The following is a 138,857-nucleotide window of genomic DNA, read 5'->3' on the forward strand; positions in this document are numbered from 1 at the left end:
TGCCAAGTTTCAAAAAAAGTTTGATAGCAGAACAATTTCAAGGGAACTACCTTAAGATGCAGGTCAATCATTTCCATCCTTCCTTCCACGTTTGGAATGACCGCCCTCTTTTCGCAGAAAAAAATTATAGGGTTAAAGGTAGTATTTTTCAACAAAATTCGACTTTTAATCATTTATGTCTTCTAAAAACTAAATCAAGGAAGATCATTCCAAACGTAGCAGGGTACATATTTTAAATTTGCATCGAAAACGCTCATTAATTGATCAATACAATTAAAATTCGCCGCCATTTCGCCGATTTACCAAATTTTAAGACAATAATATGTTAAGGCAAGGCAGGAATCCGCGTTTTATAATCAGGGAAAAGTTCAGCTTGGTGAAACGAATATAACAAAAGATGTAGCTGCCCAACCATAATTCCACGTTACATTCCTGACCCTGGCCTTAACCTACTTGAGCGTTCCTTCTGCTCACATGAACCCCTGTATAGTTTCATTGGTATTCACGTCATTCTGTCTTGTCCTTATTAAGTTATTCCTCGTTACGCTTCAGGATCAACTCAATTGAAAAAGGCTGCAGTTTCAGTGTATGGGTGGCGGATTTCTCTTCACGAAGCAAAAATAGTACACGTAAAACAAGTAAACATTTACACCACAAGACACAAGGAAGGAAAAGACGCGTCAATTTGACTGGTGTAATTTTAATTGCTATGACCATAATGTCCTACACTGACATGAGCCACCTTAGCGATAACAAAGGCAGGAATGGTAACAGACATACCAAGCTTTCACGCAACAATGCGACTAAGCTGTATATGGAATACTCCTAACAGTAGTGCAGCCAGTAAGATACAAATCACAACAAAGTCAAACTGTGTGCTTTGGCTATTTGCTTTGAAACGGAGAGCATTCTATCTGCAATGGTAATCTCTTTACCCCTTTCACTCACAAGATCTGAAAACTAATCCTCCTATAACTGATGACCATACAACGCTTTGTTGGCTATTTCTGAGAATCTGGTGTAATATCAAGACACTATCCCCATTACCATTATCATCGCCAGACTGCTTGACAGTGTATTAAAATTGTAAATTGTGAGGAAAACTAATACGTTGGTTACTCCTGGGAGTCAAAGGGTTTAATTGCTATTAACGTGAAAGCCTGGGTTACCCGTGAATAGTGCACCATCTAACTGACCTAGTAGCCACGCTGTCGTAACAGGACAGATCTCGCTCTTCAGGACATCTAGTGCCGAGCAAGGAGTGACGGCAAATATTGTAACATCACAAGCCATCGTCTGTTTTTCAGTAGTAAACTGGTGTTTTTGTATTATCCGGATAACAGCATTCAAATAAATATGTCAAAATCTTCCAAAATTTGACAGCTCTCACTGTCACCTCTGATAGGCTAACATCCTCGGAGACCCAGGGGCAGCTAGTCGGGACGACGCAATATTTTTGGGCGAAAGTTTACATCAAGAGCGGGATTCGCCCGAAAATATCACGTCCTCTCGACCAGCTTCCCCCGGGTCCCCGAGGATGATTGGCTAAATGCCCTCGAAGGAAAACTGATGAAAATACAACAGGTGCTTTTTGAACTTGGTCACAAATAAGTGCTTGTTCTACCCTGTCAGAACAACGTGGCAACGTGTACTAAAACGTGACTAATGGTATCTACACACAAACAAATCTAAAATGCGATAAATTGCTAAAGCCAGCTCTTCGCCGTTTAGAAATTCAATTCAGTTTCTCGTCAACCACCTTAGCCCCAAGATTGAAATAGTAATTTTGATCTCTTATTAAAGTTACATACAATTTTTAAATTCAGCTCTGAGAATTTGGCAGTACATCAAGACAATATCTTCTAATGTATTCTCATTACCTGTTTACTTATCAATGTACTGGTATTGTTAAGAGTATTTAAAAGCCGATCCGTCTTGGAAATGAAAAGGTTAACAGAGCCAGTGAATATAAACAATAATATTAATATTTTCTTGCAATTATTAACATTAAATTTCCTATAATTTGAAATATAATAAGGCTTGTTTTGGCAGTTACCTACTCTTCCACGATTCCCCAAAAAATGGAAAAGCCTAACTTCACGAATATTATCAGATGGCTATTTCATAGATTTACTTCAAATAACATTTCTCGATTCTAAGCATGGCTCTCCCTTGCAAAACAGCGCTGAAATCTCACATGCTATATAATGATGCAAACCGTACAATCTGCTAAAGTTGATTGCTACAGCGGCTTTCATTTGAGGGTCGAAAAATGATTGGTTTTGCATCAACTGCGCCACACGACTGGCTCAAAAAAACTCGCGCTACTTTTTCATCCAATCAGAAGTCAAACCAAAACCAATTGTGACTCACTAACATAGGTTTTCCCTCCCTTACTGTTAGCTACATGTAATTACTTCGAGCTTTGATTGGTTCATTGGATTGTCTATGTCCTTTGTGATTGGCTAAAGTGACTACTTTGGTTTTGGTTTTACGACACTCAATTGAAAAACGCTCTATAATTAGAAGTATAATAAATAACACCATATTGATTCAAAATTCAGCTAAACCAAACAACAAGCATTCCGGATAAAACGAAACTACAGTGTAACCTGGACAGCAATTTAAAGAGAGGCTGATTAAATTAAACCACGCAAAAAACAATAATTCTTTGCCTACCAGGCTTAACTAGTGCTCTGTCACGGAATACAAGCCACTGATTGAATCTTATCCTTAAGCAATGATGGATGGTTTACATAAAGAGAAAAAATAACAAATATTTTCCTAGTTCAGTGAACAACGCTTCTCTCGATTGCCTGCCTCTTCTAACCGACCAAACGTCGCAACATTTAATTTCTAGTTTTACAATTTAAACTGTCCGAACTCCCAAGGCAAATTTTCCAGTTCTCAGACACCCATGCCTAAGTGGACTTGATACCACAATATAATTCCAAATATGTTCCTAACAAATCACCTTTCCAAACAGTAAAACTGTAAAACATGTAAAACATTACAGTTCTAAAACTAATGTCCTTTTGATTTAGAAGACCTGTGTAGGTGTACACATACCCAATGGCCATTCTTTAACTGCCACACTCTTGTCTCCTCTGATTGGTCCGTTATAGGCTCTCCACTGCTACCAATACGCTGCGTCAAGCGCACGTAAGAGATGCACGCGGCTTCCGCGCTCAGAATGTGCACGTGCGGCGACAGAATCGTGGTGTTCGTGGGCGCGTTCCGTTGACGAAGCACATTATCGAAGTAAAACTTGTGAAACTCCACGCCTTCCACGAGATTTCCGTTTGCTTCTGGCTCAAACGCCGTCACGTGCGGGTCGACCAGCTTGCTGTAAGTGTCGAAGTCTTGCGTAGTTATACTGGTAATCAGTTGCTGTGTTAAACGGATTATTTCTTGTTCTTTCTGTGCCCTCCACTGCGGTTGCGCGCTTGCGGGCTGGGTGGCCGCTTCTGTTTCTTCAGGGTGCGTCGCCATCACATCTTCATCCGAACCCTTTTTCTTTCTCGAGCCACTAAAATTGTGCGTCGCTAACAACGTCGTCAAAATGGCGCCCTTGAGTTTTCGTCGCGCGTTGAACTTTCTCAGACCATCAAGTGTGGTTTGGCGATGAACTTTTGATGCGATTCGCTCGCGATTCTAAGAACGAAAATGGAGAGAGTAATTTTAACAATCTGATCGTTTGAATAGTGAGTTCAACTGCAGTCTCAAGTTAACTACATCAAAATGCAATTAAGGAGTAGTTTTAAGGGCTATTGAAATAAAACTAAACCTGATTAGATGGTCAAGTTCCTGTCTGCAACGCGAATAAACGCGCCGATTAACCGGAATGATTTTGTCGCCGGCCCGACCGAAAATAAGTAAAGAAAGCAATAAGTTCTTTATAGAACTAGTTTGCTTTCCCCGGCAGGTGCTCAAACAATACAAGACACTTAGTCAATCTCTTGACCACGATGCACTTGTCGCAATTAACAAGAAACTTGAAAAAGAACCACAAACCAGAAAAACTATCGTTTTTCGTCGATGCAGAATCCATTTTATGGCGTGAGTGGCCTCGAAAAAAGGAAAAACAAAAACGAAAAAAAGATGTCTTAATCGAGAAAGACTTTTGGACGATGCACTTGGCTCCTCCTATTAGTAAAACCATAAAACCAGTGGATTTCAAAATATCAGGTTCCAAGCAATATGCAAATATATAGGTAGAATTAAATACAGCGCAATTAGAATGCGAAAATGTTTCAAACTCGACGGCCGCAATATCACCGTGACACTTTATCTTGTCTTGAACTACCCCTTACTCAATGATTGTTGTCCTTTTCGTTATTTTCAGAGAGTTCTGTCCCATAACCGATATAATATAACTAGTTTATACGGCTGAGCTTTTACTGCTTAATATAGTGGACACAACGAAAAAGGAGGTTTCTCTTGATGCGGAAAAAAAATACAAGAGATAAAAATAGCACCACCGCTATTGGCTTGCTTTCATTGAGAAACTCAAAAAGGTTTTAAGACTTACTATCAAGACATTCTCGTAAACAAGTTAACGAAACCAAAATTCGAATTCTGAAGGAAAAAATGACATAAAATAAAATAAAACGCGTTATCAACGCCAAACACCGTCCATCTTTGTAAGGCGTTCGTTTGCGCTGTACAAGTTATTTTGATCTTCAAAGGTCGAAAAATAGCACTTGCGGTAAATGCAGTATGATGTATCACCTGCACACTCATGATAACAATCAGGTCATAACATGTAAACAAACCACGCACAAAACTCATTTTCAACACACGGGCTGACAGGTTGATATGCAGTAACCCTTGACATTCATGATAGCAGTCGGTTTCAGTCTTGGTCCGGGAGACCTTTCGACAACCGTAGTCATTTCAACGAGGTAAGACACCACGCATTTTTATGAGTTTATCGGTGCATCAACTATCATTGCACTGTAAACCACGCGCTTTTGATCGGTGATTTACCAAACTCTCTTCGAGTTCTTCCGAAATTCGAATGATTTTAAGTAAACTCAGACATTAAATGCGCGGTGTTTAACTTAAAGATGTCACCTTTAACAACCTGATGTCTTACAAGACCAAGCTTTATTTTATTCAATTAAGACGAAAACAAACAGATGAAAAGAAAAGCACCAACTGAAAAAAAAAAAAGAAAAGAAAAAAACGCAGGAAGCACTCATTCAATCAACGACCACGAATAGAGTAATTCTTAGCCGGACGTTAGTTGAAAAAAAAACATTCCAAACGTAAACTTCTCCATCCAATCGAAAACGCATGCCAAATCAAACTCTGATTGGACGATGCAAATCAGAAACATTATCCAATCAGCGGCCTTATGAGCCAATCTCATTCAAAACGCGCATTCTTTGCAAGGAGTGAGGCAAATGCTCCTTACTCTATGGGCGGTTCACTATGGAGGTCCACTAAAAACAGTGCCAATAAGAAATTAAATTCAAACAGAGAAGGCGTAATCCTATGATTAACGAGTACGTTCGGTGTCGGCCATGTTTAGAGAAGAGCTGGATAAGTGCCCAGGGGAGAAGACGGTGGAAAGGAAAAACGCACAGGCCAGTCGACAAGTGAAGCTGAACTTAATACCACACAGGTACAGTAGACAAAATTCTAAAGAGTAAGTTTACAAAGCTTATACAATGCAGCATTTACAGTACTTCAACTCTGAATAGGGACTTTTAGTAGTTTTACTTTTAGCACTTTTATTTTTTGAGAGTGGTCCGAGTCTAAAGATTTGCAAAAGTTTCATGTCTTTCACCATAAGCTTAAACTCATGAGCTTATCAATGGGTTTCTGCGTTCACTGATCTAATCAGCTTATATTGTTATAAGCTGCTTCCTCCTTTAACGAGTGAGCTTGCTGTTTGTGTTTTTGTTCTGATCAAACTCCTACACAGTCCGTTGTTTTCAAAAGAATCGTCTTGCTGGAGTAGCTAACTGATTGGGTTGTAGCCGTCTAGACAGCACATATTGATCGCCAACCATCTTGATTCGAAAAATAAGTTTTTTTTCATAAGCTTAAAGTTATTTCAAAAAGAAAGATAAGAGTCCTAACAACCAACCGCCACTTTAATATTGTATCTCTATCTTTGAACTCTTTCCTCTTGGAAAGCCTCTTATTGCACACCTTTCCATTCACAAGTGCTAAAGAAGTAGGACTGGTATGCTTTGAATAGTGTGTTGAAAACATAGCGGGGTGGGGGGGGGGGGGTGCTGGGCAATTTCCAAAATTCCTACACAGCAAAAACTGCTGAATAAAAAATCGTGCAAGGGGAGCCATCGAAAAACATCAAGCAAGTGCTTTCTACTTTCCAGATCCTGCTTTTTGATGTTAAAACATTTTGGCAAAAGCTTTTGCTCACCCCAAAAAATCATGCACAACCTAAGTTGAGAAAACAAAATCCTAGCCCCAGAAAATTGCACACTCCCTCCCTCAAAAAATTAATAATCTGTCCATAAGTAACTCAACATCATTCAATCAGACGTAATCAGTTCCGTCATGACCATGATAACATGTCAAAAATAACTCTTTATAATGACAAAAGACCACCTTTGAAGACAGAAATTTGGTAAACTACTAAAAGACATGATTCAAATTCACGACAAAATGTTCCATGCTGACAGAACAACATTACAGAGTTAAGCAATAGAGCACTTTTTCTGTGTTTACATAGCATCATCTAAAGACAAGGAGGGTTGGGAGAATTCGAGACAGTTATGCAAACCCTCAACTACCGGTATGTCTCAGGTTTGTATAACTTTCCAGAATTCTCCCAGCCCCCAAGTGTTTAGATGAGGTTATGAACACATGGAAAAAGTGTTCTATTGCTTTTATACAGTAATTCTCAAAAATATGCTTGAATCTAAAATGTCACAATCGTGTTTACGTACTCTCATCTAAACACACCTATTGACCAATGAGAGCACGCATAGTATCTCAGTTATTTTATAATTCCATGTCTCTAACTTGCTAAACCAATCTTAACACCGTACTGAACTCCACAATGAAACATCATCTGATGACTCCCCCTTGGGGGGGGGGGGGGCTTGTAATTTTAAGACTGTTTCGGGGGGGTATTAGAGAGGGAGGACTCAAAAGAAAGGGGGCGGACTTCCTAATTTACGCCAAAACACCAACAGGTTATTAGCTTTACTTCTCCATCTTTTGTACAGTAAGTAAGTGACTACATGCTGAAACAATAGAGGCTCATGTTACTTGACCATAAAGCTATCTACCTCAGTCTCAGTGTTACAAATGTACTGTACACTCTTTCTCTAGTCACAAACTGACAGGGGTTTCATTAAGGGCCAGGCACTGAGAAAATTGACCTGTTTTGAGGAGGATTTTGCCTACCCAGTTAGACCATCTAGAGAAAAGTGTTTCTTATATTAGAAGTTCTCTTCAAATAGTTTTTCCTGCCTGTAAAAGCTAGTTGCCCTTTAGCTGAATACATTAATGAAACCCCTGCAAACAATCTTAAAATTTTAAATTATTCACGGTGTTTATCAAATGAACATTGTAGGGCAATATGAAGCTGAATTCTTGAGGGGTCACTTTCCAGAGATTAAAAGCAAAGGAAAAGACCACTTGGTAATTCCCAAAGATGGTCACAGTCATATTTGGGAGCGGTTCCTTACAAAGAGTTTTTAATATTACAGAATCTGAGTGACATTTTAAATGGGTTTCAAAATGGTGACCATAACTTATAAACTGGTCAGAGTTGAGATTGGTCTCAAGCAAAACTTGAACTGTATTCAGACAACACAATAATAACATACCAAAATCCACGAATGTTTGAGAGCATCTGAAACATTAATCCTTTTATTTTGGTCTACAGTGAGCATTTTCTTGATTAGGTCTTTTGCCTCCTCTGTCACACTGTCCCATTCTGGTGACGGAAACTACAAAGAAAAACATACAAATATAAACTGGGTTAAAATTACTGTACCAGTATAGAGAACACTGACAAAAAAATTGCAATCAATAAAATACATTTTTTAAAAACAGTTAATTGTGCAAGCTCTGTTATTTTGAGAAGCTGATTTTACATTAATTGCCGGTATTTATCATGTATTTAACCTTCTTTCAATGGGCCAGAAAGGTTAAAAAATCCTGAGATTAACTTTTAAAACATAATCACTGAATGAGCATTAATGTGCCAGCCAAAAGAGCATGAAGTGAGGAAAATATTTTGTCACAATGTACAGTATCCAAGGGTGAGACCGAGTAGTAATAACCATTTTATTGCACTGTGGCTAGTAGTTTTGAAGTGTCTTAATTAAAATCCAGATGTTCTCCTCTTGTTGGTGTCAGTTAGAGATATCTGGGGTATATACCTCAGAGAAAATAATATTTTGGGGCAGAGATTTTATAACAGTTTGAGTTATCAGGGTTTTACAGATACTTGAGCGTCAAGATATTGAGGGTAAAATTAGTGATATACTGACCCACATTTATGGGATTTGGTCTGAAGTTTGAGGTAATTGGAAGTTCAAGATTTCAGGGTTATTCCGGAGATACCATAATGATGATATAAATTATTCCATGATGAGGAACATACTAACAGTCATGTAGCAAAAACAGCATGCAAATTTTGCATAGTGAATCCATCCCACTTCACAATAGTCACAGAAAACTACTCAGAGAGTGGCAAAGGGGAATTTTTCTATTAAATCATGCATCACAGAGAATTTTTTCACCAATCACGTGTCACATAAAAGAGTACTGTAAGTACGTTGCCAATTTTACTTTCTCAACCCTAGAAGTGGTGTTAGAAGGAGAACTCTGCCGATTCAACCACAGAAATGCATTGGCAAATATTCCAAACATTTTCTCCTGAACTGATGACAATATTATTGTTGGCCAAAATAGAAGTGGTGACTAGTACGGGAGACCAGGGGATTCACTCTGTACTGTGTATCCAGGAGGCTCCTGGATAATCAGGGAGAGTGGACACCGTTTGTGAACAGGCTCCTGAGGAGTGCGAAAAAAAAAAACAAAATAGAGCAAGCGAAGCGAGCCTAGCAGGGTTGGATCTTTCCCTCTCCAGACCACTCTCGCCTATCTCCAGCCAGGGTAACTTGGCAGAGATCTTGTATACAAATTGAGAACACCCCTACGCCACCTGTGCCATGCTTTGATATACAGGCAATATTTGTGTCAAAGCTTTACCCCTGCAAATCCTCTACTGTGCGACAACGTTTTTTTCCTCTGTGAATGACATAACATAGCTTTTGAATTTGGTTAGGTCTTTATGACGACCTTTGTTAAGTGGTACATAAACTTTTTCCTTGTGTAGTCCCTCACTGCTTACACAACTGTCTTCTTGAGTGGCATAAGATGACACCAAACTCTAACGTCTCTTATCATTTCAGCCATTTGGGACAACATTGTTTCAAATGATAGCCAGATTCGGATGTGGCCCGATGCACTGCCAAAAATGATTGGTCAACAAAAATTTATGGACAAAAATATCACTGAAGCTCATAGTCCTTGTGCAAAGTTTAACTATTTTCAATTGACTTAATCCTGTTATGTCAGGATTGTTTGGACCTATAGAACCATGAAGATCCACAAAGATCAAAGACAGCAGAGGTCAAGAAAAGGACGAAAAAGACCAGAAATTGGTGTCATGTCTGCAATTTATTGGTCTTTTTTTAAGACTATATTTACTATTTACTTTGAATGAATGGTATCCTTCTACAGTCAGACCTACCATAAGCGATGTCAAGCCTCAGTAGTTGCTTACGAGAGGCTCCCTATAGTGATTTGACTTGGAAACTTTTGATCTGGTCGCTGAGGAGAGGTGGTCGCTTACGAGAGTTGGTCGCAACTGGAGGTTCAACTGTAGTTCAAAGAACATTCACTTATCACGGAAATCTAATTGGTAAATCACGCATCACGTACTTGTAAAATAGCAATCACACATCATGTTATGATGTCCTGTCAAGCATCACACAACTAATTTGGTCTCAATCACGTGTCACGCTGCTAATTTTGGGATGATCATGTGTCACGCAAAAACCCTTTGCCATCCACTGCTCAGTTGATGTAATTTAAAATTACAAAAAACACAGTCCCAAAATTGTGTCTTTAAAGTATAATTTTTTGTGAGAAAATATGGTCCACAAAACTTTGTAAGTAAAAGAAAATTGGTTCCACATTCCAAAAGCAAGTCAGCTGACAAGTGATTGAGGGAAAACTATTCACACCTAATCATTTAACTGGGGTTTCATTAAGGTTTTAGCAGGACGGCGACTAGTTTTCACAGGCGGGCAAAACAATTTGAACTGCACTTCTTTATAACAAAAGTTTTACTCTAGATGGTCAAACCAGGTGAGCAAAATCATCTTCACAGCCGGTCAATTTGCCCTGTGCTGGGCCCTTAACCCATTGACACCTAGAACTTTTCGCAAAAAAAACCACTTTTGGTCATTTTGGATGTTTTTAGCCTGGACATGAGCTAAATTGGCTCCAATCTTCTTAAAAAGCCATTGGCAACAAGACAGCACACCTTTCTTTCCACTAGCATCATCAAAATTTCTATTCTAAAAGGTATTGGCAACAAGACAGCAACCCTTTCTTTCCACTAGCATTTTGCTTCATGACATTTTTGCTCAGGCATGTGCATAAATCAAAATTTTGAGTTTTTGGACAAGAAAGTGACCTACATCTTTAGGGATTTTTTTTAAATTCAATTTTTGTTTTGCCTTTTCTTTTTCTCCTTATCTTATCTTTTTGTTGCTTGGGCTTGCTTTCACTTCAAGAATTCCCAAGAAAGCATCATCAAGATGGGGAATTCTTACCATGGAGTAGCCATGCACATGTCATGGAGGGAAATTTTGCTCTGAGTTTTTCACTCTTATTTTTAAACATTTGTGTGCGTATTTCAGGCTCAATTGACCCCATCACCTCAATCTGGGTATCACTGGAAAGATATTTTCTTCTTGAAAAGAAAAGTATAATTTTGGTCAGAGGTGATGACGTCAGAAGTGGAACAAGGGCCAATGCTTGTCATGGCTGGCACAGGCATCAAAGGGTTAATGAAGCCCCTGCCTTATACAGAAGTACTAAAAGAATCAACTTTTCAGTTCTACAAGTTAAGGCAATAATCTGAAAAGATAGAGAAATCCTTTTGAGGTTGCAAGAGGTTTGCTTTCGAGTTATCAAGGATTTGAGTTACCAAGGTAAAATTACAGTAAATGTTGGAAGCTAATCCAGTGGAAAACACCCTCCTTAAATCTAGCTAGTAACCTGAAAACAAATTTGTTGCCTCTTAATGATTTTTTATTTTTTATTTTTTCTACCTATTAAAATAGTCCTTTATAAAATGTGATGTGGAAATGCATCTTATAGCTACCTCATTAATATGGCCATCTCAATATCAATCTCATTCAAGTACCACTGGGGTAGAAAACTCTTTGCCTATCTGACAAACTTTTTTGACATTCATGATAAAGGCCAAAAATAATTTCAAACTGCTTTTTTTTTTGCAAGCAAGCATTGTCTAATTAAAACTCACAGCCACTGTCAGTATGTTGGCAATACCCACAGTTTTTAAATATTTTATAAAAAAACGAAAAGAAGCCATCTGTTAGGATAAATTGGACACACTATATAAGGGCAATGTGTAATGAATTCTTTCTAATATTGATCATGTCCCTTTGACAACTGAGATAATTATGAAATTGAACTTTATAGAAGCACAAGGGAAAATGCCATTTCATTTCCCAAGGATTAAGGTCTAAGAAAATATATACTTTTGAAGGGTTTTCTCTTGAAGTCTTCATGTAAAAGTATATGCCAACTTGAGGCAGTCAATTGAGGTATACTGATACTCTGTAACAGTATACCTTGTCTGGCCTGGACTTATATTTTTTTCAGTTATGTAATTCGATCAGTATCATTCTAATGTCTATACTATTATCATGACAGCCTGAACTTCTCAGGCAACTGGCAGACAAATTCACCAGAAAGAACATTACTATATTTCAAGAGAAAACATTTTGAATGAATGGTCTTGAAGGTGAGCAGTTTAATCTAAATCTGAGTTCCTTTTGCTCTAGTTCATTACTGCTTTAATATTCTTTTTGTCTACTTCCATTTGTATTTTCTTCTGTAATAATAAAAATTAATTGGTGTATCTACAGTTGAGTGTATAAAACCTCTCATTCAGCAATTTTTTTCTTTGGGCAGTTATTTTTTTATAGATCTCCTACTATTGAAGAGTTTCCTGGAGAAAATGCGGATTGGGAAATTTAGTGACTGTGTCAGTTCAAAGAAATTATTCAAAATTTTGCAACAAATTATCACTTTCTTTAAAATTAAAGGAAACTAACATTGCTTAAAATTACAATTTCTATCTGGATCAGTAATGAAGGGGCTTTTCTATACAATAATTTCTACTCAATAAGACTAATTGCTAAGACCTAATATTTGCTAGGAGATAATGAGTCACATTCAAATAGTACAAGCAGTTCTTAAGGTTTGGTTTCAAGAGAATATTGGTTTATTATTGAATGATTTTGAAATTTATTGAGCCAAAATGAATGGTGGCATAACAATGGTAACACACCAACATGTACCATCTTCAACCTGCATCTGATTTTAATTACAACACTGACATGTCATTCTTATTTTGGCTGAGCAGGAAAATGTTTTAAAAAGAGTTCATTTTGTGGCAAAATAATTTAAGCAACTCTGCACAAACTGTAAAAAGAAAAGAAAATAAAGGACAAGTAAAAAATATGTTGTGAACATGTACAAGAACACTCAAGAGCTCTCCATCCTGTCCTTGTTGCTCCTTTGTGTAAGTAACAATGAAACAGAGTTTCCAAGTGGAGGGTTTCTTTTTCTTTCTGACTAAAATAGAAAAAAATATCTTGATACATAACCAAAATGTTTAACTACGAATTTAGATGCCAGCAATTAAGTTGGAGGAAATGGGTTTCCAAGAAATCTACAGTTCTTGCTACCTTTTTCAACGCAAACTCAAAGTTCAATGGTGTCTAATTATGAATAATAAGGTTGGAGCTACAATTATGATGTATAGATGGTTTTCACTGTCACGCAATGAAAAAATAAATCGAAAACTATTCAGTGGATAAAGTCAAGAAATTTTGATATTATAGGAGACAGATAAAGGAGAAACTTCTCCAATTTTTGGGTCTCTGCGTTTTCCCAAACTTCAGATATTCGTTGAAATGTTTTGCGCAAATTTACAGAGCCCAGTATGGAGTCGCTATGTTGGTGGAGCTCTTTGCTCCACCAACATGGCGGCCGGAAAATAGTGCAAACATCTGGAACTTACTTTGGCTATCTAGGTGACTGATTATCTGAACTGAACCAACAAACATTTACACAAGCACTTTTCCTAGCACTTTAACTCCTAAAAAGGCTAAAAATCATTAGATAAGTGTATATTTCTCCACAAACGCGATCGGAGTGGTATGTCACGCACTGACATAACTCTGAACTTCAAACGGCACTGGTTTCTAAACCAAGCACACTATTGAGCTTAAAAGTTCTAAACAGATTTAAGTTTAGATCCCCTTATGCCTTATGAGGATAAAAATTTTCGTGGCTCTTTAGTTTTGGATTTTGGAATTTGATGACATCACGTGAAAACGATCTATTGCTCATAAATATCCTTCTGATGCCCTCACATCATTGGTCGAGCAGTGTACAGGTTTTTACATATGTCACATTACAGATTTGGAACTGAAACAAGTTTAAACTCACACTTGAAATCTTTGTTCAGCGTGGAACAAAGAAAAACAAAAGATTAAAGAGAGCATGAGACAAACAGATCAGTTATATTGTCATCAAATGTTCGCTTTTTGTGCTTATCCGAAATTCTCACATTATCGGCCTAAATATTTGAAATTTGAAATTTGATAGCGGTTGGCCATTTCTTTTTCAAGAGCTAACATTTTACTCAGGGAGGCATTCGAAATTAATTTCGGAAGCATTTCAGCGTTCTTAATTTCAATAGCAAAATTGAAAACTAAAGGGTTTCAGTTACCTAGCAAACATATGTTCCTTCGCTTGTAATTTTTATTCTTACTCTGATATCGATGGCAGGTGTTCAGACACAAAGAATAATAGCTCCTCAATTACGGCAAGAAACCACCAGATAGGAGAATCCCACAAAACAATTTGTCCCTTTGATATTCATGTTAACCGAGTGCTGTAGGTTAAGACTCCATGGTGAGTAAAGGATCATTAGCGAAAATGATAAACGAAGAAAAGTCCTGCTCTGGCAAACAGAAACAAATGTCAATCACGAATCGCTCAGAAAGTAAAGAAAAAACATGGACAATTATGAAAGAAATCGGAGACCGATTTAAGTCCTAAATAAACGAAAGCCCAGTTCTTCATATAGGCGCTAAACCAATGGTCAAATAAAGAACGGTCTGAATTAATTTTTTGGCTAGGCTTTGAGATACAGTGTTTACGATCATTCGTTCTCTGAAAATAAACAAAGAACTGGTAACTTGTTCGAACCACGGACATCAATTTTTGCAAGTGAAATGAAAAAAATAAACCAAAACATCTAGTGTTTATTTACTTACGTCGTACGCCCCAGCTTTGATCTGGCTGTATAGTTTCTGCTGATCTTCGTCCCAAAACGGAGGATAACCGACCAGAAGAATATAAAGAATAACTCCACAGGCCCACAAATCTACAGCTTTGTTGTACGGTTCCTTCTTCAAGACCTCTGGAGACAAATAACCCGGCGTCCCAGCGAAACCAAACCAGCCCAATTTATCGTTATCCACTTCGATCGCCAGTCCAAAGTCGGCTAGCTTGCATATAGCTGATTTTTCTTTGCTGGAAAGAAGCAGATTTTCAGGTTTGAGGTCTCTGTGCACAATATTGTTATCGTGACAATGTTGAACGCTCTGCAACACTTGCTGTATACAGTGCGAAGCGTCCGCCTCGCTGTAATACTCCCGAGCTACGATCTCCTCAAAAAGTTCTCCTCCAGTGACGAGATCAAATACTAAATAATAAAAACCTTCTTCTAAGATGCTAGAGTGAAGACGGACGATATTCGGGTGTTTTAGACCTCGGCAAATTCGAGCTTCTCGCTCAACCTTCTGGATGTCGCGCGAGGTCATCTTACGCGTGTCGAGAATTTTCACAGCAAATTCCACTTTTCCTTCCTTTAGAACACATTTTCGAACTATACTAAAGGCACCTCTTCCAAGTTCCTCTTTGATATCATACATATCGTGAAAAGGTCTCGCCGAAGCCGCCATTTTCACCGTGATCTAGTGATCTTTCGATTCCAAATAGATTGGAACTCAAGAGAAGGGCCTGGGTGCAGCGTGCACCTTCCCGGATATGAACTGTCTAAATTACTTCCGCTCTGTTCACAAAGCGAAAGTCGCTAATCACCGAGAAAAAAAATAATGAAATATTTCCCGTTATCCTCAACACTGCGGCCAATAACTGTTTGAGGTGAAAAAAAGAAGAGCTTTCGGTTCCCAAATGTTGCGTTTAAAACCTAACCATACGGAGGCTATTTTACCTTCAGCCACGAGCACTCACTCACTCAAATGAGTCCTCACCGTCCTCTATGTCATGATGGACTCCAAGAAAGAAAATTATCGTGCTCTTTGTAATTTTCGCAGTAATACTGCCCTAATATCAGAAATGTGGTGATTGTCACCCATAGTTATGATTTTGGTGGACTAAAACAGTTCTCTTTTATGTAAAACTTCATTTTTAGAAATTATCCTTGTCCAAAAATTAATTCCTTCCCTTCTGCTGGGTGGACTTACGTTGCAATTTTTAAAATTAACTCTGATCCAACATAAACGTTTGGTTGTGGCGTCTCGTCCAACAAACCATATTATCTTTATTTCACAAGTCTAGAGTAATTTACACGTCGTGTTGGGTCTTCACATAGGAAACACTGTAATACAGGAAGGAAATTTCCCTCAAAATAAACGCGAGTCTATATTTAGCTCTCGCCCTATACTTGCTCGCAATATCTTTTCCTTATATGGGTTTTGTCTTTTCTGACCCGTCTATATAATGGAAATATATAATCAACACACAGCACAATTCATAAATCCTTCGATGAAAGTGTCAAAATATGACTTCCTGACATTCAGTCTGCATTCAGTATTAATAATGTACCAGTTGACCAATTTGATGAATTTTGTAAATTAAATTGAAAAACACTCTTTTATATTGAAATGAATTTGCTGTTTGTCTATCCCCGCCATGCTAAAAGATGCCTCGGAAGATTAAAAACTATGTTTCCTATAAAATGTATTTGCACTATTCATTTTCCCCATCCCCGAGAAAACGGCTTCAACTTTTAAACACCTAAATATATGAGGTATTAATTAAACAAGAAACGCGCCAAAATGCAATTTTGGTTCATCTGAATATTTGCAGTACCTAATAGTGGACTTCTTCCAAAAATAAACGCCGTAGTAGACGACTAGTCTCGTAAAACGATTGAAAGTTTTCCAGTTTTAGGTTTTTCAGATAGTAACTGACAATTTCAGTATTTATGCAACTACCTTTAAGGGAGGAAAGAAAGGACTGGGGTTAAGTACACCTAATATAATGCGATCACCTGTACCTGACTCGTACCCAGATCCTACCTTCCCATGTCACAATAATTTGGGCGTGGTCCGTTAGGTTAAGGGGGTATGGTACCCTAAAATATGGCGATGTTCATGAAAAATTCAATTTCTTGGAAATACAAGACTTAAGACCCTTGAGGACTTGTCAAAAACATTTTGAAACGATCTTGCCGAATTTCCTTCCAGATGAGTGTGAAATTTAAGGAAAGTACACAGTGGTATAAGTTTTTTCACGTGGCAACGGCCATAGCAACGACTGTTTACTATAAGAACGTGACCAAAAATATAGATTATTTTTAACTTATATGAACGAAACTATTTAGAAAAAACTTTTAAGACATGCACAACTCGATTGGTATAATTATTTGTGAAAAGCTTTGCCTCGAATTGCCATCACAGGCTCATTCATTTCCCTTATGACAAGGAATATTTCCCACAACTGCGGTAACTTTTTACAAAATAAAACAACCATTGCACCCCCTCCCCCGAGATCCAATCTGCACCCCCCCCCCACTATTTGTGGCTCGTTAAATGCTTAATACTTCGTGTAAGAAACTTAAAGTGCATTTTTCTCAAAAGTTTACTTTTGTACCGACTGACTTCGCGCCAACATTTCTACTTTGCAAGGTTTTTAAGTAGAATTTCTCAAACTTGGGCTCATCAAAGACCAATAGTGTCGTGATGATATAAACCAAAAAATCGTAACATTTTAAGGTCTGTCACGTGACATGAGATGATTTGTCCACTGGGTGTGGTAAAAAATAAGGTTATTTCCAAATAAAGCTGTAAAAAGCACTGAAAATAAGAGTTAACTGTCAAAACTTAGGTTCATATCACAGAACAAAACAGAAACTTACATGATATGTTTATTTGACAGTCAATTCTTGTTTTGTAAAAGAGCAGGAAGTGTTGGCGTCAATACTATTAAACACTCTTCCAAAGGCTGTGGCTGGTTTCCATAGCAACCATTTTGAGTAAAACTCTAGAAATTTAATTTCTCTTCTTGAGTGCAATAGAACACAATTGCTCTTTCTTCACCATATTTAAAAGAACTTTTTGGTCCATATTGAGGGTACCATACCACCTTAAGTCTGTATATGAACTAAGTGGCTCATCAGGCTGGTGCTTATCTCCGATTTCGGTAGCATGAAGTGGCTTGGAGTATTTCTACTCCCCCGTGGATGGGATGCTAGTCCATTGTAGAGTTACCCCCAGCATTAAATTCGCCGGTAATCTCTAGCCGGTACCCATTTGTACACCTGGGTGGAATGAGGCACTGTGAGAGAAAAGTGTCTTCTTGTCCAAGAACACAACCGTCAACACAGTGTCCCCGGGTAGGACTCGAACCCGTACCGCTCGATTCGGAAGCGAACGCACATTTCTTTGCCAATTCAATATACTGGTTTTTCTCTTTCTCCGTTTTCTTTATAGCAATAATTAACAATTAGATTATAAGCTCGAGATTTCTATGAGGTGATAGTTGATGAGGCCGAAAACTGTCATTTAAAATTGAAGTTGTGTGCGCGCGCGCATCAGTTTTTTCAATAATTTCAACTTTTTTAAAAGTCAAGAAACCGTAAATGTCCTTCGTTTACACTTCTTAGGAATGTAATTATCCATTTGCATCAAAATTTTCCTCCAAAACTTCGGAAAAACGAAACAAACCTCGCAATTTCCTAGACGACCTCCAGCCACTGCACACTAATGGTTGATAGTGTTCGATGGCTCAGCCAATCAGATTACAGCATTTGCATTAGTGTACCAGTAGAATTCTGAATTCTGAATTAGATCAGTAAATTACGTTCAAAAACTCACGCCGTACGCCACCTATATTGGCTCTCGACCTCATCTGACCCGAATAATCTCGACTCTGATCCGATACGGTTGATTGAATCTTGCATAACATTCCACAGTTTACCAAACAAACGTGGCCGAAAGGTGTAGCTTTGAAGAGTTAACTTTTGCATCAACTGCAAGCGACACACCAGTCCACGACAATGGTCGATTCAACCGCCGCTATCGCCGTCTGCAGTGTCGGGTTTGGACTGTTTGTAATTGGCTGGATCGGAAGTATGTGTTACTTCAGGACGCCGTGCAAAGACATCGAAAAAGAAACCCAACATGTCGAAGAGGGGAGCCTCGATTAGACATATGAGAAGATCTTGAGATCAGTGTTGTTATTTAGTGAGGTGGGTTTTTAAATGGGAGTTTAATTAAGTGCGTTTTCCATAAAGTACCGTGGGAACTGAACTAAATTGCATCCTGGTTGAGTAGTTTATTTGCGATAGATGACAAGACTAACAAATGTTGACATTCTATTTGACTTTGGACGTAGTGACTGGTTTGAAGTTTTTCGTTCCATGTCATAATATCGTTATTTTATTTTCTGATTCTCGCATACGTGCTCCTCTCTAACCTTTATTCTAAAACTTCGAACTACTGAAACAGCTGAAGGGGAGTTAAATTGGCATGGTTAACACATTATGTGTTAAAGCTCTCGCTGTGCCTTATGCATCTTCTCCCACTACGATAGTCGCGAATTTCCTCCAGGAAAACAACTGTAGTTTCTGCCAGATTTTTCGTAGCTTTCGATGTCTCTAAACGTACAAGATGATATCAGCTAATTGTTTTCATCTCCTGGTTTTGACTTAAAAGCAAGCTACGAATTCATAATTAAAATTAACAAGTTAATCGAGGCGTGGAAAGATTGTGAATAGAAATGGACAGTGACGCGGAAAGCGAAAAAGACGCGGAGGGTCATCGAAAGTGAATTATTCCTTGTCTCCTCTGATCATGCGCGTCTAGTTTCACGTCTACTTAAAAACTGTCAAGTAGTCTCAAGTCACGCTCTGACTTCTTATGTCGTTACGTGGGACGTTAAGGATTGCAGTGCGATTCGCTCGACTTGATTTCGCCAAATTGACTAAATATTGGTTCATTGTTAGGTGACAGTCACGACATCGAACTGTTTAACGCCTATGGCGCGCAATGGATCAGTTCAAAAAGAGACAATGCGCCTCGTCCAACCACGTCGAGGTCAAAAATTTCTGGAAACTCGGTGTTATGTTAAAAAAAAAAAACATTTTAAAATTTTGTCATCGCAAATATTGTCTCCATAATTAAATATCGATATGCAACCTGAATTTTCAAATATTTATTTATATTTTATTTAATTTGTAATTTACCTCTGACGTAAATAGACTCAATCGAAATTCATTCTACTTCGAACTGAAGAACTAAAGTGATAAGAACTAAAGAGTAATAAAGAGTAATAACTAAAGAGTAATGAAGAGTGATATACCTTATTTCATGCTCTCTTGTGGTAAGCACATAGAGCTGAAGTTGAAAAAAAGAACTCTAATAACAATAGTTTATAGAACTCATTGAAATACACCAGGAGTCCGTTCTCCTGAGTCATGGGCTCTTTATTACGCCAAGGATAACTTGAAGAAATAAGGTGCATGAAGGGGGAGTACAAGTCAGTTCAAACTGCAGGCATTCTCTTCTTTCCATCAAACATGATCCTAATTACATGAAAACGTGAAAAATCTGAAGAAAAATGTCGCAGGACAAAACTGTGGCGAAAAACTGGCAGGTCCCAGCAGACGGTGTTAATTTACAGAAGCACGCAACTATGAATGCAAGTCAAACTTTTGAACACAAAGCCAAAGTACTGTAGATGGAAACACGGATAAATCGTGTGAGGAAATTCTTTCACCACCAATAATGACGTTTACCGGTGGAAGTCGAAGGCTTGGTCTGGTGATGGATTTTCGCGTTTAACCGCTGAGAATGTTTCCTGTAAACCCTAACCTCTTCCAGGCGTTCAGTTAGTTGAGGCGCAGCGCGAAAAATGGCGCACGAAAAATAGGGGAGAAGTGTGGTGCGGGAAGGCCTCTCTCTCTCTCTTTTTTGCTTGCCGTTTTTTCGCGCTTCGCCCTAACTAACTGAACGCCTGTAAGAGGCTAGTAGACTCGAGAGTGACAGCGTCTGACGACCTCCCTAACCTTCATTGTCCACTCCAGAACCTTTGGTGTCTTGACTACGCAAGACAGTCATGTGTGAAACGGAAGAGCTCCAGAGTCGAGAGTTGTTTATCATTTGGCATTTTTAAGCTCCTCGATCATTGAAAGTGTAATTATCTGTACTAAACTCTTGGAGTGCGATATAAAGATTACCTGATATAATATCTTGGACAATGCAGGAAAGACAAATTCTTTCATTTGTTCGCCTTCAAAAAATGTTTACATGTCAATACAATTATGTTAATTAGCGGTATTGTCAACTTCAAGCCTCAGTGGTTTGAACAACACTGAAATTCAACGAGATCGCAAACTCATACAAAATGCATAAACTAGCAGTCTTTTCACTCGTGTTCCGATGCATTCATTTGGCTGGTGTCTGGTAAGAGAAGAGAAAGCAACAGTAAGATGGCAGTAGACAAAACGACAGCTATAGTGGTATCGGCCATTCTTTTCGCTGCTCTAGTCTTAATCTGGATTTTATCGCTAGTATTCTGCATATGTCGTTCGCCGAGTAGCGACTCAATTGGTCGTCCTGATCGGCGCTTTACTCCCGAGGAAGAACGCATGATACGGCAAAATTCCGAACGCAGAGCCAAGCAGTACAGAGACGGCTCCATGGCTGTGTAATTTTAACGAAATTCGCTGGAAAAACCAACCGTTAGTCGTTAGTAAGTATCTGTTAATCTTGTTAATCGATTTCTTAAGTACTTCTCGAACTAAATATTCAAGTTGCGAACAAACATCTAATATCAACTGCGGCTGGAGTTTGGTGTTGAGTTATATGTGACTTAACATGGATTAGTAGGATTTTATAGTTTTGGATCAATCCCAGAATTCGACCACCAACAAGACTGTCGGTCTCCGCTCAGTTTGACCTTCGTTACGCTTTTGAAGTTTGCTGTCAGAGAGTTCGTGATTTCCTGCTGTTTTGTAATTGTTCAAATGTTCCTCGTTGAGAGTCCAAACTGTAGTAGTAAGCCTCTTTGATGAGCGAACTTTGCTCGATTCTTTGTGACAGTCCACAGCGATTGGCTAATGTGGTTTTTTGAAAGAACAGCAAATTTACACACACGACCCCAATGAGTACTAAAATGCCATCATTGAAAAAAGAAGGAATGACGAATTGTAAAACACCGGATACTCGCCGAGACAGGTCCCAAGGCCCTCGATGTTCTGGACTACAAGCAGTCCCTCTTTCGCTTAGTCCGTCGTGCGTGACGCGAAATAAAACTGCGAGAAAAAAATGGCCGCGCGAAATCCTGGGGGCGAGTAGCGCGCGCTCCTCGCCACCAGGATTTCGCGCGGTTATTTTTTTCTCGCAGTTGCTTTTAGTCAATGCATACAAACACTACAGGCCATCAAATTGGCTAGGTTGTATTCTTCTAATGGCTGGATGAAATTTTATTTTTACAGGAATTAACCTGACTGTCATGAAAAATAATATCAGCGTGAATAGATTGGGAATAAGTCCAAATTAAAATTTTTGTGGAATTGATTGACTAAACAAATGTATAAAATTCTTTCACATCATATTAATATAGCAACTCGTTATTCAATTATCCAGGTTCTTGCAGACAGATACTTCAAAACTCGGTTAGTCGTTTAGAGGTGCCGACGTTTTTCCTCAGTCTGTTTTATGTTATCCAACTTGATGATTCTAATCAGCTAGAGTTTCAGGCTTGATCTTTTGATGTTGGGGCTAGGCCGGGTTGAGGTTACAACGTCCAATGCCTACCCCTTCTCCGCGATCCACGAGCACTTATTGCGGGTCTTGTTTCAAGGCGTTCTGCTGTTTAGTTCTAAGTTTCGCCAGCATGGGCTTGCAAAGACAAACAGTCAAACAAACAAAACAAACAAACAGACAAATTGGCAAACGACCCAAACCGAGTCCTCCATAGCAGCTTTTGATGGTACTTCCTTCTGTTACTGCGCACACTATCTGCGCATCACGGATTTTCCTACTATGTTTCCTTCATTTAAAACACATAGATCTACTGTTACTCCCTCATTTACTCTTGGCAGCAAGTTTCCAGCAATGTAAACTTTATGGTCTATAACCTAAACTGAACAGACTACGTCGAGATGCTAGTCCATCGCAGGGTTAGCTCCAGCATTATGTTCGCCGGTACTCATTTATACACCTGGGTGGAGAGAGGCACTGTGAGAGTAAGTGTCTTGCCCAAGAAGGCAACACAATGTTCCCCGCCAGGGCTCGAACTTGGACCGCTCGGCCGGAGTCGGGCGCACTAACCATATGGCCACCGGATGGCCATCGCGCCTCCCACAATAACCACATTACATTTACAATAATCACAAATATACCCGGTCAAAAGCACATTAAGCACAATACAATTAGTTTAAGTTTGGTACTACGGGCAGGATAGTTTAGTAAGTACCAAATTTGGTACTTACGGTGTGACTAATTGTATTTAGAAAAGGCTTAACTTACTAAAGATTTGACTAGAGCTAGACTAACAAAAGAATATGAGATTTATTTATCATTATGATGATAATATAAATAAGGACTTTGCAGTTTTGGGACATGGTGTCCAGTTATTTATTAACATATCTGTTTGCTCGTTTTTCAGTTTGAGAGAAGTTTTAACCTGTACCTGAAGCTAAAGACTGAGGACTCAGGATTAGCACTAGACAATTGTATTTTATATCTGAATGAAGTATCCACGACGAGCAGTTCAAGAAACAGCAGCATTTACAAGTAGTCGACACTATAAATTTTTTTTACAATGACTCTTCACTGGACATGAACGACGCGTCCCACTCTAACCGATAGAGGCTGGGTACTTCTACATTTGTAAATATCTGGGTAACTTTACGAACCATTCGTGACATTTTGATATGTACTTGTTTTAGTTAGGCTTTAGTAAATAGTAAAAAAATTGACACTTCAGTGCAGCTTACACAATGCATACTGCGTAGCTCCTTCAATTACAAATCCGGGTAGCTTTGCACAAGAGTCATTGGTTTACACTAAATCCAGATCCGATACTGTCCTGTTACTTTGCGCTTCTGTGGGACTAAGCAGTATTTACTTTTGTCAGGATTTCCCGCCCTAAATAAGACCGCGTGGAAGAAGTAAAATCGCAACAAAATATACATGCGAGAGAATGTGATAACTAGCCATATCACGTCAGTCATGGTTTGGGCGTATAAAGCGTATATGCGATCTTTATTTCCCAATCCCAGTTATAAATTCAACTTGGTTCGGCTACATCAAGTTTTATCGAAGTCGAAGATTTCGTTTTTTAGCGTTGTCGCAACTACTTCTGACTGAACGCCATACGAAAAAAATATCGCCAACGCATGGAGTGTGCGAGATGGTGAATTGACGAATTGATTCCATGTTGCCGTGCATCTGTTCAGTAATTGATCACAGATGACGTCGAAATAAAAAAAAAAGTGGCACACGAGGTCTACGAGGCGATAGCCGAGTGTGTCACTGATGTTCCCACCACATTTGACCTTTTCTGTTCAGACGCACGGCAACATGGGATCTATTCGTCTTATATATGAAAGAAACAAACAAAGAAAATTGAATAACGTCGAAAGAACCAATCAAGAGTAATTTGAAAGAGAGTAATTTGAAAACTAAACAAAATGCGAGAATAATTTGACTTAAATACTCAATGTTTATACGAGAGAAATATTTGGTGATCCAAGGGCTAGCTCCGTATCAGGACTCTTCTTCGATCACAATGTTAGCCTGCGTAGGAAGCGTTTCCGTGGGGTTTAGAAGCAAAGAAAGACCGAGGAACGGAATTTTCGGTGATTAGTAGTCATATACGCTCCGTTGGGCCGTAACCAATCAGGAGCCAGGGATGATACCACGTGACCACTTTTTTCCCATACATTCTCTTAAATTTTCAAATCCAAGATGGCCGCTAGAGGGGTCAAACATGGCGCCCATGCCCAAATAAGGGCAACATGTCCAAATAAGGTAAAACATGAAATCGAGGTTCGTATGGGAATAAAAGGGTTTGCGTGAGTGTGGAGTGAGTATTGTTGTTTTGAGATCGGCGACAAGAAGATGTCTTCAGAGGAGAGCAAGCCGAAGGTGGAGGTGATTAGTATTCCTGCGGGGACGTTGCCAAAGGACATTCCGAGAGGGGAGTTTGCAGAGAGAGTGTTGGATGCCGTGCGGGATAGTATTCTTGGAAAGATTATGAAAAGCTCCGTTAGGGACAGTACGGATAACCTCCTGAAGAAAGAGATGACGAAGCTGGCGGATGAGGTGATCCAGTTCAGACAGGCCATGTCAAGGAAGATGTTGGAGGACGAGTCTCTGGATAAAAAGGATCCTGTGCGTTTGGAGAGGTTGCCGGAGAGTTTTGAGGCCGGATGGAAGGAGTGGAAGGGTGGTTGGGGTAACAGAGAAGAGTTGGCGTATCAAGCCTTTGTCGAAACGATGACGTCACCAGAGGAGTGAAAAAACATTTTTTATTTTATGCTTGTAACAAAAACTAATAAAGATCCTTTAAAGAGAGAATGTACATGGTTTGTTGCGTGATTTTTTTCATCGTCTCTAGGGCTTGCAGGTCATTGGTTCCTAGATGTACGAGGGATAGCATCATGGTTTGTGGGGTGAGAAATTCTCCGTGAAGGCCTGAGGAGGATTCGAACACGCGTCCGAAGGGCCAGACTTTGGAGAGGTCTCTTCGCATGTACCAGGGGTAGGGAAAGTGTTGGGCTAGGAAGAGGAGCATAACGTCTTCGTCGGGGTGGGGTTCGTCCAAACGGATTTTACAGGCCAGGGGTCTCTAAAAAAGAAAAAAGAATTTTAATGCCCCGACCAGGAATCGAACCTGGGTCTTTGAGGCCACAACTCAACGTCTTAACCATTAGACCATCGAAGCGCTTACCTCTTTAGGACTTGGTTTTGGGAGTGTCATCGGGAGGCAGTCCGAAATTCACGGTATTGCAATGAGGGCAGTGTCTTTCGGAGGGTTTCAACCACCAGGTGTGTAGGGCTTTACAGGATCCGTGAAAGAATTGGTTGCAACAGGGTGTCAGGAAGTAGTCTTGGATACTGTGATTGGGAGTGAATCCTTCCTTACACCATAGACATTCGTATTTAGGAAATCGAGACATGGAGTCTGAAAAATAGAGCAAAAACAACTTTTTATTTGACATTCCACTTGTTATTACAGAGTGGGACGTGTGCACAGTCCTGATGACTGGCGCCCATGTTACAAGAACGATTTCACGTGATTGACACGTGCCAGGGCTTCTTCATAATGGCTTCCCAGAAAGATGGCTTCGTATTTTTGGTTCTCATGATTGGGATAGATGCCGTAGATGGCTCCGCAACAGGTAGCCCAGACGCACCCTAGCCCCCAGGCTTCTCTCAGGGGTCCCGACAGTGTACGTACGAATTTGTCGTGGGTCCCACGTTTACCCAACTGTAGGAGCGGTAGGCGGCAGCATGGTCTGGTTTGTTTGCATACGTAACACTGGGGTTCGGTTTCCATGTCTAAAATTGAAGTAATTGTCGGTAAGTGCTGCGTACCCAGTCTACATGAATCACCAAATCATTGGTATCGTCCTCGTCAAGGACGCCCAACCTCTCTTCCAGCCCCAGGAGATCTAGTTGGTCCAGGGCCACACTGATAAAATCTGAAAGTTGTTCTAAGTCCCTGTACAAAGGGGTCTCTTCTTCGTCCTTCATCCACTCTCTTACCCGCTTTTCCCAGGTAGTCAACTCTGCTTTACACCGCTCTAATATTTCCATACTCACTTGGTACTTTGAGAAGCCACAGCAACGAGAGTATCCACAGTCTTCTGTAATGGGCGCTCATACAAGTTGAAATAACTCAGAGTGCCTTTGACGGTCCGACTCGCTTATTTTATACACACGTTATAATGGTGTCCAGTCTCCTACCGTGAGGGGTGTGGTAGGGGGATACCCCCCTATCCCCTGGGTCTGGGGTAACACGTGACTTGGTCTCGATCTGTGATTGGCTGGACGGATCTTCATAAGGCGAATCCGCGCTGCCCCCGATCCTCACTCTGAGTTTTGAACTTGTATTGAGCGCTATCATGGCCTTGAGGGAGATATACTTACAGAACAATTTCAGACCTAGAAAACCAGACACTACCTATGAAGAAGCAATCGATAGAATGGACGAGGCCTGGACCCGATTTTATGAGAGTATGGATTTTCCCATCCGGGATTTGTTGGCGGGTCGACGTTGGCTGACGAGGTTCAAAGACTCCAGCCAGCTCGAGGTGATGCTCCACCAAATCTTATTTTTTATGGACGAGCAGAGGGAGAACTGGACCCGGAGTTTGTTCCAGTACCGGAGCATTGAGAGATGTTTTAGCCGGACCTTGTTTAATGCGATCTATGCTATACGCAAGAACCTTGTGTGGGACATTAAGGTGAAGCCGCCTGTGGACAGGATCACGTATCACAGACTGATGCTAGGTTACGGGTTTGAGCCCTTTCAGTCCACGTGGACTAAGAGACAGAAGAGGACAGCGAGACGGTATGTCAATGTAATTAACTTTTATTACATCACATTTAACAAATGTAATCAAGTGACAATGAGAGCCATGATCGACGCTGAGGATAGATTACCCAACATGTAAAATATTGTGAAATAAAAATCGGAGTGTGTTTTTACAAAAAAACTGTGTCTGTGTTTTTTGGAAAAAATGGGCGGGGCGAGGTTTCGATCCTCGGACCTCTGGGTTATGAGCCCAACGCGCTTCCACTGCGCTACCCTGCCTTTCTTAGTCTGGGTACTGTCCGTTAACCAGTATGGCTTCGGCGACTCCTCGTGGGTATTCGTCGATCCATTGAAAGAACTTGCAGGTACGCTTGGGACACTTGAGATAGAGCCTGTCTGGGTTGGACTGGGAGTGGGAGGTGGCTAAGACCAGGGACTTGTTGCATAGACATCGGAAACGAGCCGGGTCGATGTTCCTGTAGCAGGGGTGGGTCTGTTCTTCGACGCGTCTCAGGTAAGTGCCCACCTCTTTGACGTCACAGGTCACATAACACTTGGTGTAGAATCTGGAAGAGGGGCATCGGTAATACTCCCAGGTACCACCGTCTGGGGTTCGCACGCTTCCGTATGTCAGGGGTACCATGCAACGTGGGCAGATGGAATCTTGGGGTTTCAGTTGGTTCAGGAACTGATCGGGGTCGAATTCCTCCAACACTTGGACTTCGGTGAATTCTCCTCGGTCATCCACTTCGGGGGGTACTTCTACGAGGTCGTCTTTCTTGAATCTGTCGAGTCCCACGGCTTCCAGGACTTGAATGGTTCGAGGAGGTGAGTCTCTGATCACGGTCATGCATCCGCCTTGAATGGCAGGTAGCTTTTCAGAGTCTATATGAGTAAGATAGAGTTAGCATCCCAACAAGGTGTTTTCTCGTAGCATGGTTTCTAGGATGTGGGTGGTTTTTCTAACGTTTTTGGAAGTCAGTCTTTGCCTTCGCCTGGCGTGGTTACTTTTCATTTGGCTTTTACATTCTTGGCGTTTGATCGAAAAGGCGCTCCATGGTTGCGAGAAGCCTTTGAGAGGGACGGTGGTCCAACTGACCGAGTCCGGGGTGATCTCTTTGAAGAGGACGCGTTCTTTGAAACGTAGTCTGGAACTAGGTTTTTTGAATAACCAGCTATCTAAGGTGGATTGTAGTTTACCTTCTCCTTCCACTCTCCTGGGCATGACCAGTTTCAGTTTCTTACGCGCCTCCTTCTTTTTCTTTTTTCTTTTTTTACTGTCGGGTTCGACGTGTGAATCCATGACGATTGCTGAGAAAAGTGACTCGTGATGGAATGCGTGGTTCGACTTTATGGACGTTTTTGACGACCAATCAGTGACGTGTGGTGTGATGGGATCATGTGACGGTCTTCGTTCCGATTGGTGGATCTGAAGTGAGCACGTGAGCACGTGATCCGGGAAAGTACGTGTACGGAGTGAAAGTGGATCCACAGCGCGGGTATAAAAGGAGCCCGTTGGACGCAGCGAATCATTCTCGACTTGCTCTTGACGCGGTGATGACTCATAGGATTTTGAATGACAAGGACATTGAAGAGATCATTGAAGATCTGAGACGATATTTGAATCGAGCTTCTGACAATTTGGACGCAATCGAAAAAGAAGGCGAAATATCGTGCTATACGAGGATACTTAACTTGGAATTACACGTGGTTGATCTCTTGTTCATTAGGCTTCGAAGACACCTGACTGACTGGGGAGACCCGGAGTACCATCCTGAATTGTCGTATCTAGGAAGAAAGAGGTTTGACGAGGCAAGATGACTTACTATAGCAACTCGAACCAGATTCGGGACCTCGTAGAGCAGATCGTGGATCAGAAGGTATACACTTTAAGAGATCTCGATGCCATTCCGGATGTCAGAGTGGACATGTACATTTTTGACAATCTCTTCGAACCGTTAGGTCAAATACCCGATAGTCTGTGGTCTTTTGAGCTCTTGATGAGACGTCGTCCTGACTGGGGTGGTACGATTTTGGAGATGATGAAGAAGAACGAACATGTGTTTTTGTTCTGCGGTGAGTGGTGTCGTGTGATGTACAGAAGTGGTAGCGGTCAATTCAAATTCATTCATTGTCGGGATCCCACCCTGGACGCCGAGCGTGCCTGTTTTATCGCCACAGATCACCTCACGTACATGATGAGCGATGTCATCCGTGATCTGTTTGAACCCTTGCGGTTCGCTCGCGACTTGTCACGACGGGTGAGGGAGTCCGACCATAGTCCCAAGGTGGAGGAGATACTGACGTTCAACAGGTACGCTCACAAGGAAACGTGCCTGAAGTTGGAAGAGTTGATCTACGATGTCATGCGTCAGCGTGATCTGTGGAAGGATCGGTTTTTCTTCCGTGCCCTTGAAGCGGATGAGGATGACCTGTGTGGTGAGTGTAGAGAGAGTATGCGTCAAGCATTCTATGTGAAGGGGGACGAGGAGGAAGCCCTGAGGTGGAGACCCGGTAAATGTGATTGGAGAAATTGTAAATATTATGCCATGGATACCTATGAGGAAGACTGTGATAATGAGTACGGTCAGGAATGTAAGAACACGGACTATGCTCATTACTTTTCAGATTCGGACTAAGTCTTTTTCGCCTTCTTTTTCGTGTTATCCAATCAGAGTCGATTTTTACGTAAGAACCAATCAGGCACAACGTTTTTGTACATATAAGAAAGTGTGAATAAAGAATTGGGTTCAAATCATTATGTCTCATGTCTTGAGTTGGTTGATCTCGAGAATGTGTACGACCATGAACGATCGATGGTGTTGGACGACCTTGTGTTCCAAGTGCACTAGTGTCTACGAGCGATACGGTAAGGGTGAACCCATCCCCTACAATTTCAGCGATTCGCCCTTGGAGGTGTTTGACTATACCGACGTCGAACCCAACGTGATGCGTTTTGTCGTTTATATCTTGTGGTTGAAACGGCAACCCGATTCATTTAAGAAGTATCTCGAGGTACGAGAGCAACGTTTCGAGTTGTGGAGACAGTGCGTGTACAGACTTTATCTACTATGAAGAAGAAAGGTCAAAAGAAGAAGCAAAAGCCGCTTTCGACCGGAACGTTATTGGGACGGTATCGGGATCCTTCCAGACCCGGTAGTCTAGGCGGTCTGACGCGGTTCGCCCAGGCCAATAAGATCTCGGTACGACGTGCTCGCGAGGTCCTGCAACGGGATTTGGGGTACACGTTGCACAAACCCAGACGTCGCCATTTTCCCACGGTCCCGGTGGTGGTGTTCGGCATCGACGAGCAGTGGACGGCCGACCTGATCGAGGTGATCAATATTTCGAGGTACAATCGAGGGTATCGTTACCTCTTGACGGTGGTGGACGTGTTTTCCAAGCACGCCTGGGTCCAGCCCTTGAAGAGCAAGACGGGTAAAGCGGTGACGGAAGCCATGGCTAAGATCCTGAAAGGAGGTAGAAAACCCCTCAATCTCCAGACGGACGACGGGAAGGAATTCTACAACAAGACATTTCAGGATTTGATGAAGCAGAAAGGCATTCATCATTTTTCGACGCGCGGGGATACGAAATCCAGTGTAGTGGAACGGTTCAATCGGACCCTGAAGGAACGTATGTACCGGTACTTCACCGTGAAGAATACGATGACGTATGTACCCGTGTTACAAGAGTTGGTCCGAGGGTACAATCGATCGTATCATCGCAGTATCAAGATGGCTCCCGATCAAGTGACTTTGGGCAATAGCGAGGACGTGTGGGAGACTCTTTACGGTAAAAAGAAAAAGGGGAAATTGAAGAAACCGCAACTCAAAGTCGGGGATCGTGTGAGACTGAACAAGAAGTTCCGTCAGTTCAAGAAAGGGTATTTACCCGGATGGACCGAAGAGGTGTTTGTGATACGGAGGGTGCGTCCTGGGAGGGTCACCACGTACAAGGTGGAAGAATGGGACGGTACGGCGGTCGAGGGTACGTTTTACGCGCAAGATTTGCAAAAGGTGAACGTGAAAGACGACGATCTGTTCCGCATCGACAAGATCGTCAAACGAAAAGGGGATAAAGTCTTGGTGCGTTGGAAAGGTTGGCCAGTCAAGTACGACAGTTGGGTGGATAAAAGGGGCTTGTACGTGACCCAAAAGCCCAAGACGAAAAAATGAAAGACTTTTACGTGCAGTTGATGAGCAATGCCAGCACGAGCGAGTTCGCGGACAACAAGGCCAACAGTTTCAAGAACCGTCTGCCGAACCCGTTGCATTTGAGAGAACATGACTGGAAAGTGGGTATCAGTGACCTCTCGTTTCCGTCCGCGACGCGTAAGATGGGTTTGAAGAGATCTATTCTGTTTGAATTCTGGTGGATCGATATGGTGAACGCGTCCATAAACCTATACACGCGGGTCCCTGGAGTGACGCGAGAAGGCGATTCGGAATTCACGCCGAGGAGTGGTACCGAGTTAATGAACATGATACGTGATCGATACCTGCATAGGTTGGGAGATCGAACGGATGTCGACGTGACCCTGTACAAGAAAGACAGTCCCAACGAATTGCTGTACACGGCCATGCATCGGGCCGAGCAGGGAGAATGCGTCCTGGACAATTCGAGAACGTGCCGCAGTCTCCTGATCAATGGTAAACGCGTCTACCCTCAGATGAACATCGGCCTCGAATTGGCCAAGAAGATGAAATGGGTCAAGCTGGGAAAATTACAGAACGGACAACCGGGTTACGTCTTGGGACCCCACCTGAGGAAAGAATTTCCCAATGGAGTCGTCCCCACGGCCACGGACTTGATCATAGGACAGAACGACGGGGACGAACTATTTTACAAGATCGATCCGGACACCTTACGTTTGAGTTGTTTCATCAATTGGGTCTTCACGGACCTGGATCGCAGTTACGCAGAAGCGTTTGGTAACAATCGTCGTTCCTTGCTCGTGTATTCGAATGTGGGACAGAGTATGGTGACGGGAAATCAAGTCACGGACATGTTGAAACAAGTGCGTTACGATCCGGACGTGGTCGACCTTCAACCGAGACACATCCTATATCTACCGGTGCGTACAGCCGTTTTGGACATTATCGAGACTGAAGTGTCCGAGGAAGACGGACAACTGGTGGACTTTGCGTCGGGTGTGACCACGATCACGTTGCATTTCAAGAGAGAGGATGAGTGATTTTTACATCAGCTTACCCAGTAACAGCAGTAAGAACGAGTTTCCGGAGAACAAGTCGAACAGTTTCAAGATCAGGTTACCCAATCCCATACACCTGGAGGGACATGGATGGAAAGTGGGGTTGTTTAGCATCTCCATGCCAGATGCGCGCGTGACGCTACCTACCTTCTTCGGTCCTGAGGGTCCCACCACCACCACCTTGACCCATACGAGCTGGAGGCGATACGATCCGAATGCTCGCATCATTTATGCGGAAGCTTACTTCGGCCAGGATGAACTCAAAAAGGTGTTCTACGACGTGAACGGTGTTGGACTCATGAAATCCATGATCGCCTATTTCGAGCGACAACGCATCTTCGCGTTCGGCGGTCCCAGATTTGGAGCCAAATATGTCGGAACCGACGGGAAGAGATCCTACATCAAGTTCAAGTGGGATGGTGAAGACCTAGTCATGGACAACAAAGACATCGTACGTCCTAGCAGTATGATCCCCGAATTGAACATCGTTGCCAAACTGGCTTTGAAAATGGGGTGGCTCGAAAAGAAAGACGGCGGTGGTTACGATCTGGGACCTAACTTGCAGGTAGAATTTGACGACGATGTCATTCCGGACCTCAGCGCCCAAGGGGACATAAAAGACAAAGACGGAAAATATGTCTTTTGGAATGTTCACTCGGATAGAGGAGATGACGATTTTTTAACACTCAGCATCTATTGCAATTGGCGTTTTATGAACCTGAACGAAGCCTTCGAGATGGTGATGGGAAACAGGTCGCGATCCGTGCTCGTCTACACTAACGCGGGAGGTAGAAGTGTGGTGGGAAATCAAGTCACGGATTTACTGAGACAGGTCAACTTGATTCGAAGAGGCGAAGGTACTCAGTACTTCGAGCCCGTTCACGTTCAATATATTCCCGTGCGCAATGAGGTACTGGACATTATAGAGGTGCAAGTGGCTGAGGCAACTGGAGAACTGACGACCTTTGGAGACGGCAATACGATCGTGACGTTACACTTTATGAAATCATGATCGGGGGATCTTTGGTACGGTTTCATCCCGACGGATACCAATCGGGATCTGGCATATTCGGTCAGGTTTGGAAAGGCATCAAGAAACGCGGTCCCGGCATTCTCAAGGACGTTCTGAAAGAATCGGCCATGAAGGGTCTGAAAGGTTTAAAATCGGGTGGCAAAGGAGGAAAGCCCAATTGGAAAGGTGCACTCGCCGGGTTAAAGCGGGGAGCCATACGCTCCGGGAAACGTAAAGCGACGGAAGAGTTCCAACGCGTGTTTGGTGGTAAGAGAAGAAGAAAAGACCTGTTTGGATCATGATTCCCATCTACTCGAGACGCGTGAGACGTCTCCCAGGAGGGATACGTACGTATAAAGGGGGTTCGCTCTTCCGGAGACGTTCAAAACTCCCAGACTACCGTTGGGTAAAGTCGGCACTGAGAAGCTTTCAACGACGAAAAAGACGCCGTAGACGACGATGACGGACCTCGTGGCTCACGCTAGATCGGCGGGGGTTCGTAACCCTCGCCTGGACCTGTTCACCACACCTCCCACGGATCTCAGCATGTCGTCGCGACGTGAGGTGAGAATCAATCCGTTCAATACGGGGATCAACCCGGTGACCTTCCAAATCGATCCTCAAGAAGACTTCATCGACTTGAACGAGAGTTTCTTCGAAGTGGAGTTGGCCGTCAAGACAACTGCTGGAGCTAATTTGGCACAAGCGACTCTGATCGGACTCGCCAACAATCTGGTCCACACCCTCTTCAAACAGATCAATGTGAGATTGAATGGGACTCTCATCAGCCCCCAGACCGATACTTACCACTACAAAGCCTACATCGAAGCGTTGTTGAACCACGACCGAGAGGACGGTGATACGATCCTGGCACCCGAGGGTTGGTACAATTGTCTCGGTGTACCCAGTCGCGGAGAAGCCGATGTGATGACAGCCAATAAGTTGGATCCTGCTCACGACGATTACAAAGCTTTGCCCCAAGATCTCAAGAACATGGTTCAAAGTCGAATTCAGTTTTTTGGTGGAAAGAGAGTGACCATGAGGTTCAAACCTTACCTGGAAGTGTTTTATCTCAGCAAGTTACTGGTACCCGGTGTACAGATCCAGATCGACATGTACTTCAATGCTCCGGCTCTGTGGTCAGTCCGATGGGACGGTGCCGCTAGTCTCAGACTGACTGAAGCCGACGTGAAAGTGAGATTGTTCCTGTCTCAAGTGAGAGTGACTCCCTCGGTGTACCGAGAACTCATGACCAGCATGAAAGGCGGAAGAGTGGCTACTTACCCCACGGTGAGAGGTGAAATTCGCACTTACTCGCATCCCAACGACAATCGTCATTTCGAGTGCAGCAATCCTTTCCACAGTAAATTGCCTAATCGGTTAGTGGTGGTGTTGATGAAACAAACAGCCTTCAATGGAACTATTACCATCAATCCGTTCACTTTTGAACAATTCAATCTCTCTTCCATCAAACAATTGGTGAGAGGTGAAGAGTACCCCTACGAGACCTTGGAGCTCAAACACGACGATACCAGTAAAGATCTGAGAGGTTACCAAAGATTCCTCAAAGCCTCGGGAGCTTTGTGCAGAGGAAAAGGAAACATGATCACAAAAGAGGACTGGGGACACGGCAAGAGATGCAACCTGTTTGTATTTGATAACACGGCCAATGGATGTTTGGACAGTCCAGTGTTGAACCCCCAGCAGGAAGGTGAACTGCGTCTGGTGATCGATTTTGCAGACAATCCGGGCTCAAACCTGACCATCTTGTTGTACGGCGAATTCGAGAACATGCTGGAGATCAACGAGAACCGAGTCGTCCTCTACGACGTGTACCAGTGAGAAGAAAGAAGAAAAAAATGGAGACAGTAGCCTTGAATAATTTACAGTTGGATTATTTGGCACGGACGAATCCGTCGCTCTGCTGTGTTTTTCACGGCACGGTCCCTTGCGATCGGCTTCCGAGGACAGTACCTCAAGAGGGACCGACCGCTTACATCGTGAACACGGACCCTCACGACAAACCGGGATTTCATTGGATCGCTTTGTGGGCCGACAAGAACAAGTGCGAGATCCTGGACAGTTACGGTCTATCGTTGGACACGTACGGAACCGCCGGACCGATCCAAGCCTGGTTGGACCGTCATTTCAAGTACCAGATTCACAACGGCAAGAGTCTACAGTCCCTGTTCAGTCAGAGTTGCGGTAGTTACGCCCTGATGTTCCTGATCGACCGAGCCGAAGGTCGTGACATGAACGAGTTCTTGAATCGTTTTAAGAAAAACGAGTTTGTGGAGAACGATCGTAAAGTAGGACAGATGTTAGAACGTCTGATCGTGGACGAGATGGATTGGCGCAAGATTTGTAAAACCCCGTGTCACCAGGACACGTGCGGTTCCTCCCGAGGAGTGCGTCATTTGTTATAAAGTAAGCTGTTCGAAATAAAAGAGGTTCATTTTCGAGAAAAGGATGTTGCGTGGTGAAGTCCGATGGTTCCCTCGATTCTTAGAACTGTGTCGAAAAGAGAGTACGAAATTGTCCTCGGACAATCCTCTTCGACAGGTCATGGAACGCATTTTGGATTGCGACAGTTACCGTCGAGTCCGATTCATACTGGACCGGGAAAAAGATCATTGGCTTCGATACGTTCTGTTCCACTTGCGCTCGAAAGCCAGACTTCAAACGAACGCCAGTAGAGATTACAGGTGTTACCCGTATTGGCACGTGCTTCGCTACGGCACTAAGTCCTTACACCATCACTTTGTGAGTGCATAAAAAGGGGCGGAGGAAAATAAAATGGTTCATTATGGATTTACTGACAAAACAAGACACATCATGGCTCTTCAGTTTCAAGGGCATAGACATTTGGACGACGTGATAGCCAGGTTGGAAAAACGCTATGGAAAAGCGGGTGGAAAGACGCCTCAACCCAGTGAGGCTCATTTCAAGAAAAACCAACCGCCAAAACGGAAGCTCAATCTGAAAATACTTCAACCCGCCAAAAGACAAGTGTCTTTTCAACCACCGTCTGTCATCGACACCGGTGCATTACCCACGACGGTGACCACGCGTAGGAAACCCAAGAGAGCCGCACCCGCCAAGCCGAAGCTTTCCGTGAAAGAAGATAGGAAAAGAAGAATGAAAAAGAGACATTGGTACGAAGACAAGTTTGGAGACTTGAGTAAATTCGTCAAGAAAAAACCTCGAAAAAAGAGATCAGCGCCTGCCAAGAAAAAAGGGCGTCCCAAGAGAGCCGCGGCCGAGAGGGCCATGGTCAAGATCAAGAGCCGTGCCAAGAAAAAACCCATCTGTTTCAATCGTAAGGTCACCCTATTGGGTCTGTTGAAACGCATCCCTGCCGTCAAGACCCCATTGGCCAAGTTGTTCGGATAAAAACGGAACGTCTCTAGACCCTGGACCATTTCAAGATCATGGAACGACGCAAAGCGTTTCAATTTCACACACCGTCGAGTTTGTTGACAGCGGGTCCGTCGGGGTGCGGCAAGACGGTGTTCACGACCAAACTGCTCTTGGAGAACGGCGACTTGTTCCAACAAACACCGAAGAGTATTCATTACTGCTACGGATCGTGGCAAGACGGTTTCCAAAAGCTCAAGAAAGGTGGAGTCAAGTTTTACGAAGGCATCCCCGACAGCGAACAGTTACCCCGATGGTTTCCTGGCGGGGGTGTGTTGGTCCTGGACGACCTGATGGACGAGGGCGGTAACGACAAGCGCGTGTTGGATCTCTTCACCAAACACTCACATCATCGGAACATCACGGTGATTTACTTGTGTCAGGATCTATTCCCGAACGGAAAATTCGCCAAGACCATTTCACGCAACGCGCATTACATCGCGGCTTTCAAGAACCCTCGGGATCAGTTGGGGATACGGAATTTACTTCTGCAATCGTTTCCCACGCAATGGCAGGAGGTGTTGGACACGTTTCGCAAGGTCACCGATCGACCTTACGTATACATGCTATTGGATCTTCATCCAGCCAGTCAGGACGATCAACGCGTTCTCAGTCACGTATTAAAAGACGAAGGATTCGTACGATGCCATCAGTTTGCAACCCCGTCATGTTGAGGAGCGAAGTCGAGTGGTTTCCGCTATTCATTCACCTGTGTAAAAACAGACTCAAATACTGCATGAATCCCCATGAGCTGGACTACGAACCGATGAGACAGGTCACGGAATGCGAGAGTTACCGTCATGTACGGTCCATCATAAACGCATATAATGGGGAAGGTTTCGATTGTTTGGTTCATAAGCAACGAGAACTCGCCGAGAAGAAGATAGAAAGAGAAAGGTACATGGATAAAAATGAGCTCTTATGGTAGTGACGATTTCAACTTCTCGGCTCTGGAAGATTATTCGCCTTAGACTCCCTTGACTCGAACGAGTACACCCGTTCCGTCTGCAGCGGGTGTGGGTACGAGTCTGAACACTCCTCCTTCACCGCGATCGTCACTGGCAACACCACCCCTGCCCAACGTCTCGCCCGTCGGAGTAGGCACCGCAGGCTCGGCTGTACCACAGACCAACGTCACGGTGGGTGTCGGCAGTGCTGGATCGGTGTCGCGCCGCAGAAGAAGTAGCGCTAGTGGTAGCGGTGGAAGAGGCAGAGGCAGAGGCAGAGGCAGAGGCGGAGGAGGCGGAGGCGGAGGCGGAGGCGGAGGTGGAGGCGGAGGCGGAGGTGGAGGTGGAGGCGGAGGTGGAGGCGGAGGTGGAGGTGGAGGCGGAGGTGGAAGTGGTGGTGACTCCACACCGCCTTCGTCGATTCGATCGGGTCGCGGAGGAAGAAGGCGAGGCACCCGTGTTCTCGACCAAGCCCAGATGCAACAACAATTGGAGGAGATTTTGCGCCAACAACAACAGACGGCGGCGGGTCGACGAATCGCAGGCATCACCACTACGAATACGATCACGACTACCTATAAGAACGGACAACGTCCTACGGTGACTCGCAATTCGACCAGTGTACGAAACTGAGAACGTCAACATGATGAGAAGCGAAGTCAAGTGGTTCCCCTACTTCCTGCATCTATGTCGATGCTCACGCTCTTACTGGGATGCGACCAGCATGGATCACGAAGACATGAAACGTATCGCGGACGAGTGCGATAGTTACAGACAAGTCCAGGATATCCTGAACCAATCAGTCGAAACCGCCTTCAAGGACGAGATCTGGGAATACAAGCAACAAGCTAAAAGGATCGAACGTCCCGACAGAAAGTCAGACTACGTTTGGCAGTGGTTGGAAAAGAGTCATGAGTACTTCGGTCTGTTTATTGGATGAACCTTTCACCTCCGTGGTGGATTTGGACATGTTGAGACGTTTGGATGGACTGTTCGCTTTCTACCACAAGTATTGGTGGTGTCGAAGGCAGATGTTCGGTTACTACAAATTGTGCAACGCCATTCTCAACGGACTGGCCTTACTGACTGCGGCAGCGAGCATCGTCGTGGGATCCGTGTGGAAAGATGGGTACGTGGCGGTAGGATTGACGGCTTTGGCCACTGTGCTGAAAGGATGGAACGAATTAAAGAAGTATTCGCTCAAGATGGACATGACCCAATTCGCTTACACGACGTACGAAAAGACGTTGACCGAACTGCGGAACTACGCTCTGGGCGGTGTGGAGGAATTGGATGGGTTTTTGATCAAGATGCAAACGTTGGACGACGTGGTGACGGATTTCACACCTCCCACGTACGACCGGTACCTTCGAGACTACGAAACACGATTCGTTCACGCGCCTCTATAAAAACGGACATGCGATCCCTTCGTGAATCATTTCAAGGTGGGAACCCGACATGGCGAGGAGAAGTCGAAGGAGACGACGGCGAGTGGGAGTACGTAGAAGAAGGAGGACCCAAACGGGAAAAGGGTTTCTCGACAGTTTAACTAGCGGTCTAAATAGAGAAAAATTGAAACAAGGATGGAAGCATTATTCAGACATTCGAAGAAGAGTGACTCCGCGATGGAAAAGTGGTTGGATATGAATAATTGGATTCCCTGAAACGTTCAGACGTGCCTCTATAAAAAGGACACGTGATCACTTGCCTACGTCATTCAATGGAAAAAGCGCGTGCGTGTCAGAACACGTCATGGTGAGACGAAGGCGAAGGAGACGACAAGTGGGATTACGTCGAGTGGGAGTAGGAAGAAGGAGGAGGAGGGTCCAAAGGGGAAAGGGTCTTGGTAAACTGGTCACCACCGTGGCCAGTACAGTGTTGGACCTTCTCCAAGACTTGTGAATAAAAGAGCGTGACGGACCCACCGGACGTTAGACGTGAACGATGAAGCGGTTGCGACGACAACGTCGTTTCTTGACGGGCGTCCTGAAAGAAGCCAATCGAAATAAACGTCAACGGATGTTGCATTACGCCGACAGAGATCAGATCAACGCCATCAGCGAGATGGTTCTCAATTTGCTGAAAAAGAGGATCCCCATCGACGCGACGACTTATGGGAAACTGAAAAGACATAAAAAGGTTCTGCGCGAAGTGGGTAGACGCAAAAACTCTCTCAAGCGTCGAAGAGAGCATCTCCTGAGTCAGAACGGAGCAGGGTTCTGGAGCGGATTACACGGTTGTTTCAAAGCATGTTGTGTACGGTGAAAGGACGCGGCGAAGACGGTTACCCTTTGGAGGGGATCGACGTCATACCCAATTTCCCGCCGAGAAAAGAAGACGAGTCCAATACCATTCCTAAACTCGTGCAGTTGTTGCAAGATGCCAATCGTCGCGAAGCCCGATGGAAAGACTCGTACGATTACTTGAACAAGAAGTACCACGACCTGTATCAAGAGTACATGGCTTTAAAGTTCAGTGACTTCTGCCAAACCTGTCAAACGAAACGAGATACCACACCGCCCGGTGGGTGCATCGAGTTGTGCAGGGAGTGCGGTAAAGGCAAGCGAACCGTTCAAAGTCTTGAACTCGAGTTGGAAAAGAAAGACGAATCCATACGGTACTGGCAAGACTGTTACGAGACGGCCTTGAGAGAATTGTCCGAGTTTCCCGACACGACCCTGAGTCAGCCTAAGGTATGAACGAAGTCATGATGGTACCCGTTCACGAATTCAATCGTTTGCAAGATTATTACAAGGGGAAGATCACCCAGAGCGCCTTGTTGAACAAAGCGGGACGTTTGGCCGCTGAAGAAGATCTCATCCTGAAAGACAAACGTATCCCCGCCAGCATGGCCGTCAAGATGACCAAACCCATGGCAAACGATGAAGTCAAACTGGTGAAACGTATACGGACGGGCGTACGCGGCACTCCCACGTACCAAGGAACGATAGAACCCGAAGGCATGGCCGACGCACCCGTCGAACGTCTGTTGAAACAGATCATGAAGGGCGTCAACCAACCCCCCGCAGCCCCCGTGGTCATCAAACAAGAACCCGCCACACCTTCCACGTCAGGTTTCAAAAAGGAGTTCAAATATACCAAACCATCTGCTGCCAAATCAGCCCCAGGCAAGAAGCCAACCGTACCACCCAAACCATCTGCTGCCAAATCAGCCCCAGGTAAACTCATGAGCGAAGCGCAAAAAGAGTTCTTAAGATCCCTCGGTGTCGCCGAGAAATACATAGACGACGACGGTGGTTACAGTCCCAAAGGCAAGGGCAAGGGCAAGACGTACAAGAAGGCCAAGCAGACAGAAGCCCAAAAGTTACAAGAAGGATGGGAAGATTTCGAACCTTGGAGAAAGGGACTGAAATATGACTCTGCCTAAGACAAGAAAAAACGTTGGAAATTTGTAAACTTTATTGTTGCAATTAAAGTTACACGCTTTGTTGTTTTTTCAAAAAGAGTCTCTTTTGTTTTCTTCAAGTCTCGCACGCCATGCCGTTGTGGTACAGAGTATCCGAGGCATTCGATGTCACAAACAGTCGTTCGATCCTTATTTGGTCCCCGAACGTCGACGAAGAGATGAATAACAACCGAAACCTAATTCTGGAGGTGAAATTGAACACTCTATAAGGGGTGTTGAAATAAAACATGCGATACACCTCCATGCGTATATGATCGAACGAAATGACATTGAAGGGAAAGAATACGGTGCCGTGAATGTACATCGGACTTCGTCCCTCCGAGGATCGCACAAAGTTCTCCATCTCGCGGTAGTACTGGAACCACACCGTGACAGGAAGGTGATAAGGCAAATGATTCCACGAACGCGTCAAGGAATTGTGCGTCTCGAAGGGTTTTCCATTGTCTCTGAAATGTCCAAGGTCCTCATGAATCAATCTGCGTTGCTCGTCCACTGCGAATGAAAAAAATAAAAACAGTGTCAGGTCCATAGTCCGTCCTCGTGGTAAAACGAGGGTCCGCCGGGAAAGGGTAAGAGACACAGCTCTCGAATCTCAATATCCCTTTGTCTCTCCACGCGCCTGAAGTAGAGTCTGAACCTTTGAATTCGGATCAAGTTATACGTATAGTACGGAGTGTTGTAAATGAACAGACGGTACAGATAACTTCTAATCTCTCGGGTCGGTTCCACGGGGAGACGCACACAACCGTGAATGTACAGGTCTCGATCCCGATACAGAGTCACGAAATTTCTGATAAAGGTATAATAACGTGTCCAAATGCCAGGGTCGATGGCATACGGTAAATCATTCCACAAGTACGAGCCCTCGTGATGACAGTGATAAGGTCTACCCTCTCTACGATATCGCTCCAACTCTCGATCCATTCTAACTAAACGAGCATTCGCACCTGCCGTTAACGGGTACTCATATTCGTCTTCTTCCTCCATTTCCTCGTCGGTTTCCAACACGACCTCGGGCTGACCACCGTCGATCACACGTCGGCAGTTGCCGCAGGTCAAAGACCGTCTCTCCATCTCCCAGTAGCATCGCCGATGCATGAACACGCCGCAGCAAGGAGTACGTCGGCACGATGCCAGAGAATCAATGTGAATATCTCTCTGACAAATAAAACACACTTGTTGAATCGGTGTTTCTTCGGGTATCTGACCCCGAAGGCGACGACTGCGTCTCGGTGGTTCGTCGTCATCGTGTGATCGGGCACGACGCCGACGACGTCCTCGTCTCGGTGATCCCTCGGGAGACTGACTTCGAGTTCGGCGGCGACTGACGTGCCCGGATTCGGTCTCCATCACCAAAAACCGAAAAAATGCCAAAGGCGCATCTCGCTTTATGCCCATCATGCACCAATCAAACGAAAAAGGCCGACATCACGTGATCTAGGCAGACCAGGGGGATAGGGGGGTATCCCCCCTCCCGGTCGGAGACTGGGTCCGGGTCGAGTGTCACCTGGGATCCAATTTAACCGTAGGTATAAAAAAGATCGGTTCGAACCGTTCAGGTCACTCTGAGTTTTTGACTTGTATCGAGCGCTGGAAAAAAATCATGGCACAAGAGCTGACCGACGAGGAGATAAACCAACAGATGGATCAACATGAAGCAGTGAGTATAACATGCACCCTATGTAAGAAAGTCATCCTTAGAACCGAAACCTGCGCTCGTACCAAGTGCTGTCGTTACTACGTGCATTACGATTGCTTCGTCAGGGAACTCGATGATCAGTTGATAAACAAGGGAGTGACCGAAGAGAAGTTGTACTGCATGATCTGTCACACCCCGTGTTACGTAACCGCGTTCGTAGCGTCCCTGGACAACTGACCCCATGGAACTGAGACTCGTCGTCGCCTCCTTTACCCTAGAGTTCTACCTCCGTTTGGACTTGAGATTTTGTTTCGTTGCGTTTTGCGGTTACAAAGTCTCACGGCATCTTTGTCACGCCTTGTTCATCACCTTCTTTTCATAGAGTTACTGGGATTGGTTACCGCCCGAGATCCAAGCGTACATCATCTCACTGGCCAAGTCCCAACTCGCTTACGATAGGGAACTTGGAAAAGCACTCAGAATGGCCGCATGGTTAGGCAGGCCGAAACCCGTACCGTTCAACCCGAGACCCATCATGATCGACACCTCACCTATCATTCTCCGTGATTACGTTCCATTTAATTACAGAGCCACTGGGATTGTCTTCCCCATGAGATACAGACCTATATCCTTTACCTCAGAGAGTCCCAATCTCTCGTCGAGAGACGCGAACGTGAAATTAGGAGAGACCTTTGTAACGAGATACGAGCCTTCGCTCAGGTCAAAGCAGAATGGGGACTAGGGGCAATCCAAGTGGTTCTAGAGACATGTCTGTTAGAATATTGTCCCAAAGGAAGAATTCCAGGAATGAACAACAAGCACATGGTCGTGAATGGAATCTACACGGACGAACGCAACTTTAAGCGAGTCATATTTTTAGGGTACGGGTTAGATCATGCTCATCTCAGAATACCGGACGTTAAGAGATTGATATCCTCACCCCCCACAGAATAACAATGACTGGGATCGATTACCTCATGAACTACAGGACTACATCATGCGTCTAGCCAGGAATCAAATGTTATTCGAGCGTAGACGAAACAATAAATTACAGCGTCTTCTCAAGGAAATAGTGGAATACGGCGAACTGAAAGAACAATGGGGCATAGGACACATTAAGATTGTTCAATGTCATTGTAATTCACCGTGTTGTATAAAAAAGGAGAGAATAGACAGATTCGCATTTAAAAGAATATATGGATGTTACATTGACATTGACGATAAACCTCAAAAAACGTATTTAGCCGAATATTACGAAGATGCTATGGAACGCGCCCCCCAAGAAAAGACTTTCATCTACCCCGTCGCTTATCGCTCCACCAAGTATGCTCAAAATAGGTGGTTAAGAAAGCGTTCCCACTCTCTTACAGAGTCACTGGGATAGGCTACCGGAAGAACTAAAGTGTTACGTGATTGACTTAGCAACCTGGCAGTACATATTCGACCGCAGGAACAATGAACTATTGAGCAAACTTCACGAAGAAATTGTATGTTACGATATACTGAAAATACGATGGGGTTACGGTCACATAGAATTAAGAACCAAACAATGCGATTTCGACGCTTGTAATGAGATGTACGGGCGATTCAAGCCTGATCACATGACCATCCACGGTCATTATGTAGACATTCATAACCGCAAAAAGAAAGTCTTTTTAGGATACAATTTCAAAGACGCACTCCGTGATGTAAATGACAAAAGAGTGTATGCGTTCTCAGATGATGTTGAATAAAAAAGCGATGTTCGTAACATTTTGTCTCATTTCATGTCTTCACAGAACAGACGGACCCACGACGAAGCCTTCCCCTTCGACGACGATGACGACTGGATGTTCGATCCGGCTCTCGATCGAGTGATGATCCAAACCGGAGGTGGTAGCAATACAAGATCCCTCCTAGAATTTGAATTAAGACCCGTAGGCGCTCGACGTAACTGGAGAAACGTCCTCAACAAACAACGGTACGAAGCCACACTCAGACAACACAGAGACGTGACTCCCAGGGACAATCTAGGTCAAGAATTGACTCAGGCCCTTCAACGATCTATCGAGCAACAAATCGCTCAGAATCCTACCCTGACACCCAACTCCACGGTCCATTTCACCATGCAGTCCAGTGCCTTCACGCACGCCTTTCAATCCACCACTTTCACCGTGCGCGAATTCGAAGAAGGGAGTGAAAGACTAGACACTTATCTCCAGTCTCTCGCGGCCAAACTCAATTCCAACGAAGAATTCACCCCCGACGACACGTTTACCATGGAAACCACCTTCATACGCACCCCAGGTCGTGGGCGCGGGCACGGAAAACGATACAAACCGAGTTGTGCGGCCGTACGTGGAATCGTCAAAAAGTCGCGCGTGACCATTCAAAACAAAGACAATCTATGCTGCGCTCGCGCCATCGTTACCATGAAAGCCCTGGTAGACGCTGACATGAATACGCGTGACCAAGATTACCACAATCTCAAACAGGGACGACCCGTCCAAGAACGATTGGCCAAAGAACTCCACCGTCTAGCCCACGTCCCCGAAGGACCTTGCGGCATTCCCGAACTGCAGCAGTTTCAGGCAGCGTTACCCGGCTACCAACTCAAGGTCCTTTCCATCGATCCGCCCCACATGCTCATCTACGCGGGACCCGAACCCTCGGACAAGATCATTCGTCTCATCAAAGAAGACAGTCACTACGACGGATGTAACTTGTTCAGTGGGTTCCTCAACAAATCCTACTTCTGCGACGAATGCAATCGAGGATTCGATCACGACGACTTTAAAAATCATCCCTACTACGGTAAATGGTGTCCCGCCTGCAAACGAAAGGACTGCCCCGATTTCCTCGAAACCAAACGACCCCTAGCACGAGGCAAGTTTCCCGAACCCACCTCCATCTGCCGATTATGCCACAGAAAATTCTTCGGAGCCCAATGCTACAACTACCACCTGCAACGGCGGAGCTTGAACATCCCATCCATCTGCGACACTTACAAAAAGTGTCCTGACTGTTGCCACGTCTACGAACCAAAACACAGGACTGGACGAGGAGGTGACCGTCATACCCCCGATCACCAGTGCGGATGGGGCGAATGCCACATCTGCGAAAAGAAAGTCTTTCTCCAAACGCACCGATGTTACATCCAACGCATCCCCGAAGACGAAGACGAACCCAAAAAGAAACGCGTGCCGCGCGACGAAGTCAAAGGGCGACCCTTCGAAGAACCAGAACCCAATGATCCAGACACGCGCGTCTGGGTAGCCAGAGATCCGCCCCTTCAAGTGTACTGCGACTACGAAGCCATCACCGACGCCGAAGGGAATCAGACGCCCATTCTACTCTGCCTAGAAGACGATGAAGAGGATCAATTCTGCTCCTTCTACGGTCCCAACTGCACCGCCGACATGTTCGACCACCTCGAATCACTCGCCGTCGACGTGGACGGAGACGATCGGGACGTCATCGTCCTCTTTCACAATCTCAAAGGCTACGACGGGATGTTCATCTTACAACACTGTTACGCCACGCATCGAGAAGTCACAGACCAAATCACCGTTGGCACCAAGATACTGTCCCTAAGATCCGACAGACTGACTTTCAAAGATTCCCTCTGCTTTCTCCCGTTCCCGCTGGCCAACTTTCCCGCCACCTTCGGAATCCACGAACTGTGCAAGGGATTCTTCCCGCACAAATTCAACACCCTAGAAAATCAAGAGTACGAAGGACCCATGCCACCGAGAGACATGTACGATCCCGACGGCATGTCCGCCAAAAAGAAAGCCGAATTCGAACAGTGGTACCAAGAGAAAGTCAATGATAACTACCATTTCGTACTAAGGCAAGAAATGGAAGCCTACTGCGAGTCGGACGTCAAACTCCTCAAAGCGGGCTGTCAAAAGTTCCGGCAAGAATTCAAACAAAAAGCGGACTTTGACCCCATGGAGAAATGCGTCACCATCGCCTCGGCCTGCAACCGATTCTGGCGCAAGAAACTCGTCCCGCTCAACACCATCGCCTCCAGACCCCCTCGAGGATGGCACGGCGCCCGATCCAATCAGTCCGTCAAAGCCCTGAAATGGCTAGCCTGGCAAGAACACTCGTTACAACACACCGACCAAGGCGATCGTATACGCACCGTGCGAAACGGAGGTGAAATCCGTCTAGCCAATCATCTCGTGGACGGATACGATCCAGACACTCGAACCGTCTACGAATTCCACGGATGTCTATGGCACGGATGTCCACGCTGTTTCCCCATCAAACGCGACAGATATCCCATCTACCACACCGATCGCACCCTACACGAAGTCTACGAGTCCACACTCCGCAAACACGACCTTCTCAGTCGCCAAGGCTACCAACTCTGCGTCAAGTGGGAATGCGACTGGGACCTAGAAGTCAAAACCGACCCAGATCTCCGCAACTTTCTAGACACGTTCGAAATCGTCGAACCGCTCCAACCCAGAGAAGCCTTCTTCGGAGGGCGTACGAACGCTGTCAAATTGCATCACGTGACCGACGTGGCCCAAGGAGAACAAACCAAGTACGTCGACGTAACCTCGCTCTACCCCTGGGCCAACAAGGAAGGCGAATACCCCGTAGGACACCCGCAAGTCATTGTCAACCCCGAAGATCAAGACATCCACCAGTACTTCGGTATGGCCAAAGTGGACATACTACCACCTCACGAACTTTACCATCCCGTTCTACCTTTTCGGCACGGGGGTAAACTCACCTTCCCACTCTGCCGATCGTGCGTGGAACACGAAATGACCAAACCCCTCCTAGAGAAATCGCATTGTTGCCCTCACACGGCCGGGCAACGTACGCTACGAGGGACCTGGTGCACACCCGAAATCCAGAAAGCCGTTGCCATGGGATACACGCTCAACAAAATACATGAAGTCCACCATTTCCCGCCAGAACAACGCCGTAAAGGACTCTTCGCCGATTACGTGAACACCTGGCTAAAAATCAAACAGGAATCCGCTGGCTACCCAAACTGGTGTCACACCCCCGAAGACGAGGCACGGTACATGCTACAATACCAACAGAAAGAAGGTATCGCTCTCGATCCGACCATGATCCAGAAAAACCCCGGACGCAAAGCCACCGCCAAACTCATGCTCAACTCCTTCTGGGGCAAGTTCGGCGAAAACCTACACAAACCCACTACCCAAGTCGTCTACAATGCCACGCAACTCTTTGACCTCGTTTCCAATCCCTTCAACGACATACGACAAGTCAGAATCGCCAACGACGAAGCCCTAGAGGTCGTCCACACCGAACTCAAAGACAATCAACCCGATAACGGACAAATCAACATCTTCGTCGCCGCTTTCACCACCTGCTGGGCTCGGCTCAAATTATACAGCTACCTGGAACAATTAAAACAACAAGTTCTCTACTTTGACACCGATTCCGTCATCTACTCTCACAAACCAGGTCAAGCCGATGTCCCCCTAGGCGATTACCTGGGCGAGATGACCAACGAACTTGACGAGGGCGATTTCATCACAGATTTCACTGCCGCTGGACCCAAGAATTACGGTTACAGAACCCACCAAGGGAAAGTCTGCTGCAAAGTCCGAGGCTTCTCACTCAATGTACGAGGATCACGCCAACTCAATTATGACGTCATGCGACAAAATCTACTCGACGAACTCACACAACCTCTCGAGGAACGACGCAATATCCACGTCGTCAACCCCAACTTCTTCTGGAGAAACCCAGCCACCAAACATCTCAGAGTCATCACACGAACCAAACGCTACGGACTCGTCTTCGACAAACGCGTCGTAGACACGAACACTTTCATGTCGTTTCCATACGGATACACACCATTGTAATTTTTTACTTCCTGTCATCAATAAAAATCAATTTTGAAACTCACTTCCTGTCTATCTCCTTATTTGGACATGTTGCCCTTATTTGGGCATGGGCGCCATGTTTGACCCCTCTAGCGGCCATCTTGGATTTGAAAATTTAAGAGAATGTATGGGAAAAAAGTGGTCACGTGGTATCATCCCTGGCTCCTGATTGGTTACGGCCCAACGGAGCGTATATGACTACTGTGATTTGCCCGCTCGAAAAATGGGGCGAGAGCCAAAAAACGAAAGAGAGGGGTGGGGGAGGTGCTCTCGCCCCATTTTTCGCGCGGGCAAAACATCGAAAATCCCGTTCCTCGGTCTTTCTTTGCTTCCAAACACCACGGAAACGCTTGCTACGCATGCTATCACAATGTTTGAAGAGTAAACATAACCACACTGTTTCTAGAAAAATCTTAATAACAGTCACCAATTATGTCTTTGGCCAGTTGACGACATTACACAAGCCACGTTTGTTTCAAGTTCAGTACGTGCTTCTACGCACCTTCTAGCAAAACGTGGTTGTCGCGGAAGTTAGCGTAACTAGAAAGACTTAATGTACTTTGACTTCCGAGAGGCTTATTAAGTCTGAAGTTTAAACTCTCTCATAATGGGAAATAACTCGGTCTATCCGACTTTCTTAGTATACATCAGCTTAAAGTTTTTATTCGACTCTCATATTCTTCTTTTTTATTACCATAAAATCGTAATATCAGATTATAAAGTTGTTGTTATATAGCGTGCCCTCTGATTGGACGGTTAGAAGTTTTGCATGAAGCCAGGTTAATCCAGTTATGGCATCACATATCCTCAAAAATAGAACGTTGTAGAGCTTTCTGTTTACATAGCTCAGCATGAACACTTGAGAGTGTTTGGGAAAAGTCTACCTTTTTTGTGTATGGAACCTCGTCCTCGGCTTGGTCTTAAATTACGGTCTGAGATCATTGAAATCAGGTCTTGCCTTATTACAAGCCATGTACTCAGAGGGGCGAAATGACAGGCTCAGCAGCGAGGGAACTGGGAGTATAGAAGGTTTTTTTTGGTGGGAAAACTGCTAAGACTAGGAATGAAAGATCACTGAACTAATATTAAAGTAATTAGAAGTAAAATAAATGGATAATTGAGAGCAAAACTATTGCAAAAGACTTTAGTACTGAGTTGGGTTGACAGCCTGTGGAAGTATAAAGGGTTATATAACTTTTGCCATGTTCAGAAGCTATGTTGACGCGAACAACACGACACCATCATTATTCTTTCTCTGTCAAGTGTTCCAGTGTGCGTGTTTACATCGTGTTTCTAAGCAACGTTTCTGAGGTGCTCAAAAGATGGGTTTTTGCGGCAAGGTATAGATTTCCTTGTTTTTATTTTACCAACTCCGGTATTACACACCAAGCTACACCACTTGATAAGTGTTTTGCCGGCAGAGCTTACTTCCGCTTCAGCTACTTCACCATTTCCTTTCCAAGGAGTGTGGACGTGTCTGACTGAAGAGGATGACCGATTTCAATGTTCCTTCACATTTAGGGTGCGGTTATCGTGCTAATATGCATTTGTTTCGTATGTAAACAAAGTGAGTACAAAATGAAACTGTTTTCCGCATAGAAACTGAATGCTACATTTTAAATTTTGATATTGAGAAGAAAAAATGTCAAGTTTTTGTTCCACCACATTCCCTCTTTACCAAGTATGCGTTCTTCGTCTGAAGAACACATATTTCAGTTCCATCATTGATATTGCCGTTGTTTATCGTTCAACACTGTTCAAGTCAGCTAGGTGAACGCAACCCTATTCTGATCATTTGTACGCATGCTGAGGTGCTTTGCGAGTACTTCTGTTTTCTACCGGAAACCACAGCTGTTTTAGTTTGGTTGGATTGGTTTCCCAACATTCGGCTAATGTCAAAGTGAGGGAGACTGGGCTCTTAGGGATTCAATTCTGTTAAAGGTGCCAAAATATGCCTCTAGAGTGAACAGTCTTTGGAACAATAGGCAACTCATACACATTTTAAAAAACGATGGACTAAATCTTGTGACTGCTCTATTATAACCATCAGATGTCTGCCTCAAAATCGTTCGCGTAATATTAGCAAAAACCATTCATCAAAACGTTGTCAGTTTGTCTCGCAAGTGCAATTGTTCTCATGTATAACTTTATAAAAAAAAAAGGCATTGTCTATATTGATCTGTATTGCAGGTGTTTTCGTGTTGAACACAGGGTTAAAAAATATTGGAAAATACTAAAAAAAAATCTGAAAATACTCATAAAAATAAAATATGTCACTGGATCGTAATTGTAGCAGCAGGTGCCCCAAGGGTTGATAGAGGGTGGAAACATTCCATTGAATTAAAAATAACAAAAACCGTAGAAAAAATTCAACGCATTTTGGGGGCATCGCAGTTGTATCGACGAGCTCATTATGTATTCAAGTTTCGTTACAATCCTAGCACCAGAATGCTTCTGTCACAATATCAATCCCAGTGATTTGATATTGAGGTTTCTCTTTGAGTGACGCACGTCATATGGGTTGCTCGATATGATTCACTGAGATAAGGGTTGACCTCTCATCATCTCGTTCAATTACATCTAATGTTACACGACTGAAAATAACAATCGTTAGCTTGACGGCTGCCTTGAAGAGACGCTTGTTTGCAAAAATCAAAACAGCGAGGAACTGAAACTGGTTTGTAAACACGCGGCGGGACACAGTTCGCAGGAAAAGATAGTGATTCATGGATGTTTGAATGCACGCTTTTGGTCACCCTTTTGTGGGGCTGATGAACTAAGGTAAGTCGAGAAGACAAAAGTAAAAAACAATTATCAATCAACTGACATTAGAGGTTACCTGAAGGAAGTGCTTTCGAAGACAGCTTTTTCTCGTGAAAAATATTGATAGAAGTGTGTTTGTGGTGGATGCATAAGGAGTGGTTGCAATTGGTGGAGTTTTTTTTTTGGTAAATATAGACTCGGTGTCTACTCAAACACCTTCGCAAATCTTAACGAAGGACGAAATGCGTTGTCTGAGCGTTTGGCATATCACAAAAGACGAGAATACAACGCCGCGTTTGAAACCGTCGCTAGCTGTTTCCACTTTTCACGTTGTGGTTTTTAAACCTACAGGTATGCTTTTTCAACGTGAAAGAACTTAAGGATTACTAGTTTAATCGGTTTAGCAGTATTTAATTTAGGGTCTCTTTCTTACTACGTCACTAGAACTTTTTTTTAAAGTAATAATGCTGTATTAAATGTTGTAATATAAACCATTAGGTCCGGTGACAACCACATGAAAGCCCTAGGATGTAGCAAATGTATACATAGCTCGCCCGTAATTACCATTTACGGGTTATGGGAAGTTTAACCTATGAAAACCTTTGACAAATTGACCGGCTGAAACGAAATTCGTGATGGAGCCGTGATTTGGCAGTCGTTCCATGTAAATAAGCGGTAATGGCACACTGGGTTATCGAGTTATCAGACTGGCCTGATAAAGTTAGATATGTATATTATAACTTGTTGCCTTAAAACTGATATTCTTGTTGTAGGTGAAGGTAATTTACAGTTCTGAGTGAATGGAAACCTTTTAGTGTCACACAGCGAGCTAAATATCGATTGTGTTCTGTTTATGAAGGAAAAAGCTAAAGATACCTGCAAACAAAGGACTATTGATGATTTTAGCGATAACCTTGTCGAAGGAATTAACCGCAGATACCCGAGTGGGCATACGAATTTTACCAAAAAACAACATTAAACTTATTAGCAAACCTGTCAAAACCGAATTTTGTCGTTTAGCACTTGACCGAAAACGTGCATTATCCCAGCAAATGTTTAACAAAGTATTTTTAAACTTAATCATTTCCTTTTGTATTGTAAGACGCCCAATTTAAGATTTATGCCAAAAAATCGCGTGATAGACTGAAGTTAATGAGATTCTAATTAAATTCTTTTTTTTTGCAGGTCATCCAAACTGTGATTGTTCGTTCGGTGAATAGAAAGCCTAACAACTCGTCACGAGCTCTGAAATTTTCCTAAAATGACGGAATTTTTCAGCTGTAACGACAACACAGGGCGATATATCTTCAACATTGTGTTCTTCTCTCTTATTGGCTCTTTGGTCTTCCTACTGATCTTTCTGGCTGCGTATTTACTGTACAAACGATACAAGAAAGCCAAAAAACGGCAAAGATTACTGTACCGAAGCCGAACGAGTACGGCCAACACAACAAGCACGATTTTATCCGGCACTGGAGTCGGTAGCCAACTTGCAAGTAATTTTATTTTGGGACGGCCACCTGCAACTGATGTAGTTTTAGGTGTTTACGGGGACGAAAACTCCAAAAATGCCAGAAGTGCGTTTTACGAAGAGAAAGGTTGGAGAGGGTTTGCGTACTAAAAGGAGATCTCAGTGAAGAAGTCATGCGGCAAGACACACCAGGAGAGAATCAAACGTAACAATTCATTTGAATTTCATGGCCTCGCCGATAAATCGTTGACAAACTTATTCTAAATTATCGGCCGATGAGCCCATTATGGCGGTAGAACAATGCTCGTGAGAAACTTTTAACCGACAGCGTAACTTGAAGTGCTTCCCCGCCAAACTGAGCCACTCAACAATGTCTCGAGAGATATTCAAGAGAACAGAAAGGGATTTGAGGGTTAATGAATAATAGCTAAGAAGGCACTTTTTTTGTATCATAGTGCTTATATCGTTTATAACAGATAAAAATAGCCGTCAGGTTATAATATTCATAAGAACATAATTTTGTTCAAGAAAATATGTTTCCCCATTTTAGGAAAAGGCAATCTCTAAGACACATGTCAGAAATAACCAGATTGTAGATAATTTCATTTCAGTGAAATGAAGTTATCGAATATTTGTGGATTAAAACGTTTTCGTTTCCAGCCGGATAGTGGGATCACAAGAGAGTCACACGAAACCTCAGCACGAGCAACATAAAATACTGGTCCAAATATTTTCAGGAGCTGGTATGTTAAGTAGCTTAGTGTAGTACATGGCCGAGCGCCTTTCCAGCATTATCAAGACAGATAACCAGCGTTTGGAAGGTTATCCTAGGTCATCTAACTTTGTTGAATTTAATTGGCATTATTTTACAAATGTAATTTTAGCAACTGGTACCTTACTCCTGTTTCTCATTCCTTTAACTCAGCTTTCATGATTTACTCCTTCAGTATGGTCGCTCTTTGAAAAGAAGGAATTCGAAACGGGGAGAGCGATGTAATTATATTGAGTATCATCGCCTTAGTAAGTCAGTGAAGATGTTTTGCAGTTCAAACAGCAGTAAAAAAGCTCATCAGTTGTTGGGTCTGTTACGACAGTTTTCAGTCTAGGTGTCTATGTGTATGTAGTGTGTTTGTTATCAAGTTGTGAATTGAAAGACTACTTAAAAACCTCCTTCGATCTGCTTACTGGCACTCGTCTGGCGAGCATATGTTGCTTGCTATAAGCAGTCTGGACCGCTCCTTACTGAAGAGAGCCGGGAAACAAAGCGAGAAACGTTGAGCGAAAAAAAACGAAAAAACTCGAAAGAGGTCGAGTTCGTTTAAGGTATCCGCGTCGACAGTTAACTTGATAAAGTCGTGAAACTTCGAGAAACTGGTGTAACTCAAGGCCGATAAGGCTGAATTTGATTGTAACCAAGGCTGTCTACTCGAGTGCAACTTAAGGTTAAGTAAATTCACTTTATTATAACAAGTTAGGATAATCAGCAGATGTGATAACTACTCTGACCGATAGCAAGTGTTGTACAGATACAGTACAGATAATGCATGAACACGGTTATATTTTGTAAGTTTGTTTAATTAAAAGTGGCGTCTTATTTTTTAAACCGTTTTTCGTGATACCCAAAAGGTGGAGAGAAATACAGAAAATAACTTAGGAAGTTGAATTCCGTATTTAAAAAAAAAAGAAGAAAAAAAAAGAAAAAAAACTTCAAAGTTTACATTTCAAACAAAGAGTATAAACCATCTAGATTCCGGCATTTAATAGTTCAAGTTGGTGCCCCTACCAAGATCTAATCGAAAAACTTTGCAGTCCCGCCCGTAATACTGATCAAACTAATGATATGCCATTAAAATGATTATTGGTTATTCTACGATATTTCTCCCTGGCAATAAATTAACGACCCCCATTAATGGCTCCTATTCCCTCGAGTCCCTCAATATTGCGATAAGTTTAACATGTTTGAGATCACTGTTATGTTCAATTTGGTGAGCTGCTGTTAGTATTAAGTCAAGCTGAGTTCCTGAAAATGTTCCTCGTTTCTGTAAAGTTCCCAATAATCTTTTTGGATATTCGGATTGGTGTGGTAAAAAGCTGGATTTTCTCTAGCCTCCGAGCTATTACTTTTCTTCCCGCGAAGAGCCTGTTTGCAGGCTGCAGTTTTTTTTAGATCATCTGGAATAATATTTGTGATTCGGGGAAAATATGACGCCTGTCCATTTTGGAGAGATCGAAATGTCGATTGAATACGGATAAAGGCAAGCTATTTTTATTTTTTATTTTATTTTTTTTTGAAATTGATTTACAAACACAATATACATAGGAAAAAACTAAACAAATAAAAAGGCCAGCTATGATGTTCGGAAAGTTTGAAAGTTTGATTTGAAACAAAATGAAACAGGGGACCGCACAAAGGGAGGGGCTGAAAAGTTGCTGCGCAGGTCCTGTAAACTGTGCTACTTTACAAAGTTAGCCCTGTATTGGAGGGTGGGGAATTTTGAGGGACATTGTGCGGGGGCTTACACAACCTACAGACCCAGGATACTCCGCGCAAATACGATGCAAGAAACGCCTGGTTGATATCTTCTTGGCTCTCGGAGAAGCAAATATCACTCACTGTGTTTGGAATCTGTGTGGAATTTATGGATGTTCAATTCTATCATGAAGCGCAAAAGCTATAAAAATAGTCCTCAAAATTTCGTTCTTCCTCGATGGGCGCCGGAGCATCTCATCGTACAAAAGCCAAGGAAGACAACTTTCACAAGACCGCTTCAAACAAGATTGCTTCAAACCCTCGTGATATAAACAACTTATCAGCTGCAGAGAAAGAGTCCGAGGCAAACTTAAATCTTGTGGACACGACAATGCCCTCAGTCATCGTAGAGGCAGAAGAGAATTCAAATATCTTGAAAAGACATCTGTCGGAGGGAATTCTCGCGAGCAAAGAAGTAGTGACGTGTTGTGTGGAACTTCTGAAGTTTTCTTGCTCCATGGACGAAGACGAAGAGATCAAAACAGCGGCTCTGACCTTTGTGATGGAAAATGACATCCCTCGATTAATATTTCAGGTTTATAAAGCTCTACTAACAAAGTTTCCTGATTTATTGAAGTACGACCGAGAGAAAGATAAAGTAGGTGAATAAAATCTCTTCATGTAATTTATAAAAATATAACATTACATTGCGGCTAAATGGAGACACGAAATTTCTCTTTTCGAGTTGAAAAAGATTTCACTCGTTTGGTGCACTTACATGTGAAATATTTTTCAATGTTCACAGAGAAATTGCCATATATTATCATGCATGGCCATATATTATCCTCTATTTAACTCGATTAAGCTCAGCACCAATTGTGAGCTTGCAAAAGCATAAAACTGCCGTCCTCGAGAAAAGTGCCACTTTGATTCACAACAATGTGGCACTTAATTGAAGCATCATCAGACTGAATTGTTCAAGGAAATATCTATGTAAAGAACACGTACTGTTCAACTCAGTCTAAATCAGTCTCTGAAACTGCATTCTCCTGGATTACTATAAAGTAACTAAACTTTTTTGTTAACATTTGGTTGTTATCATTTACAAGCAATATGAAGAGCCCTTGAAGAACCTGCAAGGTTGTTTTTGCATTAAAAATGTATCTCAGTTGCCAAAAATTCTTCATTCTTGTTTATTGTGCATTCTCTCTGAATAGGACTCTGAAGATAAAATTGCAGTTGAAGAACTTCAACATGCCCAGGATGTTCTGAATGTATTGGCTGGTTTCATGGTGAATCTAACTGATTTTCCTCAGCTAGCTATAAAATGCGGCAGTACAGGACTTATTCCAGTGTTCTTGGAAATGACAGAAGCCCTAAAAGATTCAATACCATACATGATTCCCTTTGAGGTAAGAGCACAGCTGCTACGCTTTGTTAAGGTCAGGATGCTTAGTGAATTAGGACATAAGTTCAAGGTGAACAGTCTGAAAAATGTGAACATATGTACAAATGTATAATGCAGTGTGCTGGCAACTGTTCGTGCTGTTTGTAATCAGCTAGAGATTTGATTTCCTTGAATGGTGTGTGCAGAAAAAATATTTAAAAAATTTTCCAAATTTGAAATTGAAGGGACACAGTCAGCTGGAGCACATGCACATCAGATATCATTTCAAAGCTAATTTGCATATCATGGAGACACGATCCATACTGTTTTTAACCAAATATGATAAAAATAATATGGGATGAGCAAAAGCACACTCAAAAATGGCCTTTTCAGTAAACAATTGAAAATCAAGCAAAACACTGTGAAGATTAAAGCGGATTTCTAGATATACTTTGATTTCAGGTTGAGGTGAACTTTTTTCAAAGTGAGAAAACTAGTGTCCAGGTCAGCACGGTCCCAAAGCTGACTGTGTACCTTTAACATATGGGCAATGGAATTTATAAGCTAGAATAAAATTTAACGCAGTACAGAATTTTATTTAGTTTAATATTAACAGGGAAAGCAGCATGACTCATTTTTGTTCTTACATGCGGTTGTAATGTAACTATTAATTACTTTCAGAAACTGATCTTTAATAACAAAATACCTTTGGCTGTTTGTAGGATCCAGAGACAAAAATAATATCGCAGTTTACAGCTCGTGGCAGAACCTTGTCGAGAGTGCTTGGAGCACTTGTTAATCTGGCTAAACAGGTTGCAAACAGGACAGTCTTCATAGATAGCGATGGAGTTCAGCACCTATTGCCACTCCTTAAATCACAAGTTACTGCTTATTATATCAAGAGTTTATTTTGCTTGGCATATCTTATTGAAGAAGGCAATAATGATGCAATAATGACTAATGCTGGTAAGTAAATATAATTGCTGTGACATTTGTTTGAGTGTTTGGTAGTGCTGACAAATTTTATTTTGATGTTAAGAAATTATACAGTATAATAGTTGAAGAGCTATCTAGGAACAATGTTTTTGCAACGACTCTGAGACTGACCCAAGGTGGAAGATAGCTTACTGTATTGCCCTCTCCACTTTCTCAGTCAGCTATACAAACCCATATTCAAAATATTATGTACACAAGCATGCATAATGTGGTTTGTGAAAAGGAAACAGTTACTACAAAATCTTCAGTATTTTGTTTTTATTTCTGTTAGTATAAAAATGATCTTTAGTTAAGTATATGACTTCTACCCACATGTTCATGCTGATTAAACTTGTTTTCATATGAAACATTTTGTACAAGGCCCTTTTTTGAACTGAGGCAAAGGCACACTGCCCATAATTTTCAGAATTTTTGTCAGTTGTCAAAGTGATCAAATACAAAAGTGATTGAATACATCCGCCCTAAGTGGCAGATAAATGTTCTTATGGCCTGTCAGACTGGAGTATGTCATTTTTATTCCAAACTGAAATTTAAAAGAGGATTTTGAGATCATTTAATGAATAGCATTTTATGCAAGGAAGCCTTTGGTATATATTATACTTATTTAATTTTACTATAAAAAATTGCCTTTCTATTTCAGAGCCCATCAAATTCATCATTGGAATGTTGGAAAAGGCCACTAAGTCAAGTACTCGTGACTACCTGGGTTTCTCTGCTAGTGATGTAGCTGATGGTATAAGTAAACTTGCTGTTAATGAAAGTAACAGTAAGCAAGTAAGGTTGCTTTGTTTTGGATGCATGATAATAAAATAAAAATCAAAATTGGCCAAAATAAATGTGAAAATGCTCTTTACCCTCTTATCTGGATCATTTGGTGACCTGTACGGGAGACCAGGAGAATCTGTCTCTATCTGAGAGACTTTGGACTGGAATTATTGTAAAGTGATAGTGAGCTAAAAAGAAATGGTGCTATATAAATAAAGTATCATTATTATTATTGTTGTTATTATTATTGTTATTATTATTATTACTATTATTATTATTATTATTATTATTATTATTATTATTATTATTAAAGATTCGCACAGCTATTGATGATATTGAAGCTGGTTTCGTCATTGGCTCCGGGCAACAACAAATTGCCTAGGGAAGCCAAGAAACACCCCTTGTTTGCTTTTTCTCCTCTTTCTACATCTCCAGCACCTTTCTAAGAATTCTTGCCGACCCCAACAATGCACATTTCTGGATCAGTCCAACAGGAATGCCCACCTCAATGGCTCTCAGATTGTCCTTCAATCTCAGTGGTATTGATCCCAATGCTCCCACTACCACTGGAATAACCTTTCTCCTCACACCCCACATTTTTCAAACTTCTCTTGCTAGATCTTGATACTTTTCAACTTTTTCATCTTCCTTCTCTCTCACCCCATTATCCTCTGGAATTGCCACATCTATAATCTGACAGCTCTTGTCTCTCTTGTCAATGATTACCAAATCCGGTCTCCTAGCCCCTATTTCATGGTCTGTTCGCACACTGAAGTCCCATAGAAGTTTTTAATCCTCATTTTCAAGCACACTGTCTGGAACATGGTCATACCCTCTCTCCTTTCGTTCAAACCCACATTTTCCTGACAGGTCCCAATGGATTGCTCTAGCCACGTTATCATGTCTCCTTTTGTATTCTTTTTGTGCCAGTTTCGAGCATGAACTTACAATATGGCTAATGGTCTTGTTACTCTACTTACAGATTCTACATTTCGGGTCATTCTGTGACTTGTCAACCATCATTTTAATATAGTTTGTTCGTATTGTTTGATCTTGTGTAGCAATGATAAGAGCTTCTGTTTCTCTCTTGAGCTTTCCTTCTTTTAACCAGGTCCATGTTTCCTCACTTCTTTGTTCTTCGCCCTGTCTTGCAAACTGTCCATATAACGGCTTTTCTTTCCAGTCTTGAATATTTTCAGTTCTTCTCCTCGCCTTGAAGTTGGCAGCTGTTTCTCTATTCTCATCCCCATCCCTCCTGATGGCTTTTAACAGTTCTTCCTCGCTTGTTTGGACATAACATTCTAGCAATATCTTTGCTTGATTGACACAATCCTCTACGGATATCAAACCTCTCCCTCCGTCCTTCCTTGGCACATAAAGTCGTGCCACGCAGTCCCGTGGATGGAACCCTCCATTAATGGTTAGCAATTTTCTTGTTCTGCGATCTAGGTCCCGAAGTTCTTGTTTCCTCCATTCAAGTATTCCTCCTGCATATCTAACGAGTGACACTGCCCAGGTGTTTATGGCTTGTATCAAGTTTCCACCGTTCAACTTCGAGCGGGCAACTTTTTTAACGCATCGTAAGTATTCTTTCCTGATTTTGTCCTTCATTTGGTCATGAAGCATGTCGCTGGCCTCAAGCACTCCTAGATACTTGTACCCTTCGCTTTCTTCCATTGCTCTTATTGCGGTGTCATCTGGTAGTGTTATGCCTTCTGTCTGTGCCAGTTTGCCACGTTTTATGACCAAGACAGCACACTTCTCAATGCCAAATTTCATACCGATGTCATTGCGGAATATTCTCACTGATTGTATCAGTGAGTCCAGTTGGCACTCACTTCTGGCGTAAAGCTTTAGATCATCCATAAAGAGAAGGTGATTGACCTTTGTCTTGTTGGCATATGTGTATCCCGCTTCGCACTTTCTGAGAACTAGGGACAGCGGAATCATGGAGACCACAAAAAGGAGGGGGGATAGGGAATCACCCTAGAAGATGCCCCTTTTGATGGAGACACTTCCAAGACTTTCTCCGTTTGCCAGCCATTCAAGGAATTTTCCAGTAAGGTCTTAACATTTTGAGCTGCACCAAATAGTTCTAGACATTCAAGAATCCAGGAATGCGGTATCATATCCTAAGCCTTCTTATAATCAATCCAGCCCATTGCAAGATTCTTTTTTCTTGATTTGGCCTCTCGTAGGACCATTTTATCAATAAAGAGCTGGTCATTGGTTCTTTGGGAGCCTTTCCTGCAACCTTTCTGCTCATCCGGTAGTACACTCTCGGTATCCAGGAATTCGTAGAGCTTGTCAGATATTATCCCTGTTAGCAACTTCCACATTACAGGTAAACAGGTTATGGGGCGGTAATTTCCTGCTACTGTGCCTTTCTCTGGGTCTTTCATTATAAGGACAGTTCTTCCCTTGGTCATCCACCCGGGAACGTTCCCACAGTCTAAGCATACTTGAAGCTGGTTTGCGATATTGTGGTGTAGGCCTGTAAAGTTCTTCAACCAAAACCCCTGCACCATGTCTGGTCCTGGTGCCTTCCAGTTCGGAACTTTCCTGAGAAACTGTGTCACCATGTCTATGGTGATGGACAACTCAGCTTGCTGTGGCAACTCCACTTCCTCTTTCAACTTCTTTAACCATTCTGCATCCTTATGATGTGTTGACTCTATGCTCCAAATGCTCTCCCAAAATTGCTTGACTTCTTCTGAATCAGGTGTCATATCAGATGAGATTTTGTCTCCACTTAGTTCCGTATAAAATTTTCTCTGGTCTGTCTCAAACAATCTGTTCTGATGGAATTGTTTGTTTCTGTTCTCGTATCTTCGGATCTTTGTAGCCTTGGCAGTAATTCTTTGTTTGAGATCTTCAGAGACATGTTTAAGGCCTATTTCAGCAATCTTGTACTTTCGCTCCAGCTCACGTTTGTGGTCTTCTTTTAACATTCTGCCATGTAACAGTCTGTCACTCTACTTAGATCCCGTCTCATTTCTTTCACTTGTGTTGTCAATCTTCGTTTCCATAAGGGCTCTTTTGGTTTTGTTCCTTTCTTATTCCTCACACCTAGTTCTTCTGTAACAACAACAGCTCCAGCATAGATAAGGTCATTCGTGTTAGTTATTCCCTCCGGGGCCATTTTTTTCAGTACTTGATTTACTGTCTTAACCTCTGCCTTTAACTTCTTTCTGTTGACCTTTTGCAGTGCTGGTAGCCGATCTCTTTCCTCCCCATTTACCACTATCATGATCCTATTGTAGATCTCGTTTTCCTCATCTGTGAGTCCTTCTGTGTCCCTACTCATGCTTTGCTGACTTGCACCTACATCCGCCTCATTATACATGTTTCCCTTGCTTGCCAATTGAGTCTCATTGTCTGTTTCTGTTACCAATTCACTGGTCAGATGAGTAGATCCACTTCCTTCATCACAGACTACTCCTCTGCTATCCACTTCTCTCTTCAGTTCCTTGATCTATTATTATTATTATTATTATTATTATTATTATAATGTAACTAGTATGCCCAACAAAATTGTCTCTAACTAAGCCTATAAAAACAAGTTGTCATGCCAACAAAGATTCATAACAAGTACCTGATATATTCTATTGGCCCCCCCCCCCCCCCCCCCAAATAAAAAGAAAAATTACTAACTAAAATTTAGATGTGTTCAGGCGAGATGGGTTTTAAGGATAACACATGAATTTCACATTTTCCAGATTGGTTTAAATGGAGGAATTCCTGTTATAGTAAGCATGTTAAAGACATCTCAACAAGATTCAGAGAGACTCTGTGGGACTAAAGCCTTGTGGATGTTGTCATTTGATGTCACCAACAGGGCACTCATCAAAGCTTTCCCATCAACCATTGAGACACTGCAAAGTTTGACAAGGCATTCAAATAAGGATGTTGTCAAAGCCTCTCAAGGTGTTCTCTGGGAAATTGAGAGGAACAGAGATTCCTCAAGTTCAGGTGAAAGTGTTAAATAGTTTGAGATGTACTGAGCTTTGCATTTAAATCAGAGAACAGCAGGTGGAGTCTTTTTCTAAACTTTGGAATTTAATGTTGCCTTGAGTTTTGAAGGAGTTTGAAGAATTAATGTGAACAGAAAAACACTAGATGAACTTGCAGAGTGGTATATCTGGCTTCATAATTTTATTGCTCCTTAATTTAGATTGCCTTGATAAATATAGATCTAGCTTTAAATCACAGCCAATGGGACCTACAGTATGTGCTTGTGTACTTGCACACAATTAGTTATTGTATTTGCTTGTTCTTTGTTTTGGAGTCATTATCTAATTGCAACTGCAGGGCTTCCATTTGAGTCACCCATTACCATGATCTTCACTCCCAGAAAAAACTTGACACTTGGTCAACTGTGGGTGAATTGCATCAACAACAGGCAAGTTCACCTATAAAATCAAGGGCTCATCAAGTATACTGAGCCATAACTGGTGTTACTGGTATACGGCCCTTTATGAGTGAGCTCTTCAACTGTAGTGTATTGTTTGTTCTTTTGAATATATTCTTCTGTAACTAGCACACAAGGACAGAACCCCAAATGGCCTTCTTTTCTCCAAACACTTCTGTGCAAAAAACATTTGTTGCTAAACTGCAATGTGTGATATACCTTACTGTAGTTCGTACAAAAGCCCAGCACATCATGATCAGTTACCAGTGGGACTGTCAAGACACCATAATTCAAGTGAAGGATAAACTTAGATCAGTAGGATTTAATGTGTGGATTGATGTTGAAGAAATGAGAGGATCCACCTTAGAAAGCATGGCATCTGCTGTTGAACATTGCACAGTCTTTCTTATGGCAATTTCACGGAAGTACTTTGAAAGTCCCAACTGTCGTGCTGGTAAGCCCTGAGAGGACGTACAGACTTCTTACTAATCAAGTTCGAGGTCTGTACTGCAAGTCATTATATGGTTGAACTGTTTGGAGTACAATTTCAGTTAAATGTTCACAAAAGCGACGTGAGAAACGGAAATAATGGATCGCAGAGACGCATCAATTTATCAGCAGATTAAAAAAGAGCCATCGTAATAAAGACTTAATTGAACTACAGTGTAGCTTGCTCAGTCCGTATTGGAGAATATTGGTCTCTCTTTCTGCAAGTATATGGACCTCGCCTGCGGCTCGCTCCATAAGAAGCAAGGAAAAAAACTCTACCAATATTTCTCCAATAACGAGCTCACGCTATTTCAACAACCCGCATGCACCAGTTTGTCGACTGTCGTTACTCAACGTTCCCAAAATGTTTCCTTCCTTTTTGGTCACGTAGACACGAGGTATATGTGGAAAACAAAAGAACTCGACCCATACTTCTCCAATACGGACCGAACAAGCTAGTTCAATAAAATATATTTATGGACTGAGTGAGTCTTTTACCTTTCGATTTACGTGTGAAGCCAACAGGCCATAAATAAAACGAGTACAGACCGAAAAGGCGAGGCTAGTAAGATATTTATTTCATCTCTATGCGAGTTTATGTTTTTGACAGGTTCGGGAATAGCTTCTAATCCTAGCGGATTGTTCAATGGAATATGGTCTTCTAAACTGACCAATCACAGCACACTTAGTTATTAAGAGGCTATAAGTAATATTTTTAAAGTAAAATTTGACGCATTTGTTGATGTTCATGTACTTACATGACGATACCTCCAATTTCTCACAGAGGCGGAATATGCATATCAGCTACGAAAACAAATCATCCCATTGATGATGGAACCTCGTTTTCAACCCAGTGGTTGGCTGGGCATTATAGTCGGAACCAAGCTCTGGATGGACTTCAGGGAGGTGGGGAATTTAGAGGCGGGGACCAGTCATCTCGTTAGGGAACTGGGAAAAGCAGGAACATCCCAAGGTACATTTAGCATCAGTCTGTTTTGTTATAAAAACTTTCTAAAGTCTGGTGTGTGACCAGTGTGAGTCGCAAACGCTCGAAATGAAATTAGTTTGATATACTGTTCTTTAAAATGACAGCAGATCAATTTGGTGATTAAATTATTGGGTTATCAAATCCATTACGCCCTCAAAATCTGAGGATCAGTATTAAAGTAACAGACTGGAAAAAAGAAACTAAACGAACAGAAGCTACAACGTAAGAAAAGTGCTTCTGTCCTACTAAAAAGCAATATTTTGCCTACTCAGTAGGGTCTGAAGAGGTGAATACTGGTTTTAAGATCTCTGGAAAACTAGAAGGCTAAAAACATTGGCTGAACGCTGAAACGCAAACCGTAGTACGTAAACTCTAACTTTCTTGTGGACTAAGCTGCCTGAAAGGGACTTCGCTGCTTTTTGGGTAAATCAGTGCCAAAATCGTGACTGAGTACCATCGCTCTGATGTAAAATGATTCCAGAATTGAAAGATGAAGATATTAAGTGAATTCGACATCACAACTTTTGTATATACAGAACCCATTACATCTCTCTTTATTAGCTTCAGTGCATTAGATAGTAATTTGTAACCAAACTAGGCCATTACATTGAGGTTTCGATCAATGAAAATATTTCTTTTACTAGGTTTTTAACATTTAGAAGTCAAGCTTATGTTATTTATTTATTTATTTATTTATTTATTTATTTATTTGAGTATTAACAGGAGCCATAATCGGGCTATTATGGCTCCTGCTATTAATTAAATTAAATTTTAATTCTCAAAAATCAGTGTAAGTCCTTACTCAATGTTCACAGCCGGCGGGAAAGACAAATCTAAAGAAGATGAACTAAAAAAGACATTGCAGGCCTACAAGAAGAATCACCGAAGTGTTTATGTGTACCTCTCTGAAGCCGAGAAACTCATCAGAAACCTGCGGTCCTTTCTTATGTCTGGTCAGCTGGCTACTGAAGCCTCGTTTTGGAAAGCAGATGCTCTTGTTGCACTTTACACCAAGATACCCGAAAAACAAAGCAGAACTTTGGTCTTGAATTTCATGGTTGATGTAGATCTTCCCGAAACCTTGATTGAGATTGTAAGAACTCTTCGGCAAAGGTATCCCCAGGCGTTCTCAGAGCCAGAGGAACGTGATGTACCCAAAGACGACGAGCCAGGAGAAATAATCTTGAAGAAGAAAGCCAGTAGAAAGATGGGAACTGGGGATGAAAAACATAGCGAGGTATGGTGTATGACGTATGAAAAGAGATTGCAAACGAGTTAAATGGCGTTCATGTGTAGTGTTAGTAATGAATTTAGCTGAACGACAGGGGCGGATCCAGGATTTTTCTTAGGAGGGGTGCACCACTAAGGAATGGCGTAACTGACTGGTGAGGTAAACAAATTTTAAAAGCGAATATGTCATATCAGAGGGGGTGGGGGTGCGCACCCCCTGCACCTTCCCCCTAGATCGCCCCTGGACGATATGATCTATAGGACATAGGAAGTATCAATTTTGATTGAAATTAAATATACAGTATATCAGTCAAACTATGAGATTACGAGAATTTTTGAGAAGGAAAGGAAAGCTACTGAATTGCATGTTTTTCTTTTACTACACTTATCAAGTCCAAGTGTACGGAACTCTGTGAACTCTACCTAGCACCAGCGCTATTCCCCACTTCTCTATTGTAGCTAATTTGCGATGTCAACAATCTCCCCTATGATCACAAGCTTTCCCCCGTGCTTCTTGTGACAAAAGGACTCTTGTTTTAGGTTAAATCTCCCAATCCGATCTGGTACAATAGACAATGCTTTGATAGGAATATGGAAATCATTCTGTCATGTTAGTCGGCTTTAGACGCTTCTGAAATAAAGGTGGGTTGGAGAAGTGGCGAGAACTGATGGACGAGAATTGGGTGAAAGCCACTTTTCTGTAACCACATCAACTTTGATAAGCATGTGGTCAAACGAGTTGAGAGTCAAAAGAGTTGACATACTTTTACGTGTCTGTATGTATATTTTTTACTATTTTCTTTGTCTCTCTAGTTGTTAGTTATGTATTCAGTATTTTGTTATTTAAGTAATCTGTTACTAACTGATCCGCCTAGATTAGCCCAATGCTACCAGCGGATCAGTTTTACATTTGTATTAATTTTTAAATTCAATTGAAATAAAGTGTGTGAAGTGTGAAATAACTATCTAACTATCTACAGCTACATTTGTAATCTGCAAAGGGATTAACCCATCACCGCAAATGAAAAAGAAGAAAAAAGTAAATGTAACTAAATCGCTATTGGGCCAAAAAAGAGACGAGATTGGCCCTACGCACCTCCACACCTCAACACTCGGTTGGAGTATTACTTCAGCAGGAAGTGAGTTTCACTCAGGTTTTGTTAAAAGCTGAAGTGGTGAGCATTGCTCGCAGGGGTTAAACCCTTATCAACTGTGGTGAAAATTTGAGCAGGTTGCGAGAGTTTGAATGCTCGTCAACTCTGGTCGTCCCGCTTTCTCGTTTGGCTCGGCCTTGACCTCGGTGTACCTTAAGTTTGTAATAACGTGTTTCTTACAAACACACACTAATTGATTGACAAAACTTAAGTGTTCGAGGCTCTGGTAAGATTTTGCATATGACATAGCCTGCATAGCAAGCGTTACCGTACGAAGAGCTTTTTCGCATTCAATTCTGGCCGCGCGTAAATTGGAGCGAGAGTAAAAATTCGCTTCGTCGAGTTTTTGTTCTCTCTCCAATTTACGCGCGGCCAGAATGCAGAAAAGCCGTTTTGGTACAGGAACGCTTGGTACGCAGGCTACATATGATTGTGTGGGAAGCTCTTGTTTTATCAGTGAATGCCAGCAGGTTCATTGCTTTATTTTTCATTCCTACATTTTTTCTGCAGGTAAATTCAGAGGCAAACTGGGCTCTGGAGGTGATGTTAACAACATCGATAGCAATTTTAAATTTTACCGATCTTCACGATGCCTTTTGTGAGGTCTGCGGGAATGCAGGACTGGTCAAGGAGTATTTAGAGCTATCAGAGCAACTGAAGAAGGGTTTACCTGAATTTGATGAACAAAAGGTATGAATGACTCACGGAAGGGGACTCCCATCTAAAAAAGACGGCGGTGTTCGTCGGAAATTTTGAAGAGGTACCAAGATTCTGTTTTGTGGGCGTGGCTTGAATTTTTTCTCCCCTAAGAGGTACCAATTCTTTTATAGCACATCTCCTGTCTTATTATATGGAGAAGAGTGTTTTACTGGCAACTAAACCACTCGTAGATTCCATACTCCACTTCATCCGGGACCCGAGTGGCGTATTTTCCGTATGTCACCTTTGTGAGTGTCGTATCGTTCAATGACGGCACGATTCCCGCCTTTTGCTTTTGTTGAATTGGTTTCTCCATATAATAAAAAGAACATTAAACGTTGGCACGAAGATATGAATTTTATGTTCTCGTGGCAAGAACATAAAATTCATATCTTCTCGCCACCGTGTAATATCCTCTATATCTTTTTTTTTTTTTTTGGCTCAATACCCTAAAAGGTGCCGCAAAAGCTTCCGCTGTGGACCTTTTGAGGCTAAGAACTCTAAGAGGTACGAAAACCGCGTTTTTAACTCTAAGAGGTACGAAAACCGCGTTTTTAACCCATAAGAGGTACGATGAGCGCCACTGTTATTTTTATATGGGAGTCGTCCCCGAGGAATGACTACGCATCGTACGTACTTTTGTTTTCGGAAGAATAGGTTCGTGATATTGTGACCAATAAATTGGAAGTTACAGAATGCACCCTTCAATTAATTTATCGGACTATTGATCAAACTTGGTCAGGTGCCACACCTCTACGGGTAATTATGATTGGTTAAGGAAAAAATATCGGACGTTTCAATCATCGGCTTCAAAATTGTCCTTGAAATGTCCTCTTTGTTTTTGAACAAGTGTTTGGTGGCGCAGCTGATGTCAACGAAACGTTGTGGTAGTTTTTCATGTACTCCCACGAGTTCTTATTTCTGCCCTCTCACTTCTCTTATCCCGGCCTTAAAAAGGATTTTTTGTTGCAGGGCTGTTACTGAAACTCAATTCGTGTGTTTTGCAGGATTCTCTATCGAGTACTGAAGACAAAGACAACAAATTTTCAAGACGAGGCAGCTTGCTGTTCGAGGTTTTAGGAGTGCTTCACAACCTCTCCAAACGAGTCAACAACAAGAAGCACTTTGACAACAGTAGCGCTGTAGAAACGCTGCTGGGCTTCTTTAGAACAAAGTTCCCTGTGTATAGAATGACTGCACTCCTTGCCCTTGCTTACTTAGTGGACGAGAAAAACAATCATCTCATAATGGCGAGTGAAGGTAAGCGATCATGAAAGATCGTTAATAAAGAGCACAACCTTGTTAAAGGTTTTTTTGGTGTGGGTGCCCTTCTTCTTTTCGTCTACGGGAGGAAAAACTTCAGCAGTAGTTTATCTTCCCACCCTGTCTCATCTTGTCTTGTCTTGGTCGCATCGAAACGCTTTGTAATATGTTATACCTCAACTTGGATGATACGTTCATCTGATAATATGAAAACCTCTTGTAAGGTTTTTTAAGGTTATGTAGACTGACAGATCAGAATTGACCTTTTGCAGAACCAATCAAAGACATCCTAAAGCTGCTGGACAAAGCAAATCATTCCGCTGACCGGCGCAGTCTTGGATTCTCGGCGGCGGAAATAGCTTGTGGACTGATGCATGTGGCCACAAACGATGGAAATAAGAGAATGGTATGATATGCATGTGTCAAGGATACACTCGGCGCTCTTGCAACCCATGTGCACCTATTTTGGTGCTCAAATGCTCTCCTCGGGGTAGGGTTAGCTCCGAAGGTAAAGGTAACGTGCCAGGCACGGGATCGTCACAGATTGTTTTCAGATTGTTGTAACTGCTGATAAAATCGACCGAAGTGTTGCTAATTGGCCATCTTGCAAGTGTTAGAGCGATTCAATTCTAAATTGGATAATTCAGCTTAAGCTTCAGAATTAGTGTCAGAGAACTATCACACGTCAACGCGTTCTTCAACTTATTTCCCATTCTGCGCTGTTCTGTGTTTTATTGACACTATAATAAAGTAATACTTCATTCTGAGGCTTTGCTGATGTAGAGTTCTGTACGTTTTACTTGAATGTATCCTACCATGCTGCACGATTCTAATCAGTGTAACATTTTGTTTCCAGATCGGCCAACACGGCGGTATTAACATGTTAGTTTCCATGCTGAAAGGTCCAGATGAACACGAGGAGAAGAGAATAGCGGCCTTGAAAGCATTATACATGTTATCTTTTGACGAGGCGAACAAGGATATGATTAAATCTGATCACGATACCATGGCACTGCTGCAAAGTTTGCAGACGTCAGATAACAAGGAAATACAGCAAGCGGCGTCTGGAGTGATGTGGGAAATAGAAGGGAAGAAAGAACACTCTGGCACCTCAGGTACATAGACATTTCTTACAGCACGTTGACATAGCGAGTCGACAAAGCATTGGAGAAAGTTAAGAACTGGAAAAAAAACCGTTCTGAACTCATTTAATATTTGACCTCCGTTTGTGGAACGTCAGGAAGTGGCTGGGGTGGATATGTGGGGACGGAGGGTTAGATGAGGTAAACGTTCAGTCTGCTCATTGGCCAGGAGGCCTAGAGAGTCTCGAGCTAATCCCGGATCACAGCATGAAACACATGGCAGTATTATTTAAGAAATAGAAAACATATACCGTGTTTCTACCGAGTTATAGAAACACGAGTGGAAGTTTGGGAGAACGAGAAATGCTGTGTGAGTGAGTGAGTGAGATCTTTGTTAAAGTATCAAAAACCTTATAACCTGGAAATAATACACCATACTAATTAGGGGACACTGCTAAAAAACTATATTAATACCATTATTAATACAATAAAAAAAATAAATGACTTGAAGGGCATTATGTGCAGCATAGGATGCAGCCCTTACAGCCGGTGTCCATTAAGCGAGTTATATCCCTTTTGCGAATATAGTTGTGGGAACAAGAGCCGCAGGCGAGTGTTTCCACAGCTTTTTCTAGTTCTCCCAAACTTTCATGAGTGTTTCTATAACTCGATAGAAACACGGAGAACATGTTTTCTATTTCTTTTAGAAAACACCACAACGAAAAAAAGAAAAGAGCTTGTTTACTTTGATCATCAAAATGTAAATTCTCTTTGCTCGCGCCATCATTATGTCAACAGCTCGTGCTAGTTATGTGTTTCTATAGAGTTATAGAAACACGATTTTTAACCAGTCAGTGCGCTTATTTTCTTAGGACTGTTTTCCAAAATGAAATACATGGTAGTATTGTAAAATTTGTGTTAATGGAATGAGCTTATTAAAAAAAATGATCCTATAAACCCCCACATCGGGAAGAAATGGAGCAATTGGATATGTTACCGTTGAGTTAAGAGTTGAAAAATGTTTTTCCTAGATTCTGAAGAACACGTGATGATAAGCTACCAGTGGGACACTCAGCAAACAATGCTCCAAGTGAAACAGGAACTGGAGGCTCAAGGTTTCACCGTGTGGATGGACGTGGAGCAGATGGAGGGGTCTATTCTGGAAACAATGGCGCGAGCTGTGGAGAAATCTTCTGTGTTACTTTTGGCAGTGTCACGCAAATACCAGAACAGTCCCAACTGTAGATCGGGTATGGACTTTAACGATGACTTGATACAATTATAATAGTACAATAGACCAATTTCGATATATTAAAATTCGGCCTAAAACAATAAAGTTTGAGGGTTTTATTCCCCAGAGCCTCGTACTGAGGTCTGTGTTAGGCTGAGTTTTACTATATCATATCGAAATTAGTCTATTAGTTTATAATACGATTAGTACGAGTTTTAGTGATCTGCAATGAAAATGAATGACTGATACTTCTTTTGCTTTATCGTACAAAAATGTTTGAAATGCCAATGGCTAAGCTGCAAAGAAATGCCAAACGTAAATGGACTAATTCACCAGATAAATCCGATTTCTGAACACTGAATATTTCCAAGTTGTACCAATCATTGAGAAGTACAGTGGAACCCCGCTCTACGGACACCCGCTTAATACGGACACCCCGATATTACGGACAGTTTCGTTTTCCCCGACGAAAAGCTCATATATTTTTTCTAAAATTAACCCGCTTATTACGGACACCCGTTAATACGGACAACGGACACTTTTCTGTGTCCCGAGCGACAAACTCTTATACATCGTCAAGCCCGCTTTACGGACACTGTTTGTATCTGTGCATTGTCTATTGTCATTGTCATGATTATGTGCTAATTAGAGATTTTGTACCCTGGTCAAATTATGACAGATTTCGGCGGGTTAATACAGTTTCATTACTAAATGAAACAGTGGCAAAATAGCATGACGCATTTGACCAGTTCTTTCTTCCGGTGCATTACCCAGTCTGCAGTCCTCATATAAAGTTTTCTGCCTGATACGCTTACACAAAAGTTTCACTTTCTTGGTCTTTTGCTACACTCCTTGCTTGTAGCCTTCTTCCTCTTTGACGTCTTATGCTTGCCACTATCAGCATCGGCCTCCGTTCGTATTGCTGGGTTGTTGCCAACGTCTATTAATTGTTCAAGTAAATCCACGTGCTTCCTAGGACCATCAAAACTATAAACACACGGTATTTCCATACCAAGGCCTCCACCCCGATTAACTGCTTTTCCACATACTTCAACTGATCCTCGATTAGTAGGCTTCGAAATAAAATGGGTGACTATACCAGTACGGTTTTTGATGTTTGCTAGGTGATATGGAATGTGGCCGATAACTCGACTTTCCTTTAGCAAGGCGACTGCGTTTTTGTCCTCACCATTTCCCGGCTCTGGTTGCAAAGGCAAAATTTCACCGAGAGTGATACAGTTAATGATTTGTAATTTACAGTACAATTAAAACGTTTTGTTGCTGTACAAGTGTCGGCCTTAGTGTTTGTAGCGATAAAACACGTGTCCCTGACTTTTTTCCGAGGACCCCGGTTAATACGGACACCCCGTTAATACGGACATTTTGGCATGTCCCCTTGGTGTCCGTATTAACGGGGTTCCACTGTACAGAGAAATCTCTCTGGAGCACGAAACGGTGCTGATTGACTTCCATGAAGAAGAAACTAAGAGAGATTTCCATCTTAGTGTGTCCACTGTAAGGAGATTTTCATTTAGAAGAAATGCCTGTCTTTGAGAGTTGTCCATCTTAGAGAGGTTTTGTCCACTGTTGAGAGTTTTTCACCTTAGAGAGTCTCTTTTAGAGGTGTGTTCGCTACAAAGGGGTTCCATGTTAACGAGGTATCTGCCTAAGCTTAGAAAGTGTCCTACAGTAAAGAGCTGCGTCTACGTTAGTGGTGTCCACCCTAGAGAAATTTTCATCTTAGAGGTAGCTAGGAGTGTCCACTGTGGAGAAAGTTCCATTTTAGAGGTCACTGGCTAGCAAAGAGCTCAGCCTAAAGAGGTATATTCAGCTAAGAGAGAGGTGTTCACAGCTTAGAGAGGAGTTAGTCTGCCGTATAGAGATGACCGTGGTAGAGAGATGTTCAGCTCAGGTAGCTGTCTTCCTTGAAGAACATGATTTTCACGTAGATGGCTAAATTACTGTACAAAGTTACTACAGACGGTCGCTTTACGAGGTTTTACTGTTGTTTTTTTTTGTTTTTCGATTTTTGCCACGTTTATTAATGTGTAGAGGCCGAATACGCTTATCAGAGAAGGAAACGCGTGATTCCACTGATGATGGAACCCAGTTACCGTCCTGACGGCTGGTTGGGGATTATTCTGGGCTCTAAACTGTGGATGGACTTCAGAAAAGATCCAAGCATTGGAATCCAACAACTGATGAAAGAAATATCAAAGGCAAGAGTCGGTATGCATCCCATATGTATCACTCTCTTTTCTATTTCAGTATCCTTTTGTTTGTGGCAATATGTAATTTGTTTATAGTGGTTTGTACACCTACGTTATATGTGATTTGTAATTTTCATCCAGCTGCTTCTCAAGCTCAATCATTAGGGACTGCTCCACCCCAGGCGGCTACAAACGAAAAGGTTTTGCAATGGAAGAAAGAAGACGTGGCAAAATGGCTGAAGGATATTGGATTTGCAGTGTGAGTGACAAACGTAAAACTTTACCACAGACTTGAGTAAACAAGCACTATCATATGCTATTCCCTTACCACCCAGCTTGTTAGAATCTGAAAAAAAAATTGGCAAATTATGGGAGTAAACTGTATTGGAAAAGCTCATTCTTATCATATCTCTTTTTCTAAGAGGTGACAACATTGTTCGAGGAAAGCTAGACGGACCTTTGTTGCACATGCTCAACGAACTACGAAAAGAGGTTAGTCAATTTTAGCCCTCCGTAACGGTTGTAACGCTCTATGTGCATTGCTAGAATAGGTTGTCTTCTTGCATACAAATGCTAAATGAACCAAATCTTGTGACCTGGTTTAGTGGCAATTAAAAAAATTTAAGTCAAAGAGGTTTAAGTGGGAGGTAGTAGACGGAGTGACGGGGCGGCGAGTCGGTTAAAAGAAATTTTTGGAGAAAACGAATTTGCTTATTTCTTATTCTTTTTTCTAGAGCCCAGAATTCTTTTACAGCTCTATCAAAACAGACCTGGGATTTCCAACTGTGATCGAAATTCTTCAATTCACCAGAGAGCTGAAAGAGCTGCTGGATTAAACAAGACCTTTTGTTACGTTACACGTGATAGAATGTGTAATATTGTGACGTGATTCACGCAGGATAGTGATGGCACTATGGAACCTGCCTTCACTTGCTTGTCTTAAGCACTATGTTTTGATCCCAGGTGTAACACTGTAGCGTTCCTTTTATTTATTGGACTTATTTTGAGACATTTCACTATTGATGTAAATTTCTATATTTTTATCCATAGTTCATTCATTGTAAATCAAGGTCATTAGCTTAGTTAGTGCAGGTTCACATCAGGACTTTTGTCTTGCCTACCTGCTTTTAAATATACTATGTATGAGGTATATATATGTATGTACCAATTGATTGCAAATTTCTCTCGTAATGCATATCGGACCCCAGTTCCATAGGTGCAAAACCCAAACACTATTGTCCATCCGACGTATGATATGCTAGCCACTAGTGGTTCCAGAGTCATACGAAGAAGCCAGAGGTAGAAGGGGGAAGCGAGGATCAACATCAGATGTGTGTATTTTTTTCCTCCCGATCTGCTCAGCTCGTACGCGGCTACTCCAATTGGATACCATGGGACAAGGATAGCGACGATGATCATGAGCACACTTTGGCAGGTTTTCATTCCCTCTCAACCAATCACTTCCAGAAGAAGAAGCGCCCAGAAGATTACGAGTAGATTTCAAAATCGTAGCGCAAGACTCAAGCGCTATGGTGATGTGGCGATGTGGCGCTCACAACCCATAAGATCTTTTATTGAAAATCACGTTTTCAGATGAGTTACGTCTGATCACATGATTGTAATGACCAAGAATCTTCTCTGAAACAATCTCTTCATCACAAAGAACAAAAACACAAATCTCGTCTGGGGAAATATATCCCTGCGTATGTTAAATTCCAACCAAAATTCATTTGACCCTTACTCACTCACTCACAAAATCCTCGTCTCGCTCTTCGGCGCATAGAGCCATTACCAGAATAAGAGTTCCTCCAAAGGCCAAGGTATTCTCCTCGCACAAGTCGCAGAGTCTGTGTCCGTTGATCTTGTTACGGCCTTCATTGTCCTTCCCAACGCGGGCGATGAAATCATTATCCAATCACACACAGCATATGCGATGATACCTCTGGAATGACTTGCTGTGGATGGTCGTACGAGACATCTTTCTTGGCTTCCTCAGCATCTTCTTTGGGTGCGTAGAACGTGGTGAAAGTGAGCTTGGTGCACTTGGGGTTGAATCTAGCCATGATAAGTCTTTTCCACAGTTGCTTCTGCTCCATCAATGCCTTCGCTGTTTTGTCTGACGTGATGATCGCCCCGTCCTCTGCGTGTTGGTTGTCCTATCGCCCAGAGTGTATCACCGTGTGTCTAAATCTTTCCTTCACTATTCCTGATCCTCTCCATCTTGCTTCACTTATCCCGAGGATGTCCATTCTGCAGTTGTCTATCTCCTTTGCGACTTACGCCAGCTTGCAGGTTTGATGCATCGTATGCATGGTGCGTAGATTCCACAGGCCAACTCTAACATTGAACCTTTTCCGTTGGTGACTGAACCTCGGCTCTCGCGATTCCGGTTCCCAGATGAGTATGGCCAACACCCGTCATTAGTTCAATTGCGTGGATTTCGTTGTTCTGCTGCCACAGCTTTGGTTTCTGGAGTAAATTTCTGTACAATTTAGTTTCTTACGGCTGCGGTTGTCAGCCCTACACCCAACCCTCAACCTGGAGGTCCAGGATGTCTAAGTTCGTCTGGCACCTTACCCTAGACCTGTCCAGCATGGTTGAACCTGCCGGAGGTATGAAAGCCCCCGCTGGCATAGCTGGCACAGCTCCCGGTGGTCCTAAAGGCACGCAAGCTACCACACCAACAGCAAGCAATGTTTCTGGCGTTATATTTGTTGACTTTCTTTTTCATTCTCGTTCTTGCTGTGAGGGTTCTCTTCCGGGTTCACAAGTCTCACACCCTCCACAAAACCCAACACTTCTAAATTCCAATTCCATGTCCCGTGGAAACAGTGGACGAATAGTTCAGCTACAAACTATCTCTCTCTCTTGTTTGGGGAAGACCTCAGCCTACTCTTCACTTCCTAACCCACACCACCCCCCCCCCCCCCCCACCTCTATTCTTTGCTACACTCTGTCGCCTAAAGCTACACTCTCCCTGACATGCCCTGTTCTCAGGAAATGTTCTCTGTGAATATCACCCAATTTATTTCTTCTTTTTATGTGTAACCCAGGCTCAACAAGGAATCAATAAAACAAGTACATTAACACGTAATATAATAAGGAGAATTTGTCTACAAATGTCTACCTTAAGCAATGTACGAGTGCCACACGGTGTCAAGTTCTTTATTTCACTCAAGTGGTATCAGTTACCTTGATTTCTTTAAAAGTTGCAGCATTGCTTTACGAATTACTGTGCTTCTCCAGCAGTAAATAACTGGATTAAGAAAAGAGTTTAACATGATAAAGGACCTATGTAAAATAGATGGCAATAACCTCTCTAACATTTTCTTGTTAGCTGGTAAAATAATAGATAATAATGCAGAAAGAAATCCAAGCATATAACACATAAATACTCCACCTAAAACAATACCGGTTGTTTTCCAAGCTTTCTTTTCTTCAAAAAAGTTTGCAGTGACCTCTTGGGAAGGTTGGGCAGATTTAATCTGAATCAAATGACGACGACAAACAAAATAAACCGATAAATGGCAGTAAATAATCACTAACAAACTAATGGCTGACAAGGTTTCAAATAACCTCGTAGATTCTACTAGTTCTGGTGAAACCTTATTAATGACGGTAAATATAACTGCAATAAGCCAGCTACATGCCACTGCTAGTGTTACGCGGAATTTGGTCACGATCGTGTGATATCGCAACGAATATTTCATCGCCACAAAACGATCTGCACTGATAAGAACCAAATGAAAAAGCGATGCAAGACAAAGGACGATCCTGGCACTTTGCACCACGATAAATAAAGTACCATACACCGAAAGCGATCCACCTGCCAGCCGGAAAATCTCCACTGCCATGAACGCTGGCTGAGAAGTCAGTCCCATCGCCAAATCTGTTCCTGCCAAACTGGCCAGCAAAATGTTACCCCTAGTTTGAAGCCTTCGTTTGGTCTTGATCGCCATAATAACGAGTGCGTTCAGAAGGATAACCAGGGGACATGCTATCAAAAGTGTGACGATGGCCAGTACTTTAATCAAGTCGCCTATAAGGGCATAGTCCACATCAGGGGCAGTGGAATTGAAACAGAGATGTTCCGAAGAGCAGTCGTTGGCATTCATTTCAGTGCTCCCTTCTCCGGAATGTGGGGACGTGAGTTGACTAATATGATTACTGCTTGTGGACATGCGCTGGTTGCTGGTTGATCCTGAATTGACTCTGGCTTGGCAATACTGCGCAATGGAGGTTATGCACGGGAACGCTATGGGGACGAACAACAGTGATAAGCAAACCCATCGGCCCATATGCCTTTGTAGTCATGAGATGAAAACTTTTCTTAATCCTGATTTCAATTTAGGTGTACTGTCAATGTAGTGATTAAAAACCGGACAAACAGGCACCCATACAATTTAAAATTTATAAACAAAAAATTAAAGGAGCTTTCACCACCGAGAGAAATCTCACCGGAGCTCATAAAGGTCAGGTTTGATCTTTAGAAATATTAACAATTTACTCAGAACTCAGGACGTTGTTACGCTACTAAAACACAGAATTACACTAATGTAGTTGTGTGATGACAGCTGCACACCTGATGTTATTTCTGTTAATACTGCTACCGTAAATACTCGCTTCTGATTGGTTGGAGGGAGATCAGTTTATCCCAAATTGTATCGAAAGCAGAATGAATTGAATTTTAGTTGTATCTGCCGCATTTGAGCAAAAGACTCGCTTCTTGGTAATGAAAGCGAACATGTCTCAGATAAAACTTTCAGGTTTGCCGTTTCAGCCCAAGGATAAGCTTTTCGCGAGTAGCAGCAGTAAACAAAAACACGAAAGTAACCGAAACTCGCCTCTGTTTCTCTGACTTACACTTGTATTTACGGTTGCCGTATTATTAAAAGGAAATCGGTCTTTTTTGGGTGCTTTAATTGTATGCTTTGACAGATCAATTGTATGCGTGAACAGATCGGCCTTTTTCTAATTTCCACTCGTGGCAATTACTGAAAAGTCCGGTTTCTAATTATTTCTCAAACAGACCGATTTCCAGGCACTCCGGTGGAAATTATTAAAACGTCCCATCTGTTCACGCATATTTTACTTATTCCTTGGCAACCTGTACAAATTTGACGCCCGTTATTTGTTTTGCAATATATGAAAGAATTTTCGCGAAAACCAAAACACTGTATGTTTCAAAATTGTATCAGAATTTAACAAACGAACAAGCAAAAGCGATCAAGACAAGAGAAGGAAGGGAGTGTGAGTGGTGACTGGCAACAGTCGGCAAAGTGGAGCATTTTTATGTTATTGATTTAGCAGGTTTTAATTAAGTTGTTATAATGTAATATGCAAATGATTCAATTGTACATTTAACAGCCATAACATTATCTAAAATGTAATCTATGTAAATCAAAGCTTTTAAAGCAGTAGAACTTTCCAATTTTGCAGAGCTTACAACAGAGTTCGGCAACATTGTTTCTGTGAAGTATGTATAAAATTGGTTTTACTTCAGTATGTTGTAGTCGTTCATTGCACATCATATATGGATACATCGTTCAAGTTCAATAATATTTGACACTGAAAATGATAGAAATAACTATCAGAAATTGTCAGAACAGAAGGCAACCAGATATCCCTGACTAGAATTAAAACACTTTCGCAGTATCGTGGCGTTATTGGTAGGGTGATTCGTTAGTTATTAGCAAAACTTGTGATCTGTCGAGGGACTTAAATTAATTCCTCTGTAAAATTACTTTCAGGAATTGTTTCCTTACTGAACGGATGCTTTCTGTTTCAATAAGGTTTGCACTGTAGTTAAAATGCCATTCCTCTCATCGATGAATGAACGTAATTGAATTCACGCTGAAGTATAGAATAATTCCCTTAGTACAGTTATCCCTTATTAGCTTTACAGAGTCAAACGAGACCCCCCAGATACCATTTAAACTTAACATCCACATGAATTAGATTGTCGTGAAAAAAAATGTTTTTTTTAGTACTACTTTGGCCTTGCTCCAGCGCATCGGACGAGAGGGCAAAAATCGATGCTTTTAACACCGCTGAGTGTGATAGAATTTGGTTATTAGGAATGAAAGAAAGTTATATGCGATGTCTAAGGACAGAAAAAATTCATTCAATATCGAACCATATGCTTGCTTGTTCGTTTGTTTAATCCTGATTCAATTTTGAAACATAGCGTTTCGCTTTTCGCGAAAATTATTTGGGGGTCCGCTTAATAGAGGTTTCACTGTATTGCAAAGCTAATAACGGGTGTCAAATTTGGACAGGTTACCAAGGAATTAGTAAAGGAAACCGGTCTGTTTGAGAAACATTTAGAAATTAATTGTATGCGTGAACAGATCGGACTGTATCAATGCATATATACAATTCATCCGTCCAAAGGAAGACCGATTTCCCTTAAATAATACGGCAACCGTAAATACAAGCTTATATCAGATCAGCTGAAGTGTAAGCGAAGCCAAGTTTCAGTTGTTTTCTTCGTGTTTTTTGTTTACTGCTGCTTCCCATAAGTAGCGTCTTGTTTGTCTTAAATGACAAACCTGGAAGTTTTATCATAGATATGTTCGCTTTCATACCAAGAAGTAAGTCCGTTGCTCAAATGCGGCCGATACAACTTAAATTTAATTTTTCAGCTATCCATACAATTTGGGATAAATTGATCTACCTCCAACCAATCAGAAGTGCTTAAGGTGGCAGTATTAACAGAAATGACATCAGGTGTCCAGCTCTCATCATACAAGTACAAAACGTCCTGAGTTCTGATTAAATTGTTCATATTTGTAAAGATCAAATCCCGGATTTCATAAGCTCCGGTGAGAATTCTGTCAGGTGGCGAAAGCGCCTTGAAGTTTTTGTTAATAGATGTAAGATTGTGTGGATCCCTGTTTGTCCGTTTTGTAATCGCTGCAGTGACAATATACCTAAAATAAAATCAAGATTAGAAACTGATTTTCATCTTAAGACAACTAAAGCGTATGGGCCGACGGGTTTGCTTATCACTGTTGTTCGTCACCATAGGTAAGAGACCGAACAACGTTCCCGTGGATAACCTCCATCGCACAGTATTGCCAAGCCAGATATCAAATCAGGATCAACCAGCAACCAGCGCATGTCCACAAGCAGTGATCATACTAGTCAACTCACGTCCCTACATTCCGGAGAAGGGAGCACTGAAATGAATGCCACTGACTGCTCTTCGGAACATCTCTGTTTCAAATTCTACTGCCCCTGATGTGGACTATGCCCTTATAGGCGACTTGATTAAAGTACTGGCCATCGTCATACTTTTGATAGCATGCCCTCTGGTTATCCTTCTGAACGCACTTCTTATTATGGCGATCAAGACCAAACGAAGGCTTCAAACTAGGAGTAACATTTTGCTGGCCAGTTTGGCAGGAACAGATTTGGCGATGGGATTGACTTCCCAACCAGCGTTCATCGCAACAGAGATTTCTCGCTTGGCAGGTGGATTGCTTTCCGTGTATGGTACATTATATAGCATAACACCAAATGTCATTGTCGTCGTTTGCCTTGCATCAGTTTTTCATTTGGTTCTTATTACTGCAGATCGTTTTGTAGCGATGAAATGTTCGTTGCGATATCACACGATCGTGACCAAATTCCGCATAACAGTAGCAGTGGCATGTAGCTGGCTTATTGCAGTAACATTTAACGTCATTAATAGGGTTTCACCTGAACTAGTAGAATCTACGAGGTTATTTGAAACCTTGTCAGCCATTAGTTTATTAGTGATTATTTACTGTCATGGATCGGTTTATTTTGTTTGTCGTCGTCACTTGACTCAGATTAAATCTGCCCAACCTTTCCGAGAGATCACTGCAAAGTTTCTTGAAGAAAAGAAAGTTTGGAAAACAACCGGTATTTTTATAGGTGGAGTATTTATGTGTTATATACTTGGATTACTGTCTGCATTATTATCCATAATTTTACCAGCTGACAAGAAAATGTTAGATAGGTTATTGCCATCTACTTTAGAAAGGTCTTTTATCATATTAAACTCTTTTCTTAATCCAGTTATTTCCTGCTGGAGAAGCACAGTACTTTGTAAAGCAATGCAAAACAGGTAAATGAAGTCACTTGAGTGAAACAAAGAATTTGACACCGTGTGGCACGCATACATTGCATAAGGTAGCCATTATTTGTCATTAGACAAAGTCTCTTTATTATGTTACATGTTATTGTACGTGTTTTATTAATTCCTAGTAGAGACCTGGGTTATAAATAAAAAATAAGAAATAAATTGTTATTTAACCGCGGAGACCAAAGAGCAGGGCATGTCAAGGAGCTTAGGGTTAGGGAGGAAGGGAAATGAAGATTGGAAGGGACGTATAGCCTAGGGTCTTCCCCAAACAAGGGAGAGATGGAGAGTGAGAGCCGGTAGAAAGGGAACTTTTGTTATGAAACTAGGGAACTATTGTAATAAAAAGGGAACTTTTGTAACGCGACTAAGGATCTTTTGTAACAGTAAGGTACTTTCATAACCAAGTAGGGAACCGTTGTAACAATACTTTGTAGGTCAAATCTGCGCTTCTCCTGACTAGACATCGCGTTAGATTACACACGCTTTTGTTTCTTGCCGTGAAGGTAATAGTTCTCTTTGTTTTGATTTCTCAGTGATTGACATGCATACATACATAACTTTATTTTGACTCGAATTTAGAGGTTTCTAAAGAGATAATATCTTCGATGAAAATAAACATTGCAAATATAAAAACAAAAAGTACTACTACTAACAATTATGTTTGGCTGCAATATATAAAATAAACAATTAGTGTAGTAATCAGCAATTATACCTGAAAGGAGACTGTTTTTATGAGACGTTTAAAAGCAGTTAAATTAGGTTCCATTCTAAAGTTCTAAGGTAGAGAGTTCCAAGTTTTGCAAGCAAAATACTTAAAAGAGTGAAGGCCATACGAAGACCAATCGCACCTTTGGTCTTTTTGAGATGTAGATGGACCTCCAGATCTTCTTAAGACGGACGAAAGTCAATTCTGGCTTTCGAGATTCTGTTCTTCAGATCTTTTATACCTCCTACTTCCTTGCAGACCGTTGCACCCAAGTATGTGAACTCGTGTACGTGTTCGATGTCTTGTCCATCCCCTTTGATCTTGCCATGGTTCTTTACATTAATCCTCATTACCTTGGTCTTTGGCTATTGTTCTTAGGTCCCACCCCTCCTGCCTCCTCCTGTAATCTTGCTGTTTTTTCCTGGATCTGCACTCTGTGGAGGACAGCAGTGCTACATCATCAGCAAGTTTAGGTCATCAAGTTTCGTTGTGAACCTGCAGCTGATCCCGCTCTCTCTCTCTCCATGGCCAACTGTTCTTCTCATTACCCAGTCTATGTATGACGATCAGGAATAAAAGTTCCGATATGTTACATCCTTGCTTGACACCAGTTCTAACATCAAACCGAGCACACGTTCTGTCTTGATCTTCTACCGCACACTGGAAATTTTCATAGGTTTTTGTCATTCTCACGATCCTCCCTAGTATACCATACTTCTTCATGATGATCCATAGGCTTTCGCTGTGAATAGAATCAAAATCTATGAAGTTCAGATAAACTGTCGCTTGCCATTCGTTAACCTTTTCACTGATATTCCACAATATGAGAATTTGCTCGATTGTTCCCGCTGCTTGCTCCTTCTTTCTCAGCAGACAGTCAATTCCGGATCTTATCCTGTCTATGAGAATCCTCGCCAATACTTTCCCTACGATGGACAGAAGGGTTATGCTCCGCCAGTTCTTCTATTCTTTAAAGTTTCTTTTCTTTGCATGAGGTCTACTCTGATGAAAAACCCTCTATTTTAGCTTACTGGGATCTTCGCATGCTCCCATGTCTTCTTCAACAGTTGATGTATCCTATTTGTTGAGAGCTCCATGTCTGCTTTCACTAGTTCTGCCGTGATGGAATCAATTTCTGGTTCTTTCCCATTTTGTAACCGTCGAATTGCTACTTCAACTTCGCTTTGTGTAGGTTCAGTAGTGAAATATCTGCTATCATCTCATTGAATTCGCTCTCATTATCAACAGTTATTGAACTTGTTATTCTTTTCTGTCAAGCACTTCCTTGACGTGTTCTGTCCATCTTAGCTGTACTTCTTCTTCTCCATTTACAAGGTTTCCGTTTTTATCCAGTACTGCTGTGTTCTGCCTATGTCTTTCATTGCCGATTGTCTTTGTTAGTCCATATAGGGTCTTCTTCACCAGGTCCTAGGATTCTTCGCTGATCCATGGTTTCCTCTTTCTTGCTCTACCTAAGACTGCTTCTGCTGCTTCTGTGTACGCCTTCTCCATCATTTGACAGTTGCGCTCTGCCTCTTCATTTTCTGCCACTTCTGGCCCTTCATCTTCTAGCACTTGGTATCTGTTTCTCAAAGTGATGGTATACGTTCTCCGATTGTCTTCATTCTTCAACTTGACTGTATCGTATTTACCTCTAACACTCCGAGGCTTGTTCGGTTGCTTTCTCAGTCTCAGTTTGATTCTCGAGCAGACAAGATAATGATCGCTTCCGATGTCCTCAGACCTGTATACTCTGGTGTCCTTCACTGAATTCCTGAATCGTTTATTGACTAGTATGTGGTCTATGTGATTCTGGTCGCTCGATCTGGAGCTACCCACGTCTCCTTATGCAAGTTCTTGTGAGGAAACGGTGTTCCTGTCATGACTATTTCGTTCATGTCACATAATCTGCACATTCTATCCCCATTATCGTTCCTTTCTCCCAGCCCAAGCTTGCCCATTATCCTTTCATAATTTCGGTTGTAGTCTCCGACTTTGGCGTTCATGTCTCCAATGACAAGAAGCATGTCATGCATGTTTCTGTTATCCAGTACCCCCTGTATTTTCAGGTACAGCTCATCCTTCACTTCTTCATCTGCATCTACTGTGGGTGCATAGATGTGAGCAACGGTCAGCTTGATATGTTTGGAGAAGTACTTGGCTTTAATAATGCATTCACTCACTGGAGTTATGTGTTGGACGCGAGCGAACCATTTTTACAGTTATATACAACGTTTGCAACAAAGGTGCAAAGGTCACGGCTTGTATGGATGGTGCTCTATTTTCAAGTTCAAGGGACTTGAAACTTAACTTGTTAAAACCTTGTCCTTAAGTTAAATCGACAGACTAGAGATTATCGCACGGGTTGGTTATGGGCATAGTCAGTAAAATATACAGTAGAACCCCGATAACTCGAACTCGGATAACTCGAACTCCCCCGCTAACTCGAACCAAGTCTCATTTCCCTTGGATTTGACCCCACTTTTCAGTCATTTTAACTCGGTTAACTCGAACTCGGATAACTCGAATTCCCCGCTAACTCGAACTAAATCAGTTTCGTTTCCCTTGATCAAAGTCTTCCCCGATAACTCGAATTCTGGTTCATGTAACTCACCACGGATGTCATCTCATTATCTTTTGTTGTCATGTAATCGGTAAAAACACTCAAAACTAGCACCACAGCAATTTGATTTTAACTAGTGCAATTGCAACCGACCGTTCACATATTTGACAGTCATCGCTCGATCTTGTGAGCCATACCGGATGAAACAGTACTACAACGCAGAACGTTATGAAAGGTACACAGGCATTTCTGACGCGATAAGTTTTATTTGCACTCAGTACTGTATACTGAAGTGCTGAAAAATCAGTGAAATATCAATTATTAACATGGCAAGTTGGATATGCAATCGACCCCGATAACTCGAACCCCCGCTAACTCGAACTGTTTTTCGTTTCCCTTCAGAGTTCGAGTTACCGGGGTTCTACTGTAGTTCGATTTGCGCATGGAGGGGCTGGACACTAGCTGACACCGAGCTGCGCAGACTTTGATTTTCAGCTACACAGGCTTGATTCCGAATAGCGTAGACGATATTTTCGACCTGCAGGGACTTGAAACTAAATTGCAAAGAACTTGTCCTTAAGTTAAATATACAGGCTAAAGATTATCGCACGCGTTGGTTATGTGCATAGTCCGTATAAAATAGGTCGTTTTGGACTTAAAGGGGCTGGACACTTGCTGACACGGAGCTGCGCAGGGTTTGATTTTGACCTGCATAGGCTAGATTCCGAATAGCGTAGATGATGATATTATCGAGTTCTACTGACTTGAAACTAAATTGCAAAGACCTTGTCCCTAAGTCAAATCGAAAGGCTAAAGATTATCGCACGCGTTTGTTATGTGCTTTCTCAGGGTGCGTTCCTTTGGGATGTTCCGGATCAGGATATATGTATATATATATTTTAGATTTGGATCATGGGGCATCAAACGACGAATCCATTCTGGACAAGGAGTCGTTGGTTTCTTGGATGACCGATGATCCGAGTGACCCTGGATCATTGATCCTGATTGGGATCCTTCCAAAGAAAAGCATCCTCAGTCAACGTGGTAATTTCTTGTGTCGGTGTCAACCCATGGAAGAGATTATATTTAGCTGTTTCAAGAATCAGGAACAAAATCAATCAAACTGAATCTTTATTGAATAACTTGAGCTCATCTATCTATTACGTGCCTCGGTACATGCACCCATGAAGTTTAACAACAAGAGATCGTGGTCTCTTGCAATAACCTAAGACAAAAACGTATTTGAAAATCGTGACAAACTTAAACAAACTGATGCTCCTCGCAGAGCAGACTCTGTGTCAACTTTACTTATTAGTCTTTACATTATTCTCAAACTTTAGTTTTTCTATAATCGTTGCTTGATCAGTGTATTACTCCACAGCTAAAACTTGTCCTTTTGGACTAAATATAACTGATCGAAATGCAGGCAGTTGTTGAAAGTACCTTCAACAGTCATGGAGCGTCTGTGGAGATTTACTGTGGAAGCAATAAAAATAACAATGGTGAGAAACCAAAACTTCTGTAACCCGACAAGTCCTTCTGGTGTGATCGTCTGTGTGAGGGTAGTTCTCCAAATAACAGTTGTTTGTGGACAGACGTTTCGCTAATCTGAGCGGAAGTCATTATCACAGTCCAGTTAGATGTGTTTGACAGTCGCTGGTGTCATCAGTCTGGTCCGTTGACACTGAGTGGTCAGTTGAGCCACTGGCTATAAAACTTGAGTGTAAAGTTGTTTAAAATACTCTGGCTAGTTAATCAGTCTCGCCAATGTAGGAGACTGGCGGTAAATACTACCGTACTGTTAGCAGAAGAATGACTGAACACAGCAAACGAGAGACAAAAAGGGGCGATGTCAACAATCTCATTTCTGAACATCATCAACCTACACGGCTGTGCAATGGTAATGGTAAAATCATGGCTAAATGTGAGTTTTAACGGACCGGATTCGTAACGCCATCGACTGACAAAAACCTCTTACTTGCCTCTGAAGATAACTTTTACGAAACGTCAGTCACCAACAGCAGATCTTTTTAAAACTACCACTCCTGGATTCAAACCAATTATACTACATTTAATCTTACAAATTACCAAAAAAAGGTAGAAGAAATTCAAGACTAACTGTCACCCTGTAAACCAGTTAATATCTATAGAACGTTTCCACTCACGCAGCCAGCAGTCATGTAAATATTTATTGGAACAAAAGAAAGTACACGAGAAAAGAAGATGGTTTGGGACATCAACATGGCCGCCGTTTCCTTCTTTTGAGGCGCCAATAAGGCTGCCGTAATGTCATTTAAAACACTCTATTTTGAACAGAAAAAAGGAGAAATGTTTGTTTGCTTGTCTGTCTGTTTGTCTGGTTGTTGCTTTCTACTAAAACTGATGCTTACGTTTCTGTACTCCATCAATTTTGTGTTCAAGCGGTTACCAAAGTCAGGATGCACTTTGGCAAAATTATCCACCTGAAAAACAAAGATATAAATGACTTAAGTATTTGTTCATCCGTTAATTGCTCATGCAAGTACTCAAGTGAAGATGAAAAATTTTTAAAAGTCTCAATTTTCTCCTGCACTGGTGAGAAAAATGCAGCAAAACCAGTAAATCATACACCATATTTTCTGTTTTAGTAAAACGTGGGATACAGTATTATTGCTGGTTAAAAAGTGGAGAAAAAGTACCGGAAAGAATTTCTCTGTTTCTTCGTTGCTGCCCTTTTAAACTTTCACATGTCTTCCTTTAGAGTGTCCAATGCTCGACAGAGTTTCCGAGAAGTTGTGTTTTCGGTCGAAGCCGTCTTAGGAAGAAAATTTGTGGTTTGTTTTTCATAGATGAATACTTACAGCTCGTTTCTGTATGAACTCCTTGGCGTCCTTCAGATGGCCTGCAATGCTGCTCACCAACCGCTCTTTGGCGTCTTTATCCAATACTTTGTCCCAGAAAAGGGTGACCTGAGGATTCAGTGTAAGCTTATAAAGTCAAACAGTTCAGCAAAACTTAAATAACTGAATGTGCACTGCAGAAATCTTTCAGATAAGCAAGAGCTCAGTATTTTGGAATAGACACTACAGGTGTCGCAGTGACTGACATTAGTTCTGCCGTATTCCATGTAATACAAAGCTACAGGTTTTTTATCCATCCTTAGGTTATTAAGTCTCCTTTATAGCAATTTGCGACGCTTTGTTTTACTGAGCCATTCTTGTCTGTCACTGACCATGGTGTGACTGCTTGGCTGGCAAAACCTATGCTATTTAGGTGCCATGCGTCTTAATACAATGGATACATTATCCTCCTCTAGGTGACCACTGTTATCTTCAATATTTCTTATACGAAAACTACTAAAACTATAACTATAATCAGGACTCATGATAATATTAAAAACTGAGTTTAACACTGGCTTAAAAAACGTTGAAACAAACGTTTTGTACATCAGTACTTGAGGTCGTTCTTCTTTTCTGACTTTTGCTTTTATGTGCAATTCAGAAATAAAAGGGTCAGTTTTTATTTTATTCTCTACTCTTAGAAGAAAAGAACTAAGTAACCATAGCGATTATCACACCTGAGAGAAGTTATCTTCATCGCCCGACTCGTAGCGCTGGCAATCGCCAGATACCTACAGAAGTACAACAGAAATTCAATGAATAAAACCTGAGATACCAATGAAATAGCATACCCTAATCATACCAATTAACAACTTGTATGTAAATAAATTGAACGCCAAAGTATCAGGAAAGAAGATAAAAAGAGGCGGTGATTAGGGCTCAAAAGTGCAAACATTGGTACCTATTGGTGGGCATTTTTTTACCTGGAATTTGTGCGCTGAATACTTCATGTCGTCTTTGGGTCCACTGAAGCTGTTGGGGTAGTAGTTAGGACAGCCATCTGAAAAGAGTTCAGAATAAAATCATTAAATGTAAGACTTTCGCACAAATTTTGAGATCAGCCGTACCGTTTATTTTGTTACATGTAGTATGGTGGTCTTCGAAATGACCATAGTGGCGTTCACATAGATAACTATCACTTGCAAGAAAGGTGTATTAAAGCTGCTTTCTTACTAACCCTTTCATGCAAATAAAAATTGATAAACAATGTAACTTACCTTGGTTATCAAAGGTCTGTGGTCCATCCCTCTGGTAGTTGGAGACTCTGGTCTTGTAAGGACAATTCACAGGCAGCTGTAGGTAGTTGGTTCCCAGTCGGTGAAGGTGAGTGTCATGGTACGAGAAGAGTCGACCCTGAGATGAAATAAATTGGACGGTATGACGTTCAAATACTAACAAAATGGAGTGATTAATGATGATGACGAGAAAGGGAATAGCAGGAAAGCGCTATGTTAACCTGAAGCATCTTATCTGGAGATGGCTCAATTCCAGGAACCATTGCCGCAGGGTTAAAAGCGCTCTGCTCAATCTGTGCAAAATAGTTGGACGGGTTTTCGTCAAGTACCATCTTTCCAACTTGTATCAGCGGATAATCAGAATGTGGCCAGATCTGTAATTAATGAAACAAGAGAAACATTATTCCAACCCACAAATAGTCGCTTTATTTAGGTAAAAGTCAATTAACGACGAAGCTCTGTGTAAAGACCTATTAGACCTTTAGCAAAATTGAAAATATCTACATCACACACAGAAGTTGAATGTGCATAAAATTATTGGGCAATGTTTTCATGAAAAGGGAAATAAAAAATGGAAAAGGCTTAGGTCTTCACAGCTCCTCCTCGAGCTTCAAGGTGCCGAAAACCACGTACGATGTAATACGGTAGAAGAGAAGACGTTTTCTACGTTCTCTTAAATCGCAATGTTACCTTGGTCAAATCAAATGGATTCCAGCGGAACTTTTCAGCCTGTTCAAACGTCATGACCTGGATGTACATAGTCCAAGACGGCTGAAAAGGACGAACGAAAAGCGTTCTTGTAAATGAAAACAACAACAACAACAATAACAACAACAAAATTATCTTAATTTCAGATGTATATAAACACTGGTAAACTTACTGGTTTTTTATTAGCAATGGCATTGTACAGCATCCTGTTGTTGTAGTCTGGATCAGAACCTGCCAGCCTTTCTGCTTTGTCTGCGGGCAGGTTTTTTATTCCTTCATCGGTCTGCGAATGATATTTCAAATACGTTTAAAATGATGAAGGCATTTAAAACCTTATAACTACATACCTTTTAGCTCAGTAAAGGTATACTGAGGATACTGCATGTTAAATTAATGAAATGGTTTCTTGGAAGCCAGGATGAGCTGCAGGATTAAACTTTATTCTGGACACTCAACGAACAATGACGTTGAATACATCGAAAGGTCGATTAATCTTACTTCTACTATTTTTTGACACATTAATGGACAATTTAAGTATTGTCCAAGGCGATTGCAATCAAGATTGTATTTAGCTTAAGTCAGTGCATGAAACAAATTGCCTTATACCTTGAGATGGAACTTGCAGTAGACAGCCTCTCCCTTGGCATTCACCATTTTAAAGGTGTGACTTCCATATCCATTCATGTGCTGATAACCGTCAGGAATTCCACGATCACTGAACAAGAAGCACACTTGATGGGTGGTCTCAGGACGCAGTGTGATGAAATCCCAGAACATGTCAGGATCCTAGCACAACGAAAGGCTTTTAGTGGATTGATTTCGGTTCTTTGAGTTCTTTCTGCAATATATTTCTGTCATGTGCTCTTGGAAAACATGGTATATTCTTAATATTATTACAGAATGCTGTGACAACGTTAACTTACTTTTAAATGAGTCACAGGATTCCTCTTCTGAGTGTGAATGAAGCTGGGAAACTGAGTATCAGAAAGAAACACCAAACCAATGTTATAGAGCCAAAAATGTTGTGAAAAATATTATGAAATGCTCTAGCTTTCAAGACAACCAAACACTTGTGTACTTACGAAGATTGGGTCCCTGATAAAGAAGATAGGAGTGTTGTTTCCAACAAGATCCCAGTTTCCTTCATCAGTATAGAACTTTATGGCAAAGCCACGTGGGTCACGGGCAGTGTCAGCACTACCAGACTCGCCACCTAAAGATTAAAGCAGAAACCTCTTTGAATCTGAAGCCAAAAATATGTTGAAGTACCATCCAGATATTGACTGTTTTCCTTAATGAATGTTTAACAAGATAATGATCTGAGCAACAACCATAATAATCCTTTATTGGAACACGATCTTGTTTTAGGCAACAGGTTTGCTTATGGGGTCGTGTATCTAGCCAAACATTAATATGACATAGTTGAAAAGAAGAAATAAGCTGTATCAAGTAGTCCAGATACAAACAAACACACTAAAATCTGAGGGAATTTGTTACGAGAGGAATTCAGCTACTCTTTAGATATGGATAACTATGGATAACAGGGTTTTTTGTACAATAAACCCAAGCACACTGACCAACAGTAGAGAACCGAACCACGCAAGGGGTCGTCTTTCCAATTTTTTCGAAGATCTTGGCCTTGCAATACTTGGTGATGTCATGAGTGACCTCAAAGTATCCAAATGCTCCACCTCCCTTGGCATGCACCACTCTCTCTGGGATTCTTTCCCTGTCAAAATGACTCATCTCATCCAGAAACTGGGCGTCCTGTAGCAGGATGGGCCCCCTGGGTCCAGCTGTCATGGTGGCCGTCTTTGTGTCGATGGGACACCCAGTTCCAGTGGTGAGGACATCAGGTTTCTTGTTAGAAAAAAGAAAAAGAAAAACCCCGACTTCATTTCCACGTATCAGAATTTAATTGAGATTAGACTCGATTACAACAAGTTAACCTTTCAAGCAGTGGTAATCAAGGCATCCAAATTTCCTCAGCAAACAAAACAACACACTTCTTCTTAGTGGGTATTATTTCTGTAGCTTTTCATACATCGTTTTATTAACGTGCAGAAATATCGATTTCCGTTGATCACTGATCTGAATGTCTGAAGACTGGATCTGTTTCGGTCAAAAGCCACTCTACGCACTTATGTATCAGCTTCCTTGGGACGACAAAAGATCACCCTGCAGCAACAATGTATCTCAACTTCGCATCATTTAAGCCAAAAAACGTTTGATGAGAGAACAATCAATCGTGGAGTTTTCCATGTTTTTCCTCCAACGAGAAACACAATTTATAGCAACTTCCTTGTTTGGAAAATAAAAAGTTAGATTGCGCAAATTTACATCCCAACGAACAGCTGTGAAAATCTCCACTGATTTTGCCCGCTATAGCGTGCATGGCTTTTTTGCTTGGGATTTTTCTGACGTTACCTAACCACAATTTATTGTAACGCTTGCCCCCCCCCCCCCCCCCCCCCGCCTCCGGCATGCTTTTTGTGAAAATTGGCAATTTTGGGGTCTGATGTTTTCGTGAGTTTGTGACGGATTCTTATCGAACTTCGCATATTTACTAAGTTCGGCCTGAAACATTGATCTATGGAGGTAATCTTTTGTTTATTTGAAAAATACAAAGCTGTTGGTATTTCGGGACATCGTGAAACTGGTTCATTACAAGTAGCCACATGTACTGGGGTGTAAATAACTGTTCTAAGTTACGGTTCGTGATTGACGTTTTTAAGACCTTTTATACACTCTTTCGCAATTCAGTACTTCTTGAAACATGTCTTGTGTTTTAATTCTCCGAGGGTGAAATATTATGACTCAGCACAGTTTCTGGGAGTTAATAAGAACAAATAATATTATCTAAGATGGTTTATACGGCTGTTTAATAAACGTGGTCCGCTACAACATAATAAAAATTTTCAAGTTGTCTCCCTTTCCCTTTAACTAAAAACATTTAATTTACACTCTTTTATGCATCGTTGTCCAAGAGTGCGTGTTGCGCTGTTAGCCAGTTACATGATGTCTTTGAACGTTTTGGATCGCTGGTCAGTTCTTCGTTCTTCTTCGCTTTCAATACATTTTATACGGTAGTTCACGTTTTGCACACAGTATCTCACAGTATCTCACGAGAACCACCTGAAGGGCTGAAAAAAGTACGTAATGGTTACTTAGAGAAAATTCATCGCATTTTGCTCGGGCTAAATTGATATCTGTGATTAACATATAATCATATTAACACTAGCCTACTCGTCTCTTGTTTGCATGTAAATTAGAACGTGCTCGCATGTTGTAAACAGATCTGCAAGTCACGAACATAATTTCTTAATCAGTGATTGAATATTTGGTATAGAAAATCTTAACAAAAAATCTCTTTTACGAAGAGCGACTTTTGCAAAACATTCCAGCACTAGGTATTAAACACGGACCCTCGCTTGTTGACAGAAACTGAAGTACATGTAAATATGATAACCTATTATATCAAACCGAGACACAGGCTGCATGCATGCTGTATTGGATGACATTCTTGAAAGGCAATCACAAATTCGCTCTCGTGTTTAAATCATTCGCATGGTAAGAGAAAGACCTCTTCAACTCCTTGAACCTCTACTGATCCAATTGCACTGCGAAGCAACGGCTTGACACCAAAGGGCGGGGGTGCGGGGGAGGGGGGGGGGGGGGGCGGTGAGGAGGAAGGGTGAGGAGAAGGTACATTTTACGATTTCACTCCCGGTTTCCGCCAGTTCCAAAGTGGTTCCCACCTTTTGGTACAATACTGCACAATCTTCCAAAACTTCCCCCTATTCCCCTAAGCTCCCGTCATCTTCGGAATCCCAGTTCCCGCCTCCTTTACTCCCAGTTTCCCGCCCCCCAATCCCCTCCCGCACGAAAAAACCTGCAGGCGTATGAAAAACAAGAGTGTTTTAATTGAATCGTTTCGTCGTCGGTGGACGAAGTTGTGAAATAACCTTATCCTCGTTAATAAAACCGATTGGCTAGTCTTACTCGAAACAAACTGAACGTTTTTGTGTTACCGTCAGGTTGTTACCGTACTTCAAACCATCTTGAGCAACAACTTGCGCAACTGTTCTTATGTCGACAGTTCATATATTCCTCCGAGAAAATTCACGAAATTCGCAACATCCCATGGCGACCGTGATACATCTCGCTTGTCGATGCAGAAAAGAATGTTTGCCATGCGCAAGTTGGTGTTTTTCTGCCTTAAGCAGTACACACTCGTCGAAATCGGGCTGAACGCAAACTCACGTTAAGCGCGTATATACCCACCGACGCGCGCTAGCAAACGATGCTGGCACCATCCCGACAGATTAAAAAGCGTTCTACAAACCTCTTTTGCCTCAGAATACTTGCTCAGCTGTTCTGATGCTTCTGTTCTGTTCGCCATCGTGCGTCTACAAAGAAGACAATTCCCTAAAGCTCTTTCGTCAACCTCGCACTCCGTAGAATTCGTAAGACGAAATAAGGGATCGATATTTACTGAAAGCCAGATGATTGGTTAACACCAGATACGTCATATTGTTTATCCCTAAATACGGCCTGTGCTATATTTGTGTTGTCACGGATGATATGAGACTCAGAGCTGACATCAAGGTCTAGAAGGTTTTTATTTATTTTTAACAAATATACGCCACTTGAACTCTCTCTTCTTACGGCTTTCTTAACACGCTGGATCGGAGTGAAGCAAACGTGGCCTGTAAAAAACGATACCAAGTTTGTGAAGTGTGACCCGCAGTTATGGCTGATACCCGTGACACCTGTTACTTACTTTCCCTTAGTTGTCGCCTACCCACAAAAAACAGTTTCACTGATGAATTTTTACACCTTTTTTGCCTTAAATTTTTTTCTGTATTTCAACTTCAAGAACCTTAAATGTCATCATCCCCCACGATCCGTAAAAAAGGCAAGTATGACCTAATTTCCGCTACGTAAATATAAATACAAAGAAGTCTGCCATATTAAAAATGTAAATGATGTAGACATGCGAATGCTCAGTAGCCATTAGACAAACTTTTCATTTTTATGTGCCAACCGTGAATGATGAAGTACAAATTTCATTTCAGTCAATTATCTTGGCGGTCACGCTCTTTTGATTTTCTCTGCATTCTGCAATCAAAGGACTCATCCGACTTTTGAAAAGGAATGTTCGCTTTAGTTTTCCTTTTAATGCAAGAAAAGTGTAAAAGTGTAAAAGTGCCCCCTTCTTGTGGCTCTAGAGCATTGTTCCCGGGTACCATAAATAAAAGTGACACAGGGAAACAATCATTGTTTCTACAAACTATTCATTCCATTGTGAAGGGAAGTTGTAGAACAATTCTCACAGAATGGGAATATAATACAAATATGTATCTTTATCAATCTTTTCCACCGGATAAAAGATTTCTGTCTGTCAATATACGATGTCTCAGACGTATTCATTTCTCTAAATCAATGCAGAGGTGATATTGCTCAGGTATTCATAGCCAGAGGGATGTGCGTCATCAACAAAACAAAGCCGATGCAGCACCATATAATTAAATGGAAATTTTTTTCCAAGGGCTTTTGGCTTCAAGTTGCTGAGAAAAATATTTTTTGCAACTCAAAATAAGAATCACACAGTTTTTTTTCTTCATTCGTACCCCTTGTCTTCTTAACTAGGTCATAATAGCTTAAGGATAGGTATGTTTTTAATTCACACCATCTTTCCTAGTTTTTTAAACAATCAACCTGATATTGGCTTCTGTATTTCCTTGTGACGTCACAGAGCAACAAATTTTCACATTCTTTGGTGTTCAATAAGATTTCGTGAAGACTTACGAAACCAATATTCTCACGCGCCAGAAATAAGCTTTTTCCCCTTTTAAAAACGGAAACGTTGGATTTTCAAGTGTAAATTCCACTGCATTACTCTAGTATATCGTGCTTACTCCAAGAGCTTAATATTGGCACTGGAAAGGTTTGTAAACTGAACCTCTTGGCCTCCCAGATAGCTGTAATGAGCTCTGTAATCATTCTCAACTGAACCTGGCTAACAACAGCCTTAAAATCTGACAAGGACACGCTAAATAACACTTTTGGCCCAGTGGGCAGGTCAATATTCATATTTGTAATCCGGGTTTGTAATTTTACGCGCCGTCTCATTTTAATATAACACAATATCAAATCGTATTTTTAAGTTGCGCAATTTTGTATTGACGGTTGGAATTAGATGAATTCTTGCGTTTGTGCATTTTGCCTCTTGTTAAAAGAGATACACTTGAGAGGTAAAATAACCATTTCTGTATATAACTACTTTACTAGACGTTGATTTGTAATGTTGCGTGACTAACCAAGAAATTCAGGGGCTTGCGTCATATAAGTTATATAACTGCGTGGGAAGTGTTTCATCAAGAAGTGTTGCTTGAACGAGACAAATTTATATCAAATTTGTAATAAAATAATTATGAACAAGTACTTGAAACCTTTCATACCCGAAGTAGCGAATAAAATCTTGACAACGATTAAAATATATTCCACACGCGCTTCCCGATTTTTTTTTTCACGAGCAGTTACAAAACAACAAGGCGTGCATACGATTAATTGTTATTCTCCGTAATACAGACAGAAAATGACTCTATCTGGAAATTTCACCTTTCGTTCCAAGCAAATTATCGCTCATCAAATTTTCTTTCATTGCTTGTTGGATGGCAGAACATTTAGCGACCAAAGATACTCTTATTTTATCGCGTAAGAAGAATGACACTAAGAACAACAAAATGACGTAGTTTGTTGTGCGCCTTTCACACAAGAGCAATTTTGCGTTGTGGGTATTTTAAATCCTTTCGATAACGTTAGCTCAATAATCATTCGAATACGATTTGAAACGCCAAACCTAAAATTGTGGTCCTGTAAACTTTGCGCGAGAAAGTGTGTTTAGCTAAACAATAGTCGTCAAATGTGTACATAACTAGTGTCGGGAATAAGAATAAAGGAAAAAATAATAAACAAAAACAATCTCAGATTTCAAAATTGACGTCTAGCAGGATGAAACTCCCCCTACCTTCTGGTTCTTTGCAAATTCGTCAAGTTGCTCCGACGCTTTGGTTCGATTCGACATTTTGTCGCAGGTGCAAGGGATACCGAGGTGTGAACGTTTTGGAGAAGAAAGCGAAATGTATCCAAAGTGGTAACCGCAAACTGCTGAGTCACCGAATTGACGCATGCGTAACGCTGACGGTCTAATTATCGAGCGATATTGTGCTTATCTCATGCTACTTTTCTTGTTCTTACTTCCCGTTCACGTGGCCAGTCACGCATTGGAGTGGTGGAAAGACTTTTAAGTGCTGTTTAGAAAATTATATAAGATGAATAATTTAAAAGGAAGTCAAAAATCGAACCTTCAAAATGTGCAGAGTAAATAGCCGTTTTTTAGCAAGATACAAATTAACTCTTGAAGTTATTGTCCAGAATGGGTTCACAGCAGAACAGTATGCGGATGTAGACATTTTGTCATTCGAGGCGACTTATCTTAAGGATAAACAAACATGGTTAATATAATAAGCGTTCATTCAAGTAAAAAACGTGAATAACCATTCATCATGCCAAGGGTCCCCAAGTATTTTTAGTTCAGTAAAATGTGTCATTTATTTCCCCTATCAGAACTTTGTTTGACAATATTCTGCATTCTTGAAGGTGATAAGTTTCGAGTTCATTTTGTCTCAGTGGCCATTTGATTTCACTTCATTTTTTGTGTGTATTAGTATCAATCCTCGTGTGATAAGGTTTTAAGATAATTGAGCTTGAAAACGTGCGAAATTTATTTTTTACCGTAAAATGGAAATATAATACTGAAAAAATTCTTACAAGGATGCTGCAGGCTTTTAATTTCATGCACACTTTGGGTTCAGACACCAGTAAAACGTGGCTAACGCATCAAAACAAAACCTATAGCTCGATATCGTAAATGACACATTATGCCGGTTGTACCAATATCGAGTAATTTCAACGAGCATGAAACGTGCACCAGTGTGCACGCTTCTTTAAAAAAATAAAAACGAGATCAAAACTTCCATTTAAGGACGTTCACGCTAATTGTTCCTGCGCATCCTTATTGCGCACGCAAATTCACAAGCCACGCCATGCATGAGTGCGCGCGCTAAGTAATAAAATAAAAAATGATAGGGCAGATGGCCATTGCTATAGCTTTGCCTGGATTTAAAGATCTTGGACGTTCGGTGACCTCTATTTTTCTTTTAATGGATCATTTTCTCTACCGATTTTCTACGTTTAGCGAAAAAATGAAGAAAATCTATCGATTCGAAGTTTGAATTTTTTGCAAAATGCATCATCGAATTCCGTTCTTTTTAGCTCTTCGTTTATCTGTACGACGGTTTCAAATGCCTCTTGAAGGGTTAAGTCTTGTGGAAACGTTGGTAACATTTGGAATTATTTACGCAATAGACCCACTTTTACAAAATATGACTAAGATCGTCTGCCTCCGTTGACTCACCTTCGAAATTTTTAACTACGAACCCCTGGAGATCATGCTGAATTACATGCGCCAATTTTTTCAAAATCAGGGTAGTTTTCCACACGCTATATCTCTGAAATGAAGTCGGTGACCCCCAATTTTTTTTGCATTTCTGACACAAGTAACTCATCTGACCGCAGTAGAAATTAAAAAAAATCTATCGACTGGAAAATTTTCGCGCGAACGTCCTTCGCGCCCAAAATGTTCTCACGTGCAGTTTTTTTTTAAACTTGCCATGTAGTAGGGTAAAGATCAGCTTTTGCCAAAAAGACCCAAAAAATGGGGGTTCATCGTGCTCGTTTTCGAGATAAGGCGCATTGACCATGCGTTCTTAGAAGCTTTCGCTATCCTTCGACGATCTTAGCGTACAACTATCAGTAACAAAAGAAGCTGCATTAGTGAACTTTAGATCAGCTAAACGTACTCTCTAGTCTGTTCAACACAACTAAGTCTATTAAGTAAACTTTTGCAGCTGATTTCGTTCCTTGTGACAGGATAGGCCTTGAAAAAGAATACATATTAGTCTTGCCCGTTCACGTTTGAAGAAAACTTCGGTCGTATACGAGAGCAGAAAAAACAAAACATTTGTAACTTCTCACGAAGAGATTTTATCTGGCTTTTTGTTTAAATGGGGAAAATTAGTAAAGGAAGTGATCTATGAAAATTGAGAGGGGGTCACTCGGTCACCGGCCATTTAAGAGAGAAAACTGCCGGTAAAGTTAATACAACCGGTACTAAGTACTAAGTGCTTGCTCGTATTTCTTCCTTAACGCGCACACTTGATCTATGAGTGAGGTTCGTGCGCAGTTAGGATGCGCAGAATATCGAGACTCTCGATACCAGCTCATTGTTGTCAGATAAACGCGTAGCTATGGGAACGAGAATGGATACCAACCCTCTTCAGTCCGCCATGTTGGTTTTTGAGGCCTTCGTAGAAGTCTTAATATGGGTCAAAGTGAGCCATGATTGATTGACTGCCATGTGCTTATGCTTGTGTCACCTGCGTCCTCACTGCCACATAAGGACAAGTATAAGAAGAACCCCATGTTTGCTCCCCTTGTGCTTATGTTTATGCGTCTGTTCAGCTGCCCTTATGCTTATGCTTATGCGCTAGTGGGACTCTTTATTGGGACTCTTGTTCTTGTGACACATTCTACAAACTCGTACAAAGTATTCTTTGTTTTCAAGTAACATATCAAACACGAAAGACCATGTTTGACCGTATTTCCAAACACCTTGAAGAAAGTTGAAAATACGACGCGCAGCGGAGTATTTTTGACGAAATTTGAGGTGTTTGGAAATGTGATCAAACAATGTCTTGACTGTTTGATATATCTCCTCAACCGAAACTAAAACTAAGGAGAAAAGGGAGAAGTAAAATCGTAAAAATCTTTGCTAATTGAGATTAGATATCCAACCACCGTCATGGTCATGATTTCCCTTGCTTAAAATTGATGAATTATTAATCAGAATAACACTTTCCTTTACATCTTATATCAGGTTTGTGCCTAAGGCCCCAGTGAAATGCCGTTTAATCTTAGAGATGAATAATTTCTCGCTTCTTGTGGAAAACGGTACACAGTTAATCTTTCTTTACTCTCTTGGTGAAACCTTTAGCATGATTTGTCCTGGAGAACAGGTGAGAACAAAACTGGTAGCAACAACATCCACTGGAACCTGCAAAAGGAAAAGATAATTCAATTATTTTGGGATCCACCATTGTTTAAATGATCCCAAGAGGAATATAGACACAGTTTTGATACTTAATGAGATCGTGAAGCTGAACAATACAATTCTTCATTCTGCAACCTATAGAACAGTTGGGTTTAAAGCTGGTCTATGCAAAGTTTAAAGTCACAACTTTTGTTTCTTAGTTACGCCTTCCTACAAATATTAAATCCGAAGTTAACACGAAAGTTCTGCTACTTTGGTTGCTGCACACGGATATAAAACTCATATTTCTTAGTTATACAACCTACATTTGTTTTTCATATCCGTCGGCCCCCTACAAGTTAGGGTACACAACAAGTCTGCAACCTTACATACAGCGTTGGTCTAATTATATGACAAAGTTTTGCACCGGAATTCAGATGAAAAACTTTATACGAAAAAGGACAAGAAAGAAAGGTGACGGTTGGGCGAATCTAGCTGAAGTCAAAATAGAATAGAGCTACATGTAGCTTTAGGAAACGCAACAAGAGTAGCCCTGCTCAGGAAGGGAATATTGAAAAGGGCTAAGTAAACAACAACAAAAAATACGCCATCTTACCGCTGTTTTCTCAGCGCGCTCTAGCTTGTATTTCTTCAGTAATCTCACCAGGGTCAGTGTAATTTCCAGCAAAGCAAATTCATTCCGACACAGCTGCGAGGACCATGTCCAAATGGCAAAAATGTATAAGGATGACGCTTCGCTCTTTCTGCTTTAGCGAAGCAATTCTTTTGAAGGAACTTTCCGTAGCTAATTGAAGGGTGAATACGTGCAAGGAAAAGAGGCCGGCTGGGTAGAAGACAGCCAGTTTCTACAACAAATTGTTACTTCTTAAACTTAAAATGAAAACAGTGCCTCGCTGGTTTTTACACCAACGACGCTATGCTGGGGGAAATAACTGAAAGTGTTAAGATAAACTAAGCTCCAGAAGGTTCACAAATAAACTGTAAGAACGAACGGAACTATTTCCATGTATTGCACATGGTAGTCACATATGGCCACGCACTCACACCAAGAAAGGATATCTCGCGGTGTCTTACATGAAGTCAACACCTTTTTACATCAACAATTTGACAGTGTTAATATGACGGACGGCTGACGAGGCTCGAAGAGCGAAATAGATATCGAACTACCGCGAACAATTTTTATATTATTTCGAAGTTATTTTAAAGTGCGTTTAGAGTGTATAAAAGACGTGATGTCTCGTTCTTCTCGAAAAAAAAAGTGCAAAACAATGTGAACATTACAACAATAGCAGTAATGAAACGTGATGTCGATTGTACCTTAACTGCTCAAATAACAAAAGGTACGTAACTGAAGCACAGTAGAAAGCTAACAACTTTTTGTTGTAGCAAAGCTTCTCTCACCTCTCTGGATCAAACTTTTCAGGCTCTGACCAGATCTCTGGGTCATGATGAATTGCATAATTTGGAATCACGACCGGAACTGCGACCGTAACTCCTTTGATATTAGCTTCTTATCTAGACTATAAATTCGAGACAAAATAAAGTCACGTATGTATGTTAGTAAAAATCGACTTCGAGAAGGCACTGGGGACGAGGTTGCCTGGAAAGAAGCGAGAAAATAGGATTCGATAAAGAGAAGTAGGCGAGCAAGCCCATTTGGTTTTGTTTGGGCGACAAAAGATATAAACTATAAGGTATGTTGTGGGCGATTTTGGGGGAAATTTATCCGGGGATTTAAACTTAATATATTGGCTTAGCCAAGCGTAAAAGCGGAACTCCACAGTTATTTATTTGGATGTTGTTAATAATTGAAATATCCCAATATGCTAAGCAAATTTCAGACGGTTTTGCAGTTTCAGTCCACAGTTGCATCGCATCCACATTGGGCTACATTGTAATATAAATGAGAAAAGGTAACGGTGAAATTAAAAGGGCTATAAGGCTAAATTGTATGCAGTAAATAAATTGACTGTTTAGTTTTTTGTTTGTTTGTTTGTTTTTTTTTGTATTGGACACATTCCTCATAGACCTCATGTGTGTGGACCCCACGCATGGTGAGTACGTATACGCAATGTTTTCCCAGTAGTCTATGTTTCTTTCTCGTATAACCAGGCACTGGTTTCACCAAATGTGCCAAAATATTGTTCTCGAAGAATCTTGCAGGAATTTGAGTGGTTTCCGAAAGGTTTTGATTGGAAATACGATTGTTACGTGCCTTGAAAGTATCTATGGAGCAAATAAAATGTACATTGGAGTTTATTTCATTTTTTTCATGCTACCCGGAACTTGATGTAAGGTTTGTTTTATAATAAAAACTTGCTTCGATTAGAAATGGAAATTAAAATATTCGCCTAAAGTCAGGATTCCTCAACAGGATTTTAAAACGCTCTGCTGGCAAAAAGCCACCAGGTGGATAATTCGTTCGAATTATTTCTACACACGGAAATTCTGGATTCTTCATTAGATACTAACAGATCAGAGATGTTTGCTTCATACACATGAAGAAAAATAAATTCAGCGTCGTCTGTTCACCATCGTCTGAAGGAAGTCACTGGTTTCGTGAAAAGTTGTTATGAAGCTGCAGTTATTGACGTCGCCGTACTATACGAAAAATACACATCTTAAGCATTTTGACTTTGGCGACACGACAAGACTCAAGAAAGTTTCCCCCGTTACCGAGCTGGGCTTCCCGTGTTGTCGCATCATAAGGTTGCCTCCTCCCATCATGACGTTGCACACAATGATGTAGAGAAAATGCGTTAAGCACTCCGGCAAATTTTAAAACAATACTTTGCAATAAATCTAAAACTGCAACTCTTTTTTTGCACCATAGTATTTATTCACTATCCAGTGACTACATGTCCTCTTAGAGGGCTTTTTATTTTTGTTAGACGATGACGTAAGTCAATCGCCTTAAACTGGCGTGCAATCTCGTAGAACGTGAAGTATATATGAAATAATTCTTCTTTCCAGTTGCTTAAATTGGAAAATTTACTGATACTTCACTTTCATCTACTACCGCAGTTCAATATGAATTATTTCATATATACTTCACATCATTTCACTCACGGGAATATATGAACTCAATTAATTGACCTCGCTCCCAATGTGTGGCTTCATAGCTCAGTTGGTAGAGCATCGCACCGGTATCGCGGAGGTCACGGGTTCGAATCCCGTTGAAGCCCTGATTTTTTTTTCAGGCTTCTTCTTTCCAGTTGCTTAAATTGGAAAATTTACTGCGATGATCATACTTCACTTTAATCTCGTAGAACGTTCGTTATAGAAATCTGCTGTGCGGGAGCAAAGTCCAGTGGCTTCACTTAACCAGATTTGCATTGTCCTTGCCAGCAAAAGCGTATACTAAATATGTGCTGATTGAATAAAACAATGAAGAACCATTCAACCTTTAATCATTGTAAGCTCTGTTAAATTTACATTCTAGACTCTACTTCGTTTTTGGAGTGTTTGTATTTGGACAATGTAGAATGTTGCTATTAATTCTACAAAGGCCAAGCACTGCTCATGAGCTGAGATTGCATAATTAAAGTGCATGGTACCTATGTGGTTATTGGAGAGCCTTGATTGAGTGTTTCTCTGCAAAGTAATGTTTCCTATGTTTTAAGAAAAATTAGTTGGAACATTTGCTTGAACCGCTAACAAGTAAGCTGTTTGTGGCATTTTTGTTTGATGTAGTTTTGACATGCAGGAATCACAACTGAAAACGACAACATAAAAGAATTTGCTCATTCTCATCAGACTCCTCTCCGCTCGGAAAGCGAGCTTAAAATGCATACATGTAGGGCTGTTTCGACTTTAAGCGAGATCATTTACTTCTTTCCATATAAATCTGTTTGTTTTGAAATTCCAATTTCAGGGTAGCTAATATTTCAGACATTCTAAAGGGTCATCCCTTATGCATACGTTGCAATCATATGAAGTGGAAGAAGTTGTGTTCCAACCCTGGATTTTAATATTGACAAAAGAATGTGCATTTTCATTGTAATGGAAATTTTATCATGTAACAGAACTGTCTTCTGTGCTTGTTGGTGACATTCTTATTCTCTGCTACCTCCTCAATCAGAAAGACATTTCAATTAATCATTATATCCTTTATTGGTTAACATGGGGTCTCCCACATAAAAAGAATTCTGTGCATTTTTTTGTGAGATATAAATGAAATACAGTGGTTAAAATATACTCAGTTCCTAAATCTCTACCATATCTCCCCTGAAAATATCAAAAATAAATAGTATACTGTCCTTGTGTAAAGTTGGAGAGTTTTGTTGAACTTGAAGATACATTTAGCACTCTTCGCTTCTATATGAAGTTTTCTCCTGCTGGAATGATTTGCACCATATCTCAAAGTAAGTATAAGCAAGGTGGAAAGAAATGAAAACCAATTTTTCGGGCACACCCTTTGAGCAAGCCATAACTGTGATCTACTTACCTAAAAGTGATTCTCGCTAGCCCCAATAATTTCACCTCTCACCGAGTACCTCTGTAATTTGAATTTCCTCCAAAAAATTATCAAGGAACTACCAGGCCTTGGGCTATCGGTAATAAATTCAGGAGCTAAAAGTTATTTTTCTTGAGTCAAACTTAATCTTGTAGCAAATCCTTCATGTATTAGGAATTGCTGTTTTTCCTTGGCTAATACGCCTTACAGGCAATACATACTTAAATAATTAGGCTATTTAGTGAAATTCTGGATTCTAATTGGCTTGAAATAAAATTAATAATGCTAAAAAAACATTCAATTTAGGACTCAAATCTTACCTAACCTGGCCTCAAGTATGTGTACCAGCTCTAAATCGAATTTAAAGTGTATGCTTACAAGAAAGTTCAGCACATGCATCATGTTTATCAGTACCATTCACGTAATTGCGTGAATTACTTTATTACACTTGTCAAAATACATATTTGGATAAGTAGGAAACGTGGTGTAACTCCTAATCTAAGTGCTTTTAAGGAAATCGTCACAGTGAAATTTAGAGCTGAGAAATATATAGTTATGAAAAACAACACAGAACTTAACTTTCAGGCTAGATGACAGTCGTATATAAAATGCATATTAGAAACTTAATTGATTGTATGAAGTCTTATTTTTATTTTAATAAATTATAATAACAGCACACGTAAATTATTGATGTTAGTAATGTTAAGTGTTATTAAGAATATGTATTGTTTTCGTTTTTGAACCTCACAAGGTTAAAATAAAAGTGGAAAAGTGAAAAAAAATCTCGTATCATTGTCATCTAAAAGCCATTTTTACTTGGATCAGAAGGGTGGTTTACTAGACGATTAATATTTCTCGCTTCTTGTGGAAAACGGTGCACGATTAATCTTTCTTTACTCTCTTGGTGAAACCTTTAACATGACTTGTCCAGGAGAACAGGTGAGAACAAAAGTAGCAACAAAATCCGCTGGAACCTGCAAAAGGAAAAGAAAACTGAATTATATGCACAGCAATACTGAATTATACATTTCTCAGTTATCTACTATTTTGTATATTTTTCCCATTTGTAATCAATAAAGATTTGATTGATTGTTTTGCTAACATGTTAATTTAGTAGTTTTCATTTGAGTGTGGAAGCGTCATTGGGTATGCATCGCTGCGCTACGCGATTGGCTTACAGTGCGACTATTCCAACCAAGGCCACTTAAGCAAATTCTTTGCAAATTGACCACTGGCATTTTAGAAGTTTTATAATAGTTGCTAATCAAAATGAACACAAATCTGTTGCCATTGTAATGTATAGCTTGATTACATCGATAGTTTGTTGGAAAACTATTGTTAACCTCCACGATTTTTACTCGTTAAATTTGTAGAAAATTTTGTCGGGCGGTCCTGGTTAGAGTAGTCGCAATGTAACAATCTCGCTCAACTTTTTCATTCAATCAGAAGTAAACCCCCGACAAATCGTGGTTCCGTCGTTTGCACACGTTTTCCGGCGCTTCGCGTCAGATATATGTAATTATTTCGAGTCTTGATTGGTTCATTGGATTGTCTGTGTCCTTTGTGATTGGCTGGTGTAATGATACTTTGTTTCTGGTTTAACCGCTATAAAATCCGCTCCAAAACCCACACATAATCAGTACGTTTTGTTATGGAAACGCCATCTCGATTGGATCCTTTGAACAGTACAACCAATAAGGAATGGGTAAATATTCTATTATGCTTCTCAGAAGTTAGGCCGTAAAATATTAGGTTTGCGCGTTGGATAGCCCGGATCCAACCAAAGAAAGAAACATTTCCTGTCAAAGAAAAGATGTTGATCGGCAGGACACTTTGCCACCAAATCCATCAGCAGGCTACCAGGTGAATCCCCAACAAGGTTCCAAGCTAACATACAGTGGTCTAATTATATTACAAAACTTTGCACTAGAATTTGGAAGAAAAATCTAATCGGACAAAAAAGGACAAGAAAGAAAGGATGAAACCGGCTGAAGTGAATATAGAATAGAGCTAGCTTTAGGAAAGCTAAGAAGGGTAGCCCCTGCCCAAGACAGAGAAAACTGTAGACAACTAAAAAAATATGAGGCAATCTTACCACTGTTTTCTCAGTGCGCTCTAGCTTGTATTTCTTCAGTAACCTCACCAGGGTCAGTTTAATTTCCAGCAAAGCAAATCTCATGCCGACACAGTTGTGAGGACCATATCCAAATGGCAAAAATGTATAAGGATGACGCTTTGATTTTTCTGCTTCAGTGAACCTATCAAGACGGAGAAATTCTTTGAAGGAACTTTTCGTAACTAACTTAAGGGTGAACACATTTAAGTAAAAGGGAATGGTTGGATAGAAGACAGCCAATTTCCACAACAAACGCCATTATTACTTCGTAAAAATAAAATGAAAAACAGTGTTACCGGTTTTTACTCCAACGACGCTATGCTAAGGAAAATATCTGAGAGTGTTGGGATAAATGAAGCCCCAGAGGACTTACCCTAATGAACTCTAAAAACGAATGGAACTATTTCCACATTCCGCGCACGGTAGTCACTCCCACCAAGAAAGGATATCCCGTGTTGACTTACATGGTCAACACTTTTGTATTGAGCTAACTCGATTTAGCACTTTTTGTCTCGTTTCGAAGTTATTTTTAAGTGCGTCGAGAGTGTAAAAAAGACGTGATATCTTGTTCTCTGTTCAGGGAAAATAAGAAGACGATGTAGGCATTAAACAATAGCATGCAGAAATGAAACGTGATGTCGATTGTACCTTACACCTAAAATAACAAAAGGTGCATAAGTGGAGTACATTTTGAAGCTGACAACTTTTTGTTGCAGCAAGGCTTCTCTCACCTCTCAGGATCAAACTTTTCAGGCTCTGGCCAGATCTCTGGGTCATGATGAATTGCATAACATGGAATCATGACCGGCATTCCACTTGGAATTGTAACTCCTTTGATGGTGCAGGTCTCGTTGCAATCTCTCTGGAGTCTAAATCAGACAAGGCACACAATCAGGTACAAGCAAAATAAATCTAGCATTAACAGGTCAGCTAAGATAAAGTAAATGTTATAGTTCAAAGCTCGTGCAACTCTGTGATTGCCAATTATAAAGATATAAACTGGTGTTTAGTCTGCCTGGCTCACGGTAGATGCATCTGACGACGCATGCCACAGGAAATATCACTACAAAGCATTAAATTCGTTCGCATTGCAGTAACTCTCCAGTAAGCCTTAAGGTGGGTTACGGATCCACCGTATTGCATTACCAGCATACTTACACAAATCCAGGGGGATACATCCTGACTGTTTCGTTAATAACCATGTCAAGGTAATCCATCCCGTGAAGGACATCATACGACGGCGACCCCTACGTGTAAAATGGAAATTGTTGAAAATAAAAAATAATTATGTCTCCCCACCCCTTGCATATTTCATCGCCATTGAACTAGGTAGTGTGCAAACATTAGCACGTGGGAGTGAGGAATGAATCATCTCAGAGTGGTATAAATAAGGTCATATCCGTCCCACAATAAAGTAATCTTTCCTCAAGGCATTTCATTCACTCAGTTTTTCTTTAATTACTACCTATACTGAGTTTGGTAGAATTGGCTTTCGTGGAATCGTTGAGATGTTATTCTACTTTACAGAATGCCGAAAATATATAGCCTGACAAAATTAGTATGTTTCGAAACTGTTACAAGAGGGACAAGTAGGATTTACGAGGTGTTCAACCTAAGCCCAATTTCACAGTTTAGAAAAGAAGTACGAGGTGCGCCATAGCACCATTTAATACTATCTACCTCGTCTCCAGGCCACATACGATCAATCTCGTCTCTCAGTTTGTCTTGGACATGCGTATTCAAGGCGAGCTGGTGACAGGCAAATGCCAGAGTGGTACTTGAAGTGTCATAGCCAGCCAGAAGGAATACAAGACTTTGGGCCTGAATATCGTTATTGTCAATTTTCTCTCCTCCCGTTTCTTCTCTAGCATCTAACATCAGTTGCAGCATGTCTTTACGCTGTAAGCGATGTAAATATCACGCACAGTGTGAAACTCGTGTTAACATTACTGATAATTAAGAAAAAAACAGCAAATAAGATAGTTTGCATAATTGCAAATAAACTGCTTTTTTTAACTTTCCACTCGAAGCTATACATCGACCGAAGGAACTGTGACGTAGATTAAGGCGGAACATGTGACTTCAGATGACACGTAAACAAGTTAAGTTAGAAAGAGCTTTCTTCGAGTTAAGTGACAAATCTTGAAAAAAGCGCCAGAACGATTCTTTGGAAGGACAGCAAGATATAGATGCTATTTTCTTAGTCCCATTATTAAGAGCATTGATTCGCGAAATTGCATTAAAAACACTCTTACAGTACTCTAACTCACTTCTGCTGTTGATTACCACTTACATGTGCTTTGCTCTTGCCATTTGCCTTCTGCCTTTCCTCGATGATATTTGCTGCAATGGACCCTATTTTGTCCCAGCCAAATGGGTCTGGAATATACTTCAGTATGTATTCTCCAAATGGCACCAAAACTGAAATACATGATTACAACAAACTTCAGGACACGTTTCTGGTTTCTTTTAATAAGGTGGGTAAAAATCAAATACAATGTGATCAGACACAACGGTGGATCAAAGCAGTAAATCCTTACAAAATATTGCGGTTAAAGGGTTTATTTCCATAGCCTTTTTTGCTAGTTCAGTGATGGGATCTTTCTCAACAGTTTGTGTTTCTGCCTTGACTCCAAATGCTGTTGACAAAATCACTTCCATGGTAAGACTCTGAAGCCACCTAGAAGAAAAATCAGATATGAAGTATAAACAATTAACTCTATATTTATACCTAACCCGTACTCGCACCCAAAATCAGCCAGCTGAGCATGATATCTTAGCCATATCAAGTCAGTGACTTGATATCGCAGGATATCAGGAAGGTAGACACGGCTTCTGATTTGCTAATTGCGAATTCGAGTACGGTAATAGTACATACAGTATCAAGCTGAATCAGGGACATAATTGTCATAATTTTGCAATCTAACATATAGAAGAAATTTTTTCAGTTCTATACCAATGATGATTTTGGTGGTTTTCATTTTTTAGGCTACACTCAACACTTTTAGCTGAGCTTACGACATCCATCAAAAACGGCCGTGAGATAACCTAAGGTACTTATGTAGAAACAATTTAAATACTAAACTGCGCCTTTCAATAACATGCGGACTCTAAAACTCAAAGCTCAAGCGACAAATGCGTTTTTCCCTACCGTCGATCAAATGTTCGGCGGCTCCTCCCAGCCTCCGACTACTGCCGAGCGCGCGGTTATATAATCGTTGAGAACAGTTCAGACAACAGTGCTCGGCAGAAGTCGGATGCTGGGAGGAGTCGCCGAACATTTGATTGACGGTAGCGAAAAACACATTTGTCGGTTGAGCTTTGAGTTTTAGAGTCCGCATGTTAACTAGATTTAGAGTCCGCAGTTAACTAGATTGTAGGCCTCTGAGTGCTTCTTTCTGACTTTGTTGTAACGTTTAAACTACAACTTTTATGTCTTACATGAATAAAACTTCCGAAATGAAACACAGTAAACTTTTGTTGACTATATGTAACAACCTGTGAAAATCAACGATCTCTCCTGTCTTAGAAATCCTGTCCACTTTGTTCATTAGAGTGTCCAGCGCTTCATTCATAAATGGCATCATCTGAAAGAAATTTTATGCACAATAATAAAACGGCTTATTACTTTATAGTTGTGCGAATGCTAAACTTAGTGTCTTTGTTGTGGACCCATACCACCGGCTGCAAACAAATCCGCACACTATATTCTCCGTGAAAATTATTATGATTAAAAATATTACTAAACTGATAAATGAATAACCTTATAGAGGTAAGTAACCTAAAATTTTCAGTTTACTTGCCTGCTTCATTTTAGACGCACTGAATGTTGGCGACAAGGTGGCACGTATGTCCTTCCACTTCTGACCACTCACAATGGTTAACATTCTGTCATAAGGCTTCCAGAACTCAATGTGTTCAACTAACCTCTGATAAAATTTGACAGAACAATGTTACTTTGAGCATATATCACAACATATTTTAGCATTGGCTTTAAGGTCCGAATTTTAAACTCATGAGCATTGCCTCAGTATCCTCACGAACAGTCTTTCTGAAAATAATTATTTTCATAATCTTAAAAAAACATTGCCCCAATTTCCCTTTCAGGGAACGTGGCCTTCATAGACAGTCCCAAAAAGTTGATTTCACGGTACAATAAGAGAAATTCTGCTTTAGCTACAAACGTTCCCGGGCATACACGCAGAATGGAGGCCAGTTTAATTTCACACAAGTACACTTGGGGTGCTTTGGGCATCCTCGGAGACCCAGGGGCAGCTAGTTGGGAGGACGCGATGTTTCGGGCAACACGATATTTTCGGCCGAAAGTTTACATCAAGAACTTTCGCCTGAAAATATCGCGTCACCTGGAAACATCACGTCGGATGGCTTTGGGTATTTACAGCTTCCTTGGTAGTGCAGTCAGGTGAAGCTTGCCCCGCGATAAATTACATTAGCAAAAAGGATCATCTCAGTTTGACGAAATGCTATAGACATTCTAGACCTGCTTCTGTCATCATTTACGTGGAGAACCCAGCATGCTTTTGAGCCAAAGAGTACTTTATTCTAAAATACCACAATTATATTTACCTTTCGATCGTGGAACTTTGAAAATTCCTTAACAAGGATCTCTTTGATCATGTCTGGATCAGCCACCATCAGGAAAGGCTCACGGAAAATATAAACTCTAAACAACAACAAAAAAATCATATCCTTAATCTTCAGTGTTTTTTAAAATGTTAAGTATGAGAACACACAGTGCATACCCAAAGACTTTTCCATATTTCTTACACCATTCCATCTGACATTTTGGAATAAGGTTCGGCTGTGTACAAGAAAACAAAATTACAAACAGTTCTAATCAAAGTGGCTATGAGCCGCTCAACTTGGGCTATGAAGTTATACAAGATGTTAAAGGATAGCAGCAAAATGTTGTTGAAGCTGACAACATATCACAGAGAGTAAACATTAATGGTAAGAGTCCTATTCAGCAGGGAAAAACAACACTCCTAGTCGGTAACTGAAACGCTACAAACCCAGTGTTACTAGAAAGCAGAGGGAAAATATACTATGGAAAATTCCTCAAAATTCTGGGTCTGTTATTTTTTTCCAGAAGCAATCTGTGAATCGCATGAGTCCCATTCACAGCTTTGTTTGTTTTTACTTTTTGGTGTCAGTATTCTTGGTGCTTAGGACCCATAAATGATTAAACAAGCAAAGATACAAAATAGAGGTAACCCACTTCAAGTGGTATGAAAAGATAGGTAAACTATGGCCAATGAATCTCTTCCAAAGTCGAAAAAGATACATTATTTACTTCTACAGCATACGTCTCTTTCGTTCAAATGCACGATCCTACCTTTATGGACTACTTACATTTAACTGGTTTTTTATCGAGTTTCCAAAAAATGGAACAGGTGTTGGCCCAGGGATTCCAAGTTTCTTGAACACAGTGAAGGGTGCAATACAAGATCTTAGATAAAAACAATGTAAAGAACCATAACTCGTGATGATGATCGCTACTTATTGACTTTAAAACGCGAGTGATAAACGTCCAAATTCTCCATACAAAAATAATACAATGTCATTCAGGCAAGTAATAAAAATTCCGCAGTTTTGCGTGACTACAATCTGGCGTCACCCGTGCGTGACTTGGCTCTACCATACTACTGTACTGCATTACACCATATGCTAATTACCAAATTTACAATGTGAAAGCCTGGATGGCGACTGAAATATTATTTACAGCTTAAATCAACGGACGGTTTAAAATGAATTAGGTGTTTAGGTTATGTTTAAGTGTGGTAAAATGTTCGATTTGCGCATTTGTTTTAATATGCGTTTGCGTTTGAAATAACGAAGTTTTGCCGGACTGTCTGGTACGTCTTTAGCAAAATGGAGAACATACAAGAAGTAATCGGTTGTTTTGCCAGTTGTCTCTATTTATCCTACATACCGGTAACAAATGACAATCAGGAATCCAGCCAAAAGCGTAACCCAGTGATCGTTCGCAAACTGAACCATTGTTTGCAGAAGGTCAGCCATCTTAGCTGTATTATGTAAGCTTATATTAAAGAAACCTGACTTGGGTTGGAGCACGCAAGATTCAACTTTGGCTTTTCTTCGGCGTGGTCTGTTCAATTCCTTTCGGCGGAAATACGACAAACTATAGAGTTAGAAAGAACGTAAGCAGGTCAATAATTACACGATTCCGGACAAACCTCAGTGTAAGTGAACATAAAATTTAAACGTTCTGCAAGTTCGTGGCCTCGGGCTCGAGCTTATATCTGAAAACAAACAACGAAATTAACTTACTGTGGTATCAATACAAGATATTTCCTTGATCACTGCTATTATTTAAAACATGCTTCCAGCTTGGCCTAGACTAACGTTTCTTGGCAGACTGTACATAATTTGACCTCTGATTCGATTTTACATAGAAGCCCCAGATTTGCATGTTAAAGTTCACGGCTGATGTAAGTTGATGAATTAAATGTTGAGTATGCGTGACAGTGTCACGTAATATAAGTCGAGTTATCATGCATGAAATTAATAGTGTTTTCTTTTCTTATTTTGCTTTTATCAAATTCTTAGTTAGATCACATGCATATTTCATAAATTAATTTGTTAAGGAATAAACTGTGTTCATTTTTGTCCCAAGAACAGATTTGACAATTTGTCAAATTTCAGTTTCTCGTTGACGTGACGTCACCAGTCAAGCAATTTTACCATAACTGGAAAATTTGTGTTTTTGCTCTCCCGTGCATGGCAAATTGAAGTAGAGAAAACAAAGTGCATTGTTCTAAAATGGACGTAGTGCTCAACAGGACTGGTCAGAAATGGTCAGGGCTTCTCCAAACCAATCAAACTAGTCGTTTGATTAGTTTGTTAGTCTCTTCCATGCGAAAGCACACGAAGTGCAGCTCAATAACCACATTTGTCAACTAAATGTAAAGGTGTTTTTTTTTCCTGTCACTGTGGACCGAGGGAAACGTCCGTCTCTTAAAAAGGGGTTTGACTGCAAAAAAAAAAATACGAAATAGAATGTACGAGATGCGACACTCGGACAAGGAGCTTAAAATCGAATACTATGCACCTCGGATCTAAAGAAAATTCAAGGTGGCTCTGACCCATGTTTGTGAAATTATTCCAATATTGGATTGGCTATATCTTCTTGTCTAATAATGATGATGATCGATCATTTGAGCTGGCCTCAGGCTGAGGTTCTCTACCGCCATCCAATCGCCATCCTAGTACAAGTCGACGTCGAAAAGGCCCTGGGGACGAGGTTGCCTGGAAAGAAGCGGGAAAGTAGGATTCGATAGAGAGTCGAAGGCGAAGAAGGTCAATTTTGGTTTTCTTTGTGCATCAAACGAACAAACAAGAAATGAATTCAAAAGATAGAAACTAAAAGGTATGTTGTAAGCGAATTTTGGGGGATTCAGAGAACTTGAAAAGTAATAACTACGCACCGAACTACGCGCACGGCGTCGTCGAGAACAACATTGGTCGTTGAAAACAGTCCTGTTAAAATTAATTAGGCACGAGCTTAATTTTACCTCTTCAACGACATTTATTTTAATAGTGTGTTAATCCCCAACAAAACAACTGTATTCAATGGCGAGTAACACGCGCTGTAGACAAACCGGTTATTTTTTTTAAAAAAAAACGTTGTTTCTGTGGGGCTGGGCGGTACCATGTAGTAATAAAGGACCGATTGTTCATGGTTAATCTCAATTTTTCGTTGTGGTGCCAATGTGGGCTCACATTTAGTATTCGACCCTCGGTACTTCGCAAATATTTGCCGTTCTCCCGAAGTGGTGTAAATTTACTTATTACAAAACGGGGTAAACACAAACTGAACTATTCGTATTTTACTCTTTTTATGATTTGAGATTTGATAGAGTGCATGATCATTAACATTATTGATCATGAGCCTTCACAGATGGACTAACTGGAGAAGACTATAACTTGCAGATATATTAGCTTTATTCAATGGGACCAATGGATTGACAAGATTTTTGGCTTATTACACCGTAACAAACTAAATGATGCTATTACTAACATACTTGCATGTTGCTGTTGCCATTTGATTTTTCCCTTTCAGAGATAATTATTGTTGATACTTGGACCCTATCTTGTCAGAATCAAAAGGATCTGAGTGTATGGCATTAAAAATGATCAGATGAATTAGTGGATAAATTTCCAAATCGATGAACTTGATGATGTAACATTTGAATAGTAAGTTCCCTAAATAAACCCATAAAATATGCTCCCCCAAATTTTACATTAATTAGCTCTCTTGAAAATAATTATATATAACCAGGGGGCTTGCATAATCTTTATACAGCAAAATAACATTTTATTAAGACTGGTTAATTTATACCATTTAAGTATTTTGGGGGAGAGATGAAACACCTGGCAAGGGACAGAGGGGACTGGAAGCGATTTGTCAGTGGCCTAATGTTCCAAAATGGAGTGAATAGGCTTCATATCAGAAGTATTTTCGGGGCTTTTGTTGTTTATGTGATGAAAATAGAACTTTTATTGAGTTTCAACTTACCAACTGTTTAGTTATGTTCGGAGAGTTTTATGATGATGCACTCTTCTTATGTGCACTTTAAAGTTGTCAGACATTAAGTTCTTTCCATATATAAACCCGCCCATTTTTGAGATGAAAATTATTTCTTAAAATATATATTGAGCCCAGCAAATCAAGCCTACCAAAAGCAAAATATGTGTCTTTATTACTTTTAACTGTCACTTTCTTGGTAATTGTCCAGTGAATAGGGGAGTTATGAATTGCAACAAAAATATGTTATGTCATCTTGCACCACAAGTGCCAATTATATGGTCAAGGCTAATAGCTGCAATGCATCATGGCCAGCAGCGATATAACACATTAAGGTCAGCAGTGTACAACACTATCCAAAACAATGAAACAGATGAATCAATGTACGTGAAGAAAATTGGTTGTAAGATTTGTACTCTATGTTAGTCTACATATATTTGTAGATAATATTTTGTTCGTCTGAATGACGCAATGTTTTGCATTCTTGGCCGCTGAAGCAATAATTATTTTCCATACAATTGGAAGTGTGAAGTGATGAATGTGATAATTACCTCCCATGAACTAAACTTTTTGATGCAAGGCAAGTAAACATGAGTGACTTGTTGCTAATAATTTAATAATTTTGAAAATTTACTTCAGTAAATGAACTTTCAATATTTATACTACATAATTTAGCACATGTGAAAATCAACAATCTCTCCTGTCTTAGAAATTCTGTGCATTTTTGTGGACTTATGCATTATGCATGCATAAATCCAATAAATAAGCTAGCAAAATCTTGGGAGTCAGTTTGAGGACGTGATGTCATGTGTCACGTGTCACATGTCACTCAATATGTTCACCAAATGACTTGTTTTGCTTTTGCCCTATAGGTAGACCGGGTACTACTAATTTCGAGTGATCCTTGGCCACGTCCTTCGATGGCCACCATTTCCAGTGTTCTACATCGTTTGTGGGGCGTATCGTTTCATATCGTGTCGTCTGCACCCTTACTTTGTTTTGAGCAATTCCTGTACAGCTACAGTTGCAAGTTTAGTTGCAGTTTTCAAGGTAAGTTATTTCCGATTTCTCAATCGTTCTCTTGCAGTCTTTTTCCTTTTGGTTTAACGTAAGCGTGCATGAGAAAGGCAAACATTGCCTTGCGGTAAATGTTTAAGAAAAGAAAAAAAGAAGTAAAAAAGAAAAAAAAATGTAAGTAAAAACAAAAAGAAAGAGTTCCGGTCTCCCTAGGAGTTGAACTCATAGCCTCCTGCTCACAAGGCAGATATCTTGAATCTCCACTGCACCACACTAACAACGATGCTATTTGTAGAGAAATTATTGAATGAATCGGTTTGTACGGAAGTGCTGGGTAGTTAAAACAGCAGGCTCAAGTAATGTACGTTCCTAGCACAAATCGAACCTCGTTTACTTTTATCTTGCTAGTAATTGCTACTCGTAAGACTACAATACTTCAACCCAATGAATAAAACTAGCCATAAGCCCACAAATACGTATTGCGGACCTATTTTTTTTTATTAAGGTACTATACAGTGCTTCATTCATAAAAGATGTCATAATTCATATACATTATGAAAGAATGAAAGTACTAATGAAAAGATCAGCTTTCTTTTGTGTATAATATAGTCCAAGGTCAGCCTATATTAATTTGTACATTACTCAACATGGTCCCGATGGATGTTGACAATACCGTAAAATCCCACTTTAAAGCCCCCACGGTTGTAAGACCCCCCGGATATACGCCTATCTATTTGCTAACAAAGACATAATATCGGATATAAGCCCCCCTCTCCCCCAGATATAAACCCATCTAATGTATAAATGCGTTCCTTTTGCGTTTCTTCACAAACATCAAAATTCTTAATTGAAAGTTGTAGGCAAATAGTGTAATAGCTTTAATTCGTTTCTCAGATACGTTTTATCTCGTCGTTCCGAAACATTTTTTTTTACTCCACTTATACATGTAAGCCCCCCGGATATAAGCCCATCCAAAACCCCTTATGAAGTTATATAAGCCCAGGGCTTTAAAGTGGAATTTTACTGTACTCTATTAAAGCATCTTGAGTGATTAACGAAATATTGAAAGTAGCTTTAATAAGCTAAATCTACATGAAGTAATATATTTTTGAGCTTATCTAACCTGAACATACAAATTCAGTACCAATCTTTTTTCCCTTAAAGATGAGTGCAGATGGTGTATCAATAAGAAATCCTGAAAATCGGGTTAAACAAATGTGGGAAATGAAAACGAGATATTAAAATTTCGGGAGATCTTTGCACAGAAACCTGCAGACCGAAACGACACAGCTATATCACTCCAAGAAATGTTAAGTCATCTTTACATCGGTAAGTCACAAGAGCTGTTGCACAAATATTTAACTCAAAAAACTACTGTACGTGTAAGACGTTTCTGGGAATAAAATAAAAACGAAACAACTAGCATAGTGAGCGTGCAGAAGGGTAAATTGAACCAGATAACGGTGAAAGTTGGATTGAATTCTCTGATGGAGAGATAGTGTATCTTAAGTTACACCGTTAACTTTATCCCGCACTTTTGAACTGTACGTAATATAAGGTTGTAAATTTAGTAAATAGATTCATGGTGGCTGTGTCTAGATCTGTTCAGTAAAACACCACATGTTTTGTCAAAATGTGGTAATTAAGAACAAAAAACTAGCGCACCTACCGTGAATGACGTCGTCTATACGTTTGTCCTCCGGTAGATCAACAGTAAAAACCGAGAAAAAATGAGTAATTTTGACTTGTTATATAATAACTTATGAGCACTTGTACCTACTAGTTTGCCTAAATGGTACAAATTGCTTATGAACACTTGATTTGTACCTATGAATAGTGAAACATGTTATACTCTTCTTTCTAGCATCTATGGGCGAACGAGCTTGCTAGTTTTATTCTCTTGGTGAAACTTTGAGCATAATTTTTCCTTTGGGGCAGGTCAGAACAGCTCCAACAACATAACCCAGGGGAGGCTGCAAGGAAAGAAAACAAACTCGATGATTTGTGTGGCATGGAAGTCATAGAGGACGCATCAATACATGTATACATGGCTACAGCAAAAATGACCTTCAATGGTCGATGGACTACAGTACTGTTATTACCAGGCGTCGTAGAACAGTTGGAAGGAAATGGCAAGTCCAGTAGGCCATTTCCGAGTTGCTTTTACCTTTGTTTTAAAACGAGTCTTGGTGAACAACCTTTCATATATGGAAATGGGATCTTTGACTTAACGTTAGATACGTCAATTAAAAGACAGGAAGCTTGGGGTTTGGTGATGCGACGAGTGCCGTCCAGTTTTCCAAATGGAACGCTCCACGCGCAACGTGCTACAAGTACCAAGCCATGCACACGATGAGTGAACAATGTTTTGCAAATGCTATGAGGTCTAACTTACCGGTGCTGTTTTCTCGGTGCGTTCTAGCTTGTATTTCTTCAGTAATCTCACCAGGGTCAGTTTAATTTCCAGCAAAGCAAATCTCATGCCAACACAGTTGTGAGGGCCGTATCCAAATGGCATGAATGTGTAAGGATGACGCTTTGCTTTCTCTGCTTCGGTGAACCTGTCAAAGACAAAAGGTATCATCTGTAAAGCAACCATTTCAACTTCAACTATATTAAAGTTGGAAAGAAAACGTCGTTTAGACCCGGCCATAACCACTTCACATAGCGGTTTTTAACCCTTTGAATATCAAATTTTCGCCAAAAAATACCGTTTTTAACCGTTTAGTCAGGTTTTATGGCTGCCACGACGCTAACTAAGCCTAAGTTTTGCTAAGAAAGCTTTTTTTTACTAAAAGGAGAGATTTTTTGAGGATTACGTACAAAATTGAGCAATATTTCAATTCCGGGCACGCGCATAAGCCAATTATTATTATTATTTTTGCCTTTAACCGTTTTCAATTTTGTTTGTTGCCCCTTTCCTTTCTTTATTTCTCGGCCCTTTTACTCTGGCTACGTTTTGCGTTGCATTTTTTTTGTGGCTGCCGTGAAAAGTTGGATGTTAATTACGGGCGAAGCCTAGAAATGGACCTTGATCAATCATAGGCATAGTGGACCATTTTACCACCGTTTTTGCACCAAAACTGATAACGTTGTTTTTCGATTTTCGACGTCGGAATGTCGTCGATATCTAAACCTGACCATCGTACGGAAAGGCCTAGCCTAGAACTACTATCTGCTTACCAAGAATATCCGATGACATCACAAGTGGTGCAAAGAGCATGACCATTACGCATATATGCTTAATTGGCGCTCAAAGGGTTAAAACGCTTATGCGAGCACTTCATTTGCACTGTGTGAGGAAATGCCCTTTTCTTATCAGTGAATAAAGGATACGGAGCATTCATCTGTGACTCGTATACAGATCGAAGATGATTGCCGTGAGATAAAAGAAGAAGAGGAAAAGCTAGGGAAAAGGAAGTTGGGAGTACCAATGAAACATAAAGCATCAGGGATCGTCTCCGCACCTTTCTGGATCAAACTTTTCAGGCTCTGGCCAAATCTCTGGGTCATGATGAATTGCATAACATGGAATCATGACCGGCATTCCACTTGGAATTGTCACTCCTTTGATAGTGCAAGTCTCGTTACAATCCCTCTGGAGTCTAAGGAAGCAATACATTACGGTCAGACAGGACACAATGACAGTTACTTTTTAAGTCGGTCCCTATTGACAACGATGATGGGTTTTTCGGCGAACAGTAATTCCTTGAAAATAGGAGTGTTGTGAGATATTTTGACTAGCCAATTTGTCGAGAGGTGCTCTCTCAAGCAACGTTCGATCCTGCTAATCGAGGCGACAGTGGATCCTTTTTGTATTTGCCGTTTTGTTGACTTAAGTACACTGTTTTATCGCACTTGTCTTACAGCTGAACTCCCTGCGTGCAGACGGTTACGAAAAAAGGCATTAAATGTATTTGATTGTGTTTCATGCAATTCACGACAGTAGAAATCTAAAAGTAAAATTCAGAGTCAAAGAAACAGGCCTTTTTAAAATAAAATTATTATTAAAGTAGGACACAGATCAACAAACCAGTATTTTAGGTGTTTATATAGCGAATAGCTGTGAAAGTTGGCCTGGATGACAAAGCGTCAGCAAATATCCAACAGCATTACTAAATATACAAGTGTGATATCTCTTTCATACTTACACAAACGCTGGTGGATACATTCGCAATGCTTCGTTGATAACCATATCAAGGTATTCCATCTTGTGAAGGACATCATATGACGGCGATACCTGCGGGGTGTTACATGTAAATAGTTATTCAAACAAAGGAGATTCTAAAAGATAGTAAAGTTCCAAGATGTCGCACACGGGCATAAAGGGGCATCCACCGCCACTTGAACACACATACGTTATTCACAACGGAGTTTTTATAATGTCTACAACGGTGTCTCATATTACTATAGATATCCATACCCCTCATATGGACGGTTTTTTTTAGCTTAAGCCGGTCCCTTGAGCCCCCAATCCCCATAGCCTTCTACGCAGACGCTCTTTGGGATCGTCACGCACTCCTCATCCCCCACGAACGTCTGCTCAGAAACAGAGTAATTTATTTAGCCCAATCACAGAGCACTTCTCGATAGGCAGCAAACTTTGGACTCAGAAAAAAATTACAAGAGACTTCAAACGACATTAACTTCTAGAAATTATAGTGTATTTTGCCGAGAAAAAGATGAAGTGATTGCGTGACGATCTCAAAGAGCTTCTGCTTAGGAGGCTACCGTCCCCACCCCTCTGGAAATTCCAGTTAGCTTCATACTTTCCTTTTAAAATTTTGACTTTTGAAACCCTCCATAAGCTTCCCCTTGGAATTTCCGTTAACCATGTTCGGTGGGGTGGATATGGATATTTTCTGGAACTCCACAATCTTTGGTGGTTTTTTCTTTATCAGTTACACTGTAACTGATAAAAAAAAAAACACCTAACTGGGTTAGCACAAGACTTCCCCCCCCCCCCCCTGTCTACAGTGTCTACTATGCGGTTATTGTTAAAATTAACAAGTTCAAAGGAACAGTGTCGTTCACCCAAACCCTGGTGGGTGTTTTGAGATGGTTAAAAATATAAGAATTGTTTGTAACACTTTCAAAAGAAGAGATTACTCACGTTTAACCCTGTAATTGACTGAACGTTAAAAAAAAAAAACTTGGTAAGGCTGCATTAGAAACTAAACAGCTAACCAACCTCGTCTCCAGGGCACATCTGGTCAATTTCGGCTCTCAGTTTGTCTTGCACGTGCGTATCAGTGACCAAATGATAACAAACAAACCCCAGGGTGGTACTGGACGTTTCATATCCAGCGAGAAGGAACACAAGACTTTGCGCCTGAATATCATCATTATCAATTTTTTCCCCTCCTGTATCATTTTTTGCATCCAGCATCAATTGCAACATGTCCTTCCGCTGCAAAAAAAGGGAAAAAGAAACCCTTGGTATGAAAAACTGATCATTAAGACTGTTTGTGTTTACTTAAAATGATCTGGTGCTGTTCATAATGATTCAAGACAATAAATGGATAAATCCAATTAATTTACTTTATTGATATATATATATAATAACTTACATCTCCTTTGCTGCTGCCATTTGCTTTTGTCCTTTCAGCAATGATATTTGCTGCTATGGACCCAATCTTTTCGAAATCAAAAGGGTCTGGGAAGAACTTAAGTAAACGTTCTCCCAAGGGCAACAACACTACAAAAATAGACGTAATGTCATGACAAGGTAATATGAAAAAAATGTCAAATAATAAATGAATACAACTAGTCTAGAGAAAACTGAGTTAATAAAATAAAGACAAATAATGTTGTTGCTCACTGTCTAGTAAATAAATGATGAGTCTCTTTTAACACAAAATGGGCTCCATATCCTGTCTGACTAGCTTTATAAGACTGGACAAACTGGGTTTAAGCGACAGGATAACTGGGTAGTCTGTTTGCAACTACCCTCTTTTTAAATAATGCAATTTAATCCCTACACATTATTCCAATCAAAGGGTGTGATGCCATGGCCTTCTTTGCCAGTTCAGTGATTGGATCATTCTCAACAGTTTGTGTTTCTGCCTTGACGCCAAATGCTGTTGACAAAATTACTTCCATGGTCAGACTCTGAAGCCACCTAGAAAAAAAAAAGAAAATTAAAAGCATTCACATCATCTCTTTTGCACAAAGGCCAAGAAACAGAAGGGATGGTAGGAATAATCAAGGCAAATAACTTTTGTATTTTATGACGATCTTATTGCAAGTATTACATGTACATACATTTCTCGTGTCTATCTTTAGATTTGGAGCTGCTCTGCCTTGCATCACTTTGGCAAAGGGGGATGTCACAATTGACATGTGATTATTACTAAAATAAATAACTTCAGATGCTTTACACTCCGTTTGCTTTTGATTACTATTCAGTGAATACTTCTGGAGGTACTCTGTCAGGAGATGGGGAAAAACTGGCGCCTAAAGGACCTTACAGTCAATATTTCTACATTTACAGTAGAGAGTAAACACGCTTAGTATACAAAAAAGGCTACCTGTGAAAATCAACAATCTCTCCTGTTTTGGAAATACTGTCCACTTTTTGCATTAAAGTATCCACTGCTTCATTCATAAAAGTCATCATCTTAAAGAACAAGATTATAAATAGGACAGACATCATTCAGTTTCTCATGTCTGAACTTGATTGTCATTAGGCTATTTCATCAACTTTTTTGCCATGTTATAAATGCTGAGATAGGATCTATAATTAACAGGCCACAGAGAGGTTATTTTATATGGCATCATTTAAGGCTACAAGTGATAGGATAGTGTAGGATAATGATTATTTCAGTCCCTTTAAGACCCACCCAAGTGTGTGGGCTCCACATGGATTAATTTTTGGGGATATTTAAGGTGCAATGTTTGTTCCTTAAAGATCCGTGAAAGACTGTTGTACTCAAGGATAGCTTCAAGCTGCCACTGACATCACCACAATGTTACTAGTTAACACTTATAATAACAGTATTATAAAGTACATAAATTATACAATATAATAGCATAAATTGTATCAGTAACTGACGATGCAAATATTGAATAATTTATGATGGTAGAAATTATTCAATTTGAAGATGCAATGGTTATCAATGCATTTGCTTACATGCTTCATTTTAGATGCACTGAAGGTTGGTGACAGAGTACTACGAAGATCCTTCCACTTCTGCCCAGGTGCAATTGTCAGCATTCTATCGTATGGCTTCGGGATATCCACGAGGGCCTGATAATAAAATTAAATCAGAAAGGTTTTGAAATTGACAATCATGAATGTTATGCCATTTGGGGACTGTTAAAAATTGGTACAGTTACAAATAGTAGTATCCAGCTTCCATTACAGCACTTCTGCAATTTTTCAAAATCTTGAAAAAAAAAAAGAAAAAAGAAAAAAAAGTTGAGTATAAAATTAACAAGAGATCTAGTTGACATAGTTCCAATTTCACTGGTAACACACCCTCCTGTATTAAAGGGTTAATTACTTTTTGAAAAATATTAAGAAAACCATCACATGCAATTTATTTAAGATAGTAAGTCATGTATAGGCAACAACAAATAAGTTTGACTGTACAATGCAATCTTATTACCTTCCTATTGTGAAACTTGGGGAATTCTTTAATGAGAATCTCTTTGATCATGTCAGGATCAGCAACCATGAGAAATGGCTGACGGAACAAGAACATTCTAATAGAAAAAAGTGAATACACATGTACTGCATCATCCATAAAACATTTACTGGTAATAACTATGAATTAACCTACATGACTGTATACCAGTGACATACTAAAGGCAAGGCAGAGAAGCAAGGCTGTTGAAATGACTTGATACATTCTTGAGAAAGATATTTACTGCCACAGGGTTAGTCGATCCCTCCCACAGCAATTAACAAATGGTTAAAGGTGAATTGTCAGAGAAATCAGCCGGAATGTAGGGGTCTAATGGCTGTGACGAACTAGCATCCCATCCAGGGTGAGGTACATAATGAGTGCATAACAGGAAGTAGACTAGATTGCCTGATCAGTGTCTGATAATTAATTAACCCTGATCACACCACATATATATGTCAACTTAAGACAGGCCTCATCAGAATTTAATTCACCTGAGCCTCGGGGTTGTAGTTTAACATCCTTCATGACAGAATGATTGATATAAGTCAAATAATCAAAATCACTTATTTAAGAAAGATTAATAGTTATTAACTATTTATCAATAACTCACACAGTGATCAAGTTCATGGTTGAGTTATAATAATAAGCAGTACTCTAGCTCAGGAATTTTGAGAACACAAGGAAGTGCATTTCAGAGAAGCTGACTAGGGGTGCACTTTTTAAAATGTTGCCTATTTAGAGAATACATACCCAAACACCTTACCATATGCTAGTTGTGCTGCCTCTATATGGCTGTAGTGTACCCGGCCAGACTAATGAGTGTGTAACAGGAAGTAGACTAGCTTGTCTGATCATCAATAACCCCTGATCCCACTACACATATGTCAACTTAATTGGCCTCATCAGAATTTAACAGTTTGATTATATAGCAGCTTCAAGGTTGCAGTTTAACATCCTTCATGGCAGAATGATTGATATAAGTCAAATGATCAACTTAAAATTACTCATTTAAGAAAGAAATGCTTATTAACTAGTTATCAATAACTCACACAATGATTAAGTTCATTGTTGAGTTATAATAATAAGCAGTACTCTAGCTCAGGAATTTTAAGAACACAAGGAAGTGCATTGCAGAGAAGCTGACAAGGTGACATGCAACTGAGTACTTCTCACACTTTTCAAGATATTGCCTATTTAGACAATACATACCCAAACACTTTGCCATATTTCTTGTACCATTCCTGATGAAGTGTTGGAGCACTGTTTGGCTGAATTAATTGATAAATTAAGGAATAATAATCATGGCAGTGTTATAATCAAGTCTAATAAACTAAGGCAAATCTCTTTTAATCATAGACAGGACTCCCAGCTGGCATATAAAGGTAACAAAAACAGTTGTTAAAAATCATTTGACATACTAACATGCATTTTTCTACCATAATAGATACTAATGTACACTGTTATTGATAGAACCTCGTGGAAACAGGTAGGACCATGAGCCATATGCTACTGGTCCTGCATAAAAGGGCACTGGTCAATCTCTCTCAGTTATTGTTTTGAATGGATTACCATATTATTATGCAAATATTGAGGACTTGCCCCACAATGGTTCAACTATGAAAACTTAAATAAAATCTCCTAAAGGTTTCTAAAAGGGGCTGTGAGTGTCTCCATACCCTCAACTCCTCAGGAGGTCATCACAGAAAACACTGTGTTAAGACATAGGGTATTTAAGTCCAGTTTTTTCTTTGTCATGGAGCAACTTTAATGCAGGTAGCTGTTGTTGTCAATATGATACACATGCTGAAGTTTAAATGTCCTTTTTTCAGGATATTTATCAAAGAATAAAAAATGCTGGAAGCAACAAGATTAACAACCGTGATATTATGGATGAGACCATTAAAGGGTGTTGCTGGCTATCGCACAATAAACTGGACAAATAAAGAGCAACTTACATCAAATAGGGACCTTCCTGTATTTCCAAACAGTGGCAGCGGTGGTGGCCCAGAGATGCCAAGTTTCTTGAACACAGATAACGGTGCAACACAATACCTTGGAGAGAAAGAGTGGGTAAGCTAGTTAAGTACATGTATCAAGCGAATAACTATTGCCCTAAAATCCAATAAAAATAATATATATTTTTTTGTTTGTTAAAAGATTGAACGATTAAGATATTTAAAAAGTGTAGGCCGCTTTTGCGACGAGATGCGTGACTACAGCCTCCTCTCCCCACTCCCTACCCGCCGGCCGGTTATAAACACAAATAGCGACCTTAATTAAGTAAAATATATGTCTATCTAAGCTCGTCTACAAAGTCCTTCCTTTCTAATAAAAACAATAATGAAACGTCCGATCAATGAGCAGTTTACACTGTGCATCATTTTATGCATTTTAATTGATACCGGTATAGTAGGAGAATCAGAAATCCGACCAAAAGTGAAACCCAATGATCGTTCGCAAACTGAGCTATTGTTTGCAGCAGATCAGCCATCTTTAGATCTTTTTTACTGGCAGTTTTCAGCAGCTGAATACGTAAGATACGTAGAGCTTCTTGGGCCGGAGCAGGTTAAATCAGAGAACTTGATCTTTTCTTCTGGTAGAACTGTTTGGTTCTTTCCTGCAAAAGACAAAAATTGTACAGTTACAATCTACTTATTGACCTTACGCAATTCGTAATATCAGTACAAGCACAAGAGACGGAACAAAACAGATTAAAATCTATCAGCTGAAGGTTTTTACCTGAAGAAATTCGTAGCACTCTATTAATTGCTTCACTGAATTCTTTGGTATCACACAGCAAAAGCGTTCTCTCGATGATTGCCTATGCGTTTTAAGCTTTGCAGGGTGCTAAGCTTACATTTATGTAAGTAAGCGGCGCATAATTTGTTTCGTTTGTCATATTCTAAATTTAGCCACAGATGTAATGCCAAACAGGGGTGTCACGTCAATCGAGAGTGAGCTCTGTAATTGCTTTCGCTTCGTGAATTGTGTCCTGGAGGTTTTGATGCTATAGTCATATCAATAATGATACCATTTTTTGCATTTTATTGAACAAAAAAGCGTTTTTCTCTCTCTCAGAAGCGCTCCATCTAACACTGAGTTGCATCAGTCGATTAGTTGATATACTCACAGGAAGTGCGTAACGGGCCAACATCAAAGCAAAGCGTTTACCATAGATGGGCAAATTTTAAAGAGATGTTTTTAACCGACTTGTAAGCATGAACTTAGATCTTCAAGGAGGTTGATGTAACATGTGCAATTTTCACCATCATCATTTCATAATTTCTATTTGAGCCACAGTAAATTAAAGAAGTACCTGTATATACAATGATGGCAAAGACATCCCAAAAACAGCAGGCTTATAGCGGAGACCATCTCAACTGTTAATATAGTTTTATCCTTTAGCTTTGTGTGCGCAGCATGACCAATTCAGCAGTATGAAGCTTAAGGACACTTACTTGCATGCAATCTACTTTTAAGTTTAACCAGTTAGACGTTGTAGCTCCTTTGATTTGGCACTCTATGAGATATCTCACTACGACAGTGGTCGCCTTGAACGCTTTTTTTCAATCCTGTTGAACGACCCGAGCTATGTAATCTGCAGTTATCTTGATCTTGTTACTCGGCTGCTCGCTAGTATTAGTAAATTAAATACGTTGTTGAGGAAGAAGTCAATGATCGATTGTCTTATGTACCAAACTAGGAATACGGTATCTTTCTTCGCACAAAGTGGGTGTAAAAGCAGTGTATTTTCGATATTTTCGTGTGTAGCTGCCTACAAGTTATGTCAGCTTCATCATGGCCACTTCAGATATACCGGACTTGTGTTTGGACAAACCACAAACGTACGTGACTAGAAGAAATTTTGCAAGCATTTTTCCCGCGTTTGAAAAATAAACAAGCCAACATGATTAATTATGACTGCCTTTTTTCTGTGTCAATATCAGCAGATGGAAGGAGACAACAAGAGACGAAATTGCCTTCAGAGACTAGCATTTTAGGTGGGACCCAATTAGTGGAAATAAACTAAACATGGCAGTCTCCTATTCTTATTGTGAGCGAGGTTCAGACAGACAAAGGTCTACTAAGTACATAAATTTTTTTGGCCTTAAAAAAAAAAAGTTCAGCAAATGATAGCTCATGCATGGCTGATGTCTTAAAAGGCGAAACATAACAATGTCTATAACGCAAAAGTTTAACAGCGCAAAATGCAACAACCACCTTGATAGATGCTCACTAGTAAAACCTAAGTTATGAAGCAGAAATAATGCTCTAATTCATAAACAATTCATCAACTTTCAATGAAGGAATCATAACCGTAACAGTGGTTTGAAATCTGATCTTATCTACCTGTATCAAAAGGTTTTTACGATTTTTTTTCACCCGTGTTTACGGTCTTAGTTTAGTTTCGATTGAGAAGATATATCAAGCACTCGAGACAGTTCTTTACCACATTTCCGAACACCTCGCAGTTCTTTAAAAATTCTCCGCTGCGCGTCGTATTTTCAACTCTCATTTAGGTGTCTGAAAGTGAGCGTAAAGCACGATCTCTCTTGTTTAATATGTTATCTGATAAACAGTGAGGTGAACAATCGTAAAGCCTCTTATAGAGCCGAACGAAAGGAAAAAAATTCTGTTTATTTAAAGTTAAGTAATATGTTGACACCACACTAACAATATTGTCTTAATAGATGATTTATGCTGCATACACGAGGCAACACTATAATTCAATGATGAGTTAAGTCTGATCTGGCCGTGTGACCAATACGGAGATCGCATTGACACACTGACAAGGGTTACTTAATGTGACTAGAGGGATAACGAGTGCAAGATACCCAGAGGGTTGGTCAACCTAGCAACCTGGATAACGATTAACTTTGGTCGAAATTAGAAGTAACTGACGGAATGACATTGTTGAGTATCTAATAGTACTTTATTTGAAAAGCCATCAAAAGATACCATTCAGAAAGAAAATAGCATGTTCTTTATTTTCCTTATTGTGTTCTAACTATAGTCCAAGTCAATCATTAAGAAACCAACTAAGTGTAGTCCAGGACCAGTAACGACTTTATTACAACCACTTGAAATTACAAAAAAAAAAAAACAGTATACATTTACCCTTATTGAATCTGATTTCACGTTCCAAGTTAACAGTACTGAAAAATGTCTCGTAAATTAGACCTCAACTTTATTCTGCCGGGCTCTTACGCCGAATTCCAAAAGGTTGAAAGTTAACAAACGTCTGTTATTGATGTGCACATGTAATATTGCATTCAGTTTATTTTTAACTTTCCATCACTTTGGACAAGAAAAGAATACATCTCATCGCAGCAAACTAAACCTGTGAGGCTTTGCATGTGATCATCCAAACAAAACGAGAGACGGAAGTGAGAAATACTCATGAAGATGGCCATCTAGCTTTCAAGCTGCAAACTACTGACATGAACCTGCTTTTAAGACGTAGAATTTACCAGGATATGTTAGCATTGAGTTTCCTCTACGACTGGCATCAAAATAAGTTCTATTGACTACTTAAATTTGAGGTACCGTATTGTTACTTCTCAATGTGACTACTACTGCTAAACTCAACACAATCATTATACCCGGTTTACTGAATTTAATCCATTCTGCGGATCTGTTAAAGCCAACAGAACGTTTTTAAACGGATCGCCTATATACATTTATAATAACAGTCCGATATAGGTTAATTCTAGAAAAACTGTAGTGTAGGTGTCTACGAGGAAAATGATAGTGCACAGCCCTGGCTTTTAATCCCTTGGTGAAACTTTGAGCATGATTTTCCCTGGAGGGCAGGTGAGAACAGCACCAACAGCAAAATCAAGTGGAGGCTGCAAGGAAAAAAGGTAAATTCAGCGATCTTTGTGGAACAAAAGATGCAGAAACGTATGTCTACACAGAAATGTCCCTGAATGGTGAGATCGGCTATGGTTATTGCCGAGCCTCAAAGGTCTACACGAAATTTCCAGTTTTATCTGAAAAGTATAGTTAAGTGCACAAATACCCTGAAGTGCAAAATAAGCCGCGATGTTTGGCGTAATTTTTAGGTGAATCATGTACGATATTTTACGTTTCGCACCAAAGCCCACGAATGATGACAACGTCTACATGTTTAGAAACCACAGACAATGATGCCGGGGGGACCACCTTTTTAAGATGACCTCGTTACCCTTTGGGGATATAATTTGCCGATTAATACAGCTCAAGGTGTTCACTAAAATCTAAAATGATCGCCCGGTGTTAAAGTTATCGCGGTGCCTTTACCTCTTAAGGGTTGTTTTCATAATTCCGGCAAGCACCCCTGTCATATTTGCAGGAAGAGTTCCCTCGAGACAATAATGTAAGCAAAACAGACTTTCGTGTATGCGAACTTACCGGCGCTGTTTTCTCAGTGCGCTCTAGCTTGTATTTCTTCAGTAATCTCACCAGGGTCAGTTTAATTTCCAGCAAAGCAAATCTCATGCCGACACAGTTGTGAGGACCATATCCAAATGGCATGAATGTGTAAGGATGACGCTTTGCTTTTTCTGCGTCGGTAAACCTGTTTTCGTTGAAATGAACCGTCGTTTTAGTCCAAATAGCGATTGCTTGAAAAGTATAAGAGTAAAATTTTGAAGATGTGATGAAAATGTTATCTTCTTTTACTGAATGGAAAGCGGACCAAAGACTTGAAGGTTTTATATCCATTTATACCCTTAGCTGCCCACTATACGTGCTGTGGTTCGATTTTACTCTTGGTAAATTTACCGGTAGGTATTTTCCGTTGTTCTGATGTTGTAGTATATGATAATAAATATAAGGCAACGAAAAATACCAGATTATACCGAGGGTAAAATCGAACCAAAAACTGTATACGATTGTGTTGGATAAAGTAGAATGGCAGTGGTATGCAAAATGATCCCGACTTTTAGCACACACACAAACAAAAGTGCTCGAGGAACTTAAAAACAACAACAACATGAAATAACTGTAATAAACATCAGGGATCGTCACCTCTCTGGATCAAACTTTTCGGGCTCTGGCCAGATCTCTGGGTCATGATGAATTGCATAACATGGAATCATGACTGGTATTCCTTTTGGAATTTTGACTCCTTTGATGATGCAGGTGTCGTTGCAGTTTCTCTGGAGTCTAAGAAATCAATGCGTTCCAGTTAGACAAGGCACAATGGAAGGAGTTCTTAATATGCAGTGAGATGATAGGCCATTTGACTAATACTACTCGATTGAAAATGGAATTTCGAGCAATTTCCCGATCCTTAAATATCACTTTTTTACCATGATAAATTAGCAGTGACTCTCTTTTCCGTTTTCTCTTTTGACTGCTTTTATCGAAAGGAGTTCCTGCTAACCGTAACCAACAGTGTTACTCAGAGTTGTATTTCCCACATACTTACATAAACCCTGGGGGATACATTCGCAGTGCTTCGTTAATAACCATGTCAAGGTATTCCATCTTGTGAAGAACATCATATGACGGCGACATCTGTGGATAAAAAGTCATTCAAAGAGATTTTAAAAATAAGGAGCAGAATCGTGGGTGAACGAGAAATGCCACGGGAATAAGAACAGGCCACAGCTTTTTCGAGTTCTCCCAAACTTTCCCGAGTGTGTCAATAAATCGCTAAAAGTACAAGGAAAATGTTTCCTTTTTCATTTGCAAAATAACGCAAAGAAAGACTGGAAAATCACTCGTTTATTTCGTTAGCAAAATGTAAGTTCTCTTTGCTCGCGCCATCGATATGCCAATAGCTCGTGCTAGCTCTATGTTTCTGTCGAATAAAAGACGTACAGGGTTTGGTGCGTTCTTTCTTACATGTTGCTTTTTAAAACACTCAACTCCGCTGACTATTTTGGTTACGATACGAATTGTTGTTTCCTGCTAAAGGTGATCACTCACTTTTAATGTTGAGGCTCAAATTAGTTTCAAAGAATTGCGAACGCCCTCTCCAACTTTTAAATTAATAAGCTACATGTACGTACCTCGTCTCCAGGCCACATACGGTCAATCTCGTCTCTCAGTTTGTCTTGCACGTGCGTATCAGTGGCGAGATGATAACAAACAAACCCTAAAGTGGTACTGGAAGTTTCATAACCAGCCAGAAGGAACACAAGACTTTGAGCCAGAATGTCATCATTATCAACTTTTCCTCCTCCAGTTTCTTCTTTTGCATCAAGCATCAATTGTAGCATGTCTTTCCGCTGTCCTTTGCTGTGGCCATTTACTTTTGTCCTGTCAGCGATGATTTTTGCTGCTACGGCTCCAATCTTCTCAAAATCAAAAGGGTCTGGGAAGTACTTGAGTAGACGGTCTCCAAATGGTAGCAGCACTACAAAAATTAAGTTAAAGGTGTTATCGGTGGCGAAGTTCAAACGGTATCTAAATTTCAAGAATTGGGAAAACGATTTAGTGGCTGACCATCTAGGACTCATTGTTTTCCAACAGAGGCAGAATTCCAGATTACTTGAGCATGCGTCACACTCGTTACTAATTACAGTTTCCCCTTATACGTGTTAATTGGTGATAAATATATAAAAAATCACAATAGAAATACAGAAAAAGAAGCAGAAGTTCCTTACACATTATTCCAACCAAAGGGTGTGCTGCCATAGCCTTCTTTGCTAGTTCAGTGATTGGATCATTCTCAACAGTTTGCGTTTCCCCCTTGACTCCAAAGGCCGTTGACAAAATTACTTCCATGGTCAGACTCTGAAGCCATCTGGAAAAAAAAGTGAGAATTAAGATCGGTCAAGAAAGTTTCTTGACCAAGACTTCATAGGCATCCAATTACTAAAATGAGATGGCAGCCGGGATACAGAGAGTGGAAACCTTAAAAGAAGCATGGCAGAACGGCGACAGGGTGTGAAAGGAAATTAGATGGGAAGCAGGATCTCTGAAAAGGGCAAAACATGATATGACGGTTGAAAGGCAAGATTTCATTTAGTAGATAAATGTGCGAACTTTAAAACACTACCTGTGGAAATCAACTATCTCTCCTGTCTTGGAAATCCCATCCACTTTCTGCATCAAAGTATCCAGTGCTTCATTCATAAAAGTCATCATCTGAAAGGATCGATAGCAAAGTGTTCATTGCTTTGTGGAGAAAGTATTTTCTGAGTGGCCCACAGGGAAACTGAAGTAATTTGTTCATATACAACCCGAGGCTAGCTGCTGGTGATATTGGTATTTCTTAGTCCGTGTAGATGGGATAATATGTTCATATACATCCTACTAGTGATATTAGTATTTCTTAGTCCGTCTAGATGGGATAATAAGTTCCTTGCAGGGACACTCTGATGCATCTGTTGCGTGACTAACAACGTGGTTTGAAAATTATAATTTTTTAATGATATTATTTGAGGGAAAACGTTTTTTTCCTGTCAAATCAAAAAGATTGGTAAGGTTTCAGTTGACAATAATCAATAACAATAATCTGTCAGTGGTGAGCAGATCAATTATTTGCCTGCTCGCCACTGACAAATCACGATATTTCACTTAACCTGGTCCAATAATTGTTTAAAATCATTTCTCTCTTGACCAGGTAATGGGTGCAACAATAGTACTTTCACTGACTGAAATATTAACTATAATTGCAAGGATTATTTAATTTTGGACATCAGATCATTTACTTACATGCTTCATTTTAGAGGCACTGAAGGTCGGCGACAACGTATTACGAAGGTCCTTCCACTTCTGACCAGGTACAACACTTAGCATTCTGTTGTAAGGCTTCGGAATTTCTATAAGGCTCTGATGATCAAATTAAATTAGAATGGTCATGCAATTGAACATCATGAATTTTATGCCATTCGGAGACTAATGGCTTAGGTACCGTACGCTCTAGGTTGACAAGATTTGTTTGGCTCTGCCAACAACGTCGACAAATTTTGTCTCCACCAAACTTTGAATTTGGTAATGCGTACGCACTTGAAAACACCAAAATATTTGATAACCACAAGTGTCAATCACGTTGAATGTATAGACTCTAAAAAGCGAGATCAAATTTTACTTGATTGACATTTTCAGTCAAATTAACGCCTACAAATTGTAAAATCTGACAGTTTTGACGCTTGACAAAAGTTTGTTCTGCTCTGAGGCAGAGCGTCGCTTTTGAAGTTTGGTACGGCATGACAAAATTTTGATAGGAAGAAAAACACCTTACGCACTTGTTGAACGGAACTGATGACAAATATGTTTGTATTTAATTATATTTGAGGAATAAGATGTAAAAGATGTATTGTAGATAATCAAATTAAATTAACACGTGTAATTCAAAATCACGAAAAAGATTCCGTTTGGTAATATGCTTAATCTTGAACATTATCTATGGACTCATTCAACTGATAATAATGTCAAGAAAGATGACAACCATTAAGTTTATCAAAATAATGATGTGAAAAATAAGTTGCATTGTACATTCGTACCAGTCTATCGTGGAACTTGGGAAATTCTTTAATGAGGATCTCTTTGATCATGTCAGGATCACCAACCATAAGGAATGGCTGGCGGAAGAAATACAATCTAAAAAAAGTGAACATAGCCATACATAATAATTATGTATTGGATACCCATCAAACAATTCGTAACTTGAAATGGCAGAGCTGTCATATCGAAGGTCAGACGTGGTAACTAATCAACTAATAGATTCCATGTTGCCCTACGTCTGTTCTGTAATCTATCTCATATGATGTCAAAATGTGGTAAGAACATTTGGAAACTTTGAAAGCATATGTCATTAAAGATGTGTACATTATTCATCGCGGTGTAAGATAGGATAGATGAATTTTCACTCGTTTGTCTCACGATGGAGTCATTTTAAGATGTAGATCGCGACGTTTCGACTGCTATACTGGTAGTCTTCATCAGGCGAGGAGGTCATATGCTGCGATTTTTTGTCAGTTCGAAGTCGTTATAGTCCGAAAGCGCAATAGGGTGCAACTGCATTTTCGAGCTATAACGAGGTCGAACTGTCCAAAAATATATTTTGAACTTTACCAAGGACATTGGTCACAGATGATTACAGACACATTACATACCCAAAGACCTTGCCATATTTCTTGTACAATTCCTGATGACGTTTTGGAATACTGTTTGGCTGCACATGTGAAGACAAAATAATTTTGGTCGTTTCAAATCAAGTTTTATGAACATGAAGAAACGACAGGTAAATATAAGATTAATTTAAACCTTACTGCAGATGAGATCTCACGTAAAAGCGTCAGTGAGGCGCGTTGGAAATTTTTGCAAAAACAAGACGCTTTAACAATAAAATAATAACAATAAAACCGCTGGTGTTGCTAGTTTACAACAGATCCCAAAAGAAATCACTTTCCAGGACATTTCTTAAGGAATAACGTTAATATTTAAATGCTGAAAGCAAAAGGGATTTAATTACACCAGGATAGCAATTGCAGAGGCCACAGCACAATACATTAGAGAAATAACATGAACCTACATCAAAAAGAGTCCTCCCTGTGTTTCCTAATATTGGAAGCGGTGTTGGCCCGGGGATTCCAAGTTTCTTGAAAACAGTGAACGGTTCAACAAAGTACCTTGGAAATAACGAATGAGTAAGTCAATTAAATGTCAATCCAAACATAATTTTCTTCAAATTGGATAAATAATAATAATAATAATAATAATAATAATAATAATAATAATAATAGGAGCTAAAACACGAATAAGAATTAGAGCATTGTTTTTACGCCCCTTTGGAGGGACGTTCATTGTTGTGTGACAATACCCACAAGAACCCGATTGTAACGTTCAAAAACAAAACCTCACTGATGGCAACGTAATATGCTCGAGAGCACATTACTTTACAGAAAAAAAAATAATGAACAGTTGATGTAGTGCATCAGTTTAAAGAATATCGTTGACACATACCGGTAAAACAACACAAGCAAAAATCCGATCAAAAGTGTGACCCAGTGATCGTTGGCAAATTGTGCTACCGTCTGCAAGAAGTCATTCATGTTATCTTGGTATATTACACTAGAAACTCAATTCGTCAGATTTGTCCAGAGAGCTTCCTGACTGGAGCAGATTAAATAACTTTTTCCTCTCTTCTGGTTCCGTGCAATTCTCTTCTGCGAAAAGACAAAATTTGTACATGTACAAGGTCGTATAACCGTGACATGGAAAAGTTATAATTATTCGGAACAACTGGTTCTGACCGCGTCACGGCCGAGGAACAAAGCGATTTAAACCCAACCCGATAAAGATTTTTACCTGAGAAAATTCAAAACACTGGAGTACTTACTTCACTGAATATCTCGGTTTCAAACAACTAAGTTTTTCTCTCACTGATTGTAATGCTTTTTCAGCCTTGCATGGGAGCTTATATAGCTGAGCTGTGCATAATTAATTCATTTTGCCTCTGAATGCGTAACATGTAAATTTAGTCACTGATGTAATGTCGTAATGGTTGTGTCACGTCTCGAGGGTAAAGAAAAATTTGTTTTCGCCTTATGATCTATGTACTTCTCGTTTTGCCGCTATCTCATTTACTCTCAAGGATGACACGATAAAATTGTTTCAGCAAAGGTGAAAAAAAAAAAAAAAAAATGATTTTCCCTCCTCAGAACTGTTGCCGGCATTTTAACACTGAGTTGCATCAGTTTAGCAGTTGATGTAATCACCGGAAGTGCGTAACGTGTAAACATTCAGAAACGCTTTTACAATATCTGGGTAAAGTGTAGATACTTTACTTTAAAAGCGATTTTTTTTTTTCGGCCACTCATAGATTCTCTATTGTCTAAAGCTGTTTGAGTTTGAATCTCCGAGAAGGTGATGTAACAGACATGTTCAATTAGAGCACATGCATTGATCGCAGTTGCTTGTCACGGACTTGCATGTGATATGAGTTCACATTTTTTACCCACGTTCACAGCTTATTTCACCTTGAAGGTGGGATATTTTTCTTTGTACAAAGTGCTGGTGTGTTTAAGGCTTCTGAGTTGTTATTTTTTCCTGCGCTGTAACAGAGAAACACCTCCGAAGTTTCATGCTTAGGTGATGCGGAACTGACCTGACAATGTTATCTCCGAGTGCCCTTCGAATTTTATGCCTAGGTGATGAAAATCGGAACAGACCTGACAATATTTATTTTTGTTGGGATATAAAAAGATTTAAAGTGATTCTTTACAAAAGAAAATAACTGTGATACATGTACACTGTATTGCTTAGAAAAGCAATATGACAGCCATCAATTCACCAAGAAAACCACACGACAATATCATTTGATGGTCCTTGATGATTCCAATTATAGATACTTCTATTTCACCATATCAAGTAAAACTTGTACCACTTGTACAGTGATCATCGCGAAAAACCGATACTTATCACACTCCACTCTATAGTTTCGCGACATATAGTGGATTCTTTAATAGACCTTACACATTTGTGCTACCTCAAATATGAAAACATAGCGTGCACAAAGTTTTCAACCCATCCCGGGCGCGCAATATATACTGATATATTTATTTGATAAGTGACCCCTGAGTAAGCAAGCTTTTCCTGTCGTGAATGTAATCGCATCACATCTACTGAAAGGGACACGTAGCAAGGGTCCACGTTGACAATTTTTCGTTGTCACTTACAAGTACCACGCAGTCGCTCTTTCTGGATAAAGGACTGGACTGAGAATGTTAGGGGTATTGAATGGTCTTCGCGGACATTTGCGAGCATGCAAGCAGTGCGTTTATTTTTGCGAGCAAGAGCATTGATCAAATTTATCTTGCGAGCAGCGAGCACTTAAGAAAATACAGATGGCGAGCAGCGAGCATTTCATAAATTTTGCGCTAGGCGGAATCTCTCTTTTATTAAAAGGAAACGTTTTGCGCTAAGTAGTCTGCTTGACACCGTTCAACTACTGATCCCAGCAGCTTACAGCCATAACGTCAGATGGCTTCGCGTGAGCTTGGTACAGTAGACGAACGCTCAAGGAGATCTAAATCTTGCTAATATCCGACGTTGTGAACGCATCACGACAAGAAGCTAAAAGTTACCAGACTTTCAAGTGTTGTGACTTGAAAGGTTATTTTGGTTATATTATTCTTAGGAAATGTAAACAACGTTGGCATTTTAGTCTAACAAGCATTTTGAGTTTCGGTTTCGATGATCGGCAAACTGGTTTCCCACTGATTGACTGAAAAGGATTCAACGCAACGGAAGCTTTATTTGGAGGCTTCTAGGATCTAACCAATTGAAGCCATGCAGCTCTGACACGCTCTGAAGGTCGAATAGTAATAGTAATACTCTACATGTCTTCATGTCTCTAGATTACTTTCTACCTTTGCAGGTGCCTTTCGCGAAGAATTGATACGTGCGTCAGTTTCAATTAAACGTCAGCAAAACGAGAAAGCATGTTTCCAGAAACCTTCATAGCCCGTACGTGCTTGACTTCTCCAATGTTTCCCAGTTTTGCCATACAGGAATTGAACACATTTTAACGAGAATCTGAGCATGCGGGCAGTGGCAACAATTTCGCGAGGGCGAGCAAGCGAACACTCGTCTAACTTCTGCGAGCAATTCGAGCAAAGGCCAAATTTTGCGAACACGTTTAAATTGAATGGGACCATTCGATACCCTTCTACTGTTATTTCTTTACTTTACTTCCTTTTCCCCTTGGAGCTTAGCAAATGAACACGCAATCGAAACACGGAAAAACACTGTACGCAGAAAACTATTTACAGACCGTAAATCTGACAAAAACGTTCCCAGGTTAGGTCCGCGAAAAAAGGTCTGGAGAGGTATTTTTTATTTTCGCCTGTTGTTAGCAATCTGGCTGTCACAATAAGAAGTTTTGCACCTGAGAGCCTCACAGAGTGTCAGTCTAAAATGCATATGACGATTCTTTAGCAATGATTAATACTGGGCCGGGTTCGAAGATCGTTTAACGCTAAAACGGGATTAAAAGTTAACCCAAGTATCAATTTTTGTTGTATAAAAATGGTTTTCACTTCTTATGTTTTGTGTAGTTTGAGATTACTCAAGCTCAAAACTGAAGGACAAATGATACAAACAGAAAACTTCACCGAAAAACTACAAAACTGAAATCAAAATTCTCCTAATCCTGGGTCATCTTAATCGGACTTTGAACAACCTGGCCCAGATTATTGGAGGCAACACAAGGTGTAGCTCTTCACTCGCGTACCATCCTATTAGACTAAGAATAGAAACACACATGACTACGGAATGATCATTTATTTTTGGTATAGCTGGTCAACGAGAGTTAGGCTGACAATTCCTTTATAGAAATCCCTTCCCCTCTCCCTTCTCCACCTCCGGATAAAATTTGTTTTTTGGCAAATAATTCACCAAGAACCTGACGAAGAAATTTAAAAATGACTTGATGGAAAATCCTCACTGTAAAAAAAAAAAAAAACAAAACAAAATGTTGA

At 40.7% G+C, this 138,857-nt stretch overlaps 14 protein-coding genes, 2 long non-coding RNA genes, 2 other non-coding genes and 1 pseudogene across 25 annotated transcripts; 9 read left to right on the forward strand and 10 right to left on the reverse strand.

The window, feature by feature from the left end:
• Positions 1-684: 684 nt before the first annotated feature.
• LOC110043624 (calcium/calmodulin-dependent protein kinase type II alpha chain-like) lies at positions 685-15,381 on the reverse strand. The gene is made up of 3 exons (XM_020749100.2): positions 14,610-15,381; positions 7,815-7,937; positions 685-3,654 (listed from the first exon to the last, which is right to left on the reverse strand). The coding sequence occupies exons 1-3, from the start codon at positions 15,297-15,299 to the stop codon at positions 3,025-3,027; spliced, it is 1,443 nt and encodes a 480-aa protein (XP_020604759.2). The 5' UTR covers positions 15,300-15,381; the 3' UTR covers positions 685-3,024.
• A 3,161-nt stretch (positions 15,382-18,542) lies between these two features.
• Positions 18,543-23,576, forward strand: LOC110043740 (uncharacterized). Its single transcript, XR_002296021.2, has 2 exons — positions 18,543-18,832; positions 23,257-23,576. It is a non-coding gene; the product is annotated as an uncharacterized LOC110043740 (long non-coding RNA).
• Positions 23,577-24,634: 1,058 nt separating this feature from the next.
• On the forward strand, positions 24,635-25,176 carry LOC149118540 (uncharacterized). Its single transcript, XM_089297640.1, has one exon. It carries the CDS (start codon positions 24,714-24,716, stop codon positions 25,110-25,112), a length of 399 nt encoding a protein of 132 aa, XP_089153766.1. The 5' UTR covers positions 24,635-24,713; the 3' UTR covers positions 25,113-25,176.
• Positions 25,177-25,467: 291 nt separating this feature from the next.
• Positions 25,468-25,539, reverse strand: Trnah-gug (transfer RNA histidin (anticodon GUG)). The gene has a single exon. It is a non-coding gene; the product is annotated as a tRNA-His (tRNA).
• A 1,803-nt stretch (positions 25,540-27,342) lies between these two features.
• Positions 27,343-27,414, reverse strand: Trnam-cau (transfer RNA methionine (anticodon CAU)). The gene has a single exon. It is a non-coding gene; the product is annotated as a tRNA-Met (tRNA).
• Positions 27,415-28,952: 1,538 nt separating this feature from the next.
• LOC149118543 (uncharacterized) lies at positions 28,953-29,890 on the forward strand. Its single transcript, XM_089297660.1, has one exon. The coding sequence runs from the start codon at positions 28,953-28,955 to the stop codon at positions 29,772-29,774; it is 822 nt and encodes a 273-aa protein (XP_089153786.1). The 3' UTR covers positions 29,775-29,890.
• A 3,931-nt stretch (positions 29,891-33,821) lies between these two features.
• Positions 33,822-35,204, forward strand: LOC149118544 (uncharacterized protein F54H12.2-like). The gene has a single exon (XM_089297654.1). It carries the CDS (start codon positions 33,822-33,824, stop codon positions 35,202-35,204), a length of 1,383 nt encoding a protein of 460 aa, XP_089153780.1.
• Positions 35,205-36,793: 1,589 nt separating this feature from the next.
• LOC149118545 (uncharacterized) lies at positions 36,794-37,943 on the forward strand. Its single transcript, XM_089297668.1, has one exon. It carries the CDS (start codon positions 36,794-36,796, stop codon positions 37,451-37,453), a length of 660 nt encoding a protein of 219 aa, XP_089153794.1. The 3' UTR covers positions 37,454-37,943.
• Positions 37,944-38,537: 594 nt separating this feature from the next.
• Positions 38,538-39,320, forward strand: LOC149118546 (uncharacterized). Its single transcript, XM_089297688.1, has one exon. The coding sequence runs from the start codon at positions 38,638-38,640 to the stop codon at positions 39,133-39,135; it is 498 nt and encodes a 165-aa protein (XP_089153814.1). The 5' UTR covers positions 38,538-38,637; the 3' UTR covers positions 39,136-39,320.
• Positions 39,321-41,197: 1,877 nt separating this feature from the next.
• Positions 41,198-43,779, reverse strand: LOC149118547 (uncharacterized). The gene is made up of 2 exons (XM_089297686.1): positions 42,101-43,779; positions 41,198-41,645 (listed from the first exon to the last, which is right to left on the reverse strand). Exons 1-2 carry the CDS (start codon positions 42,552-42,554, stop codon positions 41,209-41,211), a joined length of 891 nt encoding a protein of 296 aa, XP_089153812.1. The 5' UTR covers positions 42,555-43,779; the 3' UTR covers positions 41,198-41,208.
• Positions 43,780-44,532: 753 nt separating this feature from the next.
• LOC149118548 (uncharacterized) lies at positions 44,533-48,859 on the forward strand. The gene has a single exon (XM_089297683.1). It carries the CDS (start codon positions 44,559-44,561, stop codon positions 48,633-48,635), a length of 4,077 nt encoding a protein of 1,358 aa, XP_089153809.1. The 5' UTR covers positions 44,533-44,558; the 3' UTR covers positions 48,636-48,859.
• A 2,281-nt stretch (positions 48,860-51,140) lies between these two features.
• Positions 51,141-74,417, forward strand: LOC110043605 (uncharacterized). Of its 6 annotated transcripts, none has more exons than XM_089297694.1 (18): positions 51,141-51,437; positions 52,605-56,018; positions 56,578-56,772; positions 57,470-57,713; positions 58,384-58,517; positions 62,228-62,480; positions 63,149-63,373; positions 64,193-64,381; positions 65,212-65,633; positions 67,291-67,470; positions 68,487-68,739; positions 69,015-69,148; positions 69,599-69,857; positions 70,856-71,074; positions 73,108-73,284; positions 73,407-73,524; positions 73,688-73,757; positions 74,000-74,417. In XM_089297694.1, exons 2-18 carry the CDS (start codon positions 55,599-55,601, stop codon positions 74,099-74,101), a joined length of 3,594 nt encoding a protein of 1,197 aa, XP_089153820.1. In that variant the 5' UTR covers positions 51,141-51,437; positions 52,605-55,598; the 3' UTR covers positions 74,102-74,417. The 6 variants fall into 6 exon arrangements, with proteins under 6 accessions (XP_089153820.1, XP_089153830.1, XP_089153835.1 ...); XM_089297704.1 differs by lacking the exon at positions 51,141-51,437 and adding an exon at positions 51,478-51,770; XM_089297709.1 differs by lacking the exon at positions 51,141-51,437 and adding an exon at positions 51,920-52,139.
• Positions 74,418-76,421: 2,004 nt separating this feature from the next.
• LOC110043554 (melanocortin receptor 4-like) lies at positions 76,422-77,583 on the reverse strand. Its single transcript, XM_089297728.1, has one exon. The coding sequence runs from the start codon at positions 77,561-77,563 to the stop codon at positions 76,454-76,456; it is 1,110 nt and encodes a 369-aa protein (XP_089153854.1). The 5' UTR covers positions 77,564-77,583; the 3' UTR covers positions 76,422-76,453.
• Positions 77,584-80,138: 2,555 nt separating this feature from the next.
• LOC149118549 (beta-2 adrenergic receptor-like) lies at positions 80,139-81,742 on the forward strand (annotated as a pseudogene).
• A 4,019-nt stretch (positions 81,743-85,761) lies between these two features.
• Positions 85,762-96,661, reverse strand: LOC110043744 (catalase-like). Of its 2 annotated transcripts, none has more exons than XM_020749242.2 (14): positions 96,503-96,661; positions 91,047-91,329; positions 90,552-90,682; positions 90,393-90,443; positions 90,076-90,255; positions 89,642-89,752; positions 89,452-89,532; positions 88,983-89,135; positions 88,744-88,879; positions 88,450-88,526; positions 88,204-88,257; positions 87,488-87,595; positions 87,038-87,109; positions 85,762-86,123 (listed from the first exon to the last, which is right to left on the reverse strand). In XM_020749242.2, the coding sequence occupies exons 1-14, from the start codon at positions 96,557-96,559 to the stop codon at positions 86,121-86,123; spliced, it is 1,497 nt and encodes a 498-aa protein (XP_020604901.1). In that variant the 5' UTR covers positions 96,560-96,661; the 3' UTR covers positions 85,762-86,120. The 2 variants fall into 2 exon arrangements, with proteins under 2 accessions (XP_020604901.1, XP_020604902.1); XM_020749243.2 differs by lacking the exon at positions 96,503-96,661 and adding an exon at positions 93,815-93,953.
• A 2,746-nt stretch (positions 96,662-99,407) lies between these two features.
• LOC149118550 (uncharacterized) lies at positions 99,408-100,413 on the reverse strand. The gene is made up of 2 exons (XR_016205518.1): positions 100,242-100,413; positions 99,408-99,649 (listed from the first exon to the last, which is right to left on the reverse strand). It is a non-coding gene; the product is annotated as an uncharacterized LOC149118550 (long non-coding RNA).
• A 3,327-nt stretch (positions 100,414-103,740) lies between these two features.
• On the reverse strand, positions 103,741-112,733 carry LOC110043712 (cytochrome P450 3A7-like). Its single transcript, XM_020749202.2, has 14 exons — positions 112,531-112,733; positions 112,172-112,381; positions 111,592-111,688; positions 110,982-111,040; positions 110,806-110,902; positions 110,022-110,147; positions 109,717-109,805; positions 108,759-108,898; positions 108,512-108,639; positions 107,899-108,117; positions 107,377-107,465; positions 106,950-107,087; positions 106,198-106,360; positions 103,741-105,076 (listed from the first exon to the last, which is right to left on the reverse strand). The coding sequence occupies exons 2-14, from the start codon at positions 112,258-112,260 to the stop codon at positions 104,996-104,998; spliced, it is 1,515 nt and encodes a 504-aa protein (XP_020604861.2). The 5' UTR covers positions 112,261-112,381; positions 112,531-112,733; the 3' UTR covers positions 103,741-104,995.
• A 3,516-nt stretch (positions 112,734-116,249) lies between these two features.
• On the reverse strand, positions 116,250-126,332 carry LOC110043743 (cytochrome P450 3A24-like). The gene is made up of 14 exons (XM_089297744.1): positions 126,175-126,332; positions 125,838-126,052; positions 125,391-125,487; positions 124,645-124,703; positions 123,415-123,511; positions 122,937-123,053; positions 122,335-122,423; positions 121,786-121,925; positions 121,375-121,502; positions 120,996-121,214; positions 119,956-120,044; positions 119,272-119,409; positions 118,200-118,365; positions 116,250-117,777 (listed from the first exon to the last, which is right to left on the reverse strand). The coding sequence occupies exons 2-14, from the start codon at positions 125,924-125,926 to the stop codon at positions 117,697-117,699; spliced, it is 1,509 nt and encodes a 502-aa protein (XP_089153870.1). The 5' UTR covers positions 125,927-126,052; positions 126,175-126,332; the 3' UTR covers positions 116,250-117,696.
• Positions 126,333-128,396: 2,064 nt separating this feature from the next.
• On the reverse strand, positions 128,397-136,037 carry LOC110043751 (cytochrome P450 3A8-like). 2 transcript variants are annotated; one of them, XM_020749249.2, is made up of 13 exons: positions 135,716-136,037; positions 135,340-135,542; positions 134,909-135,005; positions 134,490-134,548; positions 133,878-133,974; positions 133,087-133,203; positions 132,428-132,516; positions 132,033-132,172; positions 131,436-131,782; positions 130,850-130,938; positions 130,447-130,584; positions 129,829-129,994; positions 128,397-129,284 (listed from the first exon to the last, which is right to left on the reverse strand). In XM_020749249.2, exons 2-13 carry the CDS (start codon positions 135,426-135,428, stop codon positions 129,204-129,206), a joined length of 1,509 nt encoding a protein of 502 aa, XP_020604908.1. In that variant the 5' UTR covers positions 135,429-135,542; positions 135,716-136,037; the 3' UTR covers positions 128,397-129,203. The 2 variants fall into 2 exon arrangements, with proteins under 2 accessions (XP_020604908.1, XP_089153883.1); XM_089297757.1 differs by lacking the exon at positions 128,397-129,284 and having other exon boundaries at positions 129,340-129,994.
• Between the last annotated feature and the right edge of the window lie 2,820 nt (positions 136,038-138,857).

Source organism: Orbicella faveolata, unplaced genomic scaffold (assembly GCF_042242905.1).
Source record: "Orbicella faveolata isolate gen_17 unplaced genomic scaffold, um_ofav_v1 contig_1, whole genome shotgun sequence".
Lineage (NCBI taxonomy): Eukaryota > Metazoa > Cnidaria > Anthozoa > Scleractinia > Merulinidae > Orbicella > Orbicella faveolata.

Coding starts and splice junctions, on each gene's coding strand:
- LOC149118547 (XM_089297686.1), bottom strand. CDS start 42,554: ATGATGGGCATAAAGCGAGATGCGCCTTTGGCATTTTTTCGGTTTTTG. Junction 41,646..42,100: donor TGAGTACCCGTTAACGGCAG/GTGCGAATGCTC, acceptor TTTCATTCGCAG/TGGACGAGCAACGCAGATTG.
- LOC110043554 (XM_089297728.1), bottom strand. CDS start 77,563: ATGGGCCGATGGGTTTGCTTATCACTGTTGTTCGTCCCCATAGCGTTC.
- LOC149118546 (XM_089297688.1), top strand. CDS start 38,638: ATGAGTACTTCGGTCTGTTTATTGGATGAACCTTTCACCTCCGTGGTG.
- LOC110043624 (XM_020749100.2), bottom strand. CDS start 15,299: ATGGCGGCTTCGGCGAGACCTTTTCACGATATGTATGATATCAAAGAG. Junction 7,938..14,609: donor TCAAAGCTGGGGCGTACGAC/GTAAGTAAATAA, acceptor TTTTCTTTGTAG/TTTCCGTCACCAGAATGGGA. Junction 3,655..7,814: donor TCAAACATTCGTGGATTTTG/GTATGTTATTAT, acceptor TTTCGTTCTTAG/AATCGCGAGCGAATCGCATC.
- LOC149118548 (XM_089297683.1), top strand. CDS start 44,559: ATGTCTTCACAGAACAGACGGACCCACGACGAAGCCTTCCCCTTCGAC.
- LOC110043744 (XM_020749242.2), bottom strand. CDS start 96,559: ATGTCGAATCGAACCAAAGCGTCGGAGCAACTTGACGAATTTGCAAAG. Junction 89,753..90,075: donor ACTGCAAGTTCCATCTCAAG/GTATAAGGCAAT, acceptor TATCATTCGCAG/ACCGATGAAGGAATAAAAAA. Junction 88,527..88,743: donor ACAGACCTTTGATAACCAAG/GTAAGTTACATT, acceptor AACTCTTTTCAG/ATGGCTGTCCTAACTACTAC.
- LOC149118540 (XM_089297640.1), top strand. CDS start 24,714: ATGTCTTCAGAGGAGAGCAAGCCGAAGGTGGAGGTGATTAGTATTCCT.
- LOC110043712 (XM_020749202.2), bottom strand. CDS start 112,260: ATGGCTGACCTTCTGCAAACAATGGTTCAGTTTGCGAACGATCACTGG. Junction 110,903..110,981: donor AAATATGGAAAAGTCTTTGG/GTATGCACTGTG, acceptor GTTGTTGTTTAG/AGTTTATATTTTCCGTGAGC. Junction 107,088..107,376: donor ATGTATCCCCCTGGATTTGT/GTAAGTATGCTG, acceptor TGTCTGATTTAG/ACTCCAGAGAGATTGCAACG.
- LOC110043751 (XM_089297757.1), bottom strand. CDS start 135,428: ATGAATGACTTCTTGCAGACGGTAGCACAATTTGCCAACGATCACTGG. Junction 132,517..133,086: donor GTGCCTCTAAAATGAAGCAT/GTAAGTAAATGA, acceptor CGATCCTTTCAG/ATGATGACTTTTATGAATGA. Junction 132,173..132,427: donor GAGATAGTTGATTTCCACAG/GTAGTGTTTTAA, acceptor TTTTTTTTCCAG/ATGGCTTCAGAGTCTGACCA.
- LOC149118545 (XM_089297668.1), top strand. CDS start 36,794: ATGGAACGACGCAAAGCGTTTCAATTTCACACACCGTCGAGTTTGTTG.
- LOC110043605 (XM_089297694.1), top strand. CDS start 55,599: ATGGGCGCCGGAGCATCTCATCGTACAAAAGCCAAGGAAGACAACTTT. Junction 69,149..69,598: donor ACGATGGAAATAAGAGAATG/GTATGATATGCA, acceptor TTTTGTTTCCAG/ATCGGCCAACACGGCGGTAT. Junction 73,525..73,687: donor AAGGATATTGGATTTGCAGT/GTGAGTGACAAA, acceptor TCTTTTTCTAAG/AGGTGACAACATTGTTCGAG.
- LOC110043743 (XM_089297744.1), bottom strand. CDS start 125,926: ATGGCTGATCTGCTGCAAACAATAGCTCAGTTTGCGAACGATCATTGG. Junction 123,512..124,644: donor AAATATGGCAAAGTGTTTGG/GTATGTATTGTC, acceptor TTTTTCTATTAG/AATGTTCTTGTTCCGTCAGC. Junction 117,778..118,199: donor GCACCGAGAAAACAGCACCG/GTAAGTTAGACC, acceptor CTTTCCTTGCAG/CCTCCCCTGGGTTATGTTGT.
- LOC149118544 (XM_089297654.1), top strand. CDS start 33,822: ATGACGGACCTCGTGGCTCACGCTAGATCGGCGGGGGTTCGTAACCCT.
- LOC149118543 (XM_089297660.1), top strand. CDS start 28,953: ATGACTTACTATAGCAACTCGAACCAGATTCGGGACCTCGTAGAGCAG.